General features: G+C 41.9%; 8 protein-coding genes across 16 annotated transcripts; 4 read left to right on the top strand and 4 right to left on the bottom strand.

Annotated features, from left to right (window-relative positions):
- The first annotated feature begins 4,366 nt into the window (after window positions 1-4,366).
- rsf1a (remodeling and spacing factor 1a) lies at window positions 4,367-18,455 on the top strand. Of its 2 annotated transcripts, none has more exons than XM_026191486.2 (18): window positions 4,367-4,626; window positions 8,441-8,532; window positions 8,650-8,742; window positions 8,828-9,033; window positions 9,121-9,245; window positions 10,017-10,124; window positions 10,453-11,773; window positions 11,931-12,108; window positions 12,202-12,414; window positions 13,151-13,255; window positions 14,264-14,343; window positions 14,490-14,538; window positions 14,890-14,996; window positions 15,407-15,471; window positions 15,860-16,034; window positions 16,112-16,344; window positions 17,010-17,207; window positions 17,456-18,455. In XM_026191486.2, exons 1-18 carry the CDS (start codon window positions 4,473-4,475, stop codon window positions 18,211-18,213), a joined length of 4,260 nt encoding a protein of 1,419 aa, XP_026047271.2. In that variant the 5' UTR covers window positions 4,367-4,472; the 3' UTR covers window positions 18,214-18,455. The 2 variants fall into 2 exon arrangements, with proteins under 2 accessions (XP_026047271.2, XP_026047270.2); XM_026191485.2 differs by having other exon boundaries at window positions 11,907-12,108.
- A 6,760-nt stretch (window positions 18,456-25,215) lies between these two features.
- Window positions 25,216-55,326, bottom strand: capn5a (calpain 5a). The gene is made up of 13 exons (XM_026191487.2): window positions 55,111-55,326; window positions 48,004-48,163; window positions 37,854-37,985; window positions 28,978-29,186; window positions 27,775-27,967; window positions 27,510-27,703; window positions 27,338-27,415; window positions 27,050-27,245; window positions 26,844-26,966; window positions 26,549-26,745; window positions 26,117-26,238; window positions 25,621-25,757; window positions 25,216-25,538 (listed from the first exon to the last, which is right to left on the bottom strand). Exons 2-13 carry the CDS (start codon window positions 48,157-48,159, stop codon window positions 25,362-25,364), a joined length of 1,914 nt encoding a protein of 637 aa, XP_026047272.2. The 5' UTR covers window positions 48,160-48,163; window positions 55,111-55,326; the 3' UTR covers window positions 25,216-25,361.
- Window positions 30,515-33,074, top strand: ompa (olfactory marker protein a). Its single transcript, XM_026191488.2, has 2 exons — window positions 30,515-30,753; window positions 31,611-33,074. The coding sequence occupies exons 1-2, from the start codon at window positions 30,679-30,681 to the stop codon at window positions 32,040-32,042; spliced, it is 507 nt and encodes a 168-aa protein (XP_026047273.1). The 5' UTR covers window positions 30,515-30,678; the 3' UTR covers window positions 32,043-33,074.
- A 3,058-nt stretch (window positions 55,327-58,384) lies between the features above and the next one.
- Window positions 58,385-61,284, top strand: LOC145420009 (uncharacterized). Its single transcript, XM_080288680.1, has 3 exons — window positions 58,385-58,677; window positions 59,698-60,103; window positions 60,303-61,284. Exons 1-3 carry the CDS (start codon window positions 58,515-58,517, stop codon window positions 61,135-61,137), a joined length of 1,404 nt encoding a protein of 467 aa, XP_080144806.1. The 5' UTR covers window positions 58,385-58,514; the 3' UTR covers window positions 61,138-61,284.
- A 1,401-nt stretch (window positions 61,285-62,685) lies between these two features.
- LOC113036746 (DCN1-like protein 5) lies at window positions 62,686-70,720 on the bottom strand. 2 transcript variants are annotated; one of them, XM_026193201.2, is made up of 10 exons: window positions 70,613-70,720; window positions 67,832-67,881; window positions 67,627-67,669; window positions 66,951-67,047; window positions 65,922-66,027; window positions 65,600-65,691; window positions 65,414-65,522; window positions 64,756-64,860; window positions 64,537-64,639; window positions 62,686-63,959 (listed from the first exon to the last, which is right to left on the bottom strand). In XM_026193201.2, exons 4-10 carry the CDS (start codon window positions 67,013-67,015, stop codon window positions 63,904-63,906), a joined length of 636 nt encoding a protein of 211 aa, XP_026048986.1. In that variant the 5' UTR covers window positions 67,016-67,047; window positions 67,627-67,669; window positions 67,832-67,881; window positions 70,613-70,720; the 3' UTR covers window positions 62,686-63,903. The 2 variants fall into 2 exon arrangements, with proteins under 2 accessions (XP_026048986.1, XP_026048985.1); XM_026193200.2 differs by having other exon boundaries at window positions 65,922-66,087; window positions 70,613-70,719.
- Window positions 70,721-79,160: 8,440 nt separating this feature from the next.
- On the bottom strand, window positions 79,161-97,058 carry LOC113036014 (cullin-5-like). Its single transcript, XM_026191996.2, has 19 exons — window positions 96,907-97,058; window positions 94,000-94,109; window positions 90,416-90,515; window positions 89,628-89,804; window positions 88,949-89,090; window positions 88,495-88,640; window positions 88,232-88,312; window positions 86,572-86,665; window positions 86,031-86,161; window positions 85,509-85,616; window positions 84,796-84,860; window positions 84,557-84,689; window positions 84,333-84,464; window positions 83,386-83,509; window positions 83,001-83,176; window positions 81,983-82,144; window positions 80,954-81,072; window positions 80,658-80,781; window positions 79,161-79,690 (listed from the first exon to the last, which is right to left on the bottom strand). Exons 1-19 carry the CDS (start codon window positions 96,928-96,930, stop codon window positions 79,496-79,498), a joined length of 2,343 nt encoding a protein of 780 aa, XP_026047781.1. The 5' UTR covers window positions 96,931-97,058; the 3' UTR covers window positions 79,161-79,495.
- Window positions 97,059-98,477: 1,419 nt separating this feature from the next.
- On the top strand, window positions 98,478-106,173 carry slc35f2l (info solute carrier family 35 member F2, like). Of its 4 annotated transcripts, none has more exons than XM_080288682.1 (9): window positions 98,478-98,656; window positions 100,222-100,397; window positions 100,886-101,013; window positions 101,544-101,703; window positions 102,717-102,873; window positions 102,957-103,009; window positions 103,809-103,963; window positions 105,564-105,668; window positions 105,767-106,173. In XM_080288682.1, the coding sequence occupies exons 1-9, from the start codon at window positions 98,592-98,594 to the stop codon at window positions 106,013-106,015; spliced, it is 1,248 nt and encodes a 415-aa protein (XP_080144808.1). In that variant the 5' UTR covers window positions 98,478-98,591; the 3' UTR covers window positions 106,016-106,173. The 4 variants fall into 4 exon arrangements, with proteins under 4 accessions (XP_080144808.1, XP_080144809.1, XP_026049017.1 ...); XM_080288683.1 differs by having other exon boundaries at window positions 98,479-98,656; window positions 105,606-105,668; XM_080288684.1 differs by having other exon boundaries at window positions 98,535-98,673.
- A 1,060-nt stretch (window positions 106,174-107,233) lies between these two features.
- On the bottom strand, window positions 107,234-117,598 carry LOC113036766 (rhomboid-related protein 4-like). 4 transcript variants are annotated; one of them, XM_026193234.2, is made up of 8 exons: window positions 117,179-117,598; window positions 115,151-115,318; window positions 113,298-113,610; window positions 110,991-111,123; window positions 110,759-110,847; window positions 110,480-110,536; window positions 108,041-108,184; window positions 107,234-107,912 (listed from the first exon to the last, which is right to left on the bottom strand). In XM_026193234.2, exons 2-8 carry the CDS (start codon window positions 115,292-115,294, stop codon window positions 107,866-107,868), a joined length of 927 nt encoding a protein of 308 aa, XP_026049019.2. In that variant the 5' UTR covers window positions 115,295-115,318; window positions 117,179-117,598; the 3' UTR covers window positions 107,234-107,865. The 4 variants fall into 4 exon arrangements, with proteins under 4 accessions (XP_026049019.2, XP_026049021.2, XP_080144811.1 ...); XM_026193236.2 differs by having other exon boundaries at window positions 115,151-115,302; window positions 117,179-117,319; XM_080288685.1 differs by lacking the exon at window positions 117,179-117,598 and adding an exon at window positions 116,686-116,802.
- Between the last annotated feature and the right edge of the window lie 2,566 nt (window positions 117,599-120,164).

Here is a 120,164-nt window from a genome sequence, read left to right as displayed (position 1 = left end):
GCCCAGTAAGTATGTCAGCTCACAACCATCTCTGCGCATAAACCAGAAACAAAGCTTTACAGGAGACATTCACAAACCGCTGGAAACCTGGGAGACGATGCTGCTCTCAGAACAGCGACTAACACCTCTCCTCTGACATCAGGACGGCAGCGCAGAGTCTCGGCACAGTGAAGACACTTCAGCACCAAACTTATTCCTGCTGCTGTTACACACAATCATATACACACATCTTTATATGCACGTGATGTTAGGAAACTATACTTACTGCTGCACACAGTTTAGAATCCATTATGACTTTTTATTTGAACACTGATATAACTAAAGGCATTTGTTGGTTTTCATATAATATATTCAGTTTTCTAGGAGGAGTGCACACATTTAATTAAAACAATCATATTTACTTTGTATGTTTTCTCCGAGTTCCAAAGAACTCGTTAACTGCAGAGGATCTGCAGTTAACGAGTTGTAATAAAAATGTTCTGGTTGTAATAAATATGATATAAAGGAACACATGTTTTATTATCTGTTAATTTAATATGTCCATTTGTTCAGGTTTATATACAGTTGCTGTGTAAGCTTCCCCTCCTTTGTGTTTGGTTGACCTCATTTTTAAACCTGTTCACTTAACAACTACTTTTCTTCATAGTTTGGGGAATTTTTCTCATAACTCTTCTATCTGATTAAAATCTAATTAGCTTCCACACTTTGTCCTTGAGCCTCACTGCTTGGGTCCCTCACAGGAGCTAACCACAGAGCAGCCGGTCATTAAAACACAGCATGTCTTTATCCCGTCTTCCTTTTCTCACCCAACCGGTCGCAGCAGATGGCCCCGCCCCTCCCTGAGCCTGGTTCTGCTGGAGGTTTCTTCCTGTTAAAAGGGAGTTTTTCCTTCCCACTGTCGCCAAAGTGCTTGCTCATAGAGGGTCATATGATTGTTGGGTTTTTCTCTGTATGTATTATTGTAGGGTCTACCTTTCAATATAAAGCACTTTAAGGTGACTGCTGTTGTGATTTGGAGCTGTATAAATAAAATTGAATAGAATTTAATTAAAACACACTTTCTCTGCTTGAATCTTTGCAGCTTGTGTTTTGATTTAGTAAATTTGGTGTTTTATTTTAATCCCTTTGATTCTTGAATATAAAGATATTAATAAAAGAGTTCGACTTCCCTCTTGTTTCCCATTTTCTATTTAAAAAGTCTGGCATGATTGCCTTCATCTGTGTCTGTGCTTTGAATGGAGGTATTCAGTGTGTTTGTGATGGGTTCATGTGTAGCTTGAACATAACTTTAAAAATTAGTGTTCAAACAGGGTGACTGGTCCCTAATGTTTGCACTCAGGGAGCCTTTAGATGAAGGCTGTGGCACAGTTTAAATGCTGGCTTGTTGCTATTTTACTAGTTAAAATTATAATATCGTGTTAAAAATCGTGTAATTGCTCTTTTTGTCTATCTGTTGTAGCGCTGTGGCCACAAACTCTCTCTTCAGCTTTCAGAGCGATTAATTTGCCAACAAAAGAGACACACAGGTGACTGAGTATCACCTATACCGCCACCTGTCGTCCTTTCTTTTTCTTTTCCTCGACAAATTTTCTATATTAGGTATCCAGTAACGTCAGCAAAGTTAATTATTTTGGTCACGATATTCATTTAGAGAAATGATGATATTATAAAAGTCTTAATCAACCCTGGAGTTTCCCTCCTCCCCGGCACGATTTGTTGTTTCTGAGCTGGGATTTCCGGCTCAGATTGGAGCCCGTAAAGGGAGCATCCTCCAGGGCGGCGTGACTGTGGATCTGCGCAGCATGCAGCAGCTCTGTGGCAAAGAGGAAAAACACTGATTCATAGAAACGCAACAACAAGCAGCTCTTCAAGCTGAAGTGTGGAGAAGAGTGATGAGGAGCGGCCGGGATCCTGTGCCTGCGTCAGGCTCCCGGTTCGCGCCTGCGCCTCTTCTGAAGTGTGGCCATCTGAGATGAGCTGTTCTGCTCTGGAAATATTTGGGGCGTCAGAACGAAAACCATTTTGAAGTCATATTGATGTTGGTCTATCGCTATGAATTCTGGGGATTCTCGTTCTGCCCTCCGCGGTCCTCCCAAACTTCTCCAGCTGCGTCAAGTTGCAGTGAAATGGGCACAAATGCGCCGGAAATGGGAGGATGTTACACTAGAAAACATAACCGAGAAGCTGGAGGGAAAAAGAAACCCTCAACTGTCCGCTCTCTTTCAGTGACTATCGATATAACGTTTTTGATAACTAACACTTTATTAATCCCAAAAGGTGGAAAAGTCCTAAAACCACACAGGAAACCGATTTTTTAAAATAGCTTAGTGCAATACAATGTAACGTATCAAGACATTGACCTTACTAAGGTAAACAATAATAAAATAATAATTTTAATACACATATTTAGTAATAATACGATTATAATTTATTGGAATCTGAAATTCAACAATGCAAAATAAACAGAATAAAGCATATTAAGATTTTAAAACATAAGCACAGCAATCATGAGGTTGTGTGGGTGCTTTGAGATCATAAAGTGGCCAATATGTTCCCAAGGTGTGCAAATAAGAAGCTGGTTCATCAAAATGGGTATGAGTTATTGTTTTTGTATTTTTTAAATAGATTTTTTTGTTTTGTTTTGTTTTTCTTGATGCATTCTCAATCATCCAGGGAAGTAAATCTCCAAAAAGTTGATTCTGTTCCTTGGGGTGGACCAATTTTTGGCGCAGCGTGTTTTGGGGTTTAAAAGCCACAGAGACCCGGTGTTTAGAAAAAATGTGTCTCAACTGCTCCAATACTCCTGACACGTATGGGATCACTACAGGTTTTCACTTGGGCAGCGGTTGTCCTTCTCTCCTGGATCGGCTGGAGCTTTGTTTAGGTGCCTTCCCAGCTTTGACAAAAGTCCAGCTGGGATAACCACATTTACTCAGGGCCTTCTTGATGTGCTGTTCTTCTGCCTCCCTGGCCGCTGTGTCTGTGGGGATGGTGTTCGCTCTGTGTTGTAGCGTCCTGATGACACCCAGTTTGTGCTCCAGTGGATGATGAGTCAAACCTTAGATACTGATCCGTATGTGTAGGTTTACGGTACACGTCAGCTTTTAGATGTCCCCCATTACTGATGGAAATCTCACAGTCTAAGAAGGCTAACCTGCCACTTTTCATATCCTCCCTGGTGTGTCGGTCCACCGAGTTTATGTGATCCGTGAATTGTGGTACGTCCTGAGATTTGATTTTCACCCAGGTGTCATCCACATATCGGAACCAATGGCTTGGTGGTGTTCCAGGGTAGGATAGTGAAAATCAGTGGTCTTTGATCGGTGGGTTTTGGTCAGTGGTTGTTGATCAAAGGTCATGAGAATTTGCATAATTAAGATTAAGGAACTGACCTCCCAGCCCATTGTTCCTTCAGTGGGCTGGTTTCAGTCATTATGCAAATGTACTGTTTATAAGTTTGGGGAAACCTGCAGTCAGCTGAGACTGAAGTTACCTGGATGAGTGACGAAACGTTTCTCCCACAAAACGCTACGTCCAGATGAACACAATCAACTTTTTTGGAGATTTGTTTTGTTCTGTTTCTCAGCTTAGTATCGCTTTCTGGAGCGACGTCATCACTCTTCCGTTTTATTATTTCTTCAGTCATAACATGAGTCAGATGCCAGATGTGAATGGAACAGATGATGTAAATAGAGACCCACATCTGTCTCAAACACACATGTATCCCCCTTCTCGGGCTTAATTTTGTTTGATAAATTTGACACAGACTAAAACAAAATACATTTCCTGTGTGTTTTCTTTTCTTTTATATTCTTTTGTTGGTGTTACGGTTCACTTCACTTTCACTGCAGTCATTTTTTCTTTTTAAATTCAGCAAGTTAAAAAAATGTTTTTCATTCCTGCTTTTTAGTTTTAGTAAACTGTAGACACTGAGATCATGAACCGCTATAAATGATAAATGAATAATCCTCTTCCTGGAGAAACTTCGGCTCTGCTGCCAGGGGGCAGAAATCTCTATCACCTCATACCACACCTGCTTCTATTTGTTAAGATTTCTAATTATTAAACGCCCTGTTGTATCATATTAACATTTTATTCATCCATCTCTTTATTTGACCTCTTTGCTATTTTCTTTTTAACAGAACTCCTCGTTTTGTGTCTTTTAATGTAACAGTGCAACTCTGTACCATGTTTCGTTTTATTTAGATTCTCAACGTGGTTTTATTGTAAATTGTGTTTGATATTTTGGCCCTGGGACAGAATAAGTTCAAACCTTTCAGACAAGTATGTATTTTGTCTGTTTCATAACCTGGATGTTTTATTGTGAAAGTCTGGACCGGAAGCTCCGCGCTCTCCCTCCGCGCAGCCTGACGCCGGTCGACGCTTCGCTCCCTCCATTCATTTCATTCGCACACAGTCGCATCCCAGCAGCGAGCCGAGCCCTCCCCTCCTGTTTCTCTCCGCCTGGAAAGATGGCTGCTCCGGCGGTGTTGAGGAGCTCCGGCCCGCCGCTCTGCCCGAGCTTCGCGGAGGTCTGCTCGTTCCTGGAGCGGTACGGAGCGGCGCTGGATCTGCCCGAGATGACTTTCCCGCAAATGGAGAGATATCTACGGGACACGACTACAGGTGAGAGCCCGGTTGATGGTAGTGTTGGTGGTGGTGGTGGTGGTGGTGGCGGTGGGGCGAAGAAGTGCTGGAAAGCTGCGACACTTGAAGCCAAAGAAGGGGGCCAACACCACCACAACAACCACCATCACCATCCTCGTCACGGTCGCGATGAAGATGACGAAAACTGGAGTGTGTGCGCCTGTGTGTGTGTCTATGGCCCAGCAGGACAGCATCACACCGAGAGTTTAGGCAGCTCAGATCGGCTGTGGCGTTTTTTCGGGTCCCGGTTAGAGCCACTTTTCTCCTCGCAGAAATCGAGTCCGACTCCCCAGTTTCCGAGGAAACGTTCGGGCAGCTGGAAAACACTGGCGTGCTAACATAGAGCTAGCAGACGCTCTGAATTTAACAGTTTGGACTCTGTGCTGAAGTTAGGTGAAAGAGACCGGGGGCACGACATTTGGCCCGGGGTCCCGCGGGGTTTTAGTTGATATCAGGTGACAGGTTATCGATGATTGTGTCGAGGTTGCTATTGATCCGCTCACGTTAAACTTGATGTGGGAGCCATGATGCAGCAGTGACCACACACACAGCCAACCAGCTCGCTCCGGAGCGCTGTCAGGTGTAATTTTTCACCGGCTGCCTCACTGGCAGGCGGGCTGAATTGACAGCAGTGTCCAGTAGGTTATTGGTGCTGTTTGTGTGTATGTATTACAGCTTTAGTGGCTATTTCAGACCGCTGTCACCGCACAGCGGCGACGTTAGCTGAAAACACTGGATGTTATTTTTTTGGCCGTTAGTGAAAGGCTGTTAAATGTGCGCATGCGCAGAAGGCGCAGATTCCAGCCATTGCTAACTAGTTAGCTTCAATTATTTCGTCAACTTTTAATAAAAGTAGAAGACTTACCGCTACACTTAACACACCACGTTAGGATTTAATAAACATCCATTTCAGGATTATATCTGTCGAATGAGTAGCTTTGTAAATCGCTTCTTCTTCGCTGGTGACTTTAAATGACCGTTAGATCTAGTGCTTACTAGCGTATAATTAGCCCATAGCGTTCAGATAAACATAAGAACTAAAATGTCCATGGTAGTCATCAGTAATGTATCCCTGATATTTTTGTTGAAATAAGTAATAACCATTACTAATCTGAATTCTAAATGTGATTCTGGGATTTTTTTTGTCAGTTTACCGTGCCAACAGAGAAAACTGGAATTTCCCCCAAATTTTGGAGTTGCGTAAAAGCCTCACACTAGACCACACAACGAGTCACAGGCGTTTAAGGACTTCCATAAAGCCCAGTTTAATATGTCTTAATGCTGGATTTGACCTAATCCCCATTCTTTTCTGAGTTCCCAAATAATAATAACAATAATGATAATAATATAATCATAATAAAGTTATAAATAGATTTAGTCTACACAAACGGTTAACAGAAGCAGAACCCAACAAACTAAATGTGAGACAAAGCATATTTTTTGTGGGGCAAAGTGGGACACGGTAATAGTGCTGAGAGGTAGTTTTAGAATTTAATATAGTATGTTATTCTGTATTTAACTGCAGCTAAAATATGTTTATTTGTATTTTTGTAATGCAGTCTTAGAACGTCAAAAAGACACTGTGCTCTTAAAAGTTCACATATTCAGTTAAATGGAAAAAAATACAAATTATTCACAGACAAGGTGAAGTTATTACACCTACCCTACCATTTATTCATATTAAACTGTTAATAGCAACATGTTTAGAGCCACACACAGTTAACTATATTTAAATATATATTTAACTATAAAGTATTTATAACATAGAAAATAAGCAAACTATGGATTTTACAGGTTTAGTGTTGAAATGTGAAGAACATTCATGCTTATCGTGTTTGCTAAGCAAACACAGTAGACATGAATGGAAGCAAAAGTTTGTCGTTATGGTGTGATGTGAGTGTGCTGTTATTTTTGCTGATCATCTCTGTTTTTCAGCTGAGATGCACACAGATCTGCGCTTCTCTTTTTACGCCAAACATCTCTCCTGAGACTCACCTAACTTTTGTAAACTAGAGCCTGTCATTGTCTCAATATAATAATACAAAGATTATTTTACTTATTTGAGATCTGGAAAACTCTTCAGTTTCAGCAGCTAAGAAAATTAAAACCAAGTCAGTGAATAAGTACAAGTATTAGTATAGTTAAATAAAGTGTAATAAGTGGGCCCGGGGATTAAAAATGGTGTGGAATTCCACAGAAAGAGGAAAACCTGGTAACTGTACTCACATTCCACATTTTAAAAAAAATTAATCATTAACACTAAAAAAGGATCCAAGTTGAATTTGAGTAAGATAAAGGTCAACGGGATAGTAATAGCAAACTCTTTATTTTCCCTACAGAAATCGTGCTAATTAAACTTAGTACCGCTGACATAAAGCAACAACATCACTGTTGACTAAAATTTAATTGCTAAAAAAAAAGAAAAATAAACATCCTTAGATTGAGTCTTGGTAGTTTTATTGAGTCTGGGATGTCTGTGAGTTGTCTGCCTTTAGAGTGTGTTTTTATTTGTAATGTAATGATGATTAAACCAGTTAAATGTAGTCCCTGAAGAGTACTCTACCATATTTTAATGACCAAGTAAATGGTCCCTACTGTGACAGCAGGACATCTTTTCAAGCATGCAATGAAAATGAAATGGCCAAAATGAATGAAGCATTTCCACAGTTTAAATCCAGATATAATTTAAATATAGTTTAATGCTTACCTTCTTCAATCAATCTCAGATCTTCATTCTTTTATTTTTTATTTAAATGTGTGATTCAGCATACCTCAAAGAATTAAACATTAAAAAGTGTGCTTTCTCTCCTGCAGCACCTGTCTCAGGTAAACTCGCTGATTAAATACTTCTGCCTTATTTGCAACTTTCTTGCGCCCCCTACTGGTGGCAGGATCTGTGACACAAACATACAGCATGGCTCTGACAGCAATAATAAAAAAGAATGAAATTAATAAAAACTAAACAGTTTCAAACGACAAAGACGTGAAGTGAAATGAGCCAAGCCACTCTTCAGACTAATGAAATAAAACTGTAATAATGTTTCATTTAGAATCTCAGTTTATGGCTTTTAACCCACTGATGTGATGGGCTGACAGTTGGCTGAAATATTCCCTGAAAATCAAACATTTAGTCGACTAAGTAGCTGCCTTACTCATTTATTTTGTACCCGTGACACAGTAAATATTTATTAGTTGGACTGAGTTTCTGTGCAGAGGTGATAAGAAAAATGAAGCTGCCATATATGATAACTGGCCCAGTGAGCAGTGTATTTGTTCGGGTGAGCCTGGTTTTATCGCAGCTTTTGATAAAAATGAATTAAAAAGCCCCCCCTACATCTGAAGTGGTACATGCCAGTCAAAGGAGCTGTTTTTGTCTTTTCACAGTTTACAGGTGGTCCTGTTTAGATTGATATTCAGCTGTGGTTGGTTGTTAGCATAAACTACAAATCTTCTTGCTTTTGATTTGTCTAAAGGATTTTTCTGCAGATATGGTTAGTGCATATTTCACCCTCTTAATAAAAAAATGGGAACATTTGTGTTAAACACTTTCTTTGGCTGCTGAGAAATAAAATAATTTAACAATTTGTCAACATGCCATAAGAATGTAAGCACTATCCGACAGTTTGTGAGTGACTGAGCTCAGAAATGGCACACAGAGAAGTGAGAGATCAGGTTCAGATACCAGAATAACACAGCGAGGCCACTTCAGTGGGGTGAATGTTTGTTGACACTGGTTCTGGAACATTACGATGAACTGTGTCGTGTTTCTGATCGCCCTGTCTGTGTTTTCCAGTTCCTAAACCACTCGTGGAGCTCCATGTGAAGCTGCTCAGGAAACTGGGGAGGTCTGTGTCTGCTGACCGCTGGGAAAAATACCTGGCTAAGGTGAGAGTTTGACATGAGCTCAGGAGTCAGGAAGGAAGGGTGACGTGTCAGTCAGTGGGTAAAGGGACGCAGTTAAAACTGAAAGCTTGATCCTAACAGAATCACTGTTTCTTGTAGGTCTGCCAGGAGTTGAATAGCACCTGGGCATGGGAGCTGGAACAGAAGGGCTACCAGGAGATGTCCATGGAGTGCAAGTCCAGCATCCTGAAAGTATGACACCCTACTTTAGTTTGTATAAAAGGCTGAAACTTCTCCAGACAAGGCGCTAACTACACTGATGTTCTCCACTCTTCAGTACCTCTGCGAGTGTCAGTTTGACGAAAACCTGAAGTTCAAAACGGCGGTCAACGACGAGGACCCGGAGAAGATGCGTCTGCAGCCTGTAGGTCGGGACCGGCAGGGCCTGATGTACTGGCTTCAGCTGGACCAGGAGCAGAACATCCGGCTGTACACGGAGGAGCAGGACGATCTGGACGGATCCACCTGGAAGTGCATCGTTAGGTTGTACTTTTGTGTCAAGCTAAAGTTATGTAGGTTGTCTCATGTTTGTCTTTCTGCTTACACTCTTATGTGCGCCCATCCTCTCAGGACTCGCAACGACCTGGCAGAGGCTCTGGAGCTGCTGAAGGCTCAGGTTGATCCAAACCACAATCAGGAACGAGACCAGAACCAGGCTGGATCCAGGAGTGCCAGCCCTGGACAGAAAGAAGCTGGTACGCTGGATTATTGAGTTTATATAGTTGAGTTTTAATCAGTGCACAGAGTAAATGGTAAATGGCTTGTATTTATATAGCGCTTTACTAGTCGCTTTACATAAAGCGCTTTACATATCCAGTCATCCACCCATTCACACACACATTCACACACTGCTACATTGTAGCCACAGCCACCCTGGGGCGCACTGACAGAGGCGAGGCTGCTGGACACTGGCACCACCGGGCCCTCTGACCACCACCAGTAGGCAACGGGTGAAGTGTCTTGCCCAAGGACACAACGACCGAGACTGTCCAAGCCGGGGCTCGAACCGGCAACCTTCCGATTACAAGGCGAACTCCCAACTCTTGAGCCACAATTGGATAACAGAGGATTTGTAAATGCATGGTAGTAATAACCGTATAGTTTAAATGGAGTAAACCTTCAAAATCATTTGAAGGTTACACTTCATGTCTAAAAAAACATGCAACCAAAACCTGAGAGATTCCTGATTTAACAACAGCGAAACGATAACTTCCATTGAGGCAAAAATTATACTGAGTAATCTCAAATCCAACTAATACAGGTCAAAACAAATAATCTGAGTCCACAGCAGCTGATCTTTGTCTAAAAATGTATAAAATCCCGCATCTCACCACAAAAAAAAAAAATTATTATTATTTGACCCTACAGAAGCAATTTTAACGGCAAAAATTGTTGAGATTTTTTCTGTCCTTTATAATAAACAAACGTTTGATTCAAACTATTGTATTTTTTTCATATTGATGCAGGGGATGAGACGATCAGAAGCACCAACCCTGAGGCCTCAAAGACTTCAGAGGACTACGCTGACAGCAAGAAGGTTGACCCTCAAAACAGAGAAAAACAAACCAGGCCAGGTATGTAGGTGAAAGAAACTGCCTCAGGTTTCCATCCACTATCCAAAACTAGCAAAACCATTAAAAGGACACACTAAATGCCCAACAAGGACATACAAAATGACCAAAACAAAATACGAGCAACCCGAAAGAGACTGAAGAATCAAAATGAGTTGCATCCATCCATCCATCGTCTTCCGCTTATCCTTGTCAGGGTTGCGGGGAGGCTGGAGTTTATCCCAGCTACCATAGGGCGAGAGACAGGGTGCACCCTGGACAGGTCGCCAGTCGCCAATTTACCTAACCAACCTAACTGCGTGCATCTTTAAAACCTTTTTTCTTTCTGCAGAGGTGAAGGAGGAGCTCACACCGCCGCCCATCAAGCAGGAAAACGCTGATGCTGAGGTGAAGGAGGAGAAGACGCTCCTCAAACCGTCTGTCTTTGATAACCGCGTGAGCACCATCACCACAGTCATCAAATCAGAATCGAGGGACGCCGACGCCCCCAGGAACACAGTGTCTGTTGTCATGGCGCCCGTGGCTAAACAGGAAGAGGAAGCGGAGCGAGCGGTCGTCAGGAGCAGCCAGCAGGCCAAGATACCACTGAAGAAGAGGGAGCTCAAGCTGGCAGAAAGCTTCCACAGCAATCACCTGAACAAGACCAACAGCAGCAGTATTATTGTCTGTAACCCGTCAGTGATCCACGCCAAGGACGGTCACGGAAGGGAGGCCAAGCTGTCTAACTCTTTAGTGCCCCCTGGTGGTTCATCTGCCTCGCAGCCGCATCTGGTCGTCAGCGCATCAAGGCTGGAACTCACCAATGGGAGAGCTTTGCTCCTGCCGCACAAAGATGGGCAAAATGGGGTAGTAGGTCAGGTGGTGGGTCACGTAGGAGTCATCCGCAGCCCATCTGAGCGTCACAGAGCGCCCGGTGCCAAGCAGCAGGAACAAAACGGGCCAAATTCAGACCTCCGGGACTTGAGAGCAGCGGAGGAACAACGTGAAGGGAGCCGGCAGTCAGTGTTGGTGAGGAAGGGCCTTACAGAAGGGGAGACACCAGCGGGAGCTGCCACTTCTTCTCCTCCCCCTCCTCCTCTTCCTCCTCATGCACTAACGGAGGCTCCGGCACCCACAAAAATGGACTCTGTTGGCGTTTCCTCGCTGTCTGAGAATGCAGAGGAACCCAAGAGGCAGACAGCAGAAAATGAGGGTAAAAACACCACAGACGAGCTGGACAAGGAGAAGAAAACTGGGCAGGATGATGAGAGGGAGGAGAGGAGCAGGGAGGTGTCTGTGCTCAGTGTGGCAGAGGGATTAAAAAAAGACGACCGAGTGAAGAATGAAAGAACTTTAGTACAAGCGGAGGCAGAATCGGGAAGCTCTGTTTCACCTCCGAAACTGGACCAACAGGATAAAAAGGACGACCAGGAGGAGGGCGTCAACGGTGGGTTAGCAGAGCAGAAAAAGGCAAAGGCCTCGGAGGAGCGGCAGGGACTGCTGGAGGAAGCCTCCTCTGAGCTCCAGAAGGAAGGAATCAGGCTAAAGATCAAGATTCCTCCCCACCGGAGAAACAAGCTGAAGGGGAAGGCGATGAAGGAGGAGGAGAAAGGGAGGGAGCTGGAGACGCAAGAGGAAGGGAGGCCGCTGAGGAGGTCTGCGAGGATCTGCAGGTATGTGTTCAGTAAAATCCACGAAGCTGGGGGATTACACAGTAATGTTTGTTTATTTTTGTCCATTATTCTCAGCTGCAGTCGGTTTGATTGTGACGATAAATTCATCCCATCTAAACCTCTTTTCTTGAAGATCATCTGCTTTGCCAACCTGCAGGCCAAGCTCGAAGGTGGCTGAGAGCCAGAAGAAGAACCCACAGAAAAAACATGCACTACCCACCAGAACGAGGGAAGAAGAGGAGGAGGATGAGGATGAAGAGGATGAAGAGGAGCAGAGCTCAGCTACGAAGAAAGACAAAAAAACTGAACCCGTCGAGCAGATAAGGAAGCGAAGGGTAACAGTTCCTGTCAGGTCATTTTTACCTTGTTGCTCTTTTTCTTCGTCTCTGTGACCATCTCGTTCTCCCTCTGGCTTTCTGTACTTCCAGGGTAAACGAAGGCACCGGCGCCCCCGGTGGTCAAACATACGCACAAAGAGGCGCAAACTTAATGAGGGAGGGGAGGTGGAGGACAGGGGGAGGAAACGGGGAGAGGAGGAGAGCGAAGGAGGGAGCGACTCAGAGGAGGAATCGTATAAATCCGAGGAGATTCCCAGCGAGGACGCCTGCACTCACTGCTGCCTGCCCAACCACCCCGAACTGGTGAGTGTGCGCTCGCGTGAGTGCTTACAGATACAGAGATGTCTGGACGCTGCGCCCGGTTCTGCTTTAGTCCTCATGACTTGAACTCATCATGAGAACATAAACGTGAGAGCTCATCCTCCAGGCTGTGCTGACACTAGAAGACACTTGTTTAAGGTGTCTGCGGTCTGTGTGCACACGTGTGTGGGAGTATAATCCTGACTTAATGCTCAGGAGTCTGAGTGGGAGGAAATCCAACATCCCAAAATCTTCTGCAAGTCTTTTTTTTTTGTTTTTTTTGGAGGATGGAGGCAGTTTTAGAAGCAGGTCAATGGGGGTGTGGTCAGCAGACCAGATGGTTGTAGCCAGAATGACGTCACTCATTAGTTTGTGACGCCCCGTTATCAAACTCCAACTTGAGCATTTTCACCATCATGCATCGTGTTTCCTTAAAGTCATTTCTAAAAATAATTCGAGGGTCTGTGTCTCTTTACTTTGAGTATATAGTTTTGTGCAGAACCTAAAATGCTGCTGAAACCTTTTCATTTTTTATTGTGTTGTTTGTAAACTGTCACCAGTTCCAGCTGCACTCTGAAAGAATTCTGTAATAATGTCTAAATCACAGAGACACGAACAGAAACTCAGAGGCTGCAAAGCAGATGTTTGATAACTTTCTCTGAATAAAACCATAAATGATAGAAGCTGTCATCTCTGCTGGTTTGTGTGGAGTTTAATGTGTGTGTGTGTCTGTCCTTAGATCCTGCTGTGTGACTCCTGTGACAGTGGATACCACACTGCCTGTCTGCGGCCGCCTCTCATGTTGATCCCTGATGGAGAGTGGTTCTGTCCCCCCTGCCAACATGTAAGTGTGACACTGAGGGGATGGACTGATTCCGTCATGTCTGCTGATGAGAATATAACTCCCAAAGTCCTGTTTATGGTTCAGATAACTGACAGGAGGAAGCAGTTTTGTACTGATACTTGATGCTTGCTCACAAAGAGTGAGTATAAACGCCACATTAACAAGTTCCCAGTTAACAAAAGCCTGGATCCTTCCAGTGTAGCTTTGCATGAGTCACAGTTTGAAATAATTCTCCTTAATTCATCCTCACACTGAGGGCCTCAGTATGCCTGCCACACTGGTCACTCTGTATGCTGACTGTGGCAGCTACATACCAGTTTACCAGTGCTGGGGTGCGAGTACTCACTGTGTTGTTCACCACTCAGACAAAAGCTCCAGATCAGCTTTTGTAAAAGAGGAGAAGAATTAAAACTGGAAGAAAATAAACCTCCCTCATTGTAACCTGAGACTCGCTGAGCTTCTGTGTCATTAACACTCGTGCCTTCAACCCGGCGTCGGCACAACGCAGCAGATCACAGAAATAAAGAGGCTAAAATGGCATCAGTCAGTTTGCACCAGCAGATGTGGCGATCGTAACGGCCCCATGAAACAAGCCCTTTTAACTCCACCCACTTTGAGACTTCGTTTCTATTGGCTGGCCCTCGTAAACAGAGCCTCCATGGTCACATCCTGAGCTGTGAACTTGAGATGACCGTATAAGGAGGATCCGTGTTTGCTGACATCATACAGATCCAAGTGTAGAAAAAACTGTCTGGAACAAAGCATTTAAAGCAGGCTGAAGCTTTTTATTTGACACTGGGTCCACGTTTGTTATGAGTATCTGTCATAATGGTGTATGCTTGCCAGAAAATATGTAAAAGCATAGTAGTTTCACTTAGACCAGCCCATCTGCTTGGCTTACTGTGTAAACAGTTTAAAAGGGAGGTGAGGAAGATGAGTCGACATCAGTGTATAATTTATAGATCACAGAGTGACAGAGCTGCGGTGGTTTGTTTTTCCTCTGTTCAGAAATTGCTGTGTGAGAAACTGGAGGAACAACTGCAGAATCTGGACAGCGCTCTGAAGAAAAAGGAGAGAGCAGAGAGAAGGTACACACACACACACACACACACACACACACACACACACACACACACACACACACACACACACACACACACACACACACGTTTGGATGAAAATGCTGCGATCAGCATTAAAAGTTTGACACAGCTTCTCTGTTCTTATCTGTCAGGAGGGAACGGCTGGTGTACGTAGGAATCAGTGTGGAGAACATCATCCCTGTGAGTACATGAAGAGCACGGCCTCTTCGTCACTTCATTGGAATGATGCTCCGCCCACTTCCTTTTGCCTCAGACTATGGAAATTAAATATCTGCATTTGTTAGAATTTTTCTCTTCACTGAAATGTTTGAAAAAAAAAATCAAAAGTGCCAAAAAACAAATGTAACAATCAAAGCTGTTACTAAGGTATGTGAGGCACAATCAACATGCAACAAACACGGCTTCTAGCTCCAGTGTCGCTGTTTTCTCCTGCTTTCACATAAACACTGTGTTTCATCTTCTGCATCTTAAATCTGTAGAAGTTTAGATTTTACTGTGGAGCATTTAAAAGAACGTTGTTTGGTGTCCTAGGAGGGAGATGAGGAGGAAGAGGAGAAGTCTGCGAAGAAGAAGGATTCCAAAAAGAGCAAAAACCTCGGAAGGCGATCAACCAGGACCAGGAAGCACATCAGCTACAGGTGGGTGTCGCCTGGGGGTGTTCAAGGTGCTGGAGGAGGTTTTTACAGTTGACTCTCAGTTGTTGAAGTATAATATTAAAAAAAAACGTAGAAAATCTTAGAACTACTTTTAGTTCAGTTTATCAACATAAACCGGCTGAAAATTCTGCCGTCATTGATTTACATTAATTGGGAGGCAATATGGTGGCTGTATTTATGCATCGTTCCAATGAGCAGAAGCCACGAAGACGACACCTTCGTGTGTGTCTGTGAGTTCTGGTGATGGGTGGAAGGGTTATGCTTCTGGCTGCTGACCTCTGCAAGCCACCAGGCTCTTATAACGCTGCCTGCAGGATGATTTAATGACCCGCACACGTGGGGGGAAAAAGTGAAATGACAGAAAGAGGCTTCAATCAGCTGTTTTGTTCCAGGTTTGATGACTTTGATGATGCCATTGATGAGGCCATAGAGGAGGACTTCAGGGACCTCTGTGGAGGTGAGTGGAGGAACTGCAGGCCCAGTAAGGCCTTCTTTTAGATCCCAGTTAAATACTCATTCACATGGTTTATATATCAAAGTGTCTTCATATGAATGTTATTCTCTTTTACATTCTTAGCACAGTTTTATTCTTTTGACTTTCAAATTTTGGATTATTTTAATCACTGTATGTACAAATACTTCAGACTGCATGTCTGGCAGTTTATGAGGGGCAGCCAATCATAAAAAAGCAGTTTTAAAGAGGGAGGAGCTTGTTTGAGACAGGAAGAGCTGAGGGGGTGCACTGAGGATGAACAGATGAAATAAATGAGAACATCCGGTCTGCTTTCATTTACTTTCACCCAAAGTCGATTTTTCAGCACTCACGTGCATTATTCTCGCTTCAGGAGCGGGGCGGGGCAAAGACCTCCCCACCAGCCTGTCAGAGGACGGGAAGGAGAGTCAGCGGCCAATTAGAAGCCAGACTCACGCTGCACGGAACAGGAAGAAGCGGAGACTGAACGACCTGGAGAGCGACAGCACGGCGGCGGAGAGCGAAGACGAGTTCATGCTCAGCAACAGGTGACACAGCGGGTTCTCTCCAGATTTCTCACTCATCTTGTTTGCCGGCTTATTTATCCCCCTCTTCCTCTCAACAGCTCAGAGGACGAAGATTTCGGCGCATCCGGAGCAGACGACGATGAAGAGGAGGAAGACGAAGACGCGGGCAGTGATGCCGGCAGCTGGGATAGCAAAACTCGCCCCAGACAGGCGCTGAGAGGAGTGGTTAAACACAGACCCGGCAGGAGCCGTGGGCGGGGCAGGAAGCGGCTGAGACGGCGGCGGAGACGCTCCTCCGACGAGGAAGAGGAGGAAAGCGAGGAAGAGATGGGTGAGACGGCAAGATTGATTGATTTTATTACAGACTGAGTTGTGTGTATTTAGTGGAATAAAGAAGTTTAACAGTAGATTAAATAAATATTAAGACAATTATCAGAAAACTATAAATATAGTTAATTATAACGACACATTTAACACAATCCTGGAGTCCTCTACTTTCCAGAACAGGGGAGATGTGAGACAGGCAGGCAGTGAGCAGCAGTTTGGCTTCATGCTGAGAAAGAGCTCTGCAGATGTAATGTTTGCTTTCAGGGTGTTGATGGAGAAGTTTAGAGAAGCTCAGAAGCAGCTGCGCTGTGTCTTTGTTGATCTGGAGAAAACAGATGATGGCGAGAAGCTGTGCTGCTGCATGAGGAAGCCAAGAGCAAAGTGAGGGTGATGCAGAACATGCACAAGTACAGAGAGGCAGTGGTCAGGTGTGCAGTGGGAGCGACGGATGGTTTAAAGGTGGAGGTGGGATTACATCGGGGGTCGGCTCTGAGTAGTTCTGCCTGACCTCATCTGTCAGCGGAGTTTCTGTGGACTGTGATCTGCGGGGAGAGCCGGGGAGGTTCAGATAGGAACAGATTACATGTGTGTGAGTGAGAGGGAGACAGATGGAAAGGTGTCTCAGTGCTGACTGATAACTAGTTCACTTGTTGGTTGTTGGTCTCTCAGACTCGGATCAGTTCAGCGACATGACGGACAGCAACAGTGACAAAAAAAGGCGGGGCCTGAGGCGGGGCCAGCGCCAACAAGTCAACTACCGTGAAACGTCGGAGTCGTCGGACGACTCGCGAGCCTCCGCCAACAAGGACAAGGTGAAGCGCCACGGCAGGCCTCGCAAGGAGCGTCTCTCCAGCGACTACAGCGACGGTCAGTCACCATCAGAGCGTAAAGGACGAGTTTTAATCAGCTCAGTCGCCCTTAAGGAGAAATCTGCTCGATGTTTTCCAGATTTATCTCCATAATGGGGAAAAAATGTCATATATCTTACTTTATCCATCAGTAAGTCAGCAGGTGGTAGTATCATAACTATCAATAAGCAAATGTTTACCTTTTGTTGATTTTAGGAGTCATTGATTTTTGTTCATAATGACTTTTTCTGTCTTTTTTTCCTTCAGTGTCGGCTTCTTCCAGAGATTCAGAGGAGGACGATTATGAAGACGAGGAGGAGGATGACCAGAGGAGGAGAGTGAACAGGAGGAGGAGACATGAGGAAGACTTCCGGACAAGGAGGACGAGAGACAAGAGGAGGAGGAGGTACGAAGAGGACGAGGGAGAGAGAAGGAGGCGGCTGAAGAGGAGACTGCAGGAGGAAGAGGAGGCCGAGGAGGAGAGAGACAAGCGGAGGAGGTTAAAGAGAACACACAGAGAGGAAGAGGAGGACCTGGAGAAGATGGGGAGGGGGAAGAGGAGAGAGATCCTGTCGCAGCAGCGGCGCAAACGGCTCGCCCAGATGCTGAAGAAACGGCGGCCTTCGACGGACGAGGAGGAGGAGGAGGGCGAGGAGGACGACGACTCGTATTCTGAGTCATCATCGGAGGAGGATCGTCCGGTCCGCAAAAGACTGAACCGCATCGACTCAGATGACGATGAAGAGGAGGACGAGGAGGACGAGGATGGGAGACAGAAGACGGTGACCAAAAGATCTTCAACGGGGGAGAGGAGAGCTGACAGCGACGCTCAGGAAAAGGCGAGGGGCCGCAGCCTGTCTCCGCCAAACGGACATCGGACCTCCAGAGGCCCAGAGCCCAGAGACGCTGCAGGGTCGGGCAGGCAGGGCAGGCACAACGGTCCCTCACATCCGGAGGAGGGGGAGGGAGAGGAGGAGGAACAGAGGGACTCCCGAGACTCTGTCCAGAACAGTCTGCAGTCATGATGGCTGTGTGCGTGCACAACGCTCGCTTCTTTGTTCTGCTTTTTCTTTTCAAGCCTCCCGCCCACTGCCCGGATCTCACTCTGACTCACGTTCCTCACTCTTCTTCTTCGCCGTCGTGTTGTGTTAGAGCGCAATTGTCCACAGTTACACGCTGGAACAGAAACTCATGGTTACCCATTTTTATAGCGGGCAGGCGGGCGGAGCTGACGCCTCCCGGCAGCAGGATGGCTCCACCTCACCGTCCACCCGACAGGTCCGTGTGACACCATCACAGCTGGGGGCGGCGGTTCGTCTGTCGTGTATTTCATCTTAAAGCACTTCATCATTCTCATAGCACTTAATGAGCCGGCACCGAGGAAGGCGTCGGCATCAAAGCGAGCACTTTGGATCAGGTGACGGTCGGAGAAAACTCTCTCGAGGCTGAATATTTGTGGGTTTGAAGTGTCGCTTGGACAAAACTTTTATATATAAATATTAGGATTTAGAAAACTGGTTAATCATTATTTAATGATATTTTATAAAACAGTGATTCTCAGTGTGGGATGCAGAGCCGCAGTGAGCTACGAAGGAACTGCAGGTGGACGACGAAGTTAATTACACTAAATAAATGTAACTTTTCAAATTTCTAATGAAGTTAGAAATTAAATATTGACATTTAAAAATGAAACACCACTACTGAAAAAAAGCTGCCTGTTATGCCCCCAGAAAATGTAATTATTTGAGATAAACATAATCAGAGCCTGCAGCTGGTCCATGAAACCGACACTTTCAGATAAAACTGAAAGTCGGATTAAACAGTTTGTGCTCCACAAAGATAATTTGGTTCTTCAAAGCAGATCTAAGGTCAGATCTACACGGCTACACGTTCAGTGTAACCGACGATACATGATGTCCGGCTGTGATTGGTCGATTGTCTCGATCCTTCAGCGTTCCCGATTGAATCATTCACTCCAGTCAGTTCACATTGTTATTAATTTGCACAGATTTGTAGGAAAGAAAAAGGTCCTTAAACAGCTATGAATGACGTGAGCCGGCCGCCGGCCTTCATCGCCCTCTATAATCAGCTCATATTTTCACCTCCTTCCTCTTCTTTGCTTTTACCTGCCAGGCCTCAGTCACGAGCCTCATTCTAACCCAGCAAAACAAGACATCTCTCAGTACAAACTGAGTTTTTGCAGTGATGATTTTGTCCTCCGCTGGGATTTGGGAGGATTTTTTTAAAAAGTCCTGAGGTTAGGGTGACGGAGAGCTCCAGGGGTTAAAGGTCACAAAGCATCATCTGCTCTGTGATCTGTTTATTAAAAGCTCAACAGAAAAAGTTGACTTTTGCCCTAATGTGAGAGTTTATGACTGAAGAGGGAACGTCTGCCGTTTCATTTTGTGTTACCTTAAACTGTTCGTGCTGTCTGTGAACACTGACTGTGCTAATCCAGGCTTTGAGGAACCAAATAAATCAGATTTCTGTTACCGGGTTTAACCGATCCTGGAACTTTTTTAATCGTCCGGAGGTCCCGGCGCTGAAAAGTTTTTAGAAGTTGTTGTAAATATAGACTCTGAATCTGTAGCGAGCTCCGTCTCCACGTCACCGCTTCGGATCCAAAGTGTCTGGCTTCCTCTCGTCCTCGTGCCGGCGCGTTCGCTGTACATACTCTGCCTGTTCCTTGTAAGATAATAGACGTTCTGTTCTCTTAGTCCTCTTGTAAAATATAGTGTTATATTTTCTATACGAAGGAGAGGAGGAGAGATGCTGCTGCGAGCGACCTGCAGATCGACCGGCGACCAGCGGTTTTTGTTTCCGCAGCGGAGTTCCATCAGAGCAGCGTGGAGCCCGTTCACCAGTAAAACCCCGTCTCACGGCTCAGTCCCGCCCCGCGTCTCCGGAGCGTTTTAACAGTTTGAACGCCTCGTTTTAAGGAGGAACAAATCTTCATTTCTGACCGAGGCTCAGGGGAGGAAAACGAACACCGATCACTAATCAGAGTTTTGTTCCGTCAGCTTCTGTTTAACCGTCGCACACAGTCGAATCACTGTCAGGGCTTTAACCTGCTGTTAATGAAAAGAGGCTCCATTTATCTTTAAATTTCCACCAAGCTCACCTTTAAAAGTTGGACTCAAACATTTCCGCTGACCTTACCGAGACTTTTTTTTGGCACTGAAAAGTTTTTCTTTAGAGTTCAGATGATGATTAAACTTCAGGCCTGCGTTTATCAAACTACTCAGAGTTCACCTCAAAATGCTCTTAGAGGTGTAAAAATGTTTAGAGCAGCTGTTTTTGGATACTTTAAAATCATTTAATTTTACTCAAATACTAAATATAATTCAGTGTAATATAGTTATAATGCATAATTATATCAACAGGAGGAAATACATGGAAAAGTACAAACCCAGTCAACATGTTTGTTTTTTTATGCATTAGTATATTATTGTTTCCTCACAGCCATCACGATGAATCTGCTTTGAGACCTTATAAATGGCTGATGGCTCACAGCGGGCCTGTTCTGCATGATTCAAAGTTCATAATAATCTGTATTCATCTGGCACTGGGCCTCAGTTCAGCTCCAGTATCTGAAATAAGCTGTCTTTGCCCCGCCCACTTTAAGTTTCTTCTGATTGGCTGCCCATCGTGAATGGCATGTGGGTGGGGCATCTCTGCCACAGATGACCATATGAGGGATATCCTCTCTCTGTAACATTATACAGATTATCCATTTCTCTTTAAGTGGTTTGATAAATTCAGCCCTGATGATTCGGTTCTGATTGGATGATTTCATGATTTCAGCTTTGAATATTTTTTAAGGTGTGATGTGTAAAAACTACACAGGCCACTGAGTCCGCTTCCATCATGACAGACGCAAACCTGAGCGTTAATACTGACTCACAGAAAACAAGGCGCCTGTCTGAGCAAAGCTACTTCTTGTCAGGTTGGACGTTACAGTCAGAGGCAGCAGCGGTCATGCTCAGAACAAGGCTAACGTCGCAGCTGTTACATCTTTACGTTGTGCTGTTAACTTTTATTAGTATTTCTAAACTGACAGTTTTACAAACGGCACCCTTTAAAGGTGCTTTTTGTAATGACCCTCTGCTACATGTAACTAAACTTCACCAGCAGGGGGCAGTGTTTTACTGGCAGTTGTGTTGAGATGTTTTCAGACGTGTGCTTCTGTTTGTTGTTTTTGGGTTTTTTTTTAAACCACCGTGTCCACTTGACTCCCGCAGGCCTTCGTTGTAAATAAGTTGTTCTTAATGACTTGCCTGGTTAAATAAAGGTTACGCTTACTCACTTGTGGCATAAAAGTGGCATTACAGGAAAGTGCAGCCCCAGTTCACCTTGAACTGAAACTCTTTAATGGACAAAGTCACAGCATCTCTTTTCTTTCAGCTTTGGTTAAATCAAAAAAGTTTGAAACTATTTTTAAATACAGGAATTTACAAAAAGTTCCTTTACAGAGACCTGGCAGCAGAAACGGAAGGAAAGACAAAAAGATTTCATGTTTTTAAAATAAAGTTTCCTGTTGGTTCTTCTTTTTATGAACAGAGTTTACTTGGTCAAAGTCTGAAGCTTTCGACGTTCACGAAAGATTTGATTTTTCTGCTTTAAACACATCACAGAATAATCGGTGTCCAGTGATGCTCTTGAACAGCACAGACGCCGATACATCAGACGGGAAATGCCTGAGACATTTTTATTTTTAAATGAACCGTCAAAGAATCCAAAATATCTGAGCTGAAGATAATAAAGATGCAAACAGTGGGAGGTTCTCACATGCGAGCAGATGGTTTATTTAGTCTTTTTTTAAAATCCTTTTTAAAGCTGATATTACTGTTATTGTTGTTCCTGAGCTTCAGAAAAGGCTTAGCTTCCTGCTGGAGAACCTCTGTTCCCTAAAACAGAGGTTAATACTTCACTCATGGCCGAAGCTCACCGCCAGCTCTCTTGGTAAATATTCTTTCAGGTACTTTCCGTGCTTGTTCAGGTGTTGCGGGACGGTTTGTCTCATTATCATGTTGTGTTGGATTTAAAGTGGGTTTTGGAAAATCCCCTCCATGCTGAACTGCAGTGATCTGAGTTTATATTAATTTTCAGTCCCGTGTGTCAGTAAAAGCTTCTGCTGACCCTCCACTCACCTGTTTAGCATTAAGGGCAGGTTAAAATGTGCTTTTTACGCCTCTAGTCTGAAATCATTCCACTGAACGCGATGTGCTGAGTGTCGGCCGCCGAAGCTGTTTAAACTGTTCAAACTGGATGTGACTGCGGCTCCTTCCATTTCTCTGTTGTACTGTTACCGTAGTACTGGTGTAACATAAATGTTTTCTAAGTTATTAAAACCGACATCCCGGCATCTCCTCGAAAACAGTCTCCGTGTCTCATTATCATTCCTTCACCTGGATCTGTTCTGCTTTCCGTGTTTGTTCATTCCAGTGAAAATAGCCACACTTCCCAGATGAACTCCTCACAGTCAGCTGGTTTGGTGTATTTTAATCAAGCCAGGAAAACTTTGAAACTCATGAAATATTCAGAGTAAAAGTCCAAATTTTTTGCTTTTTATTTCACTTTATTTTTCCAGCATTTTGAGATCCGGGGCTGGAAAACACTTTAAGGCAACTGAATGCAAGACGGTCATGGTGAGCCTGGTAGCAAATGGATTTAAAGGGAAAAAGAGGTTCATTATTGATCAGCAGATCAAACCACATGGTATTGAAAATGTACTTTTAACATTTTTACAATGAGATATTAGAAAGGGATCACACATCACGAGTACTGATGCTTGTTTCTGTTATTATGGGTCATTAAATGAAAGCAGGTGTGGCTGTGATATCACATGACACAAAAACAGGGTTTTATTTCTAAACTTCATTTGGAGCTGCAGGTTTTGAACAGCTGAAACTGAAAACATCACGTGAAGATTTCACAGTAAATCCTACATAAACACTGCTGATCAGTTATTTTAAACTTCTTTTACACGATCATTTCTATTTTTTTTCGTAGAGATACATTTATAGAGTTTAAATGTAGTTTGAGGACACATGCAGTACTCGGCAAACTGGCTTTTGTGATGATCAGTGAGTTTGAAGTGAGGCTGTGGGATTTTTATGAAGCACAACTTTAGTGCAGTGCCTCCATCAAACCACACAAAGGGAAAGTTTTTAAAAGTAAACTTTATTTAAACGACCATCAGACACTGCAGGAGTTGAACATAAGACAGAAACAAAGCTTCTTACAGGCCTGATTACATCAGACTGAACAGCACTGAAACAGATCGACTGTAATCAAAGATGGACAGAACCCCGTTTGTGGAGGTGAGAAACAGGATATCAGACATGCAACTGAATTTCATTGTCTGTCTTGAAACCAGAATAATCGAGCCGTTCATCTACTCAAAGCTCTCCTGTTATAAATTGAACACACCCCTTTCCTTTAAAGTGGTATGCTCCATAAAAGCTTACACTAACTTAAAAGCTCATTCCCTGCCAATTGACCCTGTGCCCCCTTCACCTCCTTTTCATTTCACTTGGGTTCATCTGGATTTGATTTAAAGTTGAAAGCAAAAAACTGTAAAAGTACACAAGACGATCTCGATCTGAAGAAGTGCGCGTTTGTTGATAACTAATCATCTTGTAGGACAATGTTGGTATCAGACACTACCCGATGACTGTAGGCCAGAAGGAGTAATATAAATAGAAGTAATAGAAAGTTTGACTATATGGATTACACCCAGAGTAAATGGTGTAGAAAAACCAGGGTCAAAGTTTACCAAAGGAGCCCAGATCTTCAGTCATGTTCAAAAATTGAGATTAAAGGCTAAAATAATTGTGATTCTGACTTCTGCAGTAATCAGAAAGCCTACTGCACACCTGAACACCGTGTTTATTCTGCTTTTTCCCCCCTAATACTGGCCGTAAATCACAAAATAAACAAATAACTGGCACCATGAACTCAAGCAGGGCTGCATTCTCACAGGAGAGTGGCTGCCCTCTGCTGGCCATTAGAAAGAATGCAGCTGCCCCCTCACTCAGTGGTCTCAGCGGGTTTGTGAGCACACAGCTCATCCACAGGTCTACACACATCAAGTCAAAGATGGACAAAGTGGTCATTTTAGTGTTACCGAGTGATCTACACTCACTGAGCACTTTAATAACAAACCCTAAAAATACTGAGCTGAGACCTTGCTCTCCAACTCAGGGTCGCGATAACTAGGGAGGCGTTATAATGAAGTGCGAAGCGAGCACTGAGATTAAATTGAATCTATAATGAAACATCACAAAAAAAAAAATCATTATTATATTCAACTAAGATTAAAGTGACTCTGGGACAGTTTTACAAAGAGACGACAGCAGGCGGCACAAACCTGCTGCAGGTAGATAATCTCATGCACGTCTGAACATGTCTGCTGTCCGGATATTTTACAGACTGCTGGTACAAATAATGAAGTGGCAGATTTTAAAAATCTTTGGCATGTTTCTGCCATGAATAACAAACACAGAGTCCTGTGCGAGGATGACACATAAACAGTATTAGCTTCATAACGAGCGAGAGCACGCGACCAGAGTTCACCTCGGCCGTCAGGAATGAACGCGTGGAAATTAAAGATAAAACACATTAAACTGTCTAATAAAAACTGACATAGAGAAGCTGCTGACAGAAAGTTAAATCTGGGGAAAAAGAAAACGTGAAAGTGTAAACAAATTTTTACAATCAAACTCTGACGTTTTCAGGATATTCCATAGACCGTATAAGAAAGATGGCAGCAGCCACAGCCATGTTATCCATTGGTTTGCCGTGTCTGGTTTCTGAAGCCTCCAGTTGAAACTTTTTGAAGTGGGTATTTGGACTTTTTAAAAACACTTTTGGTCTCTGTTAGATTCAAAAAATTCCCTCCTGTGGTTTTTTTCATGAAGGAGGGAAAAGGAGGAAAGATGTGGAGAATTCATGAGGATTCAAAGGAATTAGATTTTTCTCTGCTGCCTGTTTCAAGGACTACAACATCCTTAAAATGGACTACAAAAATTCAGGCTGTGTAGATGAGATCATGCTGCTGAGAAATATCATTTCGTTAGCTGCATCCATCTTTTACTTACAGTCTATGGATATGTCTGTGAGACATTTCCGGGCGTTGTGGAACTTCAGAAATGTTTCCCGGCTCCAAATCTTAGATACCGGTGAGTATCGAGCTCGTCAATATCGCAACAGTGATGGTACCAGAGAGGTCGTTGTCACGGCGATCGCCCTTGTCCTTCAGGTGGAACGTTTTCTTTATTTCTCCCTGTTCGGCGGGCAGCGTCACCTGACCCAGGAAGGAGTCCTTCAGCACGTTGTTGTTGTAGATCTGAGAGACACAGAGAGACAGAAGGTCAGCGCTTTAAATGTACACACACACACACACACACACACTTCTGTGTGTTACAAACCTCGATGCCGATTGGCTGGTTTGCTTTCTTCCTGTAGAAGAGCCCCTTGGTGTCGAAGACGGGACTGCACGTGTTTTTATAGACCGGCGAGCAGACCTTCTGTCCTTCGCAGCGAATGATCACGTAAGGATCCGACGCTGGAGAGACACAGTTGAGTTATCAACACTTCAGTGGACATTTCATGATGTTTCTGAGCTACAATTTACAGATGTCCCCTAAACGCATCGCATGCAGGTCTCACCACACTTTAAACATTTATTTATAACAGGACTTTAAACCACTTTATTCTGAGTTTTCCGGTTTTATGATCGGAAGCCACTGAATTCAAAAGCTGATTAATCATCAGGCCGTGATCTGGGGTAAAAGTCTAATACCCCAAATCGTTCTCACAAAGCCAAACAAACATGCCTGAGTGGATCGCGGTGGTTACGTCCGTCTTTTATATACAGTCTTTAAGGTGTAAGGCAGGTTTCCTGTGAAGAACAGAAGCATTTACCTCCGTCTGAGTCCTGTGCAGCGAGTCCGTCGGCCTGCAGTATGTGGACCTGAGTGACCAGAGAGGGATAACCACACATCCCCGACCAGCAGGTCTTCTGGGGCTCGTCCAGAGTCAGCTCCCTGCGGGACAGACAGGAAGATCCGTTTCTGTGGTTCAGTGTTTAAATGTGCAACGCTGAGTACACACAGAATGATAATTAATGCTTTCATGTGTTGTTGTTTTCATAAAGTCTTTATTGGCTGCGTGTCTGAACTGAGAGGAAGCCCAAAGATCTCCCCTCACTCTCAGTTCCCAGCATGGAAAACAAGAGTTTATTTTCCCCTGAAAGTGCAGCAGGGAGGCCGTCCGCCGTCTTTACTGTTCGCCTACATTAATAGAAACAGAAGAAAATTTCTAAAAATGGCGAGCTAAACCACGTGTGCCGCGTACTTGCAGTCTGAGGTGACATCGGTGAAGACGCGGAGCAGGAAGTCTCCCTCCAGGCCGGGGTCGAAGGTCGTGGGTATGATGACGTAGCGGCCCTCTTTGAGGTCGATGCGCAGGAAGACAGACCTTGAGTTGATGTAGATGCTGCCGCCAACCTTCTGCTGGGTCACGTGCATTCGGTACGTCCTGTTTAACTCCACCTGAACAGGAAGCAGCAGAAGTTTTCACTCCAGTTTAAATGACTGAATCCAATACAGCCACAGCCGTCCTTTTATAACAACGCCCATGAATATCTGACCTTGTGTATGTCGAAGCCGATCGCCAGGTTTTCTCCTCGCCCCCCTCTCAGAGTGGCCCTGCGGTCCTTCTGCTGCAGACAGATCAGCACCTCATCCTCCGGCTTCTTCACGTCAAACACGTACTGCGACACACAGAAACGAACATGCGCACAGTCATAAACGCACAGGATGAATTTTAACCTGAAACTCTGAACAAATGAGACACCTGCGGGTTCTGGAGAAAGGAGTGCTTGTTGTTGGTGCAGCCCCCAGCTCGGTTGAGCAGCGGGTCATCGTGGCGGTGCCAGGAGCCCCGCATCACCGCCTCCTCCCAGGTCTTGTGTAAACTCAGGTAGGATGTGTTGATGAGACGGCACAGGATGAGGTCGGTGAAGTTGGCGATGAAGTCATCAAATGTCATCCTGCAGGAGGAGGAGAGAAAGGACTGGTATGATTTACTGTGAGATAAAGTTGAAAAAGAGCCACCAGGTGGCAGCGCAGCACTAAAACTCACCAGAACTCTCCGTCGTCCTCCACAGTGACACCCATCTTCTCCCGCTCACTCTTACTGACCTTCTGCCACTCTTCAGAGCTGCAAACAGGCACAAACGCTTCATCTGTATCATCTGTATCACACCACAGATCTCAACAAGAGAACCTGTTCAAAGGATTTCTCTCTTCCTCACCTGTCGCTCCACGGCCCGTTCCACTCTCTCTTCCCCCAGGGGTTCCTCATGCGGATCATGTTGAGTTTGTCTGACCTGAAGTAGGCCAGCAGGCCGTGGCCCAGCCTCACCTTGCGGACGTCCGTCACGGCGTAGGCGTGGCCCTTGACCAGGCCGCAGTCCAGCCTGGCCTCCATGTCCGCTTGAGTGGTCGCCTGGAACGACACGTCGAGAAGATGAATGAATTCGTTTGGTTGGCGTGGGTTTGCGTTTGACGTGTCCTTACCCGGATCGAGCAGCTGATGAGGCCTCCTCTGTTGTGAACCTTCAGGACTCTCTCGAACAGCTCGTGCTGCTTCTCTTCGTCTTGTTTGTACCCGTTCTCTATCAAATCCATCGGCTCGGACACGCCTCCCGTGAAATCCACGAGAGCATCGGCCGTGTTGCCCCCATCCAGAGCTTCGTAGCACCCGTACATCCTGGAAAACACACAAACATTTACATTTATTTTTACTATAAACAAACGTTTGAGTCTCATTCTGCTTTTCAAGTAACTGTCCAGATTTACAACAGAGTCAGGGATTCATGCCCTCATTTTTATTGCTAATTAAACATAATTACAGGGAGTAAAATTTATATTTAATCAATTTGACGTTAACATTGTGAAATGTTAAACTAGGATCACATCAGCACCTGTTTGAATTTCACTGTTGATGAGAAAACAGATCTGCTGTGGTGGTCCCTGAGTTTAAGGGAAAAATGTCAGAGTTAAAAATCGGACCCCTCAGATTTCATCTCTAAAAGCACAGAAGGAAACTTTATACTGGACTCATTCACGGACTCAGTTCACATTAATCCTCCTTTATCTTATGCTGCCTTTGTGAGGCTCCTCAGCCCATTTTCATCTGAAAAGGGCTGTTTTAGCTCCTCCCCCTTTAAACTAACCCTTTTCTGATTGGCTGCACCTTGTAATCAGAAGGTTTCAGCACTTGTAAGACATGAACGTAGCTTCCGAGTGGGAAAAATGAAGCCACTGTGGAGGTGGCTTAAACCTGCGTTCTATCTGAAGTCCACCAGATGGCGACAGCTGTGCAAAGAGACTTCCTGTCCTATGTTAGTTTGTGGGAACACTTTCCTTCAGAGTTTAAGGTGTCAGTCCTTATTTTGGGACAACCTCACCTGTTTGTATGTTTCAGGAAAAAAACCCCATCCAATCAGAGTTCTTAAAATTCCTCCATGTATCGCGTTATTGGTTCTGAGCTAAATTACTTTAATTTCAGTTCCTGTTTTTATGTCACTGGAGAGCCTTGGGTCAGTTTCTAATGCATTTGTGTATTCCTGAGTCATTTCTTCAACATGAGTTTCCTCGAGTGTTTCTTTTCTTTCCACAGCTGTAAAATATTTAAGTGATTTTATTTCTTCCTGCCTCTTCATATCCTCTGTTTTTATTAGCTGCTGTTTTCAGTTACTGATCTGAGGAAGTGCTTACTTGGCGTAGGCCTTCTCCACCAGCGCGCTCCAAAACTCATTGCTGTCGTTGGAGTGGCAGTACACCAGCTGTCCATTCACCGTGGGGAGCCGGTCATCGATCACTACGTCCACCCACTCTCCAAACCGCCAGAAGCGGAAGTGGAAGATCCCGGCGTAGGAGTTCGGTTTGTCTTTGTCCCACTCCTGATCCTTCCAGTCAGGAATCACCTTTGAAAAAAAAAAAAACCCCAGAAAAAAAAAACATAAAAACCATGGTCATCACCCCACTCGAGCTCAGACGTAACCGCGGTGTGCTCAGCTGTGTCATATCTGGGGAGCAGCCTCCCGGGGATCTGCGCCCTGAATCCAACAGGAAGTCGCCCACAGATGCCGTTTTGGTCATTTTCAGGCCTTTTACACGCCTGGAAACATCTGCACGTCAACGTTAAATGAGGTTCAGCGCCACCTTGTGACATTGGGAGTTTTATAACTCGTTTGTTCAACAGCCAATTAGAATCCAGGGCCAGACCTCAATCACGCCCAAAGGAAACACCAGGACCGCAGCTCAAAGGTGCGACTGACCATCGCTGCTTACAGCGTTATTTATTTTACAGGTGATGTCCTTGAAGGCTGTTTTAAATGTAAGCCACATATTAAACAAACAGTATGTGGACATAACAGTGTTTAAAAACGTGTTCAGGTGCAGACAGGGAGCGATTGTGGGTTCTCTAATGTAAAATATATTTTCTCATCTTTACTTTCTATTAAAAAAAAAACAATGTAGATAAACACAACAGCTCCACACTACAAACACGTACAGAAAAAGATTGAAACGAGCGATTTTCACTCGTTTCCCATTAATGACATTAAGCGTCTCTGATTAACAGGAGCAACTCAGGATTAAAGTTTTTAACGAGCGAACGTCATCCATCCACATCCTGCGCTGAAACCCCAGCTGACAACACGTTGACATAATCCATACACACACACACACTCCCCAGTGAAGTGAGTGATATAAATAAATAAGCGATCCATTGAGCTAAGACGAGCCGGGCTCCCAGAAGCCCTCGGGAAACTCCCACCGTTCCCTGTCATACGTCAGCAGCGTTTCCTGTTGCTTAGCACCTTCACACATCACCTGCCTGCTTAACACCTTAAAAAAAAAAAAAAAAAGACCTCAAAAAGTATTTTCAAACGTTTTGTACAGTCTGTAGAGAAAAACGAATCTACAGAAAATGCTCTCAGCTGTTCTGTGTTAGCTTCAGCGTTCATGTCAAATATAAACTGCTTTACAAACAGCTGACCTGTGTGATTCTGCAGAAATGTTCAGTTTCTGCAGGAACGTCTGACTCAGGCTGGACGACCGAAATAACCCGAGCAGGGTTGGCTGCACAACCAGACGACTAACAAATGTGACCGTTACTGTCACAATAATCAGATGTTTGCATCGATCTCATCTCTCCTGCCCCCTCGTGCTAATCAATACGTCCCAACCAAACTACCCAGTGGGCTCCAGGGGGGAGATGGGACAAAATGAGAAAGTGGTACACTGTGATGGAAACTGTTGGGAAGGGAGGAGGGGGAGAGGAGCCTATGAGAATAGAGTGAGAGAAGAAAAGAGGCTGAGACTAGAAACTCCATCAGAGCTTCATCTCTCACAGCATCCATCCACACAGGCAGGCTCTTCCTTTCTGCTTATCCCAGGAATAAAACCTTAGAGATGGACGCTGATGAGGCCAAATCTCCCTCCAACACGATTGTGCTGGAATTCAAAGAAGACACCGCGCTGACAGAGGTGAGGCTTTTACTTCTCAACTTCAGATGCAAAACAGAAAAGTCTGTTGGCACAATGTGTGGATGAAAATTTCAGAATAAAGTGCAGCTGGATCAGAGCAAGTACGGTTTTTAATGTTTATTTCATATAAAGTTTCATTTTCTGTGTAACTTTAGCTCTTTTTAATTATTATAATGTGGCGGGGCAAAATGTAAAAGGTCAAGTGTGTGATGGTAACAAAGATGCACAAAAGTCCCATCAGACTGACGTGTGATCACTCAGCTGTGTGGCTGTCACAGTGAACTCCTCAAACAGCACAACAGGACATATCTTTTGTTGGCTAATTCCATTAAATATGCTCCAAAAGGCACAGCTGAGAGGTCCAGTTCAGTGCGTGTGTTCATTAGCAGATGTGTAACAATCAGCTGTAACAGTCTGTGTCGGCAAGCCTGCCAATCAAAGCAGCCGCACTAACTTTACAGTCAACAATTTATTTATTTTTTAAACATTTTTTAAAACATTTTAAAAATAGAGCAGCAGTGCCTGTGACACTTCAACTATCATCTCCTCTGTGGAGTTGCACAAAATATTTTAAAAAAATGATAATAGTTGATAAAACTGCAGACTCATAATTTTAATTTTATAGGTGTGAACGGCACTTTGTATAAAATAGCCCAGAGAGCACATCATCCGTTTGTGCCATTCATCTGCTTTTCTTTTAAAAACACTGCTTATTCTGACACAAATGCACAAACCTTTGAGCCCCATCACCTTCCCGTCATTATGAGTCTTATCAGAGACTGATACCGGCACCCAGACTGAAAGTTTCCTCCAAACCAAACATGAACTGACTTCCTGTGTGCTTCTTTCCTGTGCAGATGATGCGCCTTCGCGTGTCCTCCCTGCAGCGGTCAGGGCAGAAGCGTCAGGACGGCGAGCGTCTGCTTCTGCCCTACGAGGCCGTGTATCGGCTGGACTTCGCCATTCAGGAGCTGAACTTCTCCCGCTGGTACTTCTCCCTCTCCGGCTACGGCCGCGTCACCATCACCGGTATCTGCCAGCACTGGACCCCCGACCTCACCAACCTGATGACCCGGCAGCTGCTGGAGCCCATTGGAACATTTTGGCGTAATGCCGGCGACCCCGAGGACTCGCAGCTCAAGTGCCTGGAGGCGGATATGCAGGAATTCGGCGAAAGGATTGCAGAGCTCGCCAAAGTCAGGAAGGTCATGTACTTCCTGCTTGCTTTCAAGGACGGGGCCGAGGCGGCGAATCTCAACTGCTCGATCGAGTTCACGACAGAGAAATGACTTTTATTTAGTGCCAGTAGAATCCTGATAGAGTCCAGAAGAAGCCTTTAAAAATTTCTATTCTATCAGCCATTGTTTTACTGTTGATTAGAAAAACCTGACAACTCTGTTTCAACCAATCAGAGATAGATGAGCTTAAATATTCTCCCTCGAACTAGTTAAACAGTAACTCTCTTTCTATCTTTGAGTGTAAGTAAGACGCCGGTTTGATTTTTTTTTAACAACAAAAGTTACATAAACACCAAAAACATGCTTTAAAGCAAGTATTTCAACACAAAAGCAACATTTTTTGTGAAAATAAAACCTGAAACGAACACAATGACAAGAGAAAGAAAACAAATGCTCTGAATTAACACTTAATATGCTTTTATATATGTTGGTGCTAATTAAAGGGACAGTTCACCCCAATGGATGCAGTCCGGTTTCTCTATTTCACAGACATAAGATCCATTTGTCAGTGTGTAAAAAACAACTACATTAGAAAATTATAGAAGATATCAAGCAAGATGAAGAGCCTGGTATCAAAGTATAGGTACAAAGAAAACTTTTCATATGTTTTAACTGGTTTGAAGCCCACGTGGTGATATGAGTTTCCAAACATTCTCCAGTAAACAATCAGAAACATTCAGTGTATCAATGCTGGTTTCTGTTACAATGTATCACATCTGAGAAGTTTTGCTATTGAAACTATGCTAAATACAATGTTACTGATGCTCGCAGGTCTATCTACTAGATTATTTAATTAGGTTTCATATAATAAATATTGACAGTTTTTAGAACCTCTAAAATTTTCTGAAATTATTTACCTTTGAATAAAAACACTAAAAAAACAAAAACAACTTATGATCAGCTGACTGTTTTAACAACATGTCGATTACTTTGTTTTGTGACTGTTGACTTGCTGCAGTTGTTGTTTCGTTGTTTCTTATTCCTTTCATTGTTTCTATAGATAACCAAATATTTCCACTGCATGCCTGCTGATAGAAACAGAGATCAATGGTGTGACGCCAATTAAATAACCACTGAAAGCCGTGTGTGTTCTCATTGGTGCTGGTTTTTATTGGTGTTACTGAGCAGGAAAGAAGTAACGAGGGTGGGGACAGTCGTACACAGTGAGGATGTAAGGAGGCAACAGTGGAGGAACTTAAACGTAGTTACAGCACTTCAGAAAGACATCTACTGTAATGAAATTTATTCCCCACGCTTTGCAATTCATTATTGTAAATGTAAATGTTTTTAACAAATGATCAGACAAAGGAGGGGTTGTGGTTGTTTCTAATTTAAACACTCTTTGGATCTTCAGATAAAGCTCCAGAGTGTGATCAAAGTGTGGGTGGGCTCTTTAGTTTTTTAAAAGAAGCCAAATGAGTCTAATTATAGATTGAATGCTGTGTTGAGGCTGTCATTTTCAGCATCTATGTGTATGTTAAAATTAAATTGCTCACAATAATTATTTTAGCTGAGCACCAAATTAGATAAAAAGTCTGAGAAATCAGAAAGAAACTCAAAGTGTCAGGTAGATGAGAGAGAAAAATAAAACTGGTTTTTGAGTTTTCTAATTAGCATTGACATATCTACAAGTAAGGCTTTAGATAAGTAAAACTCCGCCCACAACTTTATCCAGCATCAGAAACCTAAATGAAACAGAGCTTTTAGATCAGTGTGGACTCACAGGGATTGTGCACTGACCGCATTACTGGAAACTCAGGCCATGGTCAGCAGTGTTTTCCCTGCTCAAAATGGGCCCTTGAGGGAGTCTACTAACGTTAGCACAATGGGTCATAGTTAAGACACACACTGTTTACATGTTGCACTCTACACCTGTTTAGCCGCTTGATAAACAAACTATTTTATTTTAAAATTTCTATCAGGTCATTTCCTGTTTTATTTTGTTATTGTGGGTACTTGTCTGTTCCTGTCAGCTCTACTTCCTCCCTTCCTGATAATTGCTCCGCCCTCATTAGTGTTTTCTGCGTTTAGCTTCTCTTTGCTCGCTGCCAGATTGAGCTGTGCTGCTTGTCAGGACTAGTCGAGCTTTCTAGGAACACAGGAATTTGTGTTCTTGCATTCGTTCGTCTGAACCTCATTTAGATTGTTTGTCACACCATCTTCTTCCCATGTGTGCCCACTACACATTTTTGGACTTTTAGACTGTCACCTTCTGCCACGTTTACTAAAAAAGTAAATTAAACCTACTTATAAATGATCAGAAATAATCTTTATTACAGTTCTGCTGATTTTCCTACAAGTTTTCCTACACCTGTGTGTCTATAAATCCACCATTATAACAGTATATTTAATTGTTTGAAGAGGATAGAGGTCTGTGTTGTAACTTGTGTGATCCTGCTTCCTCCTCTCTGTGTTTCTCTGTTGCGAATGAATGGAAACAGATTAGAAAAACTCCAGCGTGTCTTGGTTTGCTCTACAGTATCTGGTCTTGGCTTACAATAGTTCCCACTGTGGTTCCACTCAAACTTTCCACATTACTGAAACAGGCTTAGCAATAAAATGATGGGGGCTTTCTCTCCAACAATTCCAACAACAAGAGCTGGGAGAAGCTTGCAAGTTGAGTCGAGTTGTTTTTCCTTTTGACAGTTCTGACATTTCCTTTTCATGCCTCCTAACCACTGTAATCTTTGCATCACAAGATAATAAAAAAAAAAAAGCACCCTTTTAACTGGACATTGTAGCAGATAACTCGAACATTTTGCCCTCTGGATTCACTCATTTGAAAAATAACGGCAGCTACTTTTAAAAAATGGTCACAATCTTCCAGGATGAACATTTGCAGCTAAGAAAAACGACAGTTTTACCTCAAGATTTCAACCTCTGCATTTAGGTTCAAAATGTTTCGCTCTTACTTTCTGTTTATGATTAAAGAGAAATCAAGTTGAACAACTTTTAAGTAACTTTAGAGCTTCTTCCTCTTATTTTACTTTTTAAAAAGTGCAATTTATAATCAAAACACAGGAAAATTGTACCACAGTAAATAGATTGAAGAAATTTCCTTTTTAAAAAACAGAAGCACAGCTGATAAATATGATGCTTTTTCTTTATGTACTATTTTGTGTAAATTCTATAGCAAGAGAACAGAGTTGTGTAAATGGTGCCAGGAGTCCATCCAGGTCGTGTGGCTGAAACTACAGCAAAACTCTGGAAAAGTCTATTTGCCTTTTGTCCACTTGAGTCTCCGGGAGTATTAAGCTAAGCTGTTAAAGTTAATCTTCATTTTCAGGCCCTCCCCTCCTTTATTTATTTTTAAATCCTTAACGTGTCTTACAGGATTTCAACATTAAGGAGAAAGAACTGAAAGGGAGTGTGGCTGTTAGCTCCTGGAAGCAAAGCTGTTATTAGAGAATCTGTCTCAACAGGCAAATCATCAGAAAGTGAAAATAAATCATTTCAATCAAACACAAAGAAGGAAACATTGTTTCAGATTTAAACAGCTAGCGGCAGTCTTAGATTTGGCGATATTTAACAGTTCCCAAACTAAGACCTTAACTTTATTAATTATAAATGTGTTATTTATGTTAAGTGTTACTGAAACACTTCCACGCTCTGTGTGCAACACAAACACATCATTTCACACAACAGTAACTGTTGTATAAGCGTCCGTGTGCTTTGCTGTCGTCACCACAGAAGCGGTTTTGTTTGTTTTCGGACCTTTGAAGGGTGTCAAGACAACTGGGTGCTCCACAGAGGCAACTACATCTAAAACAGACTTCACTTTCCCTCCAGTTGATGGAAAACTAGGAGGCTGAGAGGAGGCCCTTTGAGAGCAGAGAGGAAGCAGGAGGCAGCAAGTGTGTGTGTGTGTGTGTGTGTGTGTGTGTGTGTGTGTGTGTGTGTGTGGTTACACAGGTTTTTCATGTGTAACAAAGTGTTGATTTAATGGTAAAAAGAATAAAAGCAGCCTAATTAAATACTTCTAGAACAGTGGTGATCTTTCCCTCAAAGCAGCAGAAAGTAAACACACTTTATATCTCAATATTTAAGACAACATTTTGGATTTTAAGCATGTGGCTAAGTCATTTTGTCTGCAACCCACAGCAAATCTGTTCATCAGTTTATACCGCCATCTTATGGACAACAGATGTTACTTCCATCGGTGACCTCCGACACCAAAGGCTGCATGCATTTGGATTTGTTTGGCATTTATTAGCAGGAAGCTCCAACAGTTATGGATGGACCTGCATGCGAGCATTACCAAAGATGGGGTTTGATCCAGATCTGCATCCTGGAATATTTTTGGAAGGAATCTTTATCACGAGATGGTTCGAGATTGGGCGTATTAGATCAAATCTTTGAAAAAGTATCCGATTAGTTTAATGCCCAAAGGGAGAAATCAGTTTGATGTTCTCAAAAATATCAGAAACTATCGGTATATCCCGGAGCAGGGAGACGTGTGCAGTCCTGTTCGTGTGCTCAGTAAACCGGTGATAACACAACAGCAGAGGATATTTGTGTGGTCGAGGATATAAAACTATGAACTGAAGATATCTCACGAGCACAGTTTCATCTGGAGATGTAATCTTTAATCGATTAAGTCATGAAACATCGCTTCCCTCGTCCCTTATTTCATTTATACGGACAGCACTTAATCGCTCATCTTAGACCGTTTCACGTTGTCTCACTTATGGACCTGCGTTAAGCCAGATGATTTTCTCCAGTTTAAATGATGAGCATGTTAGTCAGCAGGAACAGCCCTAGTCTTGTAAGCTCTTTCCTCTTCAAGACTCAGTTCATGGCTGGTGTGGAGGTTTCAGTTTCAGAGAACTTCCATTAGCAGCTAATCGATAAGAAAAATCACTCAGATTACACAAAGTGCTGCTTAAACACAACTAAAGGCAACACACCCACTCACAATAATCTTACAAGCTTCTCCACACATGTCCACACACACACACACACACACACACACACACACACACACACACACGAGCCTCCTTCTCTCAGTTCAGCTCAGATAACATGAAAAAAAACAAAGTTATAAACTATCGAGATAAATTTAATTCAGTTATTTTCATTTTCTCCCTTTTCCCTCTATTTTTATTAGACATTACAATAATGAATGTTTAATTATTTACTTTTACTTTATTTTTTTTTAATATATATAGCATTTACTTAAATCACCAAGCACATTTTTTCCTTCACAATTCTGAATTTTCAATCTATTTTAAAATACTCTGATATGCTACAAATTGTAGAAGTGCATTAATGATACAGGACACTTAAAACTGCATGTTTTTATCCCATGTCAGGCCTCGTATCTAACGTGTTTAAAATAAATATTAATATTCTGCAGCTGCTTGTTTGTGAGTTTTGCTGTAAAAACTTCATTAAAATCAACCTGACTGGAAATAAGAGCTGAAACATCATTTTATGACTGAGGATGGCGTCAGACAGGAGCATGCTGTCTTCACAGTGCTCGACGATGCACCAAATCATTCCTACCTGTAACACCTGGATCATCCTCACTCACTGTTTAGTTTCGCACATACTGCAGTTTATATTTTTCTATATTTCACACTCACACTTGAGCACCTTTAACAAATGAAATTTCCCCTTTGGATTAATAAATGTCAGACTTCTGGATTATTATTATTTGTTGTTGCAACAGTTTAGGCCTTTATTTAAGAGCCCTCTAGAAAAGCCCCCGTGTGCCTCACAACAGCCACGGCTGCATTGTATCCTGGGAGTTGGATGCCACAGGAGTGTGGGACCAATGCCTTCTCTCTCCTATAAAGCCTTTCCCACCACGTCTATAAAAATCTCTGGAATGAGTGCAGCTTTTGTTCTTCCTTCTCTCACCTTCTGCCATAGAGCTTCTCTGGAGGCCAGACTGGAGCAGGCGGCTACGAACCAGCAGTTTCCCAGCTGACCTTGGTGCAGGTCATGAGCGCTGATGCCGTCCACAAACAGATGGGGGTCGCTGGTCAACTCCTGGAACAGCAAAGATGAGACAAATCATTGTTGATAAACTAATTTTCTTCCTTAGAGGCATTACATACACTCAAAACTCTGTAACTGATTACTCATAAAATCGGACCCACAGGCAGCTGTACAGGAACCATCACGGCCCCTGTAAAGTTAATACTTATCCTCATCTTCTTATTTACAGGCACAATTAATCCACTTCTAACCGTATTATAATTTAATCCAGGTTTGAATCTTTTTATACTGTCTATTTTATTGCAGTGTGTCTCTGGAAAACAGCAGGCGGATGTGGTCAGGACAGCTGCCAGGTGTGGATGAACGTAAAGCGGGGCGTTACCCGGAGCACTCGGTCAAACATCATAATGTAAATACAGAGTAAACTCACTCCCCGATTAACTACAAGTCTCTTCTGAGGGTTCAAAGCCAAACAAACCACAGAGGCAGACTAACGGGACGGCAGCCAAATGATAGAGGTGGGATAAACCAGAGCACACGCCCAGGAAGACCACTAACTGTATGTAGAGACAAATGTACACATGGCTCCACAAAGTTAGCCTCTCAGGGTCTTATATCTGGTGTAGAATTGATTAAAAACAGTATGTTTGTGTACTGCAGATCTGAGCAGAGCCAGCCCACGGCAGGAAGAAAGCTTTACTGTGTGCATTCTCCAAATTAAAGGCCACTTTTAGTGCATATAGCTACTATACATGCACAGACAGTAAAGATCCAGTGTTTCCCTAAGACTGTATTTGAGATGATGGAAGAGGAGAAAGATGGAGGATGTATATGTGTTTGCTCTCTGGGACAAGAGATAACAGGTCTAATATTCAGCTCCATTTCCAGTCAGCTCTCCATCCTGTGGGCTGACTGCAGTTTGACTACAGATGGTGGTCCTTGGTCTGCTTTGCAGCCTCAGCATAGTTGAATGCAACTCTCCACCTTCTGCAGGTGCTGGGTAGAGATCCAGTCACAGAGAGGTAAGAACCTCTCCTGGAAACAGACAGTATAAAAGATGAATGTCGCCCTCCAGGTCTGAAAAGTGAAGCCAGTGCAGAAGTGCCTTAAAAAACAGCATTCTTTTTAATGGCCACCAGGGGGAGACTCTTCTGGTCCCCAACAGACTTTGGTGGCGCTGAAGTCGATGTTGAAATGAGCCTCAGCTGCCTCTCTCTCTGTGACGTCAGTAAACACGATCCTGAGGAGTTTGAGATCATACTAAATAAAGCATGATGGTCATTTAGTTAATTATGATTATTATTAGAGTCAGAGTTTATAAACCAAGAGTTATGATTGATAGCTTGTTAGCCAATGAGCACGTCCCTCGGATTCACTGCCAGAGCTAGCCTTCCCCTGTCGCGCCTGGTTTCAAAACACCAAGATAGCGATGCTGAAAACGCTCCACACTCTCATAAAAGGGCACGGTGTGATATCAGGTTCCTTTATTTGTACCCGTAAGAGGATTTAACCTGCAGCAGGTGAGTCATCCATACAAACTCAAAAGAGATAATATCAATTTAAAAAAAAAAAAAAAAAAGAGTCAAAGGAGCTTGCAAAGAAAAGCGTCTGGACTTCTTTAAGTTGCTTGAAGACGTTTCACCTCTTAATAAACCTAGTGGGAGTTTCCCCCCACAGAGGGACAAAAGGACCCCCTGATGATCCTCTAATCGCCTGAGCCAAGGTATGAAACTGGGTGTGGGTCCCAATCAGCCAGAGTTTCGGGTGTGTTCATTGTGAAACCTGGCCCCACCTTATCATGCGAATTCCTGAGGTCAGCTGGCCCAGGATGTGAGTGGGCTCTCAAGGGATCTCAAAACTGGATTATAGATGGCAGAGAGTTGGTGTCGTAAACCACCGCCTCTGTTCAAAAATGGTCGCTCACAGTGGACATAGATGGCTTCTTTCACTCCTCTTTCAAACCATCTGTCCTCTCTGTCCAAAATGTGAACATTGGCATCCTCGAAAGAGTGTCCTTTATCCTTAAGATGCAGATGGACTGCTGAGTCTTGTCCTGTGGAGGTGGCTCTTCTGTGTTGTGCCATGCGCTTGTGAAGTGGCTGTTTGGTCTCTCCGATGTAGAGGTTTGGGCATTCCTCGCTGCACTGTACAGCATACACCACATTGTTAAGTTTGTGTTTTGGAGTTTTGTCTTTCGGGTGAACCAGTTTTTGTCTGAGCGTGTTGCTGGGTCTGAAATACACTGGGATGTCATGCTTGGAGAAAACTCTCCTGAGTTTCTATGATACACCGGCTACATAGGGGATGACAATGTTGTTGCGTCTGTCCTTCTTATCCTCCCTCGCTGGTGTCTGGTCTTCTTTTCTGTGCCTCTTTGCTGACTTTAAGAACGCCCATTTAGGATAGCTGCACGTTTTGAGTGCTTCCTTTACATGTGTGTGTTCCTTCTTTTTCCTTCAGGCTTAGAGGGAACATGTTCTGCCCGGTGGTGTAGGGTCCTAATTACCCCAAGTTTGTGTTCCAGAGGGTGATGGCAGTCAAAGAGGAGGTACTGGTCCGTGTGTGTGGGCTTCCGGTAAACTTCGATGTAGAGGTTGCCGTTCTCTTCAATGTGCACAGCGCAGTCCAGGAAAGGCAAACAGTCGTCCTTTGTGTCTTCCCTGGTGAACTTGATGTTCTTATCCACAGCGTTAATGTGCGCAGTGAAGGATTCCACTTCTTGTGTCTTGATTTTGACCCAGGTGTCGTCTACATATCTGTACCAGTGGCTGGGTACTCTTCCTTTGAAAGAGCCAAGAGCCTTCCTTTCCACTTCCTCCATGTAAAGGTTGGCTACAATAGGTGACACGGGGGAGCCCATGGCACAGCCATGTTTTTGTCTGTAGAAACCCTCGTTGTATTTGGAATATGTAGTGGTGAGGCAGAGGTCTAACAGTGGGCAGGTCTGATCGGGTGTGAAGTTGGTCCTGTCTTCCAAGGAGCTGTCTTCTTGTAGTCGTTTTCTGACAGTCTCCACGGCCTCCGTGGTGGGTATGCAAGTGAAGAGAGAGACTACGTCAAAGGACACCATGGTTTCATCTGGATCCAGGGTAAGTTTCTGGACCTTGTCGGTGAAGTCGGTGGAGTTCTTGATGTGGTGTGGGGTGTTCCCCACGAGAGGAGCAAGGATGGTAGCAAGGTGTTTAGCAATGTTGCAAGTGGCTGAGTTTATGCTACTGACTATGGGTCTGAGTGGGACAGCTTCTTTGTGGATTTTAGGAAGTCCGTAAATGTAGGGTATGGCATCCCCTGGGTAAAGGCGGTGATATGTAAGCCGGTCAGTGATTTTGTCCTTCTCAAGGTCTTGAAGGCAAGCTATAACTTTCTTTTTGTAGCTGCTTGTGGGGTCTCACTTTCAGGTTTCATAGGTATTGTTGTCACTGAGGAGAGTAGTGATCTTTGTGTGGTAATCTGTAGTGTTTAGGACCACGGTGCATCTTCCCTTATCAGCTGGTAAAATAGTGATGTTGTGGTCTTTGCTCAGGGAAGCGACGGCCTTCTTTTCTTGTAATGTGAGGTTGGGACTCTCCGCCATTTGACCTTAGAACTGAAGAAGCTTCTCAGATGAGAGGTGAAACATCTTCAAGCAACTTAAAGAAGTCCAGACGCTTTTCTTTGCAAGCTCCTTAGACTACGATGACCTGGATGACTGAGAACCCTCACAGAAATTAAAAAAAAAAAAAAAAAAAAAAAGATAAAAGAAAAAGAAAAATGGGAGAAGTTTTCTTTAATGATGAATCTAAAAGTGCTTTTAATACACAGTTAACACTGTCAAATGGTTAATTTCAAATATGAACTTTACTCTAAAAGTAAGAGCACTGTGAGAAATTCAAAGAGTGAAAAAATAGTTCCTTCTTCACTTTTGCATCACTGCAGGACACAAAATGTCTCAGGGATCAAAGTCCTCACTTTGACGCTTTAATGCACCACAGCTTCATCTTTATACGAACTCTGCTGCTCTTCCACTGCAGCACGAGCCGTGCTTTAGCATTTTTCCATTAAGCTGTAAATCTATGACATCATACCGATTTGCCCGAAACATCAACACATACTGGCGTGTACAAAATTATCTGGGCGGTGTTCCTCGTCTGTATCTCCCGATTCGATCACTGACGCAGACGGAAACATTTCTAATTTACGATTCAAAGATGAACTTTGAATCACTAAATAACCTTTGATATGTAACTGCCTTACCCAACGACTGCGACCATCATTATCTGCATGTCAACATAATATTAACACGCCATGAACCACCTCCTCGCCATCCTTATCATTCCACACACCTCATCGCCTACATGAACAATAATTTACTTCCACACGCTTTCAATTAAAACTGCTTGTTAAATCCTGAGTGCTGCAGCGCTTCTTTTCGACTCCACGTGGAGTTCAAACATGGACTAGAAATGTGAGCAGAAACCTTCAGGTCACTTGCCTACGTCTGTATCATCTGTTTATAGAAGTTAGCAGTGCAGGAGCCATTTTTGATTCGTGTTTCACCTCTAGCCACCAAACGCTGCTTCTCCATCTTAACTTGTGTATTTGTGCATTTACTTCATGCATTCAGGAGAATTAGAGGTAAAAAAAAAAAAAAGCTTACAACCATGTAACATGCAGGATGCTGGACAAGTGAACTATTCTGATTTTAAACTAATGATTTCTTTTATTTAACTTATTACCTCATTATTAACATTTCTTTAGTTCAAAGCTAAATTGTTAAACAGAAATTTGGAAAGTGAAGCAAGTATCAGTCAATAAGCCTCTCAGTGGCATTTTAAAGACATTAACATACTCACAATGAATAAAAGCAGTATGAGAGATCCACATCAGAAATGTTTATGAAAAAAGAAAATGCTGGCAAATTATAGTGCTGTAAACTCCAGTGTAGAAAGGTCAGTAAAAGCCACAGACTGTATCTAAAGGATGTAAAGACAGCTTTGGACGCTTGGTGGTTCGATCGCTGGCTGTTCCAGTCTGCATGCCAAAGTATTCTTGGGTAGAAGTAGAAAAGTACTATACAAGAACCAATCCATTTACCAAAGCCTGGAAACATGACGATGAGGTGGTGTCAACAGGTGTTAGCTAACAGGGAGGGGACACAACAGCGAGAACATAACACTACAAAAAGAAACAAGTCAAACTGACCGAAACAAACAGACTGACAAAAACAGTAAACAGGAAATGACTTGGCACAAACTCGACATTTAGTCACCACCATGTGACCACACCTGAGCCGTAAGCACTAGCTAGCTTGGTTAACGAGTGGCATCCGTAGCCCATAAGCACAGACACAGAAAGCTGTTGATTAGTGATAAATAACAAACAAAAAATAAATAAATAAATAAATACTCATTATCATTTAAAACTGATGCACAAACTTTTTACACAGGAAGCAAAAATAATAATTTCACCAACAGCACAAACTCAGTCGACAGATCCACTTTGTTATACCTGCTTAGCATCAGCACCTTTATCAAAGCAGCCACAGCAGATGATTTGACAGACAGCTCAGCCCTCCCAGAGCTGAAGCTGAAAACTATCCACAGAAACCAAAGCTAGTTTTTGTACCAGGTCGTGAACTTGTTTATTTCTGCTCTGAAGTGAGACATTTTAATATGGGACTGACCCGTTCTGTTGAACACAGCCTCAAGTGGACGTTAGAGGAACTGCAGGCTGGGGCACTTCACTTTTTTTAACCCTCGAGGTTGCTGCCTTATAGAGCTTGAAATAATAAGCTCTTGATATGATCACTGGTTTAAATATACAGCTGTCTTTTGAGTGCTGGAGCTGAAGCATTGATATTGAGTGCTAAAGTTTCACGAGACACCACAGAGAAGTCAGGGTTAAGTTTAGGGTGTAACCAAAGAAATATTTCCCTTATCTCTCCACTCCCTGAACAAATCAATAATATTGATCAAATGCTTTAAGTGCTCTGTTTAATAATTTAGCATGAATAATTAACAGTAAAAGCATACGAAATACACAGAAATCACTCTTTCATAGTGTATATACACTACAAGCCTAGAGGAAGACAGAAAATTACACATTTAATCAAATAAGACTCAATGAGAAGCACTTAAAGAGCAGTGCATTTAGATTTTATGCAGGTCAAGGAAAAAAAAAAAAAAAAAAAAATCACAAGACAAGAAAGAAATGAATCTTTTGACTCAGCATTATTAACGTGAAAAGCCGAGCACGGATTCTGTACACAGCAGCAGAGCGAGGCTGGAAATCTGTTAAGCAACAATTCCATTACGAGCACGATGTTCAGCCAGCATCTGAACTTAAACAGCTGCTGTTCCACTGCATAAAGCTTTCCTAAGGTGCAGTGGGGCTGACTCAAAGCCTCTGACAAGAGGCACTTTTGCAGTTTAAGGATCCTAAACAAATCCAACATGGAATTAAGGCAACATTTGACATTTATCCACCACATTACAAAAGTAATAATAGGTCTATAAAAAAACGTTGTTCACTTTTAAATGATCCTCATTATCTCATACTCTGTCTTGGTGAAGCCCCTCAGTTCATTTAATCTGAAACAAGCTGTTTTAACTCCTTCCCTTTAAGCCAACTGTCTTCTGATTTGCTGCTTCTTGAAAACAGAAGGTTTTAACAATGGGTGGGTGGAGCTTCTGTGCTCAGTCACATATGTGTGAGATGACCATAAATAAGGAAATATAAATTCTCACAAGCAAAAACTGTATGAAGCTAACGGTTACGCCTTTTCTTCATTAGCAGAAACCTGCAACGAGTAAAATGGCTGCGCACAAATCACCACCGTGGTCCAATGATGAGGTGCAGACAACCACCCTGAGATAACGGTAGCCGAGTAAACTTGTATTAAATTGGCTCTAGAGAAAATCATCAGACACTTGGCACACTTAGCTTGATAAAGCTACCTCCTAAATCAGAGCAAGCTAATGTCTCAGTCACACGAGTAAAAACAGGAAAGCTGTACTGATTTTTTTCACATTCTGGAGAGCTTGAGCGTTTTGAACACTCTCGGTCACTTCTGATCGTAAGGTGATTCCACAGGTTGCCTGATCGGACTCAACCTTCCTGCATGTCTCTGTAAAGCACTTTGAATCACCTTGTTGTTGAATTGTGCTATACAAATAAACTTGCCTTGCCTTGCCTTGCAAACAGTCGCAGTGTGACCTGGACTGACTTCAGTCACGCAGAGAAGTTGTTGGAGGTTTGCAAATAACTGCCTGTGGATGAGGAATACAGAGTTCGTCACGTAACGTTAAAGGTATGTGCCTTTTTCCACGTCACGCTGTGCGCCACGTTATCGTTTACAGGAGATGAATTACAGAATAACAGTATTTTGTCTCTATCTGCCAATCTGACTATCTTCAGGTTTTACACGCTTACATACACACACGCAGTTACTGTCCCTCTATTTAGAAAGGCAGAGGCGTCACGGTGTGATTATTTTACGTGTAGTTGTTTTTTTCCTGTGTAATAATATTCAACATTGCTATCAATGCATTTTTCAATCCCTCTGCAAAATAGGTTTAAAAACATAAACAGCTGGGATACTGTTTGTCCGTGATTTGAACCGAGGGAACAAATCGTGGCAGGATCAGCCTGATATTATTCGTATCCCGCTGTAACTTTACTGTATAAAGAGCTAACATCTCCAAAATGTCAGGAGTAGTTAGTCATTACAACAAGTGTTTGTGAACTAAAAGTCAAGTATGTGGGATGCTGTTTGTCCGTGATTTGGAGAGCCCAGCGCGTGCTCTCGATGCAGGGAAAACCAATCCTGCAGGGAGACCTACCTCGGCACCTGTGCAGGTGAAGCCAAAGGGAAGACATGCTTCACCATATTTTCTAGTCTTTGGCTTAGAATGAAGTTGGTTTGGAAACATATTCAGCGATGCTTCATCTCCTGCTTTGCGTTTGTGTGGGCGCCCCGTGCTAGCAGCGTCCAAGCGTCGTTTTGTTTTTTCCCCTTTTCATGCCGCGCCCCCCCCCCCTGCAATGGCTCTGCGCCCCCCCTAGGGGGCAGGCCCCACACTTTGGGAAGGTCTGACGTAGCACATCATTATATACCAGCTAGCCCAACTTCAGTAACCCTACAAACGTCACTGCTGTTTAGTTTTCTGTCTTCATTTATGTTGGAAGTGACAGCAGAGCTGTACGTATGAATTTTTTCAGAAATCTCTCAGTCAGAACATGCTACATCATGTTTAGGTAACTAGCAAAACTAGCGAGCTAACTTCCTGCTAACTTCTAACTCCGTTAAATGTAATAAATTCTGTTTTCACGAATGCCTGGATGTTAAACTTCATAGTTACACCTGGTAAAGCAGCAACGCTGATCGTTTTATTAAAGATGAAAGAATGTAGACAGTTTTTAACTCTCAGTGAAGCTGTGTGTTCGTTTGACTTTGGGACCTGAAGAGACAGAGTTTAGGACCCAGATTACTCCCAGATTTACGAGCACCTTAGTCCGACAAATACGGTAATAACGACGGCCTGCTTGCATGTTCTACAAAAAAAATGTGTTTTGTTTTGTATCTGACGGACAAACACCAAACCAGTGAAGTTGCACCATTTTTAAAAACCAATTCTGGTTCATCCGTTTCACTCAACAATCTGCTTTTCCCCTTTGAAAACAAAGGCACTGCGCATGCACGTTTTACCCATATTCTATCTCAATATTTCATTTTCTTATCGTTGCCTAACATTGTCGGGCGACCGTGGCTCAGGGGGTTGGGAATCGCATCTGTAACTGGAAGGTCGCCAGTTCGATCCCTGGGCTCTCTCCTGGTCGTTGTGTCCCTGGGCAAGACACTTTACCCTACTTGCCTACTGGTGTTGGCCAGAGGGGCCGATGGCGCGATATGGCAGCCTCGCTTCTGTCAGTCTGCCCCAGGGCAGCTGTGGCTACAACCGTAGCTTGCCTCCACCAGTGTATGAATGTGAGAGTGAATGAATAGTGGTATTGTAAAGCGCTTTGGATGCCTTGAAAAGCGCTATATACATGTAAATCCAATCCATCATTGTACCGGTATTACCGTGAACGGTATAATATGGCCCAGCCCTAGTCACAGTTGTATTTAACTGTTATATTTAACAGGAACAGTTCAGTCAAAAGCTTCACAGAAGGTGCTTTTTGCTCAGGGTGAGTGTGAAGACGACCAGTTGTAAAGCACTTCACACCGGTCACAATACAAAAGTAAATTCAAGTTCCTTTTGTTCAGTAACTACCAGAAACTGCTTACAACATGAACACACACACACGCACACAACTCCTTGCTGTTGGCTTGAAATTCCATGAATTCCTCTCCCATTCAGCTGCTTTAACCTCTCCTCTCTTTATATGGAGCCTTGTCTCATGATCACCGCCGCCATTCCCAGCCTACTGCCTCTGTCCGTCTCCACCGTGAATAAACAGCTGACCCTTCGTCTCTGATGTATCACTAACTCTCCACCTTCTTTGAGTTTACTGTGTTCTTCTTTCACACAGGCATAAAATAAGAGCTCTACAAAAGATCGCCAGCGCGGATGATTATGCAGCTGATCCCACTGAGCTGTAAAAGATGGAAACAAGCAGCAAACACTGAGAACTGCAGTTCCTCTAGTGGCCACTTGAGGCTGCCTTTATAAGAAACTCAGTCCCCATAGCTCCCATGTTAAAATGACCACCTTTTCAGCAGAAATAAACATGTTTAAAGTGTGTGACTAAAAGCAGGGCTGGCCTCTATGGATAGTTTCCCCTTTTATAACGACTCTGTGAGGGCTTATTCTCTTTTATACCTCATCTCGGGGTTATATGAGCAGCTGTAGCTGATATTTAAAGACACTGAAACAGACCTCACAACCGTGTTTGTTTTCTGGCCTGTTACGTGATACAAACCATCAAAGAAAATATATTTTTTAAAATACTGCTAACCTGACTGATTTCACTTTGCAAAATATCATCTGTCATCATTATTATTATTTTCCACATGTATACAATACGTATCAGAATAATTGTGCAGCACTACTACTTCCCCTCTCGGTAAAACATTATTTTCACTCACATTTGGCCTTTTCCAGGTGACTCGCCCAATTTGATTTCGCTGGTAGAACAGAGACTGGTCGGAGGTGGGGAACAGAGGGTCTTCAAACAGAGTTCCTTTATGCTGGCACTGCCTCCTCAGAGCAGAGAAAGACTGACCCTCGTACGGCACCGCCATCCTCCTGCACAGAAACAAAATGCTTTACAATGAAGCACAAACAGCATTTACACGATATATAATTACTGACTCCTCACTATCAGAGGGCTGTGCTGTGAGGAAGGATAAGGGGTTTAATTAGTTAGCCTCCTATGAAGTGTTGGGAAATTTATCAGCATATGCAAAACATGAAAAGACTGGAAAACAGTATCACCATTGCATTCACTTGTAATTATGCCATGTCGTATTGACTCACAGGTTTGCTCCCTTCCCTTGCAGGCTTTGGTCTTACTGACCTTATTCCTCACACACACACACACAGTCTGTGTAGCGTACTGAACCTCTTTATATTGTTCTAATATTACAGTTTTATGTGAAATGACTGTTCACACCATATGACCGTGGAATGGGGAATCGCAGCTTGACACATCCAATCAATAACCGCCTTCACTTACTGCACAGACAGATTGTTGATGTTACAGTAAGTGAATTCAGATAGTATCAAAAACATATCTGACTATGTTGAATTTCATTTCAACCACAACACATCAAATGAGTCTGTCTGAATTTAGAGGTCAGTCTAAAGGAAGAGACTTCACCATAATCTAATTACATGGACAATATATTTACCATCTGAGGCAAAACCAACTATTTAGCCACTATACAACCCTAAACCAACAGCAGCATGATTAGCATCACGAGTCATGTTTTAGGAGGGTGTGTGAGTGTGCAGGAAGGGCTGTATTCTTAATAAAACAAAAAACCTCTTATTAATGATAAAAAGCCATAACGACTGATTAATCTTCTATATTTCCCATTAAAACAGTCAGAGATTTCTAAGAAGCCTCAGTGTCTCCTGATCCTGTTCAAGGCCTCACACTGCACACAGAGCTGTGGATGAGGATTAATAACAAGGGAGTACTTCTTTAAAACTCCTTAAACATGCACAACACACACACACACACACAAGATAGTCAGATCATCACCAGTCATGTGACAGGATAGCAAACAGAAACTCGGGCGGTCATGTTTGACTACGGATCGGCAGCAAAGTAAATACACGATCAAAGTTTCATGCCTGTGTGAAAGTGTAGTGACATTAAAGCCTGATCTGACCAAAAACGTCCTAACAGCAGCTTCAGCTTCCTGTCAGATAAATAAAAAGTGAGACAAAAAGAGGAAGGGCTGTGATTTGTTTCCTAGGTGGAGAAACCAGAGGCCTGCTGAGCACTAAAGGAATATTTTTATTTTGTTTTCCAGGAACGGGATTGCATCCAGATTCAGAGTGACTCACTGAGGTTAGAGCATGTTTTCTCACACTGATCTACAGAGAAGGACTGACCACAGGACTTCAGCTGAAAGCATTCCTCAATTAAACACTGTATTCATTGCAGGAGAGCTGCAGATGCCACTTAGTACTGCGATGTTCAGATATTCAGGATACATTAAAGGCAGATTTTTTTTGTTTTTAAAAAGTGACTACCAGGTAAAATAAGTCACTGTGGCAGGGCGTGGTTTGTGGCTCAGTTGCAGGGGAGGGGTGGATCAGTGGGTTCAGGGTGTGGTGTCAGGACAGGCTGATCAAAACAGGTGCTCTTCAACACCTGGTCATGCCTTCCCCATTTCCATAGGGTCACAGCTGTGTGCTTCGGGTCCTTTTTGTGTCACAGTGGTACCGAAACCCAGGAGCTCATCGAGCCGGGGCATGGGATAAGCATCAAACTGTGACAGTCACCTTATTTATAAGGACACTCAGAAACAACTGTGCTGTACAGCTAAAAGAATACAATAAGAAAATCAATAAAACTGAAAACAACAAATAAAGTCATTAGAACTGAGTCGCATTAAAAGACTCAGACGCTAAACAACACGTACAGGCAGGACAATCAGCCTTCAAAACAATGCCACAGTTATGAAAACTGACATGCGCATGTCATGCATGTATGAAAATTACTGGACTGACATGAATCTACCTCTGCTCAGACTGAGCTCCCATGCAGACTCTTCACTGGAATCATCAGGCCCATTTGTAATGATATCACTGTCAAATAAGGCCAATAAACACGGAGATGATGCTGAACAGAGCAGAATAATGAGCGCGTGTGTTTCCCCCAACAAATTAGATTCCTGCTTGGTGGTCTGGTTCAATAAACACAGCCACAGAACGGATTTCCCGAATGATGCAGAAAACACTGAACAAGTGCACGGCCTCCGTTTTAGTTTACTTCCTGTTTTATTTGAAACTTGGCTCCTCCTTTGTGCTTTTCCCACTCGATGGAGTATTAGGGCCAGATTAAGAAAAAAATATATTATCGACCATTTTGACACTAAAGTCGAAATCTCGGGATTAAAGTCGTAATTCTACTTTGAGAAAAAAACAACAGAAATCTTCACATTTAGATTTTTTCCCCTAAGAATACATGTTCAACGTTATTTTTGACTTTATTCTACAAAAGCAATCTAATTTTTTTTTCTAAATGTAGTCTAAACTCTGTTGTGCCTTAGCGCCTCTGTCAGGGCCGGCGTTTTTTATCTTACTCTCCCTCGTTTTTGTTTGTTACAAACTATTATTTCACCGGAGTTCATTCCCGTGTCTCAGGAGCTTTTGTTAAACGTCCCCGTTTCCTCCCGTCATCAGCACACAGAGTCCTCCTGCCAACATTTACTAACTACAAACTAAACGTGACACACTTATGGATGTAAAATGACTTTGATAAAACTCAAAACACTTTAAATATTTCAAGATTTAAACTGAAGACCTTTATATTCATGTGGACAAACATGAACATACAGTTAAGCCAAGTTCGCATGACGCGTGACAAAAAACAAAAAACAGTAAAACGACCAGTAAGACAAAAAGAATAAAGTTTGAGAAATATAAAAATACTGAACTTACATCATGCAAATAATAACTTTACATTTTTAGATCCTCTAACATGAACTTATTTATTGCTTTTTAAATGCAGCTGAAATGAACCTTTATTACTTGGGTTTTATCTGCAGAGCTTTTAAATTTCAGAAGCGCTTCTACAGAAAACGGCTCGTAAGACATCTGAAGGTTGAGTGAACGTAAGAATAAACATCAAATGTACGACAGAGTGAAAGAGAACAGCCAGTAAACATTTCTGAAGGGAAGCACGCAGACCCTGAGTGGATCTGAGCGAGTGTCTGTTTAGAAGAAACCACTGTGACCTTCTTCAGCAGCATTACTGAGCAATGACTCACTGCCTGATGGGAGGAGGGGGACGCTGCGATTTTCTGTGTCTCGTATTTACAGCCATTTTTAATAAGTCGTGGCAAATTAGTGGCACCAATAACAGATTGATCACCAATAAGATGGCGTCTCCACTGATTTGCATGAACAGTTGATTTGCAGTTATTTGACTTGAAGATGAAAGTAAAAAATGTTTCAATACTACTTTTGTTTCTGGGGGTCTGTCATTGTTCCTCAAAATGAATGTAGTTATATATAAGTTCCTGTTTTGAGGTGGTTTTCCTACGTGACTTCATCAAGTTTATTCAGATTTTATGAATGTAAATGTGTTAAAGAGACAGCACGTTGTTTCTAAGGACATTAAAATGTAAGGTGTGATGATATAAAGCAGAGGTGATGTACGTTTATATCCTGTTACGGTGGCAGACATTCACACTGAAGTGCAGAGTACACACCAGTACAGCTGTGCAATTAAATGTGAATTTGATTTACAACCTTGGCTTTCATTGAATATTTATATTAAACAGGATAATAAAGATAAATAATTATCGTGCTGCAGTTGGTATTGTAGTAATGCTCTCATTTCATCACATCCTCTTCCTGGTCCCTCCATAAAAATCTCAACCCAGCAGAATTTGAATTAATGGAAATCCTCTTAATTAAAAGAACAATTTTTCATGTGTAAGATAAATAACTAATCTCAGTGCTGATTGAAATAACCTATTATGATTTCTGCCATAAAGGAGCAACAAAAGTTTAGAGTCTCGGTTTCAGACCGTTTTCCCCCCCTACAGAAGCCCCACCCACCAGCTGTTCACACTTACCCTTTGTAAGTGGCATCCAATCAGAAGAAAGCTGGCTTATAAATCCTCTAAAATAACGTTGATGTCAAAAGAGGACATCAGTTTCCAACAATGGCGGCAGCTAGTTAGTGTTAATATTACTCTTATTATTCTTAAACGTTTAACATATTTTCAGGTGAGAATGTAGCTGTGTAAACCTCAAATATCTGCTCAGTTTATCAAGACACCACATATTTTCAAAAGCGCTCCGACGTTTTCGGAGACGTCTGTTACCCACTAGCTCGATAGCTAGCCGGGGGCAAGGTCACTAGAGCCGGTGAGAACACCGGACTCCCGGCAAATCGTTTTCAAACCCACCGCCATCTTTCACTACTCAGGTTAAACTATATAAGTCACTTAGATAACTTCAAAATGTTATTGTTTGGCTTTTTTTTTAGTATTTTATTTGTTCCTGAGTAAATCGGTTTGGCTGAGATTAAAGTTATAGTTTTTACACAGCTGAATAAACGTCAAGCAGACAGCTGATTATCCGAAGTGTGAGACGCTGGAGAATATACTCCGGTGTCCTGTTATATTTTAGATAGCAAGGAGTTTATTAAACTTCACCGAAACAATCTGCAAATTTCATTAAAATTTAATAAACTATCATCTTGTCTTTATTTTTAGTTAGCACAGACCTTAAACACTTAAAGCTGTAAGCTAATGATAGTTATATAAGAGCAGATGCTGCTGGTGCAATAAGCTGTACGCTGTACGTCCAATGGATGATGATCTGATTAGTCGACTAATCGCAAAAATAATCGGTGACTAGTGACTATCAAAATAATCGTTTGTGGCAGCCCTAGATCACGCCAATAAAACCAGTATAGCAAGACTTTATGAATCAGCAGATGGAGCTCATAACGCTTGAGGGGTCGTCCACTTTGGGCCAGTCGGTGCAACTTCGGGCTGAGTTTTATTAGATCACTGTGGCTCTGTGCACAGATTAATCTTTGTGCAGGCCCCCCAATCCCACACAGACATTCAAGCCCAGAGGTGCCACTATTGCTCACCTGGGTGAGCTGACACCATATACCAAAAGCTGGAGTTCGGTCCAGAGTACTTCCCAAGTGTCACTCCCCCTCAAGATAAATTGCTAAAAATAAATCTTAAAAAAAAAAACAAAAAAAAAAAAAACAACTTGCCCTGTTTGGATTTATTTTTATCTGAATGGATTTATTTTCTATTGTTTTACATCTCTTTCATCTTTGTGCCTTTATTGTTTTATTCAGACTGCTATAAGGGCGTCTATTTAAAAGAGGGCTTGGGCTTTATCACCTACCCTGTTTACAAAAAGGTGGTAATAAACAGGTGAAAGAGTCAAACTATTTGTTTCACACAGAGGATGAAGTGAAGGGCTGCAAAAAAACTGAGTGCAACACATACAAGCATTCATTTGAACTACGAATAGTGCAAAGCTACTGTAAAAGAGCCCAAGAATAAAAATGTGGGCCGTACCTCATAACAAAACCCAATATTTATCAGATAACTGCAGGAGGCAAGGAAAGCTTTACAAATGCTCCCTAAGTCACCAATTACACCCTCTCAAACACACTCACACAGTCGACAGGAGCCTTTGAGTCACTCAGGTGAGGTCTAACAGACACTGATCGGACACCTGTCAGTCAGAACAGCCACGCTCCTAACTATATATATATTGAAATTCAAACAGGTGAGTTATTAACAAATCAACCCTCATTTTCAGGACTTTTATAGTGGAGAGCCAAAAATTAAAAAGTTGGTTTAGAGGTTTGGGGTTTTTCCTTTAATCTGTCACCCAATGGAATCTGCTAACCAATGCAATTTATTAAACTCAGACTTAAGAAGTCAATTTGTTGACAGGTTTATGCAAGAGGTGAAGGAAAGACAACATATTTCATTAGGTGTAGCGTCTGCAGCCGTTTCAGGACAAACACCTTAAAGACTCGAACACATCTGTTTACATCAGTCTGCTAATAACAGCTGCAGGTTGCTCGTCTTCCTCCTTCCAGCAGCTGTAAAGCTACTGTGTTGTGACGTGACTGGATTAACCCCTGGTATCTACAGACAGAGAGCTTTAACCATGGAGCAATAAGACCAATACCAGCCAGACATGGGTGTGGTTTTATGCGGGCACGAACACACAACGGATGTGTGACACAAACAGCCCAAAGCAGATGTTGAAACATCGCATGATGTGTGATATCATGTGACATCACAAAAATGCGTGTGGGGTGAAGAATTTTCACAATAATCTGCACCACAGTCCACCTGCCTCACTCTGCCTCAGATGAGATGACATTAATGAAGACTTTCGATGTTTACAGCTTTGTAAAGACACCCGGAGAGAGATTAAAATCAAACCGGAAACTCAAACGTTAACCATCAAAATGACTTACAATATCCCTAAACGTTTCTTTCGTTATTCTTGAAACTACACAACGCAAACACTTCTATTCTATTTTATCTTTTGTTTATAGTCGAGTCTTATACCACGAGCTACACTACTAAACCCATTCAAAATCTTGCAACAATTTTTAATCGTTGCCTTTATTTTGAAGGGCGCGCCGGATGTGTATGTGAAAGCTAGCTAGCTTAAAAGATGAAGTTTTGCTCGAAGTTTTTTTTATTATTCCTAAATCTTGTGATCTTAGTGAAGGCGAGGAAATCGAAAGCGTGAACAAATACAGAGAGCCCTTTGCTGTAGGGCAGCTCTGTAGCACAATATTCATCTTTTTCCAGCGTTTTCTTATTTTAACGCAGACTCCAACAGTTCTGCGTCCCGTTTGCTAAGGAAAAAAGCGGCAAATTTAATAAAATATATTTGCATGAAAAAACAACAACCCAAAAACTATTTAATAAGAGTTCCAGAGTGATTTACGACTGCAGACGTAACTGCATTTCAGCACCGAGTTAGCTGTAACTAATTATATTCACCTGGAAATGGTTGTGTTTTGGTTCGGGCTCCCTGGCTGCTTCACTCCGCGTCTCTCGCTCTTTTCACGGGTGGTTTTGGCGTGTTCTCCCTGCTGTCAGCTCGGTGATGTGAGGACGTTTCTTTTGGTTACTTTGCGACCCTAAAAATAAAAACCACACAGAAACAGGCAGGAGGAGCTTCTGCGCTGCTGCTGTCACACCGACCAGCCCGCCTTCACCGAGGGAGGAGATGCGTTCACGTACCGCTCAGACAAACCACTCCTCTCTCCTTTAATCATTTTTGGATTAAAGCGCTAAATCGAAGTAGAGATTGAGGAGGGGTGGCACATTTATGAGATAAAAACTTACAAATTAAACTTTACAAGCAAAGTTACAAGAAAAAAAAGACTGTTTTTAAAAAGCTAGCAATTTTACAAAAAATACAGAGAAAAAAAAAGAATTTGTCAACTTTACTTTGGAAAAAATGTTTATTTTTAAGAAAAAAGTACAAATATATTTAAAAAAAACTGTCAAATTTACACAAAAATTATAAGGAATACCCCCCCTAATTCTAATAAACTAACCAAACAAATAAAAAAACCTGTTAACTTTACACAAAAAATCTTAACGCTGTAAACAAAACAGAAATAACCATTAAAAACTGTGAAATTAAATCAAATTAAAACAAATTCAGTAACAGCAGGTGATAAATTAATTAAGATCAGATGATTTTCATCACGGAATTATTTACAATTAAAATTTTAAACAAGAAAAACGTCTTACTGTGTTTTAAGTTGTAAGTTATTCATAGACGCGTTCCTTCTGAGCTTTTTGTTAAACAACGCTGACCTCTGGTGTCCCAGTAATTGACATGAGAGAACCATAAACACATGCATCATACTTACTACTTCTACTGCTACTACTACTACTACTATTGCTGATAATAAACATGAACATTTTAGCAATATTAATTGAAGTTTTATTTAATCAATAAATCCCGTGTCATTAAAATGCCTTCATGAAAAGAATAGAGACCACAAAGACAAACCCCTACAAGGTTAAGCAAATTATTTCAGAAAAAGGTAGCACAACAGAAACAGATAAAGTAAAATAAAGCAAGAACTAGCAAGTAATATGACCTACAAAGACCATGCATAACTTTCTTCCTCATAAAAACCATTAGTGAGTCCTTTACCACATTCTTTTTATCTTTTAATTCAAGAGAAGTTTCCATAGACTTGGTGTAGGTGTGTGTGACAGATCACCTGAGCTGTGTAGTCAGGCATCACCTGGTGTTCTATCCAAGGCTGCTGGTTCTCCGTTCTTTTTGCCACAAACTCCTCCAACTGGTGGATTCGCTGCTCCACCTTCATTTTTAAACCTCTCTTTTGTGTTTCAGATGTATCGCTACATTCTTCCACAACACCTGTGAGTACTGTCACCTCAGTGATTTTACAAAAGAGAAAGTTGATGCGTGTTGCCTGAAGTTGTTGCATTGTTCTTGCAGCTTCACACACACTGAGGCACTGGATTCATTACAAACTCATATCCAGGTGTTGCTTTTCTTTGTTTCCACAGCTTGTGCTATTCATCTTCAGTAAACCCTTTATTTTAAAAGAGGTTTCAAATCACAGTCTCTTCTGTGCTGCCATTACTTTCTTCAGATTTACTTCTATACAGTTTTAGGCTTTGCTTGGCCTATTTCATGTTTCATAGGTACCCTCAGCCCAGCTCGTTCAGATTAGCACATCTTATTTAGCATGGTCCAGTATCCCACACTCAAATGTGAATAACCAGCAATTAATCTGTGATTGAAGACACTTTTGCTAAGGCCAGAATGAACTGTTATGAGTTTAGGTGTACTCCCAGCTTACTTTTAGTACTTTCTGGGGAGCCGTCCATTTGTGTTTATAAAATAGAGGTCAGTGGTACAAAGAATCAAGACTCTGTATATCCGAGGAGGTGGTGCGTACATGTACTGTATCAGTGTAATCAACCACAGGCAGATACCTGTCTGCACAGGGAGAAATAACACAAGCAGATAATTACCTGTTTTCTGTGTTTGTTTATAGCAAGTAAAACAGTTTAAAGCAGCTCTGTTCAACACCTTACCAGATGTAAAATGTTTACAATTTAAAACTGCATCTTTATTCTATATCTATATACCTTTAAGCCCAACTCATAATGGACTATCTTACTTTGGAACATAAATTCGAGAGAAAGAGAACACTATGGCGTTAAAGGGGTTAGGGTACTCCCTGACCTCACAGTCCATTTACTGTTATTCTGAAGTTGTGTGAGAAGTGCAGGTCGTACAGAAGGCAGGTGAAAACAAAGCCACTGTCAGTGTGACGTTATTAATCTTTAACACCATCACAGCAGAAGACATCCACAGAGTCATGTGAGAAACTGCACTTTACACTTTGCTGGAGGAAACTGTAGCAGCAGCACGAGCATCAGAGCCACGAGATCAGACTTAAAGGGATAACACGACCACATTAGGAAGGAACCACATCAGGTAAATATGAAACACGTGGGCTCTACTTTAGCTGCTTTATTTAAACTGTACTCATAGATTCACTCTTTTTGGTTTGAGTTAGTTTGCTGTGAACCAACTCACTCAACAGTTCACCTCATAAAATAATTTAAAAAGGCTGAGAGCAGAACTGAGGTATTTTCTAAAATACTGTCTCACTGTGGACGGTTTGTCATCTGATTTATTCGCACTGACTTGTTTCTCCTAAAGCTGTAGGGGTCCTGTGATGTGTTCAGGTGCTCTTTTATTGTGAGTAAAAAACCTGAATCATCACTTTAAACAGCTGACTTTGAATAGAAATGACAGTAAAGTCCTTTACAAGCACTCCTGTTACACCTTTAACAGAACAGAGTGGTTTTGCATGACTCACAATTTGATATACTCCTGATGCATCTTATATGGTGCGGCCAAGATGCTTGTTGTAATTAAATTTACAGCTCACTCAAGTATTTTACTCGTCAGAGCAGGAATTTGATGGAAGTAATGGGACTGCTTCTTTTTTTGGATCTTGCCACAGTAACTTTGCACGATACACGATTCACAGTAGTCTTTATTTTATCCTGGCTGTTTTCTGTAACAAGCTGTTTTAGCTTTTCGCCCTTGTTTGCATTTAACTTCTAAACTAAAAGCTTCTTACCACAAGCTGGGAATGTTCTCAGCTGCTCTTCTTTTGACTTGCAGGTCACTTTCTTTCAGCTCCGTTCTGCATCTACAAGCTCCACTTTCTTCCTAACTTGAATCGTTGTACTTTTACTGGCTGCTGTTTTTAGACTGAATTTGGACACTAAAGAAGCATACATTTAATTTCATGTGCGATCACATACTCGTGTATTTTACTGCCCTCAAACTGTAAAAACCAGCTGACTTTTATTTCCTCTGCAGGTTTAAAATGTTAACCAGGTGGTTAACTTTCACAGCCTTCCTCGCCGTCCCAGCCAATCCAGGAAGAGGAGCTACCGGCCAGGGCACTCTGACTGTGGCCCCCACCTGCCGGGTCAAAGGTCATCCAGAGGTGGAGTTGACTTTACACTGTGGAGATGGAAAGGACTTAGGTGAGTGAAGACTCCATCTCACTCTCTGCTCTCTGAAGGCAAACGCTGACTTCTGTTAAATGTAGAAAGCGGTCACGTTCCTGCTGTAAATATTTCAGACTGTACATTAATAGAAACCAATCTAAAGGAATCTAAAGCGATAACACTTTATAATAATTTTGGCTAACAATGAAACTTTAATTATTCAAGTATAGCTGCTAAATAGCTGGTTTGTGAATCAGACGCAACTACACAATAAAACACAGATAATGCTTACAGATGTTCACTGTAAAACACAGGTGTAGTAGGTGGATGGGGTTGACCACTGCGCCTGCTGTGTGTCCCTCTGTGTTGTGTTGCAGGTTCTCAGTAGGTGGAGTTATTTAGTGCACCTGGCCGGCCTCCCTGGAGCATATAAGAGCTGTTGTCTCCACCACACACCCAACATTCGAACACGCATCCAGCTGCTAACACAAACTAACACACCTGAAGATGTTTACTCTGTTTTTTGTCTCTTTTGGTTGATAAATCAGAAAATTTGTGTCTCTCTGGGTCTCTGACACCAGCAGCTCTGACATGAGAGAAAACTTTCACTGAACTGAACGTTGGTGGTGTCCCACTTATTACTGTTGATTATCATGTTTATGAAATGTAACCAATGATTTTTAAAACAGAAAGGCCTTTATTTCAATTTTTCTTTTAAAAAAAAAAAAGCAGCTGCTTAGCTCCTCCCCTTTAAGGCGCCTTTCTTCTGACCAGCTACCCCTCACAAACAGAGGGTTTGAAAAGCAGGTGGGCGGAGCTTCTGTGCTTACAGCCATAGCTTTGTGCCCATTTCAATACCGATAAACCATAACTGTTTATAAAAGATGGATGGATTCTATTTATTATTTATGTTGGAACCAGTCTCGAGTGGATGAAAGAGGAACTGCAGCATTGCCACGTGAGACACAAAGGAAAGGTTTTTGTGACACTCTCTCTCTTTTGGTACTCATGAAATCATTACTCCTCACCTGTAGCTGCTTCTTCTCTCATATGCAGGTGTGGTCCAGTACTGGCACACCCCCTTTGGAGACCTCCACACTCCTGGTTCCCATGGTAAACTGGACCCCGTCGTCATGCACCATGACGGGAGCCTGCTGGTCCCCAACACCAGTGCTCTCCACAGTGGCCTGTACTACTGCCTCCTGCAGCACACAGAGGGTACTACACTGTGGCCGTATGAGCTCCACGTCGGTCACGATGGTCAAAACCTTCAGGAACTGGGAGAATACAAGCAAAGCAGCCGCTGTGCTGCATTCAGGTTCAGGAGGGATGCTGGGTCTGAGGAGGCGAAGCAGGCAGGTGTTTCAGCCGAGCTGTTTGCAGGAGCTGTGGCTGCATCAGTGCTGCTGACCTTTGTGTTGGGATTCAGCATTGGAGCTTTGAGCAGGACTCATGTTCTGAGGTGAGTTCAGGGACTTACGTCATTATTGGTGCCTCTTGAAGAAGTTTTAACCCAAGCTAAATCACCAGCATTGGAATCAATGTATTTTTAAACAAGTATAGAGAAAGATGCAAACACTAGATAATCTCAGTGTGAGCCAATGAGAACACCACATGTGGACTGACCCTTTTTACATTAAAGGTCTGTTTTTTCCTCTCAGGTGTTCAGGGGCAGTCAGGGCAAAGCTGCGGTCACCAAAACGAGGACGAAAGCGCCAAAGCGACACAACCGACCACGGCCCCGAGGTCAGCATGACAACCCTGCCGCCCACGAACGAGAACCCGGCCTCTGAAAACGACCAGGTGGTGCACAACAACTCTGCGCCTAACCTGTCTCCTCCTGCCAAACCTCAGAGAAGCTTCCGGCACAAACGAGAGGAAGACGAGCCACCAGAAACCACTGCATATCTGGAAGGATGTGACTACAAGGAGGAGGAGGAAGAAGATGGAAGATGCACAGAGAACAGAAATAAAGGCAGTGATAAGGAGTTAGAAGAGGGGGAGAAAGAGAGCCGGTTTGGTCGCTTGTATCTGATAGGAGAGGATGGAGAGAGTCAAAGTGAAACAGATGAGTATGAGGAGGACAAACATGGAAGCGAGAGCAGGGAGGTGAAGAGGAGTATGGTGCAGGAGGAAGAGGAGGCGGCGGCGGCGGCCGGTGAGGAGAAAGATGGTGAGACGGAGATTTCCAGAGATTCTGAAAAGTCAACTTTTGAAAGTGAAGATGAGGCGACAGGAGGCAAAAACAAGGAGGTGACCGATCAAGGAGCGCTGCCGCCCTCCCCACCACGGCCAGCCCGCCGCAGCCGCGTCATCCGCCTGTACCAGTATGACGAGGACGGCCAGCGATACGGCCACCTTCCAGACCCTGGCCCCGACGCTCCTCTCCCCGCCCCCAGATTCAAACAGCGCTCAGTCTCTCTGACGCGCCTCTCCGCCATCATGGCTGCAGCCTCAACAGGGCCACTGGACCAGAGTCAACAGGAAGAAGGATAGTGAGCAGACGTCAAACTTCCACATGGACATTTGATAGATGCTACAGAGAGTGGACAAAATAATGACAACACCATGGCTCAAGTCGAGTCCAGCTCTACAAACTTTGTTTGGAAGGGTCGCCACATTTAGCGCCACAAACTTATAACTTGTCATAAGTTATATTTGCATTATAACTATATATATTATAATTTCCACTCATGCTTACTTGCAGATCTGAGTTGCACTGATTTGATTTTCTCAGAAAATCTGCAAAAATGTACAATATAAAAGGACTTTCATGTTTTGAAGTTATTAGTTATGCTGTAAACACCTGAACGAAGCAGAACAGCCATCTCCCAGTGGCTGAACTGAAATGATGAACACCTGTACCTGATAGGTTGGGTGTGGGATCGATGTATACATACCCTAAGACTGGACACTGTACTTTTATGAGGTCTGACGGGTGAATCTGCACACACACTTTTTATATCTGGGAATCAATTTTTGCATAAATTTATAAAAAAAAAAAAAAAAAAAAAAAAAAAAAGCTAAAGCCATCATCAAAGTAATGCTATGACTTCATCCTGGATCATCTCTGCATCCTGCTGATGAGATTACAGCTGAAGCTGAACTAAGCTTCACTTTTGTAATACCACTTTGTACCACAAGGTGACACAACAAGTAAGTTAATCTTACATATGGCTCGGGTCAATGATTTTAACTTGTACGCCGTCATACGGGTGTATCTGTTCAGATGAAGTTTAGATCCACCAGCCTGGGTCAAGTCAAGGAAAATAGGTATTTTAAGGAATCTTGAAACTGAAGTGGTACGTGCCATGTCTGTGTGCATTTTTATTGGGACTGTGGTGACATCTGAAACTAATGAGAACCCTTCCTGCACTAATGCTTGTTCCCATCACCCAGGTTTCTGCAGAGACTGACACCTGATGGTTTTTGAAGGACAATAGGGGCAAATCTCTAAACTATGAAAAAGTAAAACAGCATAAGACAGAGCATATGGACCAGAGGTCACAAGGTGCAGGCACAACACCTGAAATAGGGCAGCATGGGCGTGAATGGAGGTTAACGCTGTTACCTCAGAGCACGGCCTGGTTTAAAGACATCCATGTTAGGTTAACTGGTCATGTATGTGAGGTAGATGAAGTCCTTTAAGTGTGAGCAGTTAAACTGTGACTTGTGTATGGATGAAATGTGAGTAAATTACTTGCCGCTTCTGAGAATGTCCTCGCTACTTGTAATGATTAAATCATTATGCTATTATGCTTTCATGTATAAAACAGGACATGATGTCAGATAGTAAATTTAGTTTGTGTTTGGGGGGGAAATAAGTTGACTCTCCCTGCTCTCTTAATTAAGGATTAATCTTCCACTTATTAAGGCAGGCCGTTTACTCCAGCAGTCCCTGAACTTTTTAGCGCCACAGACCGGTTAAATGTCAGACAATATTTTCACAGACCGGCCTTTAAGGTGTCGCGGATAAATACAACAAATAAAATGATACGATCAAGACAAAAACTGTTATTTTGTAAATATAATAATAAACGCAAATTAACTGTGTAATTTTGCAACTTTATTAGCAGCATCCTCCTAAAATGCACCAACAACATTGAGAGTAACATCCTCCTCTTTGCCCCTTAACGCTCTCTGGTCGCTACGGTAAAGCGTAAATAATTCTTTCAAAATAAGACACAACTACAACATGGGAAAAAACCCAGGGAAACAGAGTTAACAATAAAAACCCTGAAAACCATTAATTTCACACCCGAGCCCAACAACCCCGGTACCAAACGACTCATGGACCCGGGGGTTGGGTACCGCTGGTTTACACATTCTAAATTGATGTGCAGTTCAAAATTTGTTGTAGGGCCCAGATTATACCGTGCAAGGCATACAACATGAACAGTAAGCGTTAACCAGCCAAGAATATATTCTTATTTACAGCGGTGAAAGAGTCTCATGAGTAAATGTGGAGAAGTCCAAGAAGAAATGTGAAACATTATGAGCTCTGGGGAAACAACTCCCCCTGCTGGTCACAGTTTTAGTTGACATTTGCAGCTGGTAATTTTAGAAAGTACCTTTAAAGTTGTTGTTTTTTTTTTTTTGTTGTTTTTTTAAAGCATTCACTAAATTAACTGCCCAGAGGGGTTTCAGGATAGCTGTAGAGTGGTGAGACTTGCTTCTAGCAGGTTAGGTGCTGGTTATCTGGCAGGATGTGGTCTAATAAGAAGTGTTAGGAGGTAAAGGGATAACTGCTGTATCTGCTCAGGGGTTGCTGGACTGACACCTAAAAAAGAAATGGTAAATTTCTTCAGGCTGACCAGTTTCTGCATGCCTTAGTGTGTTAACACGGTGCAGGAGTGGCGAATGAAACCTGGGCTCTGCAGCTTGATGAATTTCCATTTCCTTTTTATTACTGTCAAAACGTCTATAAACAAGACACAAAAATGGGGGGGAAAAAAAAAAAACAAAAAAAAACATAACATTTAACATAAATTCCACAGCTCTTCTCAGTTCATTTTCCCTCTGACAGTTTCTTTTCTTGAAATTAACACTATTTAAAAAAAAAAAAAAGTCTTCTCAGCAGGAGGAAGGCCTCTTAGCATTTGGGCGATGGTGCACAGGCGCCTCTAACGGGATTCGAAGGTCCACAGGGACGAGCTTGTACTCCATATTTCTGTGTATGTGTGGATGAAACCTTTTTCCAGACTCCTTCCCGGGTTCTCAGTTTTCTCCCTCTTCATCCTTTTGTTTTTGTGGCTGTTAATGCTATGAAGCTGACCAACTTCTTCGCCATTCCACGAACTCGTCTAGAAGCACCGGCCCTGCAAAAAACAAATAAACCCGTAAATATAGACAAAGGTGCGCCTGCACATTATTACTGTTCAGTGAAGACATGAAGCCATTTTAAGGTTTAAAACTGAAATGCTTGTTTAACATTCTTTTGCAGTTATACATGTTGAAAAGTTTGCTTAAACAGCTGGCCATTTAAAAAACTTAGAAAATAAAAGAATCTTAAAATCAATACAAAAATGGAGGGAAGCTGGTGTAAATTTATTAACATCAGGACTGCTGTGGCATTTTGGACTACAAGTGATGGACAGATATTAGATTTCCTTTCACAGAAATGAGTGAGCCATCACGGAAGACCCCCCAGAATTATAACATGCTCATCCTTCTGTCCTAAGAGTGTGAACCGATCCAGATGTGTTCTTGTGTATTATGACAAACTGTGCGACAGCGGCCATTCCCAAACCAAAGCCCTGGATGGTCCAGGTGGGGCGATAACTGGCCAACACATCCTATTCCATGTTTGGACATTTCATACAGGTTTATATTCCCGCCTTGAAGCAGCTCTGTAAGAGAGGCCTGCACTATTTTCCTAGTACAAGTGGTACTCACAAGCTCCATCCTCATCGTAGTTACTGAGGTCTGGGTTGATGGTCCGGCTGAACTCCAGAACATTATACCACTGGTCTTTATTCAATCCCTTGTACTTGGACTGCTGTGGGAGACATTAATGGGAGGGAGACCGTGAGGAAACAACCCAGAGAGAGGAGTGAAGAGCTGTTTGAAGATGAGCTGATTTCACATCTCCTTTATCAGAGCAATGAGATTTACCTCCAGGAACTGGCTGAAGACTGGGAAGAGCGGCCATGACCTTCCCAGCAGCAGAGCCAGCATTAATTTTGCCGTGTCCATGTCCAAACTCCTCTGGTTCTTATCCTGAGGACAGAAGCAACTCAGTGAGTGAGCTCAGTAATAAGTGCAGCAGTTCATATCTCTTATGATCCCATGAATGCGCTGATGAGTGTTTCCCCCACAATCCCATTAGTCATAACAGTTAAACCTAACTGCACGGTTGCTGCACTGAAATTGAAAAGACACTCCCTCATTTATGGTTATTTAAAAAAAAAAAAAAAAATCCAGCTGCATCAGCAGGGAGATTCACTGCATCAAGCTCAGAGTCAGGATTCAGAGACTTGATCTGAAAGCCTGTGTTGGTGAAGTTAAGCTTCATTTATGGTCACCACACCAAATCTTTTCAGAAGCTCAGAGTTTAAATGTAGCATCTGCCCCTCCCGGTTAAAACATGGTCACCCCATAGGGAACTATTTTGTGGTAATTTGGCGCTTTTAAATTATTATTTTTATTCCAACTTTTCCTCATAACAATCACAAAGTCAGGAGCACAAACACTGCAGACATATTACAAGATGATGCTCAAGGATTTTTACAGGCTTAACTTCCAAATAATAACAAAAAATAAATAGACTCACTCTGGCAAAGTCAAAGGCGTATCTGTAGATATTTTTAAAGGTCGCAGCATCGTTGAGCTCACTGCGCAGGTAATCAAGTTTACTTTGTAATCTCTCTGTGCAGTCACACCTGCATGTAGACGAAAACACATTTAAGCGTATTTGTAACCTCAACCACAAATAAACTGAAAGAATAAGATTTCTTACTGTAATATCGTCATTCCCCTGAGCCACTCGTCTTTTGTGAAGTACCCCATGTTTGCTGCTTCTAGATGCCACGCTAAAACTAACATGATAATCTGCAGGAAAGAAAGAGGAGATTCAAACAAGTGTAAGAAAGCTTGTTTCCTACCATCTTTATTTTTCACAGAAAAAAACATTTGTTGCTAAAATAAAGCTCCATAAAACATTCTCACATCATGAGTGCCTCACAGTCTCTTTTCTGAGTGTTACCCTATGACTCCTGATGGTCAGGAGTTCATCAGGTAAGGGACATGCAGAGTGACTAAGAGTCAAGCTGCTGACTTACATTCTCTGGTTCCACGCCGATGTCCTCACAGAACTTCTCCATGGCCTCTGGGCCGAACACCTTGTCGGGGGCAGCGTACTTGTGGAACCAGGCCAGGCACTTCTTACTGGAAAAGGGCTTGTCAGTGTTGATTGACCTCGGACCGCGGATCAGAGGTCGGGTAAAACTTCAGCACAGACCAAACATTTTAAAGATAAATGTGCAGCCATAACTTCAGGAGGTTGTTACATGGCAGCTATACAACAGCTGGACTACAGTCAAAGCAAAAATACAACAAAGGATTTCACCCTGTGAGAGCTGGGATAGGCTCCAGCACCTCTGACTCTGAACAGGGTAAAGTGGCTCAGAAAACAGCCTGTCAGTATTTCCTGCAGATTAATGGCAGCGCGGTGGCTCAGTGGTTACCACAGCTGCCTCACAGCTGGATGTTCTCCAAGAACATTGGTGTATCCAGTCAGCCAGCCAGTTTAGAATCAACTGCTACCAAGTCAGATCAGATGCTGCTGTATGCAAATGGCTCGGGTGATTATTCACATGAGACTCAAACTGTCACCATATTTCATTAAAAACCTGAAATTAAGTCTGCACGGACATTTATGATGTACAGAGCTGAGGCACTGATGGATTATCCACCTCATTTATATCCAAGAATAAAGCAAAGGTACCTAATAAAGTGGCACTTTAGATACTCTCCTACAGTCCTGAAGACTGAGGCAGTGCTGATTAAGATGACAAGTATGTGCTGAGTGCCTCGATTAGTAAGGAGCATAACTCACAACATGTGTGAAGATATGCGTTTTGGCTACATCCTCACTGTGACTGCAGCATGAGCATTCATCTACACTCTTAATACACAATGAAGAAGAAGAGGAGAAGGTGAAGGGCTCAGAAAGCCTACACCCGGCTGAGAGAGCATCGATCTCACAAGGTAATCAATAAAGGTTCAAGAAGCACATAGGATGGATAGAAGACAAAGGTTAGCGGTGCAGACACAGGACACCCTCAGTGTGAGCAGATAGATCTGTTTACCTCGTAATTTTACAGTTCTGCTCATGATCATCTGCATCAGGCAGCTTCCTCTTCTTCACAGGCATCACGGCACCTTTACTGGGCTTCACTAGCTGGGCTACATTTACAGAGCAAAGACAACAGTCAAACATCCGTTTGACCCTGGAGTGACTGAGCCATCTTAGCAGCTACAACAACTCAAGTACATTTACAGAAATGCTTTACTTTGTATGCTTCATACCCAAAAGATTTCCTCCATCTATGATGGGTATTCTAACATTCAAAACATTCAAAACACTTTGATTACTGAATTATCTGAAAGGGTAACTGTTGAAATGAGACGGCCAATTATGGAACAAGTATTGGAGGAGCACTGACGCAGTGTAACAATCAGTTAATCTAATCTTGGGTCAAAAATCTGGACTTTTAAGTTCTGTGTTCTTTCATTAGTTTAACGTCAGTAGCAAATCAGTACATCTTTGGGCTTTAAGCAGCTGCCTTCTGCAGCGGTAGGTGTGAAAAAATTTAATAAAAATCAACGCCTGTGTTTTTTAAAAACATACTTCTATTTCTACACATCTTTCTATTACCCTTCCCTGTTAAAATAGAAGTAAACTGAAATTCATGGTGTGAAACGTTTTTATGATTAAAAAAATAACAGTACACAGATATATATGAGATGTGTGAGAGGTTGTACCTGTATACTTCTGCCTGCCTTGTCCATTCAAATCTAAGCAATGCTGGAATAAAACAGAAAACTGGTTTAAAAAAAAAAAAAAAGTCTGCACAGCACCCGATAAGCTGATGGATGCTGTACGCCAAAGTCCAGCAGTATTATCACTGTAAACGTGCCGGACTACACCGGCGTTGTCTGCTACACACAAATCAACACAAAAACTCACAAGCTTGTCCAGCGTTTCTGACAGCGTGCTGATGTTTGCCAGGACTTTTCCTACGAGAAAGCACACAAGCACTGACTCAGCATCATTCAGGGAATGTCAGCCAAGGAAGACCGAAGGCATCAGCCAAAACACATGCGAGGCATTACTAACACCACCATCACTTTGAAACCAAGAGGAAAAATCTGATCATAGGTCAAAGACCTCAGATGAGATCCAAATTTTTTTTATAGTTTCTGTAAACCAGAACGGTTTAGGGTAAATATCTGATACTGTGACTATGAATGGAGTCTCAGGAGCGCAGCTCAGGTTCATTCAGAATGATAGATGCTTGAAGTCTCTAAAATATTTGGATTTGTGTGGTGTTCTCTCATTCTGCTAATATGAATTTGAGTCATTTTCAAGATATTTATGAAATTATCAAAATAACAACACTAGAATTATTATTATTAATTTTTTTTTTTTTTTTTTACAACTACTTTCAAGATTTAAATGAAGATTGAAGAAAATTTATTTAACACTGGCATGACGTGAGTACTTTGTATCAGCAGATTTCCAAAGCCAAGGCATTCGGATCATATCTGTGCGTCGTTGTTAATTGAAGTTTCATTGCAGTTGCCCTCCTGGCCTTACGGTCAACTGAACGTTCAGAAATTCAAGGAAAGAACCGATTTCTGCCTTTAGAGCTGTGATTTTAAGCCTTTGTGCCAAAGCAAAACAAACAGCAAACCAAAAATTAAGACTTGGCTGTCTTCATATGTGCAGAATGCCATGTCATACTCTCTCATTTCAAATATCATCACTTCTTTTGATTGCAATGTTAGCTGATTTTAAGAACAATGAGCACCACTAAAGTATGACTTGCATCAATCCTCTTATCACACAAGAACACATACATTGTATGGTCAAAAATATGGGGACACACCTCTTAGTCTTTGAATTCAGGTGTTTTTAGTTCCATAGCCACAGGTGTATAAAATCAAGCACCCAGCCATGCAGTCAGCCTTTAGAATGACTTGTGAAAGAATGGGTCGTTCTAAAGAATTAACAGAAATTGAGTACTACTGAAACAGGATGCCACTGTTGCAACAGGTCAGTGGGTGAAATTTCTTCCCTTTTAGATATTCTGCAGTCAGCTGTATTATTGTAAAGTGGACGTGTTCAGGAATCATTAATCCACAAAGTGGTAGATCATGTAAAGTTAGAGTGCGATCGCTGCGTGCTGAGGTGTAAAGCACATATGTTCTGCTGACTCAGTAACTGCAGACCTCAAAACCTCTGACATTAAGATCAGCATGTAAACTGTACACTGGGAGCTTCATGACATGGGTTTCTATGGCAGAGCAGCTCCTGTGGGTGTATTATGTGGGCAGCCTAGAAATTTTGTTTATGTAGTGTAGATTCCTGCTGCCTCTGGTTCAGACGCAGCTCTCTTCTACCCTTTTAAAGCAGGTGAAGTCTCTCTATAAAAGGATGTTTAGTTTCCAAGGCCCTCATTAGCTCACTATATTAGCATTAACAGATTAACTCGGGCTGAAGGCTGCTGACATCACAAGTCCAGCTGCTCAATTATATCTCCTCACTATCAATCAGGCCAATGAGGTCAACTGAAATGACATTTAGTACTTTGTGCAGTTACAATGTTTCGTTGATGCAAAAATCTCAGGGGACACCTTGACTTGTCTCAGGGCAGCACTGAGGAACCACAGCCTTTAAGTATAGGACCCATTGGAAGTTTAGGATCATATGTAGACATGATCCCATGTTGACATGATCCCAGACACATACACAACAATGAATTCTGAGACTTTACTCCCCATTAGGATCATTCAAGTGATTCCTGGAGATGTGTGGAGAGGCAGAGTGTGCCATCGCAGCAGCTGTCACAAGTACGATTCATAAATGCACAAAATTCACTTGAGTACTGTTAAAATGAATGGTGACGCCATTGTTGGAGATTGAAATGGGCCAGTTCGGAAACACTGTTTTTGTTCGGTTCGGCCTGCATAGCTGGTTAAAAGGAAGGAGCAAACAGGGACTGCCTCATCACACTAAATTTCCGTTTTCGTGTTCAGACTTTATATAAAAGCTCACCAGAAAAACGAGGACACTGCTCGGAAGAAAACAGGCGTTGTCACGTTTGCATTTCAACAAAAACCACCAAACGTAACTGTCGCGCAGCTGCAGTGTCTGCGACGTTAAACGCGAACTTTTTCCAGCGTTTGAACTGTTAAAAATAAACATGGTAACGACAGCACTGCTGCAGAAGCAGTTTAAAAAGCTCTGTGGGAAACACACGTCACCATTCCTCCACCACACACACCTAAAGCACAAGACACAGGTACATATTGAATAAAAAGTCTGTTAAGGGTCTGGACTCTGTTAAACTTTAAACTTTGGGCTAAAATCCAAACTTCTGCGGGTCTCCGCCTTTGATGCTAACGTTAGCTAACCAGGCTAGAATGACTAATAGACTTCGTGCCAGGATGTCGCATTTTGTCGCCACTTAAATGTTACAAAAACATGATTCGTATTACAAATTCCACATTTATCTCCTTCATTTTCTTCAGAGAGTCAGACTTGACTCACAGGGAACCTCTTTTGTTTGCTAGCTAACATTAGTGGCGCACCGCGGGTTTCAGAGCTGCTCTGCTAACGTCTGCTAATGTGTCCAAACACGCATCAAAAGTCTTTAAATCACTCGCATCATAATTAGACGCAAATATAAGACAGATGCCTGGGGCAACACCTGGTAATTGATAGGGCACTGTTTTAAACACTTACCACTTTCAGTCACACTCAGACTACTGTCTCAGTTCCACCTGCTTCTCTTATGCCGGAGTTTTGGCTGGAGCCGGCGTTTCCGCGAGAGTGGACGATACCACCGCTTTATGGGGGTGCAAAACGAAATTAGCGTTTCCCTCTTCAGAGAAATGTGCGCGAACGCTCTTTTTTAAGAATGGATGTTTATAAAACACGACATTTAACCTCATTTACAAGAAGGATATATGGTCTTAGGCAACAGTTATCCAAACGACAACATCTGATGGTTGTAATGTACACCCCGAAGAGCCGAATATATAGTTTTAGTTCTTAAAGAAATAGTCCCTTATTTTTGGCTCACATGCTCACATGTACTTGTCCATGCATCCATTCATCCCAGCTGTCATAGGGCGAGAGGCAGGGTGTAATAAAGTTTAAAATATTTTTAACATTTATACAAAACTGTAAAATCTCTGTCAGCTATTTTTCTAAAATAGAGTTTCCTCTGAACTTTTTATTTAATTTTAGCTGTTCACAGTTCAAAAACTCGTCCATCACTCTGAGTTAACGACAAGGAAGGTTATCCTAGTTAACTAAAACGAAACATTGAGGTAGGTTAATTCTAGTGAAATTACAAATAAAAAAGTAAAATGAAAAAAAAATCTCTGTCATGGACAGTGCACAGGAGATGTGGAGAGGAGATGCAGGCTAGATGCACTGGGTGTAGACGGGTGTCAGGGGTGACGTGATTTATGACAGAAAGGTAGTGATAGCGAGAGTAAAAGAGAAGCTCTCATAACCTGCTGTGATGTATGGTTTGGAGACAGGAGGTGAGGCCAAAGACAGAGGAGTTGATGTTTGTTGGGAGTGAGCAGGATGGACAGGATAGAGGCAGCTGATCCACAGATAATCCTGCAGTGAGAGCTTGTCCTTTAATAACACAATTTATCTGCAAAATAACAAGTTTAAAAATAAATGTTATGGATAAAAAGTATAATCTACGTGCAAAATATAGTTTAGTAGAAACATATGCATATAACAGGTGTCATTATATGACCCCCTGCTGGTCTCTAGTCTTTGTTTTTAAAGGTTTAGTAAGCAAAAGACCATTTGACCTGAGACTTGTGTAGTGTTTATTAACTCAGAGTTAGTGTTTATACTGAGGGTTGTTGGAACATTAATAAACCCAGTGTTCCTGTAACTGTGTGGTGTATGGAGCACATGATTGTGGCCCATACACCATCTCTTAAAATGTAAATATTCAGCATAAATTCTCATAGATTTATTTAAAAAAAAAACTTAAATAAAAAAATCGAGGTCATTCACTGTGACATTGCATTTGTTTATTTACCATTTTCTTAATTAACTTAATATGAAGTAAGATTAGATTAGATGAAACTTTATTAATCCCTCGGGTGGGTTCCTCCAGGAAATTCAGGAAATTGAACTGCAGAATAAGTCTGCAAACTACATCAAGTCCTTGTAATTTATCTTCTTGATAAATAAACACCCGAGTATAACCCACTCGTGTTAAATTGAGGTCATTTGGGTTGTTTTTTTTGAAGCAATAAGCTCAAGTAATTTCTTTAAATGCATTAAATTTTACAGCAACTGGAAGTAGGAAGAAAACATTTGTCTTTATTTTGCCAGTAAATAAATTGTTCAACTTTAAAAAAAAATATTTAAAACAAGCAAAAACAAAGCAGTACTCAAAAGAAGCACTCTCATCCCACTTTGATTTTTTTCTTTTATTGCCAACACACACTTTTAAAGTCCTTCCTTGATGTCATAGCAAACATTCAGCTGGTTTTCAGGCTGTGGCTGATTGTGTTTAGTTCAAGTGTTGTCGTCACACAAGGCTACAGTAAAATCTGACTTCTGTGCAGTGCAGGCCGGGTTTTCACATGAGACAACCAAAAGAAAAAGAAAAGAATCACTCAGTCTTTTAACTTCAGCTGTGGTTAATCCAAATGTTTCAAACGAGAGTAAAATGCAAAAATCAGACAATATATCTTTAAAAAAGGGGAGGGGCATAAAATGAGATCACACAGGTGGTGACACCCTTGTTTTTAGTTGGAAAAAGAAATTTTACATTGAGAAAAACTTTGAAACTCTGCTCACACATCCTTTCACAGTGGTGAAAGCTTCCTCATATTTACTTTTTAAACCCTCATTTTCTTTGGGAATCATGTCATTAATACATTTAACGAGCTGTGGGGTGTTTCTGCAGTTGGGTTTGACTTTTGTGGAACATGTTGCTGAAATAAAATCTAAGGTTTATTAAAAAAGATTTGATATGTTGTCTTTGTATTGTTTTTGTTTAAATAAAGATACAAACTGAAATGATGGGATTCTCTTTATTTAAATTTCACATTCTGAACAGCTTGTTTTTGGAGAGAGTGAATTAGCTTTGGAAGTTACGGAAGTTTAAAGGCGTCCACTTATGCTTATTTCCATATTTTGATGATTGGGTTCTGATAGAGTAGCTTTGCATGACTCGAAGATCGAAATCATTATTTTTTTTTCGTTCAGTCTTTCCCTTCATACTCAAAACAATCTGCTTCCATCCAATTTTTATGACCTCAACTAAATACTTATATTTACTGCTGTGTTTTTTTTTTTATCTTAAAAATGTTTCCCCAACAATTTGTCAGTTTCCTTCTTTGAAAACCTTTCATAGTTTTCTGTAAGATAATCTGCCCACCTGTGTGGTAAAGATCATGGAAAGTTGTGAGGAAATATATTTATGTTTTTAGACATTACGGGTAAATTCCCATTTCTAATCCCTGTGTTGTGCTTAAAAGTGGGAATGAATCATTGTGATGTTTTGTAGTGAACCATGGCTAACACAGCTATAATGCAAAGATTTACTGCTGCAGAAGCCCTGAGACAGACATTTAATGCCCAAACTGACAGCTCAGCTGATGTAGGAATGAGTCCAGTCGACTCCTTTTTGCACAAAAATGATCAAAAACTAATGAATAAACAAATGACTAAGAATATTATAAAATGTCTGTGTAGGTTCCCAGTTATCCAGGTCATGGTACTCTAAGGAGCTTGGATTTTGTTTTAATTTTCTTGAAGATGTTCCACCCCTCATCAGAGAAGCTTCTTCAGTTCTAAGACATATCTTAGAATACGTCATAGATAGGGAAACAGTATAGGTACGATAAACACAGACAGAGCCATTTAAAACAAGTGTCCATTTCATGAGTTTCTATTATAATATCTGGTACTGATGCAAAGTTTATAGTCTCCTAAAAGATCAGGAGAGAAACCTTAAGCTAAATAATGGGGTCATAAATGACACTACTCTGTCATTTTAGCCAGTAAAATAGCTTCTAACAGTACATGTATATGACATACAGTGAGAAGAATAAAAGGTTCCCTTTATTGAAGACTGACAGCTTGTGAAATGATGCAGTGAAACTGAAAAACCTCTGAAGAAATTCAAGTTTGTCAGCCTGTATAAACAATTCAAGTGAGGCTCGGGTTCAGCCAGTAGTCTGACAGGCAACAGGTATGCTTACCCTCTGAGTTCAGTCTGTTTACATGGTAATAGTTGAAAACTAGCACTTAATACAAAGCAGAGCTGAAGCTGATGGAAATTCAGTTAAACTGGAGGTGTTCAGTTCTACATAACTGACATATTAAACAAAAAGCATTAAAGTGATTAGAAAACGAATTCTAAATTTCTCAAAGTGTGGCCACACAGGGAAGGATGCCTTAACTTTCTTTGAATTCAAACCCAAAGTTGTCAAGTAAGCAAAGAGTGAGTGAGACTGAGCTCGTCTGTTGTTGTTACTATAGCAGCAAACCTTGCAAACATTAACAAATAAAGCTGATGTCAAAAATTAACAGGACAAAAACCCACAAACACCAAAAAGGATTTGTACAATTTTCTGTGAGGGCTGAATAGAAAGGACATCAGAGTTACAGTAACCCACCCTCTGGAAGCCACAAATACATCTGACGGATTGGTTGTTGCACATACCTCTCATTATGAGTTAAAACTTATAAACTTCAGAACAAGTGAGAAGATTACAAACATCATCTGGATTCATGAATGCCTGAGCTAAATTTAGAAGATTTAGATTTGTATGTCAGGAAGTAGAGCAGGTCATCTTATAATTGTAAAGTTGTTGGTTCCCTGGCTGCTCCAGTCTAGATACCAAATATCCTTGGGCAGGATACCAACCCCAAGCTACTCTCCAATACATCCATGGGATGATGAATGAAAACTATGCTTAAGAAAGCACAGAATAAAAGTGCTTATATGAATGAATCAAGCTGGGGTCACAGGATAGAGCATTTATGTGCGTTACCCTGTGACCCTGACAAGGATAAACAGAAGAAAATGGATGGATGGTTGTTATTTCAGTCTTAAACTTTGAAGACAACCACTAGCCCGGCTATGAGCTCAGCATCAGTAGGATAATTTCTATCAACAGTGAGGTGAAGTCTGAGAAAAACAAAAGAGAAAAAAATAATTAAATGGCAGATTCAAAGCTGAAAGTTTTGTTTCAGTGCCTGAAATATTTTTGGAGATTTGTAAGTACAAATCCAGCTTTGTACCTTGATGCCCTTCTGTAATCTCACTGGTGACATTTCCCCCCTCCAACTACAGATTACTGACAGATTAACAAACTTGAATTTCTTAGTTTTTCACAAGTTATCATTTCTGAGTACCAACCATCAAAAAAATGATTTTCAGACCAAGTTTCTGTGATTGTTGGAACTTCTTCAATCAAAACAACACAGTACACCTTGAGGCCAGAAGTTAAAACTCAACCAGAAAAAGATGCTTATCAGAAACAATAAACAAAGGAAGGACCCACCCCAAAAATATTTAGTGTGCTGGGTCCAGTTATTGATCCATTTCATCCAGTTAGCTGTATGTGCATTTGAGGATTTATGCCTATAAATAAACCCAGCTAGTGATGTCACCTATGACTGTGGATCTGAAACTGAATAAATCTGAAACAGCAGTTTAAAAACAAAAAAAGGAGATTGAGTATTGGTGGGTTGCAAAGCAGGTTGCAGATAACCTGTAAGCAGGGTAAAGCAGCTTAACACATGCACAGTACGAGACACACAGATTAGATTCTCAGAGGTTTTAACTATCCTAAGAGACGGGGATCATGCATGCTGACCTGATAGTCGTGGAGCAATTCTTCTTTTTTAGATCTTTATAGGCAAACCAAACCTCTAAAACCACCGGAACAAGCGGAATAAGAGGTTAGATGGTGCACCATATTTGGGATTTTGTGCCAGTTCTGCTGTACGTCTCTGTGCTTTGTGTGACAGATTACTGCAGGTTTAACTGTTTAACTCCTCAACTCTGACAGAAAATAAGAATAAAGCAGCCCAGCACTGACACTTAAGAGTTTTGGGATAGATTTTTCTCTTCAGAAAACCAGAGGAGGAAACCCCCTACTGACTAACACAGAGACAGATGAGACTGAATATAATTAAATGAGTGTTTTTCCTCACAGATCACACAAAGAAAGAACTCATTAAAGTCCCTCAGTGTCCTCAAATGTGTTTAAAAATACAACAGGGTATCATCTGCAAAAAACAAACAAAAAACAACAACTAAGTGAGCCAGGCCTGTGCATAGAGAATAAAACTGCATATAATGCGACTGACATGTGCAGTTAGTTTCATCTCAGGTGAAACCTGAGGCAGACGGCCTCACTGCATTCAGAAGAGTTCACAATAATCCGAAAACTCCAGCGTTTTTTAAAATGGTTTTTTTTGCACGTCAGTGTGTAAAATGGATTATTCTCAACATCAATGTGTCGCAGTAACAAACTTAAAAGCGGCTTCAGCATTTTGACAAAATTGCAGATAAATCTTTATGTGGAAAGTGAAATAAATTAGACTAACAGTTTTTTTTTGCAGGCTAAAACAGAGGAGAGAGCGTCAGTAAGTCAGTACTGTTTAAGTCAGTACTGTTAAGTCACTACTGCAACGGCAACAGACGTGTTTGCAAAAACAAGGCAAGAAAAAAAAAATGGACAAAAAGTAACATTCCTCATAAATACAGAATAAATATTAAAAAACAAACAAACAAAAAACAACCCCACACATTCACAGTCGTCTTTCTTTTTCCTCACTGCTCACAGGATTTGATTCTCAGTTCAACAAGAGCAAAAAGATTCCCAGTGCAACTGATAAAAATCAGCCACGTTTTTTTAATATGAAGGGATCACCTCTGGAAGGTGAGCTTGGCATCAAAACATAGCTAAAAATGAAACCTTTTCATGCCATAGCATGGTCTGATCCTCCACCTATCCCTCATGGTGAGATGACTACTGAAGGTTTACCCAAAACGCACTTTTTCTCCAGGATACCAAAACCTGGTTCTGTTACTCAGAATTATAGACATTAAAATGCAGAGGAGTAATTTCACTGCGGGGACTAACACATTATTTACATTATTATAATTCCGTGTCCAAAAATCATGGAAAAAACTAAAACTCTGTTAAGGTGATGACACGTGGAGTGAAGTTAATCTGGAGTTATGAGGGCTGAAAAATGCTGGAAATTAATAAATTAAAAAGTTCAATCTTCCACTCAACCCTGTGTACTTTAAGGGTCTGCAACTCACCCCTAAGTGAGTTGCAGACATAGTGTGATGTAAAGTTTGACACGTCTTCATTAAATTCCCTAAAGTAATTTTACAGAAACAACATCTGCTGATTGTGAGGGGTGGGGGGCACTGATTGGTTCTCCATATTTACCTCAGCAGCTTTTTATTCTCTATAATTCACTGCAGCTGATCTCGCATTCACTGACCGGTCAGCTGACAAAATACATTTTCACACTCATTTTGAAGATGTTGCAGAGGCTACAGCACCAAATGACAATCAGGTGAGAAAGAGCAGAAGAAGAACTCGTTACTTTTAGAGGGTTGTTTCCCGTTTAGTGGAATTTTTGGTGCCCTGCACCAATCAGACACTGGATTATTGTTTATCCTCAACACATTTCCTCGATTTAAGTTGGCCTTATGTGAGTATAAGCTTATCAAATGTTTATAGATTGTATGGAAAATGCTAAGATTTTGGTTAAATATGATAAAACAGCCTCTGTGCCTTTACTGTATGTAACATGGTGTTTACTGCAGTGCGCGGTCACCTCCCAAAGGTCGCTGAATTCTTTAACATAGGGAAATAGCACATTAGCCTGAACAGGAAGTTCATAGTTGTCTTTTTTCTTTAAGGTGTCGTCCTGTGCCAGATTTATGATAAGTATATAAAGTGTAATGGATCTGCTGTACAGCACATCTGCATATTTTCCTTTGCAATTTTACAACTTTCATCTCTAAAAATTGTTTTGGTTCGACCCCTGACACATCCTGTGATTTTGTTTTATTTAATTCCCCCTAAACGTTTGGAGCTTCACTGTGTGGTGGCAGGTGTTTCTAGGTCCTCATTATGGTAATAAAAAGGGAAACGTTTTCACTTTTTCATCATTTACTCCAACTCCATTAGCATGGAGCAAATTCAGAGCTCTGGTGTGATGAGAAACAATCGTGTTGTTGCTCTGGACCAAGTGTGTAGAATAAGTTCAGCTTGTTTTGAGGCAGTCACCAATCTTTTAAAGGCTTTTGTGATTCAGAGACAAACTGACAATTCTAAATAGTTTTTATGTCCCGGTGATAACGGAACTAAAGTTATGGCTGCAGAATCGTGAGAGCTGCTTTAAAGGGACTAAATTGTTGCTTTGCTTCAAACACTATGAAGGTTTATGGGCTGAAGGTGATTTGTAGGTTTCTGAGAGTTCAGGCAGAAAGGAAGAACAAAAGGGTGCACACACATCACACAAACTCAGACAGTGTTCTGCTTTGGAAAAAGGTCCAAACACCAGCAGCTCATTCAAACCTTAAGTAAAAGCAACAGAGCAGCTGTGTGGTTTTCTCTAACTGTGCAAAAACAAACAAACAGAGACACTCTTAGAATGAATGAGGTAAAAATTTAGACACTGAACTTCCATCCGAGTGCGTGCACAGTCCAGACCTCACACACTGGGGCAGTTACACTTTCTCGTTTTGTTCTTGAGGCTCTGCAAAGATGACGTCACCTGCAGCCCGGTCAGGGGATCACAAAAAAAAATCGGAATACCAGCATTTAAATTCCCAACCCTTTCTGAAACAACCAAAGTGTGACAGATTCTCCACTGAAGGGGGAAAAAAAATTATAGAGCAGCATGCTGTTGAAAGTGCACACACACATACAAACACGCACAACTAAAAGATCAGATACACACCATGCACTCAAACACACACACACACACGATTTGGCAAAATACTCCTCGGTAGTTTGAACTTGTCTCTCTCCTCCTCGATGGCAGCTTTCACTCTGCATTCCCTCTTCGAGTATTAGATCAGTGTAGGACAGGAGGGATGCTGAATGGCTGCGGCTAACATGGCAGCCGTCGCATGAAGTGAAAGCAAAGGACTGATATCAGCTTTGTTCTCCTTTTCTGCCCTCACTCCTTCTCCACCTCCTTCTCCAAAGTCCACTGCTGATGAAAGTAAGGCAGGAAGTATTCAATAACATCACTATTTTTTCTTCTTCTGAGCTGCTGGCGGACGGCGCACGCCGCCGTTCCTCTCCTCTGAGCAGACACTAGAGGGCAGCAGGGACAAACACACGGCCAGATGACTCAACGCTACGGCTTGAAATGACACTCTGGTAACACACTGGCGTCTCACAAACACAAACAATAGCCACACTTTTGTTAAAAAGGCTTTTCCGTGTCCTTCAGCGCGCTCCCAGCCCTCTTCTCCTTCTTCAAACACATCCTTTAAGTCCTTGTTTGTCTCATCTCGCAGGTTTTAAAGCGCCAGATGCAGGCCAGTCGTAAAAAACAGCAAAACACACACTCCGTCCTCGCTGCCTAGGCCATGTAGATGAAGGTGTTGATGTCCGCCTCGTCCCTCTTTATGTATTTGTGCTCGATGAGCCACTCGATCTGCTCTTTTATCATCTTTTTCTGAGGCAGAAACATGTTCTTCAGGATCTCCACCAGCTCCGTCTGCAGCTGGGCGTTGCTGATCCGCTTCCTCATCTTCATGATTTGGATGATGGCCTCCTGGAGAGGAAAGAAAAGGAAATGTTAGAACTTTGTGTAGACCAGGGATGGACGACATTTCATTTAGAGGGTCGTACTGATTTAAGCCTGGATTATACTCTGCTCCTGTTATTAACCTGTTGTTAACTCTTTGAAGTCTGCCTCGTAGGCACATGGGCATTTGGTGAATTGTGGCGTAAATTCTCTACGGACGCGTCTGCACACAGGCATGAAGACGTCCACATGGACCCTCGTGCTAACTGTCTGATGAAGTCATTTACATTTACCGTTACATTGCCTTATCATTACTCTGTAAAATGTCCTGAAACGCACGGTCACATAAACAAACACAAATCCCACATAGATAACTACTGAGGACACACATACGAACTTTCTTGTAGTATTTACGTGTGAATACAAAGGTAGGTAGAAACAGGTAGAAACGGAGGCTGTGGCTGCTGTGCTGAGGTCAGAGTGCACTCAACCTTAACGACATCTTAACGGGTTCCTGGCTAGCTTGGCGTTAGCATGCTGGCTGTGCAGATGTTTGCTGAAGTTGTGTTTTTTTTCATTCAATAAAAATAAAAGTAATGTTTATATCGCCGCTCCTCAAAGCTGTACCACGTCACAATTTTCTTCCTCCCACATACAAACTGAAATCAGCTGATTGTAGCGCAAGTGAAAAACATGAAGAAGAAAAGAAATTGTTTCATTTTTTTCTTGCCCAGCTTCCAGATAACTGAACAACTTTTGTAATGCAGGTAATGACATCAGTATAACTGTAATGAAATTAGTGAATTTAGTAAAGCCTGACTGTGCTTTACATTAATGAAAAATGTGATGTGATAACGGCAACAGCCAGCACTGTTGTCGAGCCGTAACCTGCTCATGCCCCAGATGAGCTGAACAGAAGCAGCAGAGTTGAAGCATCTCTGTCCTGCAGCCATCAAGGCTGCACACAGTCTGTGCGGGTGGAGTGTTCCCGTACCTGAGTTCTCAGTATTCTGAGCTGAACGATTCCTTCATTCTCCTCTTCTCTCATTCGCTCTGTGGTCAGCTGCAGACGGCCAATCAAATTGATCTTTCCCCGCTTCTGAACTTTGGAGTTTTTACTGAGAAAAATGTCAACATTTAGACACAGATCAGTATCTGAATATTGGGACTTACACAGCGGTGATATAGAGGAGAGCTTTAGTTACTCCGTACATGAGTGGATTATAATAACAATGAAACATTTAAACATGTCCACATCATTTCCCGATTTGTATAAATGCCAAGACCTACATGAGAGAGAACTCCTGGTTGACGTAGAAGAGCGTGCCGTCTGTGAAGTCTTTGGGTGAGCTCACCGGGGGGTCGTAAGACAACACCTGCCTCTTCAGCTTCGGGAAGGCGACCAGAGACTGCACAGTGAGGAGAGAGCAGGAGACCTGAAGTTAAACTTTATCATCATCATCAGCCACAAATACTGCGTGTTAAAGGACAGCTTGACTCTTATTTAATCACCACTGATTTTCTGTGGGCATAACTGTTGCTAAGTTTCATTCTAGGATGTTTTTTTCTTTCCCTAGAATCGGTTACTGGTGTACGCTTAATAAGTCCATTCTTGGTCTGTTCCCATCTTACTTGCAGACGTACAGACAGGCGTTCACAGGCTCCTTCTCTGTGGAATTAGTTGCAAAATGAACCAAACCTAAAAGAGCTGCTCACGTTAAACAGCATTAAGCTCATTTTAACTGACCTGCAGACAGTTACTTCATGGCTGCTGGAACATTACTGCCCCCTTGTGGCATAACTGTGACAGTTACCTGTTACTATGTTTTTATGTCATGTAGTATTTTCATTAATGATCTTACATGTTTAAACTTCTTCCGTGTTGTTGCATGCATTATTAATCTATGTAACCACTGCTGGTTGACCCGATGCCTGCCTTTGCCGGGGCACTGCTGCAAAAGACATTTTTAATCTTAAGAGTCTTAAAATAAAAATGTAGTACAGGCAGTGCTAACAGCGCTGAGCACAGCTGACTCTGAGTTCAAACCTGCCTGTTGTCCAAAGGTTGAGAAGGAATAGATGTCCTTTCACTTCTCAAACAAAGTTAGACACAATCTTCCCTTTTATTTTAGAAGTCTTTTCACGTTTTAACCAAATCACAGTGTTGTTTAAACATCTGCCGTCTCCACTGGGTGGATGGCTTTGCAATACAGGCAGCGTTATCTCTACTACAAGTTACGAAGAATTGATGTAACCTCAGTAACTTTTAAATCCTCTGTATTTCTCGTCTAACTTGTAAGTGGAGAAATTCGGTCTGACCCAGAGTGTTCGGCGTAGCTCTGCGTCGGGCAGCTCTGTGGCCAGTTTGAGGTTCTCGAAGCTGATTCGCTCTCTGGGTCTCTGATTCCAGGCAAACAGCACGGCGAGCTGGAACGTCGTCACCTCCAGGTCGTACTGCCCCACTTCATTTTTAAAGGTGATCTGATCAGAGCAGAACCAAAGGACAAGGAAGGAAAGGCGAGTGTCAGTGCTGATTTGGTAGCCCGATATCTTCTAAAGAGAAAGGTGGGCAGCAGCAGGCTGTAAACAAAAGTTGCTAAAAAATACACCAGAATAACTCTCCAGTAGTCTCAACCAGCACTTCCAAAAGACTGTCAAGTTAAACTCTTTTTCTAACTTTCCATATGACCCAAAGAATCCCTGTTTGAAAACTGGAAAGTGTAAACAGAGGTGACCAGAAAAAAGATCACAGAGATAACAAACGTCTGAAGGAGAACAGTTCATGAAAATATGAGTAAAACTGAGAGAGTATCACCCGAGCGTGAGAAAATGCTCAGGTGTGCACACATGAGTATCATTTAAAAAGGATATTTTCAATAACTTGTGTTCTTTTTATTTAATCCAGTTCTTTTCTCAATTATTTACGTTTATGGACATTCTTGCATCCAAATTTCTTATAAAAGTCCTGTTTGATAATAAAAGTGAAGATTTAGAGTTCCCTTAACTCCAAATATCAGGCGTTCTTCATAACAGAAGGCGTTAAGAAACAAAAATCTTCTATTTCCTAATTTGTAAAAATCAAAAATTTAATTTAATTTAAATTCCCAGAATCTCCCACACTGCTATATTTCTAGGGCTTTAATTCTGAAATGTACAGACAGGAAGATGCCCTGTTTTTTGCACATGCAGAAAAAATTTGAACAAATTTGTATGGATGACAGATAAACAAAGAAGAGATGAGAAAAACAGAAAAATGTATTCAGATTTTAGTTTCCAGGAGATTCGTGTTTTCCGCTCTTCATGGCAGCAGGAACTCTGCTTTACTCCACACACTCACAATGCCGTTGGACATGAGGTGATGCCAGTGGAGCTTCCGACCGCTGTGATTCCTCTTGTAGAAGTCCTCCACCTCGGGGATCAGGTCCTCCAGCTCTGTGGGCAGCGAGACGAAAACCTTCTCACTGCTTCGTGACCAGGCGCCAGCGTTCAGGATCTTAATGTTCACGCTGTCCGCTGCACGGAGAGGAAAAGATGAAGTGAATAATCAAGAGAAACCGTTTACGCTCGGTTTAATACGTGACACGTCATAATCAAAATGTGCTTTAACTGTTTGAGACATGTGCGGCACCATGCTACACATAATATCGCAGACATATGTCATAGCTAACGCATGTTAGCATAAAAATAGTTGCGCTGTATGCTACAGTGCGTGTGTGTGTTACCTGGCAGTGCCAGCTTGTTGTGTTTGTGCATCTCTTTGAAGACCTGATTGAGGTCCTCTGACACCTTGATGTCCTGAAACATCCTGGCAAGCTTGTTCACATAATCAGCAGGCATTCCCACTTCCTACAGCCACACACAGACACACAAAGGAAGCAATAAAATCAGACAAACGGGTAGTTTGATTGTTAAACATCAGATTTACATCACATGGCATGATGTGATAAAATATTTAAAAGAACCAAAGCCTTCGTCTCTATCAAGTAACCAGTTTTTCTGCGTCGGGAAGAGCAGATGTTTTGCATAAGCACAAAAACATAAATCACTTACAGGACACCCTAGAAATGATAAAAGCACTTAAAACTGGCTTAATACTTTAATTTATACTAAAGCATATAGTTAGGGCTGGATCAGGTGACCCTGAATCCTTCCTTAGTTATGCTGCAATAGGTGTAGGCTGCTGGAGATTCCCATGATGCTCTGAGTATTTCTTCTTCAGTCACCCTTTTCACTCACTATGTGTTAACAGACCTCTCTGCATTGAATCATACTTGTTATTAATCTCTGTCTCTCTTCCACAGCATGTCTTTATCCTGTCTTCTTTCTCTCACCCCAACCGGTCGCAGTAGATGGCCCCGCCCCTCCCCGAGCCTGGTTCTGTCGGGGGTTTCTTCCTGTTAAAAGGGAGTTTTTCCTTCCCACTGTTGCCAAAGTGCTCGCTCATAGGGGGTCATGTGCTTGTTGGGTTTTGTCTGTATGTATTATTGTAGGGTCTATCTTACAATATAAAGTGCCTGATGTTGTGATTTGGTGCTGTATAAATAAAACTGAATTGAATTTTGCTGCATTAATATATTAATGCGATATTAATACATATGTTAATATGTCGCTGAAATCAGTAGCGATTTTATGACTCTGCTGCTGAAAGTTCAAGAAAAGCTGAACTCACTCTCAGCCACTCCACCATGTTCTCTTCAATCTCGCTGTCGGCCGAAATGTCCAGGATGAGGCGCCTGGTCAGATGAGCTTTGTGGTAACGCATGAACACGTCTTTGTTCTGGACGTATTTCAGCACCAAGAGCTGCAAGGAGGGGAGAGAAAAGCATGAATCTGCGAGAGAACGAGAGAAGGGGAAGTCATAAATGGACTGATATGCTTTGAGATTAGACTCACCACTTCTTTGAGTTTGAGCTCAATTTCCTCTGAGGTCAGTTTCTTGCTGAGCGGGGTTTTCCTTAGCAGCATGTCACAGTAGTTTGCCAGCAGCTCCGGACACTTCGACTCCGGCTGAGTCTTCATTCCGACTCTGATTCAACAAGGAAATGCATTCACACATTTATGCACACACACACACACTGTGACCAGTTTTAACCAGCGACGAGCGATTTAAGACCCACAGTGGCCAAACATACCCTTTCTGTTTCATCGGCAGCTCCAGTTTGAAGATTGTGGCATCATTGACGACCGCTTTGTAAGCCTGCGAGGTAACAGAAAATACCACCGCAATGAGAAAAACAATTCTTAAAATACCAAAGAGCCCTAAAGCCTTTCCATTTCAGACAATAAATTGAAACAATTTGATTTCTTCACTAGTGGTTTTAGCAAAAGCACAGCAGACTAAAGATTCCCGAAGTCCTTGATAAACCAGCTAACAGCTGAACAAAATAACATGTGATGTTTGATTTCTACTGTAACCCTAACAGAGATCCCAGAAGCCCCCACCTCCAGTAGTCCATGCTGCTCTGATTTAAGATGTTCTGTTTATTTTAGCAGAAACCTCCTCGAATCAGCACAGATCAGGATGTGACAGTACGATGAATCCACATGTGTGAACACCGGATCACTTTTCTTCCCGGTGGATTACATTGGATAAATAAAGCTACAGTTAAGTTCTTATGAACCTGGAGTATTCGTGTAGAACCCTCCTGCTATTCTGAAGCTGTGCTGTAGCACCGACACTGTAAAAGTGAAACCTGTTCATATGAACTTTGACCAAAATACCAGCCCAAACGCTGCACCTGACCCTGACCTGTGAGGAATACACAGGCCTGCACATTCTCATTTAAATATCACTGGATATTTAAACTTAAAGGAGTGACTTCTTTGGAAGTCAGATAAAACAGACCTTATCTCTTGCTGTGAGGAAGCGTGGGTCATCCTGGAAAGCCTCCTTTACCAGCTTACTGAAGCGGTTAAACAAAGTCAGCAGCTGCTCCACATACTTTTCAGAGTCCTGGACAAACACACACACATTAAAAATGACTGAGCATGCTGTCAGAGCAGACCTCGAATATTAACTTTCATCTCTCATCTTTCAAACATGCCAACAAACGGCTCATTCCATAAAAAATACAAAAAATGATTTCAAATCTCAAAAAGGTTCCCACTTAAATGAAGCCATGCAAGGTTTATTCATACTATGAATGTTTCCCGAGTACAACAAAGGAGTCCAAACCTTGCACTTAAAGAAAAAGAGCAACTTTAAAAGTGCCAGATTTCACCCGTACACCTGTAACTATGTTAAATGTATTTGCATGGCTTCATTAAATAAAAAACATTGAGCCGACTTTGAGGGGAACAGCTGCAGGAACTGACTGATTCTTCCTCGAGTGACCGTGGTTGCTGAAGTGTGTGTTTGTGCACGTACAGTAGTGATAGTCTCTGCAGCAGCCACCATGTCCGCTAGTCCAGCACTGATGATATGCTCCTCCAGGTCTTTCAGCATGGGCTCGATCCCGTTGGGAACCTTGTCCATCAGTGAAAACATGAGGTGCAGCTCTGCTCCAGAGAAAAGCAGCGTCACACACTGGACAAGAAGCACGTGGGATGAAACTAAAACTTCCTGCTCTTTCTGGCTCATGGAAAGCCCAGATGGCTGAGGACTGCCATAATCCAAGTCCTCAAAATGATTTTTGCCAACTTAAAGAGTAAGCTGAACTTGTTCATTTAATTATAAATCCTTCTACTAATAAAAACAACTGGTGTCGTAAATGCTCACGAGCCCTGACTGTGGTTGGTGAACAAACAGCTCTACATGCAGGAAACCAGAGCAGAAGCAGTTTCTATCTTTAAATCGACCCTGACTGATGCAGCAGTGAATTTCAAAGCCACTATTTTCAGCAGATGTTATATTTTGTAGTGCGAATCAACAGAGTTAACTTCAGCAGCGACGTTGCTGAGGTACTCACTGACTGTCTCGTTGCGTTTGATCATTCCTGGACATTCGGCGAGGATTGTCTCTTTGAACGAGGTCACCAGAGCGTTCACGCAACACTCCATCAGCTGTGAGGATACACAGAACATACAGACTGCCGTTAGGACAAGATATAAATTAACAGGCAGCACGTACATTTAACAAGACTCCCGAAATTCAGTTTAAACTGAAACCAACACAGGAAGTGACCCTAAAAGAAAGGCCAGATGAAGGAAAGCACACACGGGAGGGTTCAACACAACCAACGGATGACTGAGAGAAAGTTCAGTGATGAGCTGCTGACCTGAGGTTGTTTCCTCACGACTTCACAGGTGAAGTTGTTGTTACAACTACTTGTTACTTTCACAGGTGAAGTCGTAGGTGTACAAGATATAACAAGTTCTTTTTTCTTGCAGTCAGAAGTTTTGAGTTAAAGTAAGCATACGCAGGCTGCAAAACATATTTAGGAGCCCAAGCAGGCCCCATTTTTCCACAACAAAATATGTGACAAACAACAGAAGTTTGAAGCAAAGAGCCAGCATGGCAACCAAGATGGTGAAAACAGGTGGAGCTGAGTCAGCACCAGCTGTGCTTTTTACTGCAGTCAGAATTAAACCTGAGGGGGTAAAGGGTCCATGGCAACCCTTTCTTCATGAAAGCACCTGTTCAACAAGCTTAAACATGAAGAAAAGCATCTCCTTCTACCTTCAGGTGTGTCGACACAGCGACAGTACAACTCAATTAAAGTCAAATGAAAGCCGTTTGATTTCAGGTGAACTCCAGAAATAAAAAAGCCGTCTCTCTTTCTGGCAGCGATGCCTGCAGCATCCAGGCGGGTAGCAGAATAAACTTTAATTAGCTTATTCACTATGTTCATTTATTCATTATAACAGTGGCTCTCAAATTGGGGTGCCTGGACCCCAAGGGCTCCACGAGCCATATACTGGAAACATGTCGTGGCACATAAATACATGTGCATCACCCGGGCCTGAGCTAATTAGCCCAATGGACACATTTTTAAGTCCAAGCCAAACCAGCTAAAATTAGAAAGTATGACGACGGTTATGTTTGAGTTTGGCTTTATCGAGAATGACGATGGAAGACCAAAACGGGTTATGTGTCTTCGAGTGGTAGCAAATGAAGTCAGCCAAGCTAAAGCGTAAAGAGTTTTATCAGCATGAGGATCGTAAGGCAGCCCTTCGAAAACTTTTTACCCGCTGTAAGGAGTCCCTGCCTCCCAAAAGTTTGAGAAGCTCTTAGTAGAAATAATTTTAGCCCAAAGTCATCTGGGATGAGCTCAAGCCCTCCCTCGACCGTGAACTGGATAAGCTGTTAGAAAAATGGATGGCTGGATGGATCGATACTAATTATTGTGCAGATTTAGATCATAGAATCAAAAATATAAATCTGCTAATTTGTTGGTTATATACATCAAGAAATACATAAATTATGAAGGCAAAGAAATTAACATGAGCTTTCTCCACAGGCCAATAATCTTATCTGTCCTACCTCGGTGTCATGTGTAGAGCACAATCAGGCTCGGTTATGATGTTCTGCATCAGTACACTGAATATAACGTGAGCAGATGATGGGACAGTTTGGAAACACACGTTCAGGACAGTAAAAGAACTTCTGTTCCTCTTAAAGACACTTACTGCTTGAACAGAGTTACATTCACGACGTGTTTCTAGATATCTAAGCGCTCTCTTCTCCTCCTCCCTCAGCTTCGCATCTGCCTGTAAGGAAACACACAGAAACACAGAAAATGAAGATTAGGTTCAAACAGCTAAAGCTTTCATTAATGCACAAAGCCAGGAGCACAACTTTATTCTACGCTCTGTCCTCAAAATGTTTTAAGGTGGACTTCCGTATTCATTAGTGGGATCATTTTATATGCATCAGTACTATTGTGGCGTACATATTTCATGTAGTTCTGGACACCGTTCTGCTGCAGGTAGGACGGCGCCTGAGTTCTGTAGAACCTCTCTGTAGAGTCCAGGTAGGCTTTCTCAAAGTTATCCCTGTAGATCTGCAGCTTGTCCTCCGGGTTAGAGCACAGGTTGACTGGTGGGAGAGAAGTAAGAAAGTGTTTATTTATATTTTTCAAGATTTTTTATAAACTATGATGACATTTTGGGGCTACTGAAGGCTGAATACAGTTTGTTTCCTCATAACTTGACATTTTCACTGTATATTTTTTACATTTTTTTCCCTTATCTTTCCTAAATTTATCACTTTGATTTCAAAAATATTGTTTTTGGCTTTTATTATCATTATTTTATCTTCTCTTCCGAGGCAGATTTGAACATCCACCATTCATGGGTTTTACAAATTGGATAAGCAGTGATGGAGCACATGCCCCCCCGTCTTACCGTATGACTCTCGTACGCCTATCACGAGCTGAGAGTCAAAGGCCTCGCCCAGCCGCTCGGCGTGCACCAGCTTCATGGCGCTGTCCTGCAGGCGACTCTTAATGTTTGAAAAGATCGACTCGTTCCACGTGTCCAGCATCAGCTGTGAAAAATAAGGAGGGAGTTAAACAATAATACCATCAGTTTCCTGCAACCTGAGAATAGTGAAGCCGAATTTATTTATGAAGCGCTTCTAACAAAACCTCCTGCTTGCTGAGTCACACTCCCTCACCCACAGCATCCCCCTCACTTCCGAGACCTTCCTCAGAGAGATCAAATAAATATCGTATGAGTCATGTTTTAAGCTGTTCACTGATTCGAGATTTCGAGGCTAACTGACCCTTAGCTGCTCTCCACCGTCTACATATAACAGTTAAAATTCAATGTTTTCTTCTGCGTGAGCCTCTTCTTTCGCAGCCTTTCTGCCTTTTACTATTCTTCCACTTTGATATCTGCCCTCCCTACTAACGATTTCCACTTATGACTTTATAAAGTTCATAAAAGGCTTTGTCTTCTTTCATCTAATCCCCTCCTGCTTCTTTAGCTTTTCTTCACAATCAGCCGTCCACACCAGCCACCGTGTTTCCCTTCTGCTTCCTTTAGTGCTTCTGGTTCCCCAGCTCATATGTTGACCTCTCACCTTGCGTACAATGCTGTCCTCCATGTTGGTTTTCTTGTTGCTGCCTTGTTTTCCCATCAGTGTGATCTCCAGCTGACAGAAGGGTTTGGGCAGGATGTCGCACTGGGTGAAGAACTTCCTCCACTCCACAATGTAGGCTTTGAGGAGAGCTGTGTCGTCCTGGTGGCTCAGCACTCGCTGCGAAGACGGAGGTGATATGGATCAACCAGAAAACAAACAAACAAACAAACAAACACACTCATGTCTGTGTTTGTCCCTTTCCAGAGTAAGCATGACAATTAAAGGTCACATCTGGTGGTTTTCATGCGTTTTATGGTCATGCTTGCTTCTAATAATTGATTAGTCTCTTATTTTGTACTAATTAGCAGATGTCTGTGTCTGTAGTTGTACAGTATATGGATGCAGCTTGCTAACCAAACCACCCAACTCTCAAAATGTATTTATATAGCACTAAATCACAACAACTGTCATCTTGAGGCATTTTATACTGTAAACAATGGACCTGGATGTGAGAGCCCAAATGTCTGATGAGGTCACATTGAAACAGGATTTAACCTTCCAGCTCCCCATCACCGATTTCATGACATGTTGTGGGGAAATCACAGTTAGCAAGTGAGTGTAAAGAGGCTCCTGGTCACTCTACTGAAGCAGGTCCCTTCTCTAAACCAATCACAGTACTCGTAGCTCTGAGAAGATGCCAGGAGCGAGTATGCAACATGTGGAAAAGGGCAACTTTGGACAATGACTCCGCCTAATCCTCCTGACATGATCTGAGTTTATCTGCTTACAGCTTGTGCTTGTTTGATGAAGTCGAGGATGTCGTCTTTGAGGGCTTGGTGGATTTTGGCTGGTCCTTTGTCATCCCATAGACACACAGCGTGAACATCTCTGGAGGACAGAAAGAGCACATCTGTGAGGCTTTAGACCTGAAATTTTTTTATGTAAACTTAAATTTAGAGTAATCTAAGCTTCTTCATAAAGCTCCTTTCTAGGTCAGAGGTCATCAGCTGCCTGACAGTAAAAAGTGCAAAGACAAAGCAAATACAGGTGCTTAACACAAACACCGAACCCCCCAAGAGAGTCTAAAAACTTTAACCCAAAACACCCACAGGTCTTAATGACAGTGGAAAACCACCCTCGCAACCACATCTGTGTCCACATGTGTTTAGACACCTTTCTATTATAACTTTCTTTAATAACATCCAAGCTCCTCGTGTTGCAGCTCAGGGCTGTGAAATTACTCAAACTTAGTGCAACATTCACTCCCTGCAATGCTACTGCATTTGTATTCAGCTCAAATGATTATTTTCCAATTAAATCATAATTAAAATACAAAGACATTCACTTTAAAAATTATTTTTAAGTTCAATAAATCTGTTTACGTGCTTAATTGAGTTACATCTCAGTAAAATACTTCTGGCAGTTCCCTTATTTCCCACGAGGTCACCACAGCAGATGGATCTGCATATTTCATTTGGCACTGATTTTATACTGGATGTTGTTCCTGATGCAACCCTCCCATCAGTCCAAGCGTTGGACTGACACTAGGAGTACATTAGATTGCCCCGACAACCCAAGGCTGGGCTTTAATCGTTACAATCACAACACTGATGATAATAACTGATTAGAAGAAGCCCCACCTCCACACCACAGGACCTGCTGTTCTGGAAATGTTCAGGCCATTTTTTCGGTTTTCTCTTTTTTCTCACTTCCCAGTTTGCTGCACTGTGATAAACCTGAACCTGATCTGGATCCAGGATTTTTTTTTGCTCTCTGTGTCACTAAGAAATGAGGTTAGATAAGAAAATCTGGAGGTTTGACATCATATCTTTACAAATACATATCACATTAAAATAAGAACAACTGTGAGATGTTTCCTTCATGTTCAAAAGAGAATAGTCCAAATAAGCCCAGATGCAGATATTATTCTGGATCCAGGAACTCCAGCGTGATGTGGAGAAAATGATGTTTGCTGGTGGATCAAACCAGCAAACAACATTTTGCTGGTTTGATCCACCAACAAATGGTGGGTTGAGCTGTTTTCTTGGATAACTGAGTTTGGGGACTTTCTCCTGCTTGCCACGTTTATTTAATCCTTCTCACCTATAACTAAGCACCTTACATATGAACGCTCTGTGAGCTCCTGTCTCCACATGAAACGTTATAAACTTGCTAAAATTTCCATCAACTGTTGGACCACTCTCTCTTTAAACATCTTTGGATAAGATAAGAAGTCGCAGTAAAACTCTCCATGTTCCTGTTCTGCTATTTTCATCATATTTCTCAATACCAAATGACAAGTCACCAACTTCCTATTCACCTCTTTTGGCCTCCACACAGTTCAAGTTTAAATAGTGCAAAAATCACAAAAAAAAGGCTTGCAGGGCTTTTAACCTATGAATCACACGATCTTCTGCAATCTTTGACAAGACTGAAGGCTAGATAAATGAAATTCTCCAACAAAGCTGTTACAAGTGCTTTACTAAATATAAATGTAATCCTCTATACAGCTCTTAATTCCTGAAATAGCACTTGCTACTTTCACGCCTTTTATGATTTAACACAAATTTTAAAGACAAAATCATCATATTTTCATGAGCAAACAGGTCAAAGCACCGGTGAAAAGATGCCTTGATGTCCTTGTGGGTTTTACTTGCAGCTGCTTGTTGTTTTCTATTCTATGAAGCGGTTATGGAAACACAAACTCCACACTACTTTGAGGATTCCCACATCTTCAGCCTTTGTAAGATATGTTTAATGCTACTGTGCATTAAATTCAAGACCAGTTTTATAGTTACCAAAACAGAAAAACCAACAACAAGTCTCCAGATGTTCAGCTCTGTGAGCTGTTAGGTGTCCCTGTTATTACTAACAACAAACTGCTCTGAGATGTTTTGGGCTACATCAGCTGCAAACTTGCTGTCTCGTCAGAAATGTTCTGGACTAACAGACTTAGCAGAACAAAAAATAGGGTTAAGTATTTTATTGTCTCCCGTTGGGGGTAACACCAACATGACCACACATGCACACATGAAACAGGCACACATTAGTAAGTAAAGATCTCAATTAGCTGTTTAATTCACAAAAGGGAAAAAAAAATCATATAATGCCCATGTTTACACAAAAGGAACTTGTACCTCCTTCAAGAAACCGACAGAGTTGGTGGGCCTGTCCACTCGTGCTTTATGGGAGGAAATATCAGAGTTACCTGTAACTAAACTACGAATAACAGTTTTCTCTGAGGTTTCCACAACACACTGGTTAGTCTGGAATCTAGCACAAGGATTTCTGTACAGAGATAACATAAAAGGTGAGCTAACGCATGTCAGAAAGGCTGAATTTAAAGGGACTGCTGGCATTTATACCACATTGATCTGGCCTTCTGATTACCACCCACTTTACGTCCCGAGGAGCAACTGTTCACTGAGCTACTTCTAATAAATGAATCTTAAAACACTGATATTAATACATTAGTTTTAGGTGAACAGAGGGCAACAACAGTGACGGCTCACTTTCTCAAGGGCTCCGTATGTAGAAGTGAATTTCCCCATTTACTTTCTCCACTGACCTTTTGGAAAATCCTAAATAGAAGATTTTTAAAGTTTGAACAAACCAACCTGCTCCGATTTGCATCATGACCATTAAAGATGTGATTTGGGTTAAAAAAATTGTACAAAACCATGTGCATACTTACTTTTAACTGTGAAGGAACAACTCATTACATAAAGGACTACAAATCCCAGATTCCACAGAGAACGACTTCCAGCCTTCTTGAGTTTATTCCTTTTCATTATCGTGGTGTGTGCAGTAAAAATAGCCTCGGACCGATATGCTGCAGAGCTTCATTCCCGACTAATCACCGCTCTTGCAGTTTCTGAAGTTTTGCGTTCACTAAGTGACCCGACGTGCACTGGTTTAAACATTTCCATGGTAACAGCAACCTGCACCAATCAGTCGTTATTTAAATTTAGAATTGTGGGTCAAACAGTTCTTCATGACATTACAAATAAAATGTCTTTTTTTGGGTTAAAACAGCTGATATCGTATGGACGTGTGCTTTCTACAGGAGCGCCTAGCAGCATTTCACAATATTTCAGTCCACTTCACGTGGTTACAACATTATGGCTCATTATCAAAATTCCTGTGGAGGACGTGAACTGGATTTTTACTTCCAGAATCTCACTGTTGTGCTCTATAGATTCAGAAGCTTTAAGAGTTTTGAAAGATCTGCAGGACCTGTGAAAGCATTGCAGAACTATAACAACACCCGTTGAAGAACACCTGCATGAAAATGAACTAATAAAGCAGCTGCTTCCAGAAACGTCAGCAGCTGCTGTGTAACTAACGGACAAAGCAAAACAGCATCACTTACGAGAACAAGTCGAACCACTGTTGCTTGGTGACAGCTTCCTGTCTGAGCAGCTTGAGGACGATGGGCCGCATCAGATCCCACTTGTCCTCAAACTGCAGGGACCCCTTGTTCTGCAGGAGAGACATGGGATGGATGGGAGTAGGAGGAAGAAGAAAAACAGCCATGAGAACAGAGACGTGAAGACAGAAAGCAAGACTAGGCAGACGTACACAAATACAGACAAACGACCACAGGCCAGTCACTGCAGTGAAGTTTTTAATATTTTTACATAAGCAAGACTTTTAAACACTTGTGTGACACCTGTGGTAACATTTGCTGTTCAGCTGCACACATTTATATAAGATCTGGAAGAAGGAAAAGACGACTTTAGAGCAGAGGTTTTCAAACTTTTTCTGTTAAACTCACAGCAAAGTTCAAATCAGTGTTTGAACACACACCTGTATTTACATCTGTGCAAACTTAGAGACACTATAAGGAGGACTTAATGTATCAGAACAATATAGGCTTTAACCTTTATTTATTCAGGTGAGAGGGATTTAAAATGGCACAAAAACAACAGCCACACAGAACCACTGACTGCAACAGAAAGGTTCGGTTTCATTTCTTAATTTAAAGACTACCACAGCCACCAGTTCTTTCAGCTCTTTGTGTGGATTTCTAACAAACTGAAAAGCTTTGAGCCCCAACTCTGTCCTGACTTTGGGGACAAATATGTGTTAAATATCACGAAAACAAAGGCTTCACTGATTACGGTTTTTACACGTACACAGATAAGAGGAAACCAACCCAAGCGAGTGAGAAAAGACAACCACTTAGCTGTACTTGCATTTTGTCTTTTCTTTTAAAGAGCTATGCACCATTCCATTTATTTGAGCGGAATAAATAATTATAACGTATAATAAATTTCATCATCTTATTCTTTAGGAGCAGATGATCCACTCTAATCTAATAACATAAAAAAAAGCTTCTTTTTCAAAAGTAGTAATTATTTGTTAAAACCCCCAAAAACTTAACATTCATTTTGGACACAAACCTTCAATGTGTGTTTTAAAGACAAATTCTGATCTATAATTATGTCTTAATTCATGTATGTTGTGATCAATTTAATTGAATTCCCTTCAGCAGTTTGATCTTAGTAAGATTAGGTAACATTTAGCCATTTGAAAACAGCATGAACCTGGGTTTGTCGGCATGAACCTCCACTAGCATGCAGGCTGTTGTCATCACCTAATTTATTTCATTTTGCTCAGTTTCAAACCATCCACCAAATGGTTTTCCAGCCCTCTGTGAACATTTTTTTTTCTTTCTTTAGCTGACGGGTGATCGGTGCTGGTAGTTAGCTGTGGTTTGAGCCACACGCAAAACAAACCCCAAAACAAAATGATCCTGTTACACCCACTTTGACTTCCTGGTTTGTCTCTCACTCTCATAATCCCCATCATCCAGTAACTATGCAAACAGACCGAGCTACCTATGACAAAGGTTTTCTCTTTTTTCTCCCCCAGGGGAAATGACTGTGTACTGTTACATTACTTTATATGCCATCTTACACAGTAATAATAAAATATTGGTTGTTTTACATCATTTGGGAACCACAGATTTAGAGTACTGGAGCACTTCTCATACTCTTTCTTCATATCTGCCCATCTAACACTTCATTTAAGCAATCAAAGCAAGGTTTTTGGAAGAATGACTCAATTTTAAGCACTCTGCAATGTTTAAGGACATTCATGGACTTTGATACATTTCAGCACTTTGTCACATTTCTGTTCAAATGTGCAGGGCTATGCTCGCTGTATTTAAGCCAGGCTGTTTTAGAAAGAGGGAAAAGCTCCCGACCTCAAGATTTTTCCTCTTGGCCTTTTCAACAACCTCTGGACCGTAAAATCAGAGAATTGTGGTGCAGAGAGAATGCTGCTCATCCTCTGGAGCTCATAATCTGACACAGACCTGACCAATTTACGCTCCTACCCCCACCTAAAGCCATGAGCTCTGGGTAGTGACAAAAGAATGAGATTGTGGATACAAACGCCGGAAATGAGCTTCCCCTGAAGAGTGTATGAGCTCAGCCTTATGGACAGGGATAAGGTGAGGGGCTCTGTGATTTAGGAGGCACTCAAAGCAGAGCTCCTGCTCCTTCACACTGGGACACACTGGAGAGATCAAGTCTGCTTGAAAAACAGCACGTGTGTTTGCTCATCAAGTCTCCCAACAGTGTGACAGCAGTTAGGGTCAAGGGTCAGATGGGAGGGGAGCCGCCTGTCGATAATTATGTTCAGCACCGACCTGACCGCCTCTGTCATAGGTAGCCCGGTGTGTTATTAACGTTTGCTGCTGGAAGACATTATGTTTAATGGAGGCTTTTGTAGATTTAGCAGGTTTCGGTTGCAGAGGGAGGGTGTCGGTTTACCGGCTGTTAGATCGCTAAAATCAATTAAGAATAAAGACCTGGCCAAAAGAAACGTATTTACGGTTGAGCTGCGGGGTTGACGCGATGTCCTGTCGGTTGATTTTCTCCCCGAACCGTGTTTCCCTGGCTTCAAGCTGGCTCCGGCTGTCGGTTCGTCGTCGCCGGCTTGAGGTGACCGGCTAACGGCTACGGTTTGGCTCGAGTTAAGAACCGCAGGAGACGGGCTCGGTTCTGCTTCTGCTCTGCTGGAGCCATACACGAATACCGGGGCAAACGGACTCCGATATTAACACCGGACAGACGACAGCGGTGACAACTGTGACTTCAGGCGCACCTATTTGTACATTTAATCCGTTTATTTAAAAATTAGCGCGCTTTTATGCAAAACACGGCACCGACAGCACATATCTCCGTTAGAGGCGTGAACACACACTGAAACGGAGAGACTGAATGTGCGCACAAGCATAGGAAATGCGATATATTCGAGAGCTTCTTACCTTTAACAAATTAGACGTCGCCATGTTTCTTCAACTTATCACCTCGCAGAATCTCGCGAGACTCCTGCTGGAGCCGGCTCAGCATTAGGTAATGTCAGCCCGCACAAAAGGAGCGTTTTTACTGTGAAATCTTCCCAGAAACCTTATTTCACACACACACGAAGGGGCGGAGGGCTTGTTCTCGTGGATCACGTGTCACAATTAGTCCTAACAAGTGCAACAATAAAATTGTGTAATAACATGGACTTATAACAACAACAACAACAACAACAATAATAATAATGTTGACTCATCTCTTTTGTGGTTGCTGTATAACTTTTTGGAAAGACTTTGAAAAGGATTAGGATTATTATTTTAGGGTGACATTGTATTAATAACCTTTTATTGAAATAGTTTAGAGGTGGTAAATATTTATATGCTATACTGTCTTATGCTGAATATTGGAGAATGCTTTTTATATCTCATTTTAAATCTTGTTCCAAACTGACATTGAGTTTTATTCTTAATCTGAAATTTAATTGTTATGTATTGTTTATATGATGGTATGTTGTACATGTGTTGTATGATGTAGAGTTTCTTTTTTTATTTGCTGTTATTTGGGATGGTGGGGATGAATGTTCACTCACAAATAGTCTTTCAGCCCTGTTGAGATTCTTTTGCTTTTCCTGCAGCTGACGGGTGGAGAGGTTTAAAGTAAATATTATTTATTGCAGTGATTTCTGTATCTGAACAAAGAAACAATTTCTAGTGCTTTACTGGATGATCTGGATTCATATGCAAACCATTTTTTTTACTATGAGATCAGCTTTCATTACAAACATTCACATGCTCACAGTTTTCAATCATTTTTGTGTAAAAAGGGAGTTTTGGCATCACATTTACAACAGATCTTTATGCCACACTTGGCCGGTTTAGCAGGGATGTGTTGCTGAAACTGCACCTGCCCTTGAAAGCTACCAACTGTTCATCCACACAGAAATCTGTTCAATGGAGAGAGTATTTGGGTAAAAAGGCTACAGACTATCCAAATATCCCTGAAGGCTTGTTTTGCCATGGGCTATCTGCCTGTTCTGGATTGCAGGTGTTAAACCTGCACATGCACTTCAGGATATCTCTGTCAAATTTTACAAATAAAATAATCATGTTATGTTCCCAAACCTTATTTGACTGAAAAGTGCCCCAAGACTTTTAACCATAGAGGTTAAGATGTCGTGGTTAATATATATATTTTTAAATGTGTTTAATAATTTCAGTTTTATACGTTTTTAAAATTCTATCTTAATATTAAAAGCAGTAAATCACAATTGTCTAAAGTGGGGAAATATTAACTTAGATTTAAGTAACAATCTATGTCATGATTAAACTATATTCTTCACCATGGACATTTGCATACAAAAAACAAGGATAAAGGACTTTTTCATCTCATCAGTGGTGAAAAGAATCCCAGTGATGACTTTAAAAATATATATCCTTCATCATCGGTTCTTATCTTTTAGTCTTTGGCGCACACACACAAACAGATAAGTGAAGTAGTAATCTTTGCCCTCTGAGGCTGTTAATCATTCAGCTCTGATACCGTGAAGGTGGAGGAGCTAAAAGCTTAAAGAGAGGACTCACTCCTCCATCACTGGTGAGACAACACGGTTGCTAAACGGTCCGAGGATTCGTCCAGAAACGCCAGCGAAATGAACGAAAGGAGCAGAATCCTGCTGTGGATCCGAGAATTCAACCCCAAACAGGTTTTCACCTGGTGAGTGAACAGAGGAGGCGAGAGGGGGAGACCAGCAGTCTGATTCAAAGTGGTTCAGTTACTTGTGTTTTATTTAGACTTTCAAGTGAATCAAAAGTTGGGGTTTTTTAAATGAAAAAGCTGCTGAATGGCACGGAGGCCGAGTAAACATTTTTCTAGCAGTTTTTTGAGGGGCCATTTAAGATCATATTATCTAGAAACTAAGTCCTTCAGGTGTGCAGCTCGGTTTACATAGACTGATGGATGCTTGTAGTCCCTAAACATATGCAGATCTCACAGATTCTGATATTTTATTTACAGCGTCTCACATATAAATTTCACATGAAATTAATTAAAACATTCCAAATCAGGTGAATGTTTTCACAGATATCGCTGCAGTCAAGCTTTGAACAGACAACTTTATGATTTGCCTTCATGTAGGAGACATCTGTAAATATTAGCTGTGAACAACAGCCTCACCAAAGGGCCAATGCTTGAACAATTTTCAAAAGGGCAAAATAAACCAAAGTCCAACATTTTTTTCAAACTAAATGCAAATGACAGATTGAGGCTGAAAGATAAAAAGAAGTTATTCTTTAGCTCGACTTCATTAGTTATGCACAAGCAGTTTTCAAACCATTGTCTGTGGTTGGGCCACTGCTGTGTACAGCCAGGTCACTGTTGTAAGCCGGTACCCCTCTGCAGAGGGGCATAAACCTAAATGCTAAACCTAAATGACAAGTCTTAACTCAACATTTTAAAAACAAACAAATATTTTAAGATCCTGCAGCATTCAGTACAGCAGATTATTTTTTAAATAACATTTCTAAACTTATTTAGTCTTTTACTGTGCGTGTATGTGCCATGTCAGAGTTAACCCAAACCCTAATGTGGCATGGATGGTCTGCAGTAGGAAAACTTAAGAGAGCAGCCATTTTCAATTTATTTATTGATTTTAATTTGTGTTTTTGCTAAAGTTGTGTTTCATTTGCCTCCATATTTGTGGACCTGTGACACCACGGTTGCAGTGGGCTGCAGGCTGGATAATGAAGACTTTTCTAAAAATGTTATTCGCAGCATTTATGAATATTTAAATATCATCTATTTTAAACTTTATTTCCAGTGTTTCAGCACACATCTTTACATTTCTACTATTTTATTTTAAAGAGTCATAGGTTAAATTGTTGACTACAACTAATTTTTTTTTGTACTTACATTTTTTTGTCAAATACATTTTTAACATCAAATTATAAAACATAAAAAAACTTGCCTTTAAAGGAATAATGTGGCAGTTTACAACAGGAGATATGATTGATACCAAACTCTTATGTGGAACATAAAGTGAGTTGTGTTAGTTATACTGGGAAAACTCCATGTAGAAACCTCATCAACCAAACACCTTGTGTAAAGCAAGCTTTGCTCACAAACTCTTTAGAAAAGTGAAAAACACTTTGTATATACATGTTGAACAGCATCATCTGCCAGGCAGGGAGGAGGTTTCTCTTAAATCTGCTTACAGTGACTTCAAAAAGCAAAGCTGCCTGTTGTGCCTGTTGTTAAAGATCCGCTGCTCATCTCTCTCTCAGGCAGCTGGCCAAGACGTTGGCTATGGGTCAGGGGCTGGCGGGCCTCATCTGTGGCACAGCTATCACCTCCCAGTTCCTGGCCTCAAACTTTCACGTGAACACGCCCATGCTGCAGAGTTTCCTGAACTACCTCCTGCTGACTGTCACCTACACCACCATGCTGCTCTGCAGAACAGGTGACACCCGTGCTGAACACCTGAGATTAATGCTGAAATTTATGACATGCATAGCAACACTTCATGGCAGTAAAATTAAATCTTTATATGCCATATTACACATAAATACACAGAACACTTGATCAGTCTTTACTGGGATATTCAGAGGCAGGTTTTTCCAAACTGGGTGTTGTATTGTGATTAACAGAATGTGTGAAGTAATTGTGATGATAGAAATATTGTTTTGTGTTGCCCTTTGCAAACGGACTAGAAAAGTAAAGCGAGGTGGTTCTCTGACTAAAAATCTAAAATTTTCTATGTAAATTTGTTGATTTGTTCTTCTAAGTTTAGGACTGTCCTTTTCAGAAATTTGTGAGATTTTGTCTTGGATTTTTTTTGTAAATATGCAAATATATTTTGCTTTGCAGTGAGGCAGAGTGTCCTCAGGCTTGTTGCAGAAACAAACACATCAGTACTGAAGTTCAGGGGTGCTCCCCTTTAAAATGCAGGGGATGGCAATTTTTTACAGATTTTGAAGAGACGATGGTGGAAGTACTTGCTGCTCGGGCTGGTGGACGTGGAAGCAAACTACACTGTGGTTAAAGCGTACCAATACACCACCATCACCAGCATACAGGTGAGTAGACTTTCAAAATTTATTTCAGTGTGTTATGAAAGTGCCAAGATTACTAAGGGTGCAACCACTCCTTCAGTACATAATGTAACATAATATGCTCAATCGTATCAATCGATCACTATCAATCTTTCCTAAAATGGAAACACATGTCAGTAAATTGTAACTCAAAAGTCACAGCTGGATCAGAAGCGTTTTGGATGTTCCACACGGTAAATAATACAAATCAAATAATTCCATCAATTTGCTCCAAAAGGCACCACAAAAACTAGAAGTGTGGGGTTTGATCCAAAGAATCGATCGTATCAATACCAGCTGGCATTGGTGTTCAGTTCACTTCAGTATGTAGCCCACTAAACTGTGTTAAATTAATGAGTTGTCTTGAGGTTGAAACTGAAAGGTGTTTTGTCATTTTAACTAATTATTATGTAAAAGAAAAAATCAGAGTGAATTAGTGGTCATTAAAATTAGTTCAAAACAAATTAATTGATCCATCGCACACGTTATTGCACAGCTATCATTTCTGCCTCCAGCTGCTGGACTGCTTCGTGATCCCGGTCCTGATGGGTCTGAGCTGGTGGATTCTGAAGGCTCGCTACAGGCTGATCCACTCTGTCGCCGTCTGCATCTGTCTGCTCGGAGTGGGGGCCATGGTGGGAGCCGACCTGCTGGCTGGACGAGACCAGGGCTCCAGTAAGGAATTCTCCAAAGAGTTTACTCACTAATCAAATCCCTGATGGAAGACTATAAATTGTTTAATAAATCAAGTCCATGCAGGACACCAGTGAAAAAAAAACTTAACTTAGAGAACAGAGACGAATCCTAACACGTGAGTATTGATCTGATATCACTATCAGTGTTGGTATCTATCACTATTTGGATCAATCCACCCACCTCTACAAGACACAGAACAACACCAAGATGGTTACACTGAAAACACTCGAGACTTCATCATAAGCTTTTATTCTGTTTATGGAAAAATACAAGGAACACTTGGAAAGCTGGAAAACTGACTATGATGAGTTCAAAGACAATCTGGAAAATAGAAAGAGCTACACAGGTCATAGGTGGCTAATTGGAAACAGGTGATAATTACAAAAGAAGTAAAACTGAAAACATGGTAAAGAGGCCAGGAAGTGCAAAATAAAACAGGAAGTGACCTTAACCTTTATATGAATCCTAAATTATGACACATGTGATGTTTTGGATTTAAGTGAACGACTAAAGAAAAAATCCTTCACATATCAGGTAATTTTTAGATATAAAGACCTGTGTCAGTTTTATATTTTCAACTCCTGAGACCTTCTATTACAGAAAAAAGTTTAGATACGGTCGTGAAGGTGCGTTTTTCATCCAAACCACAGTGTTTTCCAACATGTGACACAAACCAAGTAGTGTAAGTGCCTAAACCTAACCAGGTAATAGACAAAAAAGTATAAACCAAATACATGTTTTACACTTAGCGATGGAAAAAATCAATGCAAAACATATAAGAAATAAAAAAAACTTTCTCTATGGTTATAAAACCAACAATACATCCCATTGCTACCACTTTTCCAACCTTTTGCTGACTTTTTGGTCTCTAATCTGGGATAAAAGCGTTTTCCAGCCTGTGCATGACATGCAGGGAAACCAACACTGAGGCAACATTAGCGTTCGTCTGATGATGTTGAACCTTAGCGATGATCTTGTTGTTCTCTCCTCAGCCTCAAACATCTTGTTGGGTGATGGTCTGGTGCTCCTCAGTGCTTCGCTGTATGCGGTGTCTAACGTGTGTCAGGAGTACACCGTGAAGAACCTGAGCAGGGTGGAGTTCCTGGGCATGGTCGGCCTTTTTGGCACAATCATCAGCACCATACAGATGTAAGTGTGTGTGACTGGCATCAGTTTTAGGACTCAGTGGACTTTGTGGTTTATCTGATGTTTCTGTTTTTATTTTTACTCAGGGTGATCCTGGAGCATAATGAAATTCCTGCCATCCAGTGGAGCTGGGAAGTCGGTGAGTACTGATCTGAATCAGGAACATGTTGAAGACAAAACAGGACTGCCGAAGCCTCCAGATGGTTACGCATGTTAACACATTATGAAACTATAAATATTTAAAGGAGCTATGGTACAGTCAACACAAATACTCCTAAGTGTATACTCTTTGGGACCTGAATAAACACAATATGTGTCAGAATAACTAATGCTTTAAACTATGAGAACATAAGGTTATGCACACTGAGATTTTCACAGTGAAAAAAATAACAAACTTTATTAATAAAAGCCAGAAGAAAAGAACAAAGCTGGTAGGAAAACCAATGTGTCACAACCAACTAATGCGACAAAACTAACTTAAAAAAATAATTCAAAACATAAAAGCACAAGAAAGGAGACACAAGGTCAATAATTCTTCAAGGAGGGCAAAAAGTAACAAAAAAAGAAAAGAAATGAGAAGAAAATGAAATTACAGGCAACTAAAATCTGATGTTCACAGCAGGGACCATGACAAAGGGGCAGAAATAATCTAACCCACATTCACAGAAACACAGTTCTTGTCTCGTTTGTCACATTTTCTCAGTGAAAGTTTGAAAAAACATTTTCTAAAAATCACAAAGCCACAGCATCACCCCTCATATTCATTATTTCAGTAACTTATCTTTGAGTGTATAAAGATGACTAATTTAGAGGTTTTATTAGACACTTTTGATCACCATGTTGGAGAAGTCGACCTGAGAAATAAAGAGATTTTTTCTTTCATGTTTGAGTTTTCTTTAATACTTAAATTAACTAACAGTGGTCATGTCTCTTCTCAGGACTGCTGTTCGCTGCCTATGCACTGTGTATGTATGCTCTGTACAGCTTCATGCCTATAGTGATAAAGCTAAGCAGCGCCACCTCCGTCAACCTCTCCCTGCTCACCGCTGACCTCTTCGGCCTCTTCTGTGGGATCTTCCTCTTCCACTACAACGTGAGTGCACACTCAGTTATTCTTACTTTATATATCTGACAGTCCTTTCCTTCAAACCGCCTCAAGAGGAAACTTGACCTGCACTTTAACACCCTCCCCACTGTTGGACTGTAAAAAACAATTTTAATCTTAGTAAAAAGCATCACATCGTCTGTCAATGTGTTGATCCTACAAGGTCATGACTACAGGATCTATCCAGTGTATTCCAGTATGTGATTCCTTCTCATTAGAGGGAACAATTTCACAATTTATGTTATTGGAAAAAGCCCACCATCAGCAGGAGCTGAAGTTTTATCAGTTTAATCAGTCTTCAAGTCTTCCCTCTGAACATCCAGCACCAGCATCATGCAACAGGAGGACTGATTATGATCTTTACCTTTACCCTAAGTTATGCATTTTTCCTACCATGGAAGACAGGCTCTGACAAGACTTAACTGCACATGACGTGGATACTTTCTTTGTCAGCAGCACAGACACTGAGAAAACACAATGAACGGCAATCAGTCAACTCTGGGTAAGGTATGTAGGTGTATGAACAGAGGCTTAGAACATTCAAATGAGAAAACACAAGATTTTCTGTAGTTTCTGGATTGAACAACATGTTTCACTGAACTGGTACGCAACCAACAGGGGCTAAAAAAATAAAGCCAAAACAAAGTGAAACGACTGTAGTTCCTCTCACAGCCAATTAAGGCTCACTGAAACATCAAGTTGTTACTTTGTTGCTAGTTTGCCACGTTCTCTTTTGAGATGCTTGAATTGTGCTTCTGCAGTGAATCCAATTAAGAGTCTAGAGCACTGTACACGCAAGTGGTCAGCGCCATTTCCAGCATTCATACCTGTGCAGGCTGCATTGACAGTGGTGTGAAGTTACACACCTGGGGATGTGCACGTCCTCAAAATTGCTAATAACACAGAGACAACAGGAATACTGAACACACATTAGATTTTTAATCTTTAGAGTGTGAAACTTTGAATAGATACAAAAATGATTTATTTGCCTTTCAACAGAGCTTTAATGTGTTTTCTAGTCAGGGTCAGATGAGATTCTTTAATGTCAGTTAATGACAGGACTTATTTCCAGCACACACACATATAAACACTGATTATCTCTTCCCACCCCGTCTTTGGGTCATAATGACCTGCTGAGTGTTATGCACGCTCAGAAGTGTTAATGAATAATAATGATAAAAGTTAAAATGTAACTCTGTGCTGTGTGTTCTCATGCAGAGCTCCATGCATGTATGCAGTTTGTGCATGTGTTGAATATGAATGTCTCTTTTGACCTGCCAGTGAATTTAAATGAGTCAGTTCCAGATGAGAGGTGGCACTGTATTCTCCTAATAAAACACTCACATTTTCTCATTAATAAGCATAATTACATTCTTTGTGTCAACATCTAAACTCCCATATTGTTTTTTCTTTAATTTAACCTTTATTTATACAGGTGAGACTTAAAGTCTCATTTACCAAAAAGACCTGTTCTTATTATTTACCATGAAGTTAAATCCTGCAATTAAATGTTAAACAGAGAAACTCATAAATGTGAACACAGATGTCCAGTGTCAGACTTTACACGGACATCATATTGCACATTCAGGATCAGAAATCCAAGTCAAATAAAAAGTTGTTTCGGATCCAGACTCGCCCCCTGCTGGTCATTGGAAAAGAATACTGTGTGCAGTTGGGCCAAACCCCAGCTCAGGTAAAATGTCATTCATAACTTGAACCCAATGAACTGGTTTTCCTTCTGCACTCCTTTTTTTAATGCAATTTGAACATTCACTTTCTGCTCCTGCTCAGTTCTCCGGCCTCTACATTGTTTCGCTGGTGGTCATCCTCATTGGCTTTGTCGCCTTCAACGCTGTTCCGACTCCCACCGCTGCCACAGACTCCAGCCCCTCGTCTTCACCTGCTGCTACCTGCGAGGAAGGCTGCTCTGAAAACCCTGTGGATGCTCAAGAGCTGCAGCCGACTGAAGACAGGAGGAAGAGGAGCACTTCAGGGCCAGAGCAGAGCTACGGCAGCACAGAGCTCGGCACTAGAATGTGATCAGCTGGTTTACAGTCTCCAAACATGTCGTATATGTATTTTTAACCAGTTATTTATTGAGTTTTGCTTCTTATATAACACATATGGTACATGTAAAAACACACAATACAGAAGTTCATGTAAAAAAAGATAAATAAAAGTGCAAATGCAAAAGAAAAGAGTGATTTAAATTTCAGCATTTACCTCTTTAAACACATTGTGTTTCACTGAGCCATACCGAAGGCTGTCTCAAATCCTAACATGTATCGTGAAGCTGCAGGAGGAGTGATAATCAGAGGTGCACAGGTGAGTCTTTCCTGATAATGTCTTCTTCTTTTTTTTTTTATAAAAGAGGCCCTGCACACAGGGAGTGCTTTTTATCTGTTATGATGATGTTTCAGTTAAGATTATTACATTTTCTACCCTCCACAATTTCTGTGTGTGTAATTCAAGAAAATGTGTGATATCCTTAAATTAAAAGGGTTCCCAAATATGATACATTGCAGTGTCACACCTGAGATCGTAAACCCGTTAACAAAACTATGATGAAGTGTATCAAATGTCAAATTTTACTGAGATCGGTTTAAGAAAGGACACCTTTGGATGGATGTTTCCCCTCTCCTCCTCATCTCTGGTGGGAGGGACTAATACAAAATCAGAGGAGGCAAGGAGAGGAGTCAAGGATTCAAGGGGAGGAGCTTGATGCTGTAAATTAGTATAAATATGCTGTGCTCACTTTGGACCCGACTTTAACATCTAAACATGATTCTAAAAAGTTATCCGGCTTGTAAAATTTAACCTTCAGAGTTTCAAGCAAATCAGACTGTTCCAGACCATCAATGCAGAGAGGATGTGTCTACAGTTCAAGACTTTTATCATATATTGAGTATTGTTTCACTATGTGGTTATAAATAGTTGAAATTACAAAAAAAACTTAAACTTTTTGATAAAAACTCATTGCTATTTTATCCCTGAAAAATTCTGGAAAAACATGTTTCTGAGTTTTCATAATTTAAAAAAAAAAAAAAGTATGCCTGTTTTATTTATAAGGATCTACATAGACTTGCTCCACATCCTTTAAAGGAATTTATTAATCAAAAGTCAGATTGTGAAGTTGCACAAGGGCCACCGCTAGAGGGGAGTGTGGGGCAGTCTGTAGGTGCACAACATTTAGTCAATACAGGAGCTAAATGTTGGAATGGCTTACCGAAGGCAACAAAGGAGCGTTCCACATACACAGAATTTGAGGCACATATTAAAGTGATGGTGAACCAGGTCTGTGCTCACTGGGTTCAGATGTGCAGGTCTACATGAATGACGCTGAGTAGCCTAAACATGGTGGAGAGGATCCAGGTCTAAGCTGCAGCAGCTGGCAGAGTAATGAAAAACCACCAATGGCAAAACCCACAGTGAAATTCAAAAAGGGAAAAGCCAGTGGCACACAAGGAGCAAAAACACTAAATATACACAGAAGAGACTGAATAACGAGACACAAGTGGAAACAATTAACCACAGATAAAACCGATATGCTGGCAGAAAACCAGACAGCAGGAAAATAAAGACAGGAAGTAAAAGCAAAGGTGACATGCAATAGAAAACAAAGTCACCAAGTAATACAAGAAGTCCAAACTAGGAGGGAGTCTTTGTTCGAAGACCGCTGCAGGCCGCACCTTCATGAGACATCAGACTGGATTCAATCCTCTTATGTGACCCGCAGCAACAAGGGAGAGTGATGGGAGGCATCTTCCCAGTTAAACCAGTGAAAATGAGAAAAAAAACAAAAATGGAAAATAAAAATCCGTCATTACAATCTTCTTCTCTGGTTGGTAACTTCCTGCTCAAACCTCCTCAGCCGCCTCCTCCTGAGATCCTCAAGAGTCTCCTGGGTGATGTTCGGTTTCTCTTCGCCTGGTTTGTCCTGAAAAATTAAGTTGTAGCTAAATGTTTAATTTTTAAATATAATTTGGCTCAAATGTATCTAATTTATTTTATAAAATTAAGTATTAATTTTAGCAGTGAAAGAAGACTGTCACTTCTGCCTCTTGCCTCGATGTTTCAGACTGTTTCTGATGGCCAGCTCTATCTGCTCCTCCTCCGTCAGTCCTGAGATGTAGCTCTCAGAATAATCAGACGTGTGATCCTCCGCAGGTCGAGGCTCTTCAAAGTATTCTCGTCTGGTCCCGCTGTAGCCTGCGGGCACACATGTGCACTAAAATATTAAAGTCTCTAACTTGAGTTTAATTTTTAAATCTTGCAACGTTGGGTAAAAATGAAAAGGTTACAACACAGAAAATTAATAAAAATAAAAGTACTGAGTGTCTATAAACTCTATCCACTCAAATCATCTCAAACTGGTCTCCTGAACATAACTGCGAGTTTTACTCGAATGGCCTCCACAGTCACCAGATCTACAACATGAGAGTCACATCACTGATGTTTATTCAATTAAATTCAATTTTATTTATATAGCGCCAAATCACAACATAAGTCGCCTCAAGGCGCTTCATAGATACAGAGAAAAACCCAACAATCATATGACCCCCTATGAGCAAGCACTTTGGCAACAGTGGGAAGGAAAAACTCCCTTTTAACAGGAAGAAACCTCCGGCATAACCAGGCTCAGGGAGGGGCGGAGCCATCTGCTGTGACTGGTTGGGGTGAGAGAAGGAAGACAGGATAAAGACATGCTGTGGAAGAGAGACAGAGGTTAATAACAGATATGATTCAATGCAGAGAGGTCTGTTAATACATAGTGAGTGAGAAAGGTGACTGGAAAGGAAAAACTCAATGCATCATGGGAATCCCCCGGCAGCCTACGTCTATTGCAGCATAACTAAGGGAGGATTCAGGGTCACCTGGTCCAGCCCTAACTATATCCATATAACTATATTTCTCCAGGCTGGAGAAACTGATCAGGAGGGCTAGCTCTGTGGTCGGCATGAAGCTGGACACTCTGGTGACAGTGGCAGAGAAAAGGACATTAAAGAAACTGATGGACATTATGAACAATGCTGGGCATCCTCTGCACACGGCCATAAACAATCAGAAGAGTCTGTTCAGTGACAGGTTGCTTCTCCCAAAGACAAGAACTAACAGACTTAAAAACTCCTTTGTCCCACACGCCATCAGACTGTTTAACTCCTCTCTGGAGGGGAGAGGGAGGGGAAACAGGAGGACAAAGGAGGGGGGAACAACTAAGCTGTAGTGCCTCTTCACCTCACTGTGCAATACCTTTTGTGCAATACTTTTGTAAATAGTCAACAGTGCAATAGACTCAATACTTGAAATGTGCAATTCACTTGTATTTTTATTTTTTATTCCTATTTATTCTATTTATCCCCTTTGTATATTTTATTTATATTGTCTCTGTATTTATATATGTGTGTGTGTGTGTGTGTGTGTGTGTGTGTGTGTGTGTGTGTGTGTGTGTGTGTGTGTGTGTGTGTGTGTGTGTGTGTATATATATATATATAATATTCTGTAACTCTGTAACTTCTGTCGGTGCTGTGCTTTTTTGGAAATCGAATTTCCCAGAGGAACCCACCCGAGGGATTAATAAAGTTCTATCTTATCTTATCTTATCTTATCTTATCTTATATGCTTTAGCAAAAAGGAAAGTTTTAAGCCTAATCTTAAAAGTAGAGATAGTGTCTGTCTCCTGAATCCAAACTGGAAGCTGGTTCCACAGAAGAGGGGCCTGAAAACTGAAGGCTCTGCCTCCCATTCTACTTTTAAATACTCTAGGAACAACAAGTAGGCCTGCAGAGCGAGAGCGAAGTGCTCTAATAGGGTGATATGGTACTACAAGGTCATTAAGATAAGATGGGGCCTGATTATTTAAGACCTTGTATGTGAGGAGCAGGATTTTGAATTCAATTCTGGATTTAACAGGAAGCCAATGAAGGGAAGCCAAAACAGGAGAAATCAATCAATAAATAAGTCAATAAATATGTGACCTTAATTCTTCAGACTGCTGTGAAGGCAAAAAGGGTCCAAGACTGCAAGGTGCACATTCACTAATCTTAGGTTTGGCAGCGTTTTTAGGTAGATAAAGGTGAATGGCTTGATCAAGAATTGAGCTGCGGTTTGTGGAAGGCCTTCATGGGCACATGCGGTGGCTCCAGGGCCCGGCAGATCCTTGTGTACTAATGAGAAGTGAAGAAGTGAAAGAACTGAAAAAGGGGGAGGTTGGGTACGAAAACAAGAGCGAACAGCTTGTCATATATATTTAAGACCTGGAAGGGGTGTGTTTGGAGGCATGGTCCCACTCCTGAAATTCAGATAATTTATCTCCAATAATAAAGTGTTGAAGATAAATTGAGGCAACCTCATCATGGATCCTAAAGTGGTTCGTCTTTCAGAAAGTGGGCACCCAGGTTTTAAAAGCTGTACCAGAAAACGGAACAAACAGTCTTTCTCACTGGATTATTTCATATTCTATAAAACAGTGGATCCTTTATGTTTTCTATAACATTGCTGTTGTACCTGAAAAGCTGTAGTATGAACGCTGGCGTGAAGTAACTCCATCTGAAGATATCATATCTGATTGGAGAGAGAGAAAAGAGCATTTTCAGGTTCATATATAAGTATTAAAGATTTCTTTCACACAGGCTCACACAGTTAACAAATACAACATGCTGTAACTGCTAATGTGATGTTTGCTGATCATGACTGTGTAAAAAACACAATTTTATCATTTTGTTTTATTTGTTTGCAGAATGAAGAATTCATTCGCTACACAAACTGAAAAAGCAGCATTCAGACCTGCACATGCCTCCATGATGGTCTTCAGTGGACCCACAGTGTAGAGCTGACCCACCAGGACACCTGCCAGGTGGCCAACCAGAGAGGTCCTGAAAGAGAGCAGCAGGGAAAAAGACCATGATGATAAAATATCTGCTCAGTTTTAGATAAAAAAAGATGCTGCCTTCAAATCTACGCTTCAAAATCGATTTTGTTTTCTCAGTGATCATCTTGGACTGGAGCAGTCTCTCACCCAGGAGCGATTAGATAGATGAGCACCAGCTCCACCCAGCTAGCAAACTGATAGGACACCCGAATATTCATAACGTACGTCACACCACCGGGGTTGAAGTGGTTATTGACGATCTTCAGAGCAAACAAGACCCCTGCAAACAGATGTGGTTGTAAAATTAAGGAAGGAAAATGTTATAAATATCTCGTTATGATTAGTTGATTAATCATTTAGGTGAAAATATATATATTTAGTCCAAGAATGAAAATAATTCAGTTTCTCTGAGAGGAAGAAAAACAGCAAATCTTCTCATTTTAAAAGATGAAAGTTTCACCTTCTGGCAACGTATTATAGTTATTATGTTTAAATTAGTGTATTTAGCTTAATATAGACTATTTTTTACTTACTTATTTTATATATTTGTTTGATTTTATAACTTGGATTTATTGTGGCTGCAGGATTTTAAACATTCAACTACAAAATATTAATGGTGTTAATTAAGTAATTAATTAAGGTGTCGTCTACATATCTGTACCAGTGGCTGGGTACTCTTCCTTTGAAAGAGCCAAGAGCCTTCCTTTCCACTTCCTCCATGTAAAGGTTGGCTACAATGGGGGAGCCCATGGCACAGCCATGTTTTTGTCTGTAGAAGCCTTCGTTGTATTTGAAGTATGTTGTAGTAAGGCAGAGGTCTAACAGACTACAATGACCTGGATGACTGAGAACGTTCACAGACATGTTTAGTTCTGGTTCTTTACGTCTTGATGCATTCTCAATCATCCAGGAAAGAAAATCTCCAAAAGTTGATTGTGTTCATCTGGACGTAGCGTTTTGTGGGAGAAACGTTTCGTCACTCATCCAGGTGACGTCTTCAGACTCAGCTGACTGCAGGTTTCAATCTTATAAACAGCACATTTGCATAATGACTGAAACCAGCCCACTGAAGGAACAATGAGCAGGGAGGTCAGTTCCTTAATCTTAATTATGCAAATTCTCATGGTCATTGATCAACAACCACTGATCAATAACCATGAGTACCATTCACAGAGAGTTGGGGAATGGCTGCAATCACAGCATTGTAAGATGGTGACAGATGCACCCTTAGGCCCCCTCCTCGATTCAGAGATGGTCTTTCCCTTTTCACGTAAATGTCCTCCTTGACTCCGCCCTCAAACCAGCGTTCCTCCCTGTCCAGGATGTTACATCCTCATCATTGAAAGAGTGTCCACTGGCCTGTAGGTGTGAATAGACTGCAGAGTCCTGACGAGGTGGCTCTTCTGTGTTGTGCCATCCGCTTCACCAGAGGTTGTTTGGTTTCCCCGATGTATAAATCCTGGCAATCCTCCTGCACTTAACAGCGTACACTGTGTTACTCTGTTCGTGTCGGGGGAGCCGATCCTTGGGGTGGACCAGTTTTGGCGCATGTTTTGGGGTTTAAAAGCCACAGAGACCCGGTGTTTAGAAAAAATGTGTCTCAACTGCTCCGATACTCCCGACACGGTTTAGAATTCTTATTGAGTGGATTGTAGTATATTATTATTTCTGTACTATAAGTTTCTTATAGTTTTTAAAAAAAAAAAATTTCTTTTGGCTTTGGCCTTTTTTCTCCTTTGTATATTTTATTGTTTTTAGATTTACGTTTTGTTTTTGTTTCTAGTTTTTTTTCTAGTTGATTCATTTTGTTCTTAAGTATTTTAGCTGTCTTTTATTCATCTGTGTTTTTGTATCTTTAACTTGTATGAGGTCATTAGGATCCTTGGTCTTAGTTGGTTTCTGTTAGTGTTTGAGTTTATTCACGTTTCACCAGTATCCACTTAAATGTTATTGTGGACAAGGTCACTAAACTAAACCCAGTCATATTCCAAGAGCACTGATCTAGAGGGGAGCTGCCCCAACAGGTGTGGTTGGTGGCCTGAAAGTGGGCCTGCAAGGTTACCCGGGTCTGCAGGGCAGGGTGGACATCTGGAGGACAGGGGCAGTCAGAATTTAGTGCCCTCACCCATCTGCATCCAAGCTCTGCACTGCCTACCGGGTACAACCCATAGGATCAGTGACTGGTCTATTTGAACAGAGAGCCAATCCAGACTTCCTGTATTGGGATGCTGGTTCCACAGATCAACACATTCAACTACCAAAATTTTACATTATACTTCAAAAGTTAATATTTAATCACGTCTAAAAAAATTTATGCTGATAATTTTGGTGCTGATGGATCACTCCTTCACTTTTTTATTTAACAGTTACTTAAAGTACTTTTTTATCTTATCTTGTTATACATACATCTAGATTTTCTTCCTTTGAATCACTACTACTGCTGGGAGTTTGTACCTGAGAAGCCGACAGCACACTCTCTGCTGAAAGCCTGCACATATTCCAATAATGGATCAGAAGAATCCGTGCCCTCCATGAGCTTAATCATCAGCGCCTGCAGCAGCAGGTACACCAATCCAGTGAGCAGAAAGAAGACTGACAGCAGGTACAGGAACCAAGGTCCACCCAGACGTCGCTCCAGCCTGATGCCTTTCCACAGGAAGGACGCCATGTTGAAGTAAAGGTGCCAATCATCGATGTGATGCAGGGGGGACAGGAAGAGGCGTCGCCACTCTTTATTTCGGTACACCTGATCAAGGCTCATGCAAGCCTGGACACAAAGTAAAAACAGTCGTATGCTTTTGATTCTTTTTAATACATCAATAATGTGAATCCAAAATCATTGACAGGCGACTTTGAAGCCAGGATGCTTCAGCTGATGGTTCAGTATGAAGAATGCTCCTGCACACCTTTTATTATATTCGTCAGCAGAAAAACCATGAACAAAAACCAGTTTGTCAGTTCTGTTTGCAGCCATGCAGGTGTTGGCTGTCACAGAAGCACCGCCATGTGGGCTGTTTGTTTTTTTAAAATCCAGTTTCCTCTTTCTGTTGCTAAATTATTCAACAAAATTCTCGCCTGTCTCTCTGTTTAAAGGCTCACCTCAGGGTTTTTCCATTTTTTGTTCAGACTCGTTGTTTCATCATTAAAGACATGATTCTCTTCAACCGGGAAGATAATCTTCAATTTTTATGACTTAATTATGTATTTTTGCCTGTCATCCGAATGCCTGCCATTTTCTGGTTCTCCTGTTTATTACTAATAAAAACAACTTCTGATTCTGAAGAAAGTCAGTCTAAGATGCAATCGCTGCACTCAACGTTTTGTTCATGAACTAATTATAAAACGACAGGTTAATTTCTGTCCCAACAGGTACACTTTAAGTAGCAGAGAGGTGCTGCTATCAAATGTCATTGGTTAACTGATCATCAGCAAGTGAGAGTTGGACTTGTGTTTTAGCCACAGGACCCAGGCACCTTACAGTCATTGACTAGAGACCATGAACTTTTCTGTACACTAAAGTATTCTAGGGTCATATGTGAGACCATCTGTCAGACGTCTAAAGCTTTGGGTCATGCAACGGGACAATGATCCCAACACAACAAAGCAACAAAAGAAAAGAATCAAGGTGCTGCAATAAACCAGTCAAAGTCTAGACCTCATCCTAAATAAAAGGCTGTGGCTGAGACCTTTAGAGAGATGTGTGTAAATAAACACCTCAAATTCTCAGTAAGTCTATGCCAGGGTGCTGGAAAGGAGAGTTTGTCCGCCAGTCAAACCTCAGATACAGGAGGAACAATGCGGTTTTCGTCCTGGTCGTGGAACACTGGACCAGCTCTTTATGCTCTCAAGGATACTTGAGGGTGCATGGGAGTTTGCCCAACCAGTCTACATGTGTTTTGTGGACTTGGAGAAGGCATTCAACCGTGTCCCTCAGGGTGTCCTGTGGGAGGTGATACGGGAGTATGGGGTGTCTGGCCCATTGCTACGGCCATTCGATGATGTCTGAGGGCGTCTGCCACCCACTGGCAGGGGAAGTGATGGTGGTGGTGCGGGGGGTGGGGGGGGGGGGGGGGTGGGGGGGGGGGGTGTAGCCCTCCATACATTGGAGGGCCTGAGATGTCCCTAGAGAGGTGGCGTCTGATACCTGACCTGACATATAGACACAAACAATCAGGCACACACAGATACGACCCCCCCACCCCTCCAATGCACACATATGCAAATACTCAGCACTCACCCAACGTGGAGACAGACATAAATAGACATAAATCTATATAATATAATATAATGTTACAGTGGGGAGTTACCTTCAGTGGTGGAGCAGGAGGAAACACGTACAGGTACACATTGAATCCCAGGACAGCCAGGGTGATGGCTGGGATGTTTCCCGGACCCTCCTGGAACAGCTGGACAAGCAGGAGCAGGAGGCCTGCCTGGAAACCCCTCTGCATGCTGAAAGCTGAGGTTTAAAGGAACTGTTGACATGACAGATAAAGACAGACAACAATTCACAGTTCAGGCCAATTTAGACTCACCAATTAACCAGACCTATGCATGCATGTCTTTGGACTGTGGGAGGAAGCCCAAGTACCCAGAGAGAACCCACACAGGCCAGAGATTACACAGACAGCACCGGCAGGCCGGTGGATTCAACCTTACTGTGTGGCACTAACCACTGCGTGGTTAGTAACAAAACTATACAGCAGAAAAATAAAGTTTCACGGGATTGTTTTACTTTGTCGACAGCGCTACTCTGTCGGAAGATGTGACTATCAAACAAACATGGACAATGAAAAGTAAAATTGATTGTATTACCACCGACTATATAATTTACACTTATAAACACAAACAAACAAAAACCATCCAGCCAAAAGAGAATATTACAGTTTTTGTTTCAAACCTTTTATTAAAAACTAGTATGTGTCAAAACTTCTTTCTCACAGCAGCAATACTGAAGGAACCATTTCATGTAATCACATCACAGTCTGAATGATGAAAAAACACAATTTATCCCATTACAGATGCTCCTAACAGATGTCCACTCTTTTGCTGTTATTGTCACTGAGACATTTTTAGATCGACAATTTTTAAAAAAATTAAAAACATGCTAGTAACATCTTTTGGCGTTTGACAAAATTAATTGCAATTAAACATTAAACAATGAGTGAGCATAGTCATGATTTGGGGGAAAAGCACGCGCCCACGCACGTGCAGAGTGGGGTTGGTTCAGTTGGGGGATGATACACGCCATAACATTAGTATTTAAGTCTTTAGCTAACTTCTAAAAGAGCTCAGTGCTGCAGGCAGAGCTCTCCACTGGTCATGCGCCGCACAGCCTCAAAGATCTCCCTGCACCCTTAGGTGGATGTGCAAGAACAAACAGAGTGAGACTGTCAAACCTAAGTGAGCAAATGGACATGTTTAGAGTTTGATAATCAGATATAACATTATAATAACTGTGTGCTGAAAGACGCTCAAATACACATTCTCTTGAGCATTTATCTGCACTCCTTTAGCTCCCTAAATGTTGAAATGTTAATGTTTCTTTTTCACAGATGAGTCACTTTATTTCATTATTTCATGAACTAAATGACAAAGACGGGGTCTATCTAATAATATCTAAAAAACAAACAAACCAACAAACAAACAGCAAAATGTTTAGCATCTAGGCTTGTATAGACCTGTGCATCACGAGATTAGCGTGCCCACACAGTTACAGCCAAACCTTCACTTTTTCACATAATGTAAACATGAATCTGCAGTCTTTAGACTCAGCAGTGTCTGCTCCTCGTCCTCATTATTTCTCTTTTAATAAGAATCAGCAGGATCTGAACAAACTTACAGGTCAACTCAGTGCCGTCTGGCGATGTGTTTGTTTATGCATGCTTTGGGTCGGGCGCACACTTCTTCTGTGGGTCTGTCTGCGCGCTCCCGCCGGGGGACGAAAATCGAAAGTGATACCTCAGAGGAGAACGACCCCGCGCAATAAATTAATAAACAAATAGCAGCACAAACAGTTTGATTGCCAGTGGGCAATAAATCCATCAGCGGGCAACACGTCACCCTCGGTATGTTTGCACAGCGAGATTTCATTGGCTGAGGACGGAGCTGGGCTTTAGAGACGATCTGAAACGCATCCGTGTAAATCCTGCGCCGTGGATGCTTATATCCTATTCCATCCTTCCATAATTACATTTCTATTAAAATATATGAGTTTGTAAAGAACAGCTAACAAACACAAAGCTCTGCAGCATGTGATAACTAACCGCTCTGAGCCCAGGGCGAAGTGTGTTAATCATACCCGGGTTACGTTTCTGTGATGTGGATTCACTTACCCTAACACCGCTGATCAGGATAACCGACCACACTAGGCTGGTTGTTAACTTGCTAAGTTAACCCAGGTTTCTCCTGCGCGTTCACGGGAAAGGGTGGCACTGTGGCACATCATCAATCTAAAAGTGGGCGTTTCACTTTACTTCACCCTGCTGTTTATTTCTAAGGTGACGGCAGCTCGGAAGCTTTAAACTATGCTACATAGTTTAAATGCTACTACAACAATGCTAGTGCTAGCGGCGCTAACGGCTGCAGATAGGAAGATACTGCCAGCACCGGAAACGTGCTCGTCATCTCCGAGAATGAAGTAAGGAGAGCCTTCAAGAGAGTGAACACCAGGAAAGCAGCAGGACCAGACGGCATCCCAGGTCGTATCCTCAGAGACTGCGCATACCAGCTAGCTCCTGTGTTCACTGAGATATTCAACATCTCTTTATCTCAGTCGGTGATCCCCACATGCTTCAAAGAGTCCATCATTGTTCCTGTCCCGAAGAAACCCCACCCTGCTTCTCTCAATGACTATCGCCCTGTAGCCCTCACCTCAGTAGTGATGAAGTGCTTTGAACGCCTGGTCAGAGACTTCATCATTTCTTCACTACCAGACACACTGGACCCACTACAGTTCGCTTACCGTCCAAATCGTTCCACAGACGATGCCATCTCTCATCTCCTCCACACATCACTCACTCACTTGGACACTAGAAGGGGGAATTATGTTAAAATGCTCTTCATAGACTACAGCCCTGCATTTAACACCATAATTCCCTCCAGGATTTTCAACAAATCCCTCGCACAGGCGACTGTCCCACTCTGCCTGAAGTCCTCCACCATAGTCCCCTTGCCTAAGAAGCCCCACATCACCGGCCTGAATGACTACAGACCGGTGGCACTCACCCCAGTGGTAATGAAATGCTTTGAGAAGCTGGTCCGCAGACACATCACAGCAGCCCTGCCCCGCAGCCTGGATCCACACCAGTTTGCCTACAGAGCAAACCGATCCACGGAAGACGCTGTAGCCACAGCACTCCATGCTGCATTAACTCACCTGGAAGAGCATGGTAGCTATGTGCGGATGCTCTTCGTGGATTACTGCTCAGCTTTTAACACCATCCTTCCACACAAACTGGTGGCCAAGCTACAAGACCTGGGGCTTCCATACAGCACCTGCATGTGGATCAACAGCTTCCTCTCGGGCCGTAGACAGAGAGTCAGAGTTGGCCATCACACATCCTCAGCCCTGAGTCTCAGCACTGGCTCACCCCAGGGCTGTGTGCTCAGTCCACTGCTCTACTCTCTCTACACACACGACTGCACTCCTCGCCACCACAGCAACATCTTTGTGAAATTTGCAGATGACACCACAGTGGTGGGGCTCATTTCCAAGGGAGACGAGTCTACGTACAGAGACGAGGTGGAGCAGCTGACGTCATGGTGTAAGGCCAATAACCTCCTCCTCAACACTTCAAAAACCAAAGAACTCATAATAGACTTCAGAAGGAAAAAGGCAGAGATCCAACCACTATTCATAAATGGGGACTGTGTAGAAAGGGTGGCAAGCTTCCGCTTCCTGGGAGTCAATATAGAGGAGAACCTTTCCTGGAGTGTGAACACCTCCGAGCTGCTGAAAAAGGCCCAACAGAGACTGTACTTCCTGAGAATTCTCAGGAGGAATAACATCACACAGAGACTGCTGGTGTCCTTCTACAGAGCCACCATTGAGAGTGTTCTAACTTACTGCATATGCATCTGGTACACTAGCTGCACAGGGGCTCAGAGGAAAGCACTCCAAGGGATCATTAACACCGCCCAAAAGATCACTGGCTGCCCTCTCCCCACACTGGAAGTTCTACACAACGCCCACTGTTTTAAAAAGGCCCAAAACATCATAAAAGACACCTCACATCCTGGCCACTCCCTGTTCGAACTGTTGCCCTCAGGCAGACGGTACAGGGCAATCAGAGCAAGGACTAAGAGACTCAAACACAGCTGTTATCCAACTGCAATAACACATCTGAATACTACAAAAAAATGTCTATCACGCCACTCTTGTGTTAATCTATGCACGGTCTGAAGCATGTGTGTGGGAATGTATGTGAATGTTTTACTGTTATATCTTATTAGTATTTTAAGTATTCTATCTAATTTATTTATTGAATTTTATTGTTTTATTTATATTTTGATATTGCTAGGGATGATGCAATGATCGGGGACCATTCTTAATTTCGTTGTTCTCATGACAATGACAATAAAGTTTCTGATTCTGATTCTGATTCCACACTCACCACCAAGCTGGAGCATCTGGGACTCAGCTCATCTATGTGTCAGTGGATCTCCAACTTCCTAACTGGCAGACCACAGGCAGTAAGGATGGGCGGACATGTCTCAGCTTCCACCACTCTCAGCACTGGAGCCCCCCAGGGGTGTGTTCTGAGCCCCCTGCTGTACTCTTTGTACACATATGACTGTGTGGCCCCTACCAGCTCCACCACCATCGTCAAGTTTGCTGACGACACCGTTGTAGTGGGCCTGATCTCTGATAACAACGAGACGGCCTACCTGAAGGAGATTAGGAATCTGGAGAACTGGTGCCAGAGAACAACCTCCTTCTAAACGTCAGTAAGACAAAGGAGACAAAGGAGCTGATAGTGGACTTCAGCACCAAGCAGGAGAGGAACTACCAGACCCCCGTCATCAACGAGTGCCCAGTGGAGAGAGTGGACTGTTCTCTCTGCTGAGGTCAGGAAAGCGATTCCGCTCCCTGAAGACCAACACAGAGAGACTGAGGAGGACCTTCTTCCCGCAGGCGATACGGTCTCTCAATCACACCACCACACAGTACTGACCCACACATACAGTTCTTACACACACACTGGACATTCTGGACTTTGTTTTCACTTCATCACTTAAATCACTTTAAGCATATTTGCACAAGACATAATGTGGATTGCACAACACTGGTCACTATATTCTTCATTTCCAGTTAATACT

The sequence above is a fragment of the Astatotilapia calliptera genome, chromosome 14 (assembly GCF_964374335.1).
Source record: "Astatotilapia calliptera chromosome 14, fAstCal68.1, whole genome shotgun sequence".
NCBI classification, from domain to species: Eukaryota; Metazoa; Chordata; class Actinopteri; order Cichliformes; family Cichlidae; genus Astatotilapia; species Astatotilapia calliptera.
The sequence above is the reverse complement of the archived record's forward strand: the minus strand, read 5'-3'. Positions and strand labels throughout refer to the sequence as shown.

What these genes read in the sequence shown, in the direction of transcription:
- LOC113036766 (XM_026193234.2), bottom strand. Translation starts at nt 115,294, where the DNA reads ATGCAGAGGGGTTTCCAGGCAGGCCTCCTGCTCCTGCTTGTCCAGCTG. An exon ending in CTCCTGCTCCACCACTGAAG is followed by an intron (nt 113,611 to 115,150) that starts GTAACTCCCCAC and finishes CTTTGTGTCCAG; the next exon opens with GCTTGCATGAGCCTTGATCA. An exon ending in CATCATGGAGGCATGTGCAG is followed by an intron (nt 110,537 to 110,758) that starts GTCTGAATGCTG and finishes CTCTCCAATCAG; the next exon opens with ATATGATATCTTCAGATGGA.
- rsf1a (XM_026191485.2), top strand. Translation starts at nt 4,473, where the DNA reads ATGGCTGCTCCGGCGGTGTTGAGGAGCTCCGGCCCGCCGCTCTGCCCG. An exon ending in GCAAGTCCAGCATCCTGAAA is followed by an intron (nt 8,743 to 8,827) that starts GTATGACACCCT and finishes TCCACTCTTCAG; the next exon opens with TACCTCTGCGAGTGTCAGTT. An exon ending in CTCCAGCGACTACAGCGACG is followed by an intron (nt 17,208 to 17,455) that starts GTCAGTCACCAT and finishes TTTTTCCTTCAG; the next exon opens with TGTCGGCTTCTTCCAGAGAT.
- slc35f2l (XM_080288682.1), top strand. Translation starts at nt 98,592, where the DNA reads ATGAACGAAAGGAGCAGAATCCTGCTGTGGATCCGAGAATTCAACCCC. An exon ending in TCTTCCTCTTCCACTACAAC is followed by an intron (nt 103,964 to 105,563) that starts GTGAGTGCACAC and finishes TTGCACATTCAG; the next exon opens with GATCAGAAATCCAAGTCAAA. An exon ending in TGGGCCAAACCCCAGCTCAG is followed by an intron (nt 105,669 to 105,766) that starts GTAAAATGTCAT and finishes GCTCCTGCTCAG; the next exon opens with TTCTCCGGCCTCTACATTGT.
- LOC113036014 (XM_026191996.2), bottom strand. Translation starts at nt 96,930, where the DNA reads ATGGCGACGTCTAATTTGTTAAAG. An exon ending in CAGTGGTTCGACTTGTTCTC is followed by an intron (nt 90,516 to 93,999) that starts GTAAGTGATGCT and finishes TCTGTCCTCCAG; the next exon opens with AGATGTTCACGCTGTGTGTC. An exon ending in CTGCAGAGACTATCACTACT is followed by an intron (nt 85,617 to 86,030) that starts GTACGTGCACAA and finishes GTGTTTGTCCAG; the next exon opens with GACTCTGAAAAGTATGTGGA.
- LOC145420009 (XM_080288680.1), top strand. Translation starts at nt 58,515, where the DNA reads ATGTTAACCAGGTGGTTAACTTTCACAGCCTTCCTCGCCGTCCCAGCC. An exon ending in TGGAGATGGAAAGGACTTAG is followed by an intron (nt 58,678 to 59,697) that starts GTGAGTGAAGAC and finishes TCTCATATGCAG; the next exon opens with GTGTGGTCCAGTACTGGCAC. An exon ending in AGCAGGACTCATGTTCTGAG is followed by an intron (nt 60,104 to 60,302) that starts GTGAGTTCAGGG and finishes TTTTCCTCTCAG; the next exon opens with GTGTTCAGGGGCAGTCAGGG.
- LOC113036746 (XM_026193200.2), bottom strand. Translation starts at nt 67,015, where the DNA reads ATGCCTGTGAAGAAGAGGAAGCTGCCTGATGCAGATGATCATGAGCAG. An exon ending in TCGGCGTGGAACCAGAGAAT is followed by an intron (nt 65,692 to 65,921) that starts GTAAGTCAGCAG and finishes TCTTTCCTGCAG; the next exon opens with ATTATCATGTTAGTTTTAGC. An exon ending in TCTTCAGCCAGTTCCTGGAG is followed by an intron (nt 64,640 to 64,755) that starts GTAAATCTCATT and finishes TGTCTCCCACAG; the next exon opens with CAGTCCAAGTACAAGGGATT.
- capn5a (XM_026191487.2), bottom strand. Translation starts at nt 48,159, where the DNA reads ATGGCGGTGCCGTACGAGGGTCAGTCTTTCTCTGCTCTGAGGAGGCAG. An exon ending in TCACCTGGAAAAGGCCAAAT is followed by an intron (nt 37,986 to 48,003) that starts GTGAGTGAAAAT and finishes TTGCTGTTCCAG; the next exon opens with GAGTTGACCAGCGACCCCCA. An exon ending in GTGGAGAAGGCCTACGCCAA is followed by an intron (nt 27,968 to 28,977) that starts GTAAGCACTTCC and finishes TGTGTTTTCCAG; the next exon opens with GATGTACGGGTGCTACGAAG.
- ompa (XM_026191488.2), top strand. Translation starts at nt 30,679, where the DNA reads ATGGACGCTGATGAGGCCAAATCTCCCTCCAACACGATTGTGCTGGAA. An exon ending in AAGACACCGCGCTGACAGAG is followed by an intron (nt 30,754 to 31,610) that starts GTGAGGCTTTTA and finishes TTTCCTGTGCAG; the next exon opens with ATGATGCGCCTTCGCGTGTC.